Here is a 132,821-nt window from a genome sequence, read left to right as displayed (position 1 = left end):
TCCCCCTTCTCTCCAGGCTCCTCCTGTCCCCTGATGGTGTCCCCCAGAAAGATATGTGGAAGTCCTAGCCCCCAGTACCTCCAAATGTGACTTTATTTGGAAATGGGTTCACTACAGATGCAATTGAGATGAGGTCTCCCTGGAGCAGGGCGGGTTCTGATTGGATGTGACTGGTGCCCTCAAGGAGACACAGACGACACACAGGGAAGACCCCAGGCAGCAAAGAGGCGGGGGTCGCAGAGGTACAGCTGCAAGCACAGGAACAGCCAAGCAGGAGTGTGGACAGTTCCTCCCGGAGCCCAGGGACCAGAGCCCTGAACTCAAGTGAAAAACATCAGCATTGCTTTTTTTTTTTTTTTTTTGGTGAGACTGAGGCTTGACGGTTTTGGTTTTGGGGGACTTAAGTTAACCCACAGCAGCCACTAGGTGGTCCACTGGTTCTGAGGAAGACAGCCTGCTGTCCCTCCTGGGGCTCTCTGAGCGCAGCCTGCAAAGACCTCCTGAGGTCACAGGTCCCTCAAGGTGGCCTCCATGTTGGAGGTCATCGACACACACCAAGATTTGTAAATTCACGCATGTAGCAACTTTTGTTGATAAATAACATGCTCCTTGAGATGTAGGAGACAAAATGTGTGGTGTGTTTCAATGGATGAGGTGTAAACTCATTCCGAATGTCACTGGTGGGCACAGTGAGGCAGGCCTGTGACCCGACCCTTGGAAAGCTGGGGCAGGAGGACCTTGATATGCAGACCAACCTCAGCCACTCAGTGAGACCCTGTCTGAAAATAAAAAGGACAGTTCAGTGGTAGAGCACCCCTGGGTTCAATCCTCAGTACCAAGAAAAAAGTTAGTGGACAGTAATTACGGGGTTCCTTGGAATTCTCCCTTCCAATATGAACCAAATTACAGTCCCTGCCACTTGAGAGGCCACAATGATCTCTTGAGGTTAAATGTGGTGTTTTTTTTTTTTTTTTTTTTTTTTTTCAGTTGTAGATGAACGCCATGCCTTTATTTATTATTCATTTTATGCGGTGCTGAGGATCAAACCCAGGGCCTCATGGCATCCATGCGAGGCGAGCCTCTGCACTGACCGCAGCCCAGCCCTAAATGGGGTTCTTATCCTCACAGCACGGAAGCTCTCTGCTCTACTAGGCCACAGGCCTTGTCCAACAGCCTCGAAGGCCAGCAACCGGGGAGAGGACTCAGCACTCTGAGGCGGGACTGGGCCCAGAGGCCATCAGTAAGACCACCCTGCCTACAGCCCCGGGTACCAGCTCTGACTCAGCACCTCTTTGGGGCAAGGTGGGGGGATGTAAACACCAGATCCTGGCCAACTGGTGACACCGCTGTGACCTCACCAGGGAGTTCCCTGCCTAATTAGGTGCCAGGCAGGGAGAGGTGCCTATTGCCCAAGCACAATCACCTGGGACATTGCTGACAGTCAAGGCCTCCAGGGGATGTCTGCAGGAGGCTGTCTCTATTTTTTGGCTTAGCAGAAACTTCATCTGAACTCTGGAGAATTCAGAGCTGGCCCCTGGAGAGGGGAAGGCAGTGCTGCTGGCCACAGGGCTCCCGGGCGACCCTGCCAACCACAGACTTAACCAGGGCTGGGAGTGTGGCTCCAGGGCGCCCAGAGAGTGTGAAGCCCTGGTTAGGAAAAAAGATCACCCAGCACCATTTCTGCAACCTGGGAAACAGCAGCTGGAAAGAGAGTGCTCAGACAGGGAACAGAGGCCCGCTCTGGCCTGCTCTGCCCGGGGTGCCCACCTCGAGAAGGGAGAGCCCTCAGCCATGCCACAGTTCCCTGAGCCCCAGCGGGGCCTGGAGACAGAGCCTCACGTGGGCACACGTGGCTCTTCCGCAGTTCTGTGCTCCTGAGAGTTTAAGATGCTCAGGGACTGCAGTGTCTGGGAAGGGAAGGCCCAAGGCCCCTCCACTGTCCTGAAGGGGGTGAGTGGCAGGTGGCCCTCCATGGTGAGATGGTCCCCTGTCCTTCACCTCCTCTGACTCAGGTGTGGCAGTTCCCTGGGTGTGTCAGCAATGACCCGTCCCAGGAACAGGCAGGTCCTTGTCTAACCAGGGCTTGGGCCTGTATAAGCCCACAAGATGGGCTTTTGGATCTGGGAATCACCAGGGCAGCTGCTCCACACCTACCTGTGAAGGGTGGGACGGAACACCAAAGACCAGCCCACCCCCATGCCAGTCCTTACCTGCACCAGGTGCTGTGGGAGGCACCTAACTGCAGCTGCCCTGTGGCTACAGGTCCACAGCATGACCTTGTACACCTCAGATCTCTCCCTGCAGAGACTTGGAAGGTCAGGAGATTGGCCCAAGTGCCCCTGCAGAGATCACTGTCCAGTTGTGGCTGCACCCACCCTGTGCTTCCTGTAGGACCCCAGGTGGCCTCCCAGGACAAGGCTGGGCCAGTCCTGCTGTAGGGCCACATGCACCTGCACCAGCTCACACACCCACACACACAGACCTGTGCATACACTTACAAGGCACATGTGCTCTCATCTCTCCTGCTGTTCACTAAGGTCTGGGGGTGGTGCATCCCTCTTACACTTGTTTTCTTTTTTTGTGGTGCTGGGGATTGAACCCAGGGCCTTGTGTGTGTGAGGCAAGCGCTCTACCAGCTGAGCTGTATATGGAGGACTGAACCTGGGCGCTCAACCACTGAGCTGCATCTCATTCCCCTTTAAAATACTTATGTTGGGACAGAGTGTCCCTAAGCTGCCCAGAGGTCCTCCAGCCCCACAGACGTCTGTTTCCTCCACTCTCCCAGTTGGTCTTCAGGGCCTGTGTGCAGAATTACCTGTCCACCACCCACCCGCTGTGCAGGCCAGCTGCTGGTCTTCCTCCCAGAGACCTCCAGAGCCAGGAGGAATTCGCACACCTGGGCTGCAGACAGGGCCAATGGAGGTACACTGCACAGAACAGGCACAGCTAGAGGGTGGGCTGGATGGCACTTGCCACACTGTTCTGCCACTTCTCCTCCCAGCAGCCCTCCTACCCGGAGGCTGAGCAGGTGTACCTGCCAGAGTCCCTGCACCTTCATGCTCTACCCTCCTCCAGCTCCTCTCCCAGGTCCTCCAGGGGCACAGCCTGGGCCTCCCTCGGAGAACACGGGCTTTTCCAGGATGTCCCTGCCTATTGTCACAAGGCTGGATGGGCCGGCTGTTTTCTATCTGTGGCTGGCAGATAAGGCACAGGAGCCCTGGCAGGCAGCTCTGGCTTCAAAGGCGTGCTGTAGAGCACCCCCAGTGCCCCTGGCCCTGCCTCCCTCGCAGCAGGCAAACCTGTCTGCATCCCCCAAGACTCAGCCTGCCCTGGGACCGGGCCTGACCGCCTACCTTCCCACCAGCACATGCACACTGAGGCAGGGCAGAGACTGAACAAGCTCCCAGGTGCCCCTGAGAAGACCCTCCTGGTGCCCCACGGGCGTGGGCTTCCTGGTCGCCTTGGCCTGGCGGGCTCTCCTTCAGTCATTCCCCTGTTGTGAGAATGAGCTGACCTTGCCATCTCACTGAGACAGGCCTATTCAGGGAAGAGGAAGTCTGTGGAGCAGAGGAGCCCGGCCTTTCCAGGAGAGCAGGTCTGGGTGGGGCAAGGCTCAGAGAAGGGCTGGGATGCCCCAGGTGACCTGCTCTTGGGCAGGGCTGCAGCGGGGGCAGCAGATCCCACAGGAAGCCCCCACTTGGGCAGTTCTGCCTGGGAGCTGCTCTTTCCAGGCATTTGGAGCCAAGGAGCAGGGATGATTTTTTCTTCTTGTTTCCATCCCTGTGGGGCAGCAGCTTCCTGACGAGGGCCTGTCCTCTGCTCCTTGTGGGATTCCCTCCTGGGTGCCCCCGCCAGGACCAACACTCATGGGCAGTCTAGTGAAAGCCGAGCTCCTAGGGCATCGACGAAAGCCTCAGGACTCTAGGTCCTTCCGGCGGTCAGTGGGCTGTGTGTCCAGGGGTGCTGGGGAGAAGGTCTGGCCCCGGCTCCTGGCAGTCTTCATGAGGGATCCCGTCCTGAGGCGCATGGTGTCGCCCACAGCTGTGGGCCCCAGTGGCCGGGCCTGGGAGGGAGCCTGTCTTCAGACGGACAGATGGACTCGTTGGCTGGCCTTTCTGCACTGTCCTCTGCTCTTCCCGCAGGGCGGTGTGGTGGCAGCACCTCCCAGGATCTTGCTGAGTTAACCCAGGTGGGTCTGGAATTTGGGATCCTCCTGCCTCAGTCTCCTGAGTTGCTGAGATACCGGTGTGTGCCACTGTGCAGACCTAACTGTTCCTTATTTTATTTTTTGAGGTTTGGGGATTGAACTCAGGGGCACTTGACCTCTGTGACAGGGTCTCACTGAGTTGCTTGGTGCCTCCTCATTGCTGAAGCTGGCTTTGAACTCCCAATCCTGCCTCAAACTTCAAAATCGCGGGGATTACAGGTGTGTGCCACTGCACCTGGTTTACTGTTCCTTATTAAACAAAACTTTTTTTTGTTTTACTTGGCATTGTTGGGGATTGAACCCAGGGTCTCATGCATGCTAGATAAACACTGCACTGAACTACATTCCAGCTCTGCGTCTTCGTCTTCTTTATTTATTTATTTTGAAATTTCAATCAATTAATTAATTAGTTAATTATTTTGGGTACTACTGGGGATTGAACCATATCCCCAGCCTTTTTTTTTTTTTTTGAGAGAGAGAAAGAGAGAGAGAGAATTTTAATATATATTTTTTAGTTTTCGGCGGACACAACATCTTTGTTTGTATGTGGTGCTGAGGATTGAACCCGGGCCGCAGGCATGCCAGGCGAACGCGCTACCGCTTGAGCCACATCCCCAGCCCCCCCCTTTTATATATATATATTTTACTTAGAAACAAGGTCGTACTGAGTTGCTTAGGGCCTTGCTAAATTGCTGATGCTAGCTTTGAACTCCAATCCTTCTGCCTCAGCCTCCTAGCCGCTGGGATTACAAGTGTGTTTCACCATGCGCAGCCCTAATCTTTGCAAAACAGTAAAACCCAAAGGTTTTCTTAGGACCTATCACAGAAAAATGACTCACTCTTATTATTACTGTCAGTCAATACTATGAAAAATGATGTGTAATGCAGAAATACACACTGACTTGGGGAATTTCCATTAATTCCCAGACAGCAGGCAGTGCCCTGTTCTGAGCAACTCCCTGGTGTACAGAGGAACAGTTCTGGGGCTGAGCCTGCCTTCAGTGACTCCATGGTGTACAGAACAGCATCTCTCAGGCTGTACCTGCCCTAGTGACTCCATGGTGTGTAGGACAGCAGTCCTCAGGCTGTGCCTGCCCTGAGTGACTCCATGGTGTGTAGAACAGCAGTCCTCAGGCTGTGCCTGCCCTAGTGACTCCATGGTGTGTGGAACAGCAGCTCTCAGGCTGTACCTGCCCTAGTGACTCCATGGTGTGTAGGACAGCAGTCCTCAGGCTGTGCCTGCCCTGAGTGACTCCATGGTGTGTAGAACAGCAGTCCTCAGGCTGTGCCTGCCCTAGTGACTCCATGGTGTGTGGAACAGCAGTCCTCAGGCTGTGCCTGCCCTAGTGACTCCATGGTGTGTAGAACAGCAGCTCTCAGGCTGCGCCTGCCCTGAGTGACTCCATGGTGTGTAGAACAGCAGTCCTCAGGCTGCGCCTGCCCTAGTGACTCCATGGTGTACAGAACAGCAGTCCTCAGGCTGTACCTGCCCTAGTGACTCCATGGTGTGTAGGACAGCAGTCCTCAGGCTGTGCCTGCCCTGAGTGACTCCATGGTGTGTAGAACAGCAGCTCTCAGGCTGTGCCTGCCCTAGTGACTCCATGGTGTACAGAACAGCAGTCCTCAGGCTGTGCCTGCCCTAGTGACTCCATGGTGTACAGAACAACAGCTCTCAGGCTGTGCCTGCCCTGAGTGACTCCATGGTGTACAGAACAGCAGTCCTCAGGCTGCGCCTGCCCTAGTGACTCCATGGTGTGCAGAACAGCAGTCCTCAGGCTGTGCCTGCCCTAGTGACTCCATAGTGTGCAGAACAGCAGCTCTCAGGCTGTGCCTGCCCTGAGTGACTCCATGGTGTACAGAACAGCAGTCCTCAGGCTGTGCCTGCCCTAGTGACTCCATGGTGTGTAGAACAGCAGTCCTCAGGCTGCGCCTGCCCTAGTGACTCCATGGTGTGTAGAACAGCAGTCCTCAGGCTGCGTCTGCCCTGAGTGACTCCATGGTGTGTAGAACAGCAGTCCTCAGGCTGCGCCTGCCCTAGTGACTCCATGGTGTGTAGAACAGCAGCTCTCAGGCTGCACCTGCCCTAGTGACTCCATGGTGTGTGGAACAGCAGTTCTCAGGCTGTGCCTGCCCTAGTGACTCCATGGTGTGTGGAACAGCAATTCTCAGGCTGTGCCTACCCTAGTGACTCCATGGTGTACAGAACAGCAGTTCTCAGGCTGTGCCTGCCCTAGTGACTCCATGGTGTGTGGAACAGCAGTTCTCAGGCTGTGCCTGCCCTAGTGACTCCATGGTGTACAGAACAGCAGCTCTCAGGCTGTGCCTGCCCTAGTGACTCCATGGTGTACAGAACACCTCAGGCTGTGCCTGCCCTGAGTGACTCCATGGTGTGTAGAACAGCAATTCTCAGGCTGTGCCTGCCCTGGTGACTCCATGGTGTGTAGGACAGCAGTCCTCAGGCTGCACCTGCCCTAGTAACTCCATGGTGTGCAGAACAGCAGTCCTCAGGCTGCGCCTGCACTAGTGACTCCATGGTGTACAGAACAGCAGTCCTCAGGCTGCGCCTGCCCTAGTGACTCCATGGTGTGCAGAACAGCAGTCCTCAGGCTGTGCCTGCCCTAGTGACTCCATAGTGTGCAGAACAGCAGCTCTCAGGCTGTGCCTGCCCTGAGTGACTCCATGGTGTGTAGAACAGCAGTCCTCAGGCTGTGCCTGCCCTAGTGACTCCATGGTGTGTAGAACAGCAGCTCTCAGGCTGTACCTGCCCTAGTGACTCCATGGTGTACAGAACACCTCAGGCTGTGCCTGCCCTGAGTGACTCCATGGTGTGTAGAATAGCAATTCTCAGGCTGTGCCTGCCCTGGTGACTCCATGGTGTGTGGAACATCAGTCCTCAGGCTGCACCTGCCCTAGTAACTCCATGGTGTGCAGAACAGCAGTCCTCAGGCTGTGCCTGCACTAGGGACTCCATGGTGTACAGAACAGCAGTCCTCAGGCTGTGCCTGCCCTAGTGACTCAATGGTGTGTAGAACAGCAGTCCTCAGGCTGCCCCTGCCCTAGTGACTCCATGGTGTACAGAACAGCAGTCCTCAGGCTGTGCCTGCCCTAGTGACTCCATGGTGTACAGAACAACAGTCCTCAGGCTGCACCTGCCCTAGTGACTCCATGGTGTGTAGAACAGCAGTCCTCAGGCTGCCCCTGCCCTAGTGACTCCATGGTGTACAGAACAGCAGTCCTCAGGCTGTGCCTGCCCTAGTGACTCCATGGTGTGTAGGACAGCAGTCCTCAGGCTGTGCCTGCCCTAGTGACTCCATGGTGTGTAGGACAGCAGTCCTCAGGCTGTGCCTGCCCTAGTGACTCCATGGTGTGTAGAACAGCAGTTCTCAGGCTGTGTCTGCCCTAGTGACTCCATGGTGTGTGGAACAGCAGTCCTCAGGCTGTACCTGCCCTAGTGACTCCATGGTGTGTGGAATAGCAGTCCTCAGGCTGTGCCTGCCCTAGTGACTCCATGGTGTACAGAACAGCAGTCATCAGGCTGTGCCTGCCCTAGTGATTTCATGGTGTACAGAACAGCAGTTCTCGGGCCATGCCTGAACATTTTTTTATTCCATTAAGTACTGAGGCAATGACTCTACATTCTTAATTTGCCAGTAAACAACCACCATCGGCTTGGCCCCACCATAAGGTACAGTCATAAATGTACTAGTTGTGCTAATAAAAATGACCACATTTTCATATTGTTCAGAGGCACAATTGAATTAATCAGAAGCACCTGGATGCACGGGTGTATCAAAAACTATAGGGCCAGGTGTGATGCCATACTCCTATAATCCCAGTGGCTGGGGAGGCTGTTACAAGAGGATCATGAGTCAAGGCCAGCTTCAGCAATTTAGTGAGGCCCTAGGCCATTCAGTGAGAGACCCCAGGGCTTCTGACTGACTTCCTGATTTCTAACAAGAACCAGCCAGGGATGTGAATCCCAGGGTCGCGCCCCTCCCTTCAGCCCATGGCAGGTGCCGCTAACCCCTCTCCCTGGCGGCACTGGGTCCCTGTTCACTCGCACAGTGGTCACTGTGTGAGACTGGCCAGAGCCAGCCTTGGGTGCCAGGGGGAAGTCTCTCCAGGCATCCTTTAGCGCATTACCTCGAGTGTGGCTGCTCTGCCGCCCGCAACATGCACAGCCCACGGCCGAGGCCCTGCAGGTGGAGCGGCAATTAGGCCCAACGCCATGAGGTCAGCATGGAGTCGGAGGCCCTGCCTGGAGGCCACAGCCCTGATTCACAGGGCGTGGGTCAGGAGCAGCAAGGGTGACTAAGAGCCAGCCCTCGGCAGCCCCAGACAGCAGGTGTGGAGCGGGGCTCTTGGGTGGTGAGGTGCGGATCCACAGAGCGGCCCTGCAGGATGGGACTCACCTCCAGGGGAGGGCCAGGGCAGAAAGTGGCCCGGGCTCCTGGCTCCGCACTCTGCTGTCTGGCTGTCCCTCCCTGGACCTCATGCTGGGGGTGTGGGACACATGCTCCTGCAACCTTGGGGTAGAGGCTGAAGGCCAACCTCTGCCTCCAACTCACCAGCCAGCTCTGGGGTCCTGTGCACCCTGCGTCCCCTCCCCAGGGGGAAGCTCTGACAGGTGCATCCAGGTGTCTGGCCCACCCCAGTTGGAGTCTTCTGGGAACAGCTGGCCTTTCCCTTCCACCCTCCTGTCCCCTCCCATGTGCTCCAGGCAGGGTGAGTCCTGAGGGTTCTCTGAACGCAGGCCGCGTCCCTCTGCGCCTTGCCAGGCAGACCGGAGTCCTCACCACCCCCTGACGTTGGGTTCAGAAGGCCTGCTCCCTAGAAGTGGGCGCGCTGGTCCTGAACTCTGACCTCTGCAGCCCGCAGCTGCTTTGTCTGCACAGAGGCTGGAGCAGGAGGATCCTGGCCCGGGAGGCCCTTCTCCCTGGGCCCCGCGGCCTTGTGGGGCAGGAGTTTTCATTGTCATCGGCTCACAGGAGGGCAGTGCTGGCAGGCCCCCATGGCTGGGCTCCTACCTGGCCTCTGTGGAGTGTCCTCCACAGCCCTGCATCTGAGGGCCTCGGCTCCTGGCCCCCGGGAAGGTGTGGCCCACGAGGATGAGGACGGCCGGACGCTGCCCCAGAGAAGTGCCCCCAACCTAGCCCTTCCTTGGGTGTGTGTGGGGGGCTCCTCGGTCTTGCTGTCCCTCTCCACCCGGTAGCCAGGCGACTCTGCAGTCACCCTTGATACTCTTAATCTCTGTACCTTTGCATTTGTGGGGTTCTCCTGGGAGGCACGGGGAGTGAACCCAGGGTTTTCCCACTCAGTCACATCCACAGCCTCTTTTTTTCTTTTGAGACAGGGCCTCACTACGTTGCTCAGAGCCTTGTGAAGTTGCTGAGGCTGGCTTTGAACTTGTGATCCTCCTGCCTCAGCCTAAGGAGCTGCTGGGATGCAGGTGTGTGCCTGGAGCACCCAAGGGTGGGTGGGGACCTCCTGATGGGAAGTCCCCCATCCTGGCATCCAGGGCCTTGGCGCAGGGTGAGGGGCTGCCCGTGGAGGGGGACGGTGGGGAGGGAGTGCCGGGTCCTGGCTGCTGCTCTGCACACCCCTGTGTGACGGCTCGATGGGCCAGTCGTTTTGAGTGCCCTTGTGCCCTGATGTCTTTGGGTTGGCTGCAGGACCCCGCCCACACCCTCATGCATCAGGCTCTCCCATGGAGCACTGCAGCATTGCTGAGGACCCACACGCCTTGTCCCTAAAGACACCGGGCACATCAGACCTGCTGCTCTGAAAACCGTAGTTCCTGGGGAAGAGCAGCCAGAGGAGCGTCTGGGTGCCATGAGCAGGGTGGAGCCTTCCCCAGACACGTTCAGCTGGGGTTGAATCTGCAGATGTGCAGGCCACAGCTGGAGAGGCAGCTGTCACTGGAGCTGCGTGTTAAGTTACCTGCAGGATCCAGTGTCCTTTGTGACGCTGGCTGGGCCCTGCACTGCCTGCCCATGGACACCTGAGCACCAATAGCTGCAGAGGCAGCAGAGGAACCTGCTGAAGAAGCATGTTTCTGGGGAAACATTTAAGGGCATCCCCTTGGTCCCCCGCTGGGCGCAGGTGCCCTGTGCAGTTCTGGGCTGAGTAGGGCTTCTCTGAGCAGCGCTGTGACCTTGGACTGATGTCCATCATCCTGTGCTTGCTAGGAGGCTGCCAGCATCCTGGCCTGAGCCCAGCAGATGCCAGCAGCTGTGATGACCTCAACTGTCTGCACATATGGCCAAGTCCCTGGAGAGACAGGACAGCACAGTGGGTTGTGCCTCAGGGCGTAGGTGTACTGGAAGGAAGTCACCTGGGCCCAGGCAGCTAGTGTCAGCACTCAGGTCCCCCCTCCAGTAGAGACTCAGCGCAGCGGAGGTGGACATGCCTGGTTGGTCCCTGGGTCCCCAGAAGGCAGGAGGAACGGGGCCCAGCAGCCCAGCCCAGATGGGACCGTGAGCGGGTTCCGCCCAGCACCTCTGGGAGCTCTGATTCCCGGAGGAGGAGGAGCCAGTCAGTTACTTAGCCTGTGCCTTGGTTGCTCATGGTCCCGCTGAGCGGGTGGCCCTGGTTCCTGGGAAGGTGACCTGAGTCATTCCTGAGAAACCCAGAGCATCTGCCGGGCCTTCCACGCCCTTGGTGGCAGCTGGCCACGGTCAGGGTGTGCCTCCCGAGGAGCTGCTCTACAGGTCTCTCTGCCAATTTGCTGGCAATGCCAGCTGTCCCTGGGAGCTCTGTACCCTCCTTCTAGACCCCCTGCTGCTCCCTAGCACTGTCCAAGTGAAGCCCGAGGCCTGCAAGGCCTCCTTCCTACACCTTCCCACACCAGCTCCTGAAGGTCCTCCCAGCCCTGGCGGCTCGCACCTGGCTCCACCAGGCTCTCCCCTCTGCACCCAGCTCTCTCCCCCATCCCAAACACAAGGGGACTGGACTCCCTGACTGTGCTGATAGAGGAAGCCCAGGGCGCAGAACAAGGCTGGTGCAGGACTTAGGCTCTGTAAATATTTATTGAAAAACGCAGGAGTAGGAAATGAAATCAATTCATCACGGTCAGTTCAGGTCAGGCAGATGACCACTGTAAATAGAGCATGCTCCGTGGATCTGTAGACCCCATGGTCTGTGGCCCGGCAGGATCGGAGAGCCAAGGGTCCTCCATAGAGAACATGGGGTCCAGGGGGCCCCCACCCCTGGACGGGCTTTTCTTCCTGCCTGCTGGGGGCTGCCGCTGCCCATGGGGGAAATGAACAGCTTCAGGGTGAGGCTTCTGCCAAATGCAGGGAGCCCCTTGAAACCCGATTTCAGATAAGCCACAAAATTTTTTTTTTTAATATTTATTTATTTTTTCTTAGTTCTCAGCAGACACAACATCTTCATTTGTATGTGGTGCTGAGGATCGAACCCGGGCCGCATGCATGCCAGGCGAGCGCGCTACCGCTTGAGCCACATCCCCAGCCCCACAAACAAATTTTTTACAAAAAGTATTTTTCACTCATGGAGAGAGATGTGCTTGAGCTCCAATCCATCCGCAGACTCTGTGAAGCCCTGCCCTGACTCGGTCCTCGCTCCCTTCTGCCCTGTGCTGCCCCAGGAAGGAAGGGCGCCTGGCAGCAAGAGCCCTTCTTCAACAGGCCTCAAAGAGTCCTGGGCTCCCCGCACGCGCAGGTGCTGTATCTGTGAGCGCTGCGGATTGTTCCCAGGCCCTCCCCACCAAGCCACACCACCAGCCCTCTTTTTTTTCCCTGGTACCAGGAATTGAGCTCAGGGCACTTGACCACTGAGCCACCTCCATAGCCCTATTTTGTATTTTATTTAGAGACAGGGCCTCACTGAGCTGCTTGTGCCTGTTTTTTTTTTTTTTTTTTGCTGAGGCTGGCTTTGAACTCTTCATCCTCCTGCCTCAGCCTCCCAAGCCACTAGGATCACAGGCATGTGCCACCATGCCCGGCTACCACCAGCTCCCCCCTTTTTTTTAATTAAAAAAAATTTAAAAAAAAATATTTTATTTATTTATTTTTTTTTTTAGAGAGAGTGAGAGAGAGGGGGACAGAGAGAGAGAGAGAATTTTAATATTTATTTATTTTTTCTTAGTTCTCGGCGGACACAACATCTTTGTTGGTATGTGGTGCTGAGGATCGAACCCGGGCCGCACGCATGCCAGGCGAGCGCGCTACCGCTTGAGCCACATCCCCAGCCCAAAAAAAAATATTTTTTAGTTTTTTCGGCCGACACAACATCTTTATTTGTATGTGGTCCTGAGGATCTAACCCGGGCTGCATGCATGCCAAGCGAGCGCGCTATCACCAGCCCTTTTATTTTTCATTTTGAGACAGTGTTTTGCTAAGTTGCTGAGACTGGCCTTGAACATGGCAGCCCCCTGCCTCAGCTTCCCAAGCTGTTGGATGGCTGGCGTGAGCCAAATCTGACTCTTTTAAATTTTGAGACAATTTATTTTAAATTGCCCAGGCTGGCTTCAAACTTGTGATCCTTCTGCGTAACAGGATTACAGGCATGAGCTACCAGTGACATTGCACGTGTAGCTTTAACAAAGGGAGATTGTAAGAGAGATGTGGTGGCGCAGGCCTATAATCCAGGGGCTCCAGGGGCTGAGGCAGGAGGACCACGAGTTCAAAGCCAGCCTCAGCAACTCAGAAAGGCACTAAGCAACTCAGGGAGACCCTGTCTCTAAATAAAATGTAAAAAAGGGCTGGGGATGTGGCTCAGTGGTTAAGTGCCCCTGGGTTCAATCCCTAGTACCAAAAAAAAAAAAGGGAGATGCTAAAATGAATTTGTATGCTGAAGTGTGAGGATGAGCCAGGCCTCCTGCCCACAGCCTAGGAACTGTCCGACCTGGCACTGGACACCACACAAAGAGCCTTGACCCACGTGCCCAACTTTCATTTGTACCCAGGGAGGCCGAGGCCCAGAGAGGGTCAGTGGTATAAAGGAGAATGTTTAAAGATTAAGACCATCGACAAGACAGGGGTGAAGCAGCCTGACGGCGCCCTCCCGTCAGGAATGTGGGGTCCTAACCCTGGACCCATGCCCGCCATGCAAGGTCTAGAGCTCAAGAGGTGCCGAGGTTGTGAAGGTGTCATCTTGGTGGGCTCTCCATGCCATCGTGTGTGGCTTCAGAGGGACAGTCATGGACAGTGAGCTGCATGGGCACCTGGCAGAGGCTGGGAGACAGCCCCGAGCCCAGGGGACCCAGGGGCTGGATTTGGAGCCCTGAAGGAGCAACACCTTGGTTTTGGTCCAGTGTCACCAAGACAGGACTTCCGCCTCAGAGAAGGGCAGGAGGGGCTGGTGCTGCAGGAAGCCACCAGCCCACAGCAATGGCCAGGAAGGCCTGCCACGGGCACCGGAGGGACCCTTGCTGCAGTGGGGGGAGGGCTGAGGCCGTGACAGGGTACGAGGTGGCGACTGCCTGTGTGGAGATGGCAGGAGTGCTGACAAGCAGGCGTCTGTGACACAGGTGTGTATGGCAACTTCAGACACACGATGATGGCTTGTGTGGATGGCTGTGACCATGGCGTGACCACTGCTTCACGAGGACTGCACGTGTGACGTGAGGTGTGCTCACTGCATGTGACATGGTGCGGTCATAGCGGTCCGTGGGGTGACTGCAGGGGGGACAGGTCCAAGGGTGCCGGTCAGCAGGTCAGCCCTGCCCTGCAGCTGGCCATCTACCTCAGCCACTTCCCAGCTGGAACCCAGGCCTGGGTGTGGAGGCCTCCTGTGCTCGGGGTCAGGCGTGGGCGCTGTGAGCTGCTGCCCACTCCCACAGCCCACTCCCAGTGCAGGCTGGACACCGAGAGGGCAGCACCAAGGAGCCTGCGCACGATCCCCTCTGGTGGAGGGGGGTGGCGGACGCGGCGGGCACTTTCCAGTGGAGAGAATGCCCAGGAGGATCAGTGCAGTCTGGGTCCCCTACACGGGGACCGTGGGAGACCTGGTGGGCAGAGAGGCAGCATGGAGAGAGTCAGCCTCCACTACCCTGGAGGTGGAGGAGGGCTCTGAGGACAAGGGTGGCCTTAAGGCTGGGAAGGCAGGAAGTGAGTGTCCCTGCGGGCCCACCGTGGGATCCTTTCCATTTCTTTTTTTTTTGGGGGGGGAGGGGGCACTGGGGATTGAACCAAGGGATGCTTTACCAGGAGCTACATCCTAGCCCTTTTTGTTTTTTTATTTATTATTTTTTAGTGTGATTTTTAGATGTCGATGGACCTTTATTTTACTCACTTATTTATATGCTGAGAATTGAACCCAGTGCCCCACACATGCCAGGCAAGCACTTTTACCACTGAGCCACAGTCTCAGCCTCCTTTTTATTTTCTTTTAAGTAACTCGCTAAACTGCTGAGGCTGGTCTCTAACTTGTGATCCTCCTGTCTCAGCCTCCTGATATTGGGATTATGGGTGTACACCAATATGCTTAGTTCATTTTTAATATTTTTTTTGTAATTGAGATTGAACCCAGGGGCACTTCTCTCTCTCTCTCTCCCCTCAGGATCTCACTAAATTGCTTAGGGCCTTGCTAGTGGCCGAGGTTGGCCTGAAACTTGAGATCCTCGCACCTCAGCCTCCCCAGTCACTGGGATTACAGATGTGTGCCACAACGCTCACCTCATTTTCATCCTTTGATGATGCAAATCTCAAATCTCACAAGGCAATAGAACTGCTTAAGTCAATTTTATTGATATGATCCACAATCTGCAATCCACTTTTAAGGTCTATAATTCTGTTTTCAGTACATTCACCAGGATGGCAATGACCACCACCATCTGAGCATTTCCGTCGGCCCACAGAGACATGCAGCAGTCCTGAGCAGTCACTCCCTCCCATCCCCAGGCCCTGGTGGCCACACAGCACTCTCCTCTCTGTGGACTTGCCCTTCTGGTGATGTCCACAGATGCATCCGTACCGTGTGTCCTTTCGTTTCTGGCTTCAAGGCTCATCCGTGCTGTGGCGGATGTATTCTGTGAAAGGGGATCTTGCCATGGTGCCCAGGCTGGCCTCGACCCCCCAGCCTCCGGCAGTCCTCCTGCCTCAGCCTCGGCAGCTCTGCCACAGTGCTGCATTCTCACGTTTTCCCGGGGTGTGGATGGACCACTCTGTGCTGATGGGCCAGCAGGGGACAGGCACTTACATTTTCCTGGCCTGCGGACAATTGTGAATTGTGGCTTTCTGGACACAGATCTTGTCACCCAGGAGTGGAGCAGAGGGCCAAGGTGACAGACATGAGCATCAGCTGTATCTTTCCATCACTTTAATGGCCACCTCGAGGTGCGGGCCACAAGTGGCGGCAGCACTTCAGCTTCAGCCAGCAGCAGGCATGGGAGGCAGGGGACGTCCCAGGGTGGCCAGGGTGCAGACCCTGGCCTGGCCACTGGGTGGCGCCAACGCCCCGTCCTGGCAAGCAGGTGAGCCCATCTCCCAGTCAAAGGCAGGCTCCCCCGGGGGTGGGCGAAGACCTGGGCCCATCAACAAGAATCTGAACGCTATAGATGGGAACTTGAGGTTCTCTTGACCAGCTGCGTCCTGGGCCTTATTCTGGGTGCCTGGCACTCAGTGGGCACCCACAACACCACACAGTGATGTTTATTCTGGGAGGAAGGTGGAGAAAATGACGAGGGAGACACACCAGTCTGTCAGACTGCACTTGGTGCCACAGGAGAGGCGTGAACAAGGAAAGGGAGGTGTGGGGGCACGCAGAGGGTCTGAGAGGGCGCTGGGTGCCGGGCGTGCACTCTGGGATGTCAGAGACCTGGGCAGCCACGGCTGGAGTGTCAAGCTCAAGGCCACCCTCACAAACCCAGGGAGGCCCATTTCAAAATAACAATGAAAAAGGCTGGGGATGCAGCTCAGTGGTCAAGCCCCCCAGTCCAGTGCCCAGCGTGGGGGAGGGTGGGGCAAGGAGGTGCTGGGCGGAAGTGTCAGCTCCATCAGCCCAGCGGGGAGGGCGCCAAGCCCCAAGGCAGGAGCTGTTGCCTGTGGGCCCAGCACAAAGGTGGGGACAGGGAGGAGGGAGAGTGACTGTGAAGGTGTGACACAGCGTCTGGGGACTGAGTGACAAAGGCAGAGATGTCCAGTGGCACTGGCCCAGGGGTGCTGGTCAGCAGCACGGGGTGTGGCCTGGGCCAGGCCCTCCAGTGAGACTCTGCCGCCTGCCTCCCAGGAGCCTGGGCATCAGGAACCCTGCAGGAGACATGCCAAGCCCCTGCCATCCATCCTGGGCTCAGCACGGAAGACAAACGGAGAGTATGTACCTCCACACACCGCCGGGAAGGTTGACCTGGGACGCTGGACGCAGCCTCGGCAACCACAGGGCAGAGCCCCAGGGCCCTCAGTGTGCACTGGTGCCAAGAACTCTTCACTGACGGGCAAGGCCTCAGCTCCAAGGACAGCTGAATGCAGAGGTGAGAGACGGTGGCCACTAGGGGACCCCACGTCCCAAGTCCCAGAACCTAGGACGTGGCTTTATTTGTGGAGAAGGCTCCTGGCTGCTGTAACTGAGGATCAGTGGGCTTTGATTCCCGTGGACAGCTGTCCTCGTGAGACAGGCGGCCACATGGCTGGGGGCAGGACCAGAGCCAGGGGCCCTAGGCTAGGGGAGGCAGCAGGTGCTAGGAGCTGAGGAGGAGGCTCCTGCCCAGAGCTCCCAGAGGGAGTGCGGCCCCCAGAACTAGGAGCGCTGCTGAGAGCGCCATCTGTCCTGACTTGTGATGGCGGCCACAGGAAGCTACCGACAAAAGGCTTCTCTTCCCCCATGACACGCGCCTGTCCTGCTCCCCACTCTATACCCTAAGGATGCTTGCTTCTTTTTCTTTGGCACTGGGGATTGAACCCAGGAGCATTTGCCCTTTTTGTTTAATTTTGAGACAGGGTCTCCTTGAGTTGTCCAGGCTGGCCTTGAACCACTGCCCGAGCTGCTGGAACAACATCCAGCAAGGACGGTCATTTCTTTTCAATACCAGGGTCGAACTCTGGAGCACTCGACCACTGAGCCACATCCCAGCCCTATTTTATATTTTTTCTTTAGAGACAGGGTCTCACTGAGTTGCTTAGCGCCTCGATATTGCTGAGGCTGGCTTTGAATTCTTGATCCTCCTGCCTCCAGAGCTGCTGGGATTAATATTTCGGATGGGCATTGCCTCCTCTCAGTACCCAGGAGCGTGCGGGGAGGAGTCCAACATTAGCTGTCCATCTTGAGCCATGCACAGTAACAAGGAGGTTATCACCCTACATGCACACGTGACTCTGCACCACTGCAGCCAGAGGGAGGAGGAGCTGTGCTCCATTTCCGTACAATGTGTCAAAATGCATCCTCCCGTCAGATACAATGAAAAACCCAGACACCAGGATCCCGGGAACCCCCACCACACATTACTTCACAATCCCGGGCTATGGAAATGGATGGGGCAATGGAGCCCACATGGACCTCGCTGCCCATCTCCATCCAGCCTCCAGGTGACCAGGCAGGCTGTCCAGCAGCAACGAGGCTCAGGAAGAGACCTTTTCTGAGCAGCAGCCCAGCAGTCAGGGCCCCTAGGGTACAGCTGTGTGCCATCCGGGCTCTGTGGTCCATTCAGAACTCGGGCAGAGCAGGCAGGACAAGTCCCCGAGGCCAGGATTGTCACAGTGGTGGACCAGCACTGGCTTCAACCTGACGTCACCACTGTGCAGGCGCCTGACAGGAGAGACACCTGCCTGGCTTTGTGGCCTGGCACTGACTTCTCTCTGCTGTGAACACCAGGGGCACGCTGGGCACATGCCCTGCCACTGAGCCTCAGCTGGCCCAGGACCCTGCCCTGGACGAGGCTCCGGCTTGAGGATGGGCTGTGGCTGGCTTCCCTCCTGTCCAGGCCCGTGAGACTCGCTCCTTCACGGGGCAGCGCGTGCCATGTCCTTCCCCTGGACTTCTTCTGCACTCACAGCATGGCTATCGGCCTGGAGGCCTGGCTGCTGGCCGCCTTTACAGTGCCATCATTCTAGCTTCTGATTCAAAGTGAGAGGCGTGCAGCTCTTCCTTTCCCTGGGACACTCTGAGGCCACTGTTGGGCTGCTACTGGCCTAACTTCAACACAGTTGTGTCTCAGGGCACAGGGAGGCCAAGGTGGACAGCGACGGGGAGATGGTCAGTGGAGCAGTCAGAACACAGGACAGAGTTCACAGTCTTATCTGGATGCAGTTCATGGTGCCCCCAAACAATTCCACTTGTGGCAAAGACCGCTGCTCACAGGTCACCACCACAGACATAAGAACAGAGTTGGAGATGTCCTCAGACTGCTGAGATGCGGCCTCAGGGGATGCACACCTGTGATTCCAGCCACTCAGAAGGGTGAGACAGGAGGTTGGAAAGTTCAAGGCCAGCCTCAGCAATGTAGGGAGGCCTTAAGCAACTTATTAAAACCCTCTCTCAAAATAAAAAGGCCTGGGGAGGGGCTGGGGATGTGGCTCAGCAGTAGAGCCCTTGCCTGGCGTTTGAGAGGCACCTGGTTCCATCCTCAGCACCATATAGTACAATCAAGTCATTATGTCCACCTAGAACTAAAAATATTTTAAAAAGAAGTAACCTTCAACTGGGTGTAGCGGTGCAGGTCTGCAACCCTAGCTACTTGGAGGCGGAGGCAGGAGGATTACAAGTTTGAGGCCGACCCTATCTCAAAATACAATAAAAATGGCCAGGAGTGTGGCTCTGTGGTAGAGCTTGCCTGGCATGTCTAGACCCTAGGTTGGACCACAAAACAAACAACAAACAAAAAACCAACCTTCGGAGGCTTCTGGAATCGGAGATCGTGTGGTCAGTGCATCTTCCCACTGGACCTGTGTGTCCACTGCCTCGGCAGATGGCCATCCAGCACCAGAAGCCCTGAGGCTAGTGGGGCCACCAAGTGCACGACTGAACAGTCTATTGGCCGTCCTGGGAGGTACGCTTGGCGGCAGGAGAAGCTGAAAGAGCGTCCCTTCCTCTTTTTAAGGGACAAGACAGTTCACGTGGAGCACCCCCATGCTGTGCAGAGCTCACTGTGGCCCGCACGCTGGCACTGTGTGGCCAAGAAGCACAGCTGAGCAAGGGTAGACTGCAGGTCAGACTGGGCGGCCCTGCAGCTGGGCTGTGCCGCTCTGACAACGCTGCCTTCACAAGCCCGATGGCAGACAACAGCTCGTGGAAATGCCTGCCACAGCCAGCCACGAACTCAGCACTGAGCTGAAACCAGAACAGAACAGAACAGAACCGAACCGAGAAAGCAAATAAAAGGATGAATGAGTCCTCTCTGAAAAGTTCTCAACACCCTGAGGCAAACCAGAGACCTGGGAAGGGCTGGGGTGTGGCTCATGGAGAGCACTTTCTTAGCATGGGTGAGGCACCACATATAAATAAGTGAATAAAATAAAGGTCCATCCACAAATAAAAAAAAAAGATCTGGCAAGACAGCATCTGAGACTGGGCGGGCACTGGCCTCTCAACACCCTCCTGACCCTCACTGGCCAGCAGCCTGCCTGGGGAGCTGTCACCTCACTGCAACAGCCCTCCGGGGCAGGGCTCCAACGCGATCTTGGGGAGAAGATAGAGTGCCAACCCTCAGCCACTGGAACATGAGTAAGTAAGTATAGAGGGCCAAGGAAAGACACGGCCTGCGTCCCCGCCAGTCCTCTTCAGTCTCAGACATTCCAGGTCTAAAATACCAATAATCAAATACACAAAGATATGAGCACTCTGCATAAACAACCTAAAAAAAAAACCCCAAAGACAAATGCTATTTATTTGTTTATCAAGACTACAAATAGCATTTAAACACTTAATTTATTATTCAAATTAAGAAATTATACATTTTGTTTTGATAACGGTCATTGTCTTAAAAGTGTCGTTCTGTTTTCCCATTTAGAAGCGTATTGCTGATTCTGGTCTATTGACTTCAATGGCCGACAGGCCTCCAGCGGAGGGGACGCGGGAGCACAGGGAATGGGTCTGCAGCACTCCCCAGCACCAGCTCGGCTGCCAGAGCAGCGAGCACCCGGTGCTGCTGAGGAGACAGAGGTCCTGATAAAGTGCCTTTGTGAGACTCCCCCTCCCCACACGTGCCAGGAACGCCAGTCTCCATGTCAGAGCAGCAGCCGGAAGCACGGGAGTGAGGTACCCCAAGATGCCCTGGGTGATGGGCACTGCAGCCGGACTGAGGAGGGCGCGTGGTCACGGAGAGACGCAGCCCGCCACTTTGGTTCAAATGACTTTAATAGAAGCTGCAGGGCCTCCACGCCCCCAGCCACCACTCACTGCAGGCCACACGCGTGCGGTGGTGTGTGGACCCTCCTTGGCCTCCCCCGGAAGCTCTCCAGGCACCACGTGGAGACAGACAGACGAGAATGCATGACCACCTCACACCCCACAGCAATACCCAAGCCATCATGATGCAGGTCGACGCTACACTGAGAACAAGCATGCCGGTCCCACCTGGGAGAAATGGCGAGAGAAGCACAAGTACACTACCACCACCTACTGTCCAACCTAACCACGGGGAGGCAGCAGGAAGTGCCTTCAGTTTTAACAATTAGGCTGTAAACAATCAACCACAGGAGAAGCAGTGGCCCCAGAGGGCGGTGCCTTGGCCCCTCAGTCGGTCACAGACCGTGGGGTGCCCCACAGGAGGTGGCAGCCGCGGCTCAGAAGGAGTCTAACAAGGTCAGCAAAGCCAAAGCTTCATCTTTGGTTAATTTCACTGAGTTGCCACTAGTCTAAAAACTGTGCTCTTCTTGGCAAAGTTACTACATCAGCCACCTGGCACGAAACAACTGTTAAGCAATGTCCATCTAAATAAGTGACCATGTTGTAATAAAAATCATCTAAAAAATGAGGGAGGGAGGAATGCCAGGAGGAGGGAGGAGCCTGGAGAGCCGGGGTCCAGCCGGAGCACTCTCTGGGCCTGGGGAGGTGCTGGCTGCTCTGGGAGGGTCGGGTCCAGCTCAGCTCAGCTCAGCTCAAAGCCAGCAGCACACTCGATGGCATAGAGCAGCTTGCTTCGCAGAAGGGTCTCATCGTAAAACTCTGGGAGCTTCAGTAGGTTCATGCAGGTGCTGGCTGTGGGGAGCCGCTCGAGGTCAGAGCCTCCGTTGTGAATGCAAAAGGCTGGGTACAGCTCCTGGAAGACAGCAAGGCACAGGACACACCTTACCCACACAGTCCTGCAGAAGCACGCACATGAGCGCACACAGGGACACCCACTCCACAAGGAGGGGCCGAGGAGGACCTGCTCGGCATCAGCCCAGTGCTGTGCCCTGTGCTCCAGGGGCAGGCACACGCGGGCTTACTGGAGGCCACCTCTCCAGGGGGCAGGGTTCCCGCAGGCTCTGCTGTTGGACCTTTAGAGATGTGGAAGGTGCAAAGGTCAAGAGCTGACTTAGGGCAGGGTGGGGTGGCCATCAGCTGATGCAAAGATCAAGTGCTGTCTGTGTCACTGAAGGGCCATGCAGACAGCCATGGACAAGCCTGATCCAAGTGAGAGGAGGAAGGGAAGGAACCCACAGACACTGGGGAAATTTAATAGAGCCCTCTACCTAATCCCTGGTCCAAGCAGGGAATAAAGGTCATCACTGGGAAAAGAGACCAAATAGAAAACCAAAGGAACTCGGGCACAGGGTGCACACCTACAATCCCAGTGGCCTGGGAGGCTGAGGCAGCAGGATTACAAGTGCAAAGCCACCCTCAGCAACTTAGCAAGACCCTATCTCTAAATAAAATAATTATGACTCAGTGGTTAAGCATCCTTGAGCTCAATCTCTGGTAACCAAAACAAAACAAAACAAAACAAAACTTACAAGTCTACATCCATTTTTTTTTTTTTTGGTAGTGCAGAAATGAAACTCAGGGGCTCAAACATGCTGAGTAAAACACGGCAGCCCCACACCAACTCGCCAGCTTAAGTCGGAGCTGGATAGTCTGAATTTGAACAAGCTTTCTCTACTCCTGACATGATAGGCAAGTGCTCTACCACTGAGCCACAACCCCACCCCCTTCTAATTGTAGTTTATATGCTACTTTTAAATTGCTCATGAAAATGTTAGAACAGGAACCAAAGGACAACTAGAAATTACATTTAATTTACCACTCACCATTTTGAATATTCAGGGCAACTACTCTCTCAAGTGCTTGAAGAAACTAAAATGAAATCATCCTGTTTTTGAGGCAGAAAAGGATCTCTGGTGACAGGGGTGGTGAGTGCTGGCAAAGCCTCTGAGTAAGTGGGAATTCTCAGTGAATTCTGCAGTGAAACGCCACCCTGTAGGGTTTCCTTCCTAATGCTAACTGAATTTTCCACTTGCAGCCTAAAAGGTGAAAAAATGAAGTTCTTCATTGAAATCCAAGTCGAGGGCACCTTTCAGTGTACGATTAAACATAGTTTGACGGGAATCTGCATTAATCCAGAGTGAGAAAATCATCAATTTATTATGTGGTCTGATGGTAACTTAGTGCTTTGGTACAGCACTTTAATGATTTTTTTGGTCTGTAACAACCACATTTATTAAACACATTAAACTTTAATTAGCTTTAGCAGACGTTATTCTTCTGAGGGTTTTGTCACTTTTAGTGAGGCCTGCCTCTGCAGCCTGCAGGATGACAGCCCCTCCAGCCTGCAGGGTGCTGGCAGCCTCCTAGGGGCACGCCGAACCACGTCACAGGACAGCTGCACAAACACTTAGCGTGGAGAACTCTTAAGTTTTGTGTGTAGCATGTAAGACAAAGTCCAGAACAGGAAGACCATCTCCTAGCACAGCGCAGCGCACCTTCCTGGCCTAGCAACTCAGTCATGCCTGCGCAGGGCCCTGTCAGGGAGACAAGTTCTCACCACCCTTTGTTTGGGATTTTAAAAGCTAATGAACCAAAGCCTGGCACAGGAGCTGTATTCCCTGCGATTTGGAAGGCTGAGGCAGGACAACCAAAACTTAAAGGGCCAGCTTCAGCAACTTAGCAAGACCCAGCCTCAAAATAAAAAATAAGAGGGATGATGGAGATGTGATTCGGTGGTCAAGTGCCGCTGGTTTAAATCCCCAGAATTAAAAAAAAAAAAAAAAAAAAAAAAAAAAAGAAAGAAAAGAAAAAGAAAAGAAAAGCAGGGCATGGTAGTGCACGCCTATAATTCCAGTGGCTGGGGAGGAGGATTGGGAGGAGGATTGGGAGTTCAAAGCCAGCATAAGCAACTTAGTGAAAATTAAATACAAAAGAAAAAAGAAAAAAAAAAAGGGGATGTGGCTCAGTGGTGAAGCATCCTGGGTTCAGTATCCAGCACCAAAAAGGAGCTAAGGAACATGCCCTCCCCAATGTCTATGACCCCTGTGCAGGAGATGGTCTGGAGGTCTCTGCGTGCCAAGGCAGGCTAGCATTCTCTTGCACTCTCCCATGCGGGTTTCCCCATGCCCACTGGTTGGCACTGACTGCTCACCAGGGTCAGGAGAGCATCCCTGCCCCACTCTCTTTGCAGGGGAACAGGACCCTACCTAGACTCTTCCTGGAGAGTAGTGACCTCGAGGTTGGCACTGTTTTGAAAGGAAGATTCCAGAAGACCTGTCTCTCAGGGCAAGTGTTACTGGTAAAATCACCTGTGGCACTGAACTCTCAAGCTGCATTCGGGCACGGTGGCACACGCCTGTAACTGCCCAATTCTGGAGGCTTGAGCCTAAGTAACACCATCTACTTGGAGACTTTGCCATAACTCGCCATCCTTGCCATCAGAGATCCTTTCTGCCTCAGAAAGGTAATGCTTTCATTTTAGTTTCTTCAAGTACTTGAGAGAATACTGCCTCATGTCCTCAGAATAACGCTGAGTGTTGAATTATTAATGTTATTTCTAGTTCTCCTTTGGTCCCTGTCCTAACATAAGATCAAGGCCAGCCTGGGCAACGTGGTGAGACCCTGTCACAAAATAAAACAATGCTCAATACGGCTCAGGAGGTAATGCCCTGGGCTCAATCCTCAGTACCAAAAAAGAACAGCAGAAAAACACACTTAAGTGGCAAGACTATTCTCGGTGCTGCACATGGCACCTGCACTCTTTCACTCGCCGATGCCCTGGGGGCGGGCAGGCAGTGCTCCCTGCCATGAGGGCCACTCTCCACCCATGGGAGGAAGAGCCAGCCAGGAGCATCCCCCGGTACAGTGCCGCTTGCTCACTCAGGACCACACACTTTTTGTGGTACAGAGACTGAACCCAGGGCACTTTAACATTGAGCATCATCCCCAACCCTTCTTAATTTTTTCTGAGACAGGGTCTTGCTAAGTTACCCAGGCTGGCCTGAATCTTACACCCTTCTGCCTCAGCCTCCTGAATTTATTTATTTTTTGGTACCAGGGATTGAACCCAGGGGTGTTTAACCACTGAGACACATCCCCCCTTTTTAATACTTTATTTACAGAGTCTCACTAAGTCGATTAGGGCCTTACTGCATTGCTGAGGCTGGCCTTGAACTTGTGATCCTCCTGCCTCAGTCTCATCAATTCAGTGAGGCCCTCTGCCACCATATCCAGCTCCTGCAAGCAATTTCAATTGCTAAAAATAATAATCCAAGTTATATGAGGTCAACATTAATACCCAGAGGTAGAGCTAGGCAACACGAGGTACACAGCTGCGAGGGTCAGGACGTTTTCTTCCAGTCATGCTAAGAACTGCCCCAGACCCCGAAGACCCACAGGACTCCTGCTTGTCCACACAGCTACTCCAGCTGGATGCAGGGTCACCCCTGGGCCACTCCAGCACAACGTGCGCTGCCGTGGCAGCAGGCTGGTGCTGGGCGCATTCCAGGCCGGGAACAACGCATGCAGGTGGTGTACCTTGAACCCCAGGAGAGGGGGGCGGGAACAGCTCGTCACAAACTTGAGCAGCTTGCGCTTCTCTTCATCAGTGAAACCTTCTACGACTCTCCAGAAGATTTTAATGACAGGGTGATCGGCAGAATAGCCTCCTACAATAAAACGGACAGACATCTTATTGAAAGTAAAACACACAGGGCTGGGGCGGGGCTCAGTGGCAGAGCACTTGCCTACCCTGTGTGAGGCTCTGCTCACATGACTGAGTCGGAGGCACTGAGTCTGCTCAACCCTTCACACCACATGAAAACAAATACAGAACACATGCAAAAGCAGGGTGCGCTTTCTTGCGCTCTGTGGCCCTGGGCTGAACCCAGGGCCTCGTGCTTGTTGGGCACATGCTCTGCCACAGAGCCACATCCCAGCCATTTTTACTGTTTCAGTGTCTCACTGAAGCGCCCAGGCTGGCCTGGGACTTGGGATCCTCCTGCCTCATCCCCGGGAGGGGCTAGGAATAGAGGGTGTGCTGCTGTGTCTGGCCAGCAGGGTCCCTGGGATGCTCTGCAGGTCTGAGGTCAGCAATCAGAGGGAACTGCAGGTTCCACCAGGCCTGTCTTGAAAGCTAATCCTAAAAACCATCTGGCCCTCACCCCAGAGACGGTGGGCAAAGCATGAGGGACCAAGTGTCAGAAGGCTGAGGCAGACAAGAACAGAACAGGAACAGGCAGGTGGTTGGTCACAAGACAAACACTGGTGGCACGAGGCTCTGCTTTCTAGGAACTCTGCTGGTCAGAAACCAACACCTGCTGAGCAAACCAGAACGTGCAGGGCTTCACAAGTGGTCAGCGCACCCAAACATGGTGGACCCTGGGTACTGGCCATGCCTAACAACCAACCTCACATGTGAGCAGGAGACTATTGTAAATGTTGGGTCTGCTACTTACAACTTTTAATCTCCTTAAGTGCTTCCTAAAACTAAGATAATTGCTCTAGTTGTTCCCTTATTCTTAATACACTACAGAAATAACATCAATAAGACATCTTAAGTGCATCAATTGGCACCAAATGAATATGGTAATTCTTTAACCCTATTTACTGGAACAGCCAAGATCATTCAAGGTGGAAGGTTTCAGTGAGAGCGGGTCATTCAAACCACCCAAGACAAATTCTTGGCAAAGAAAGGTCAGATGGATTTCACTTTCTTAAGCTTATGACCTGAGAGTGAGGACAATGTGATCCTGGTGCGATTTGCCTTCTCATAAAATCTGAGCTCAAATTTAGAGCAAACAGGTTAACTACAGAATACACATACATACACACACACACACACACACACACACGATATTTAACATATTTAGAATTTGTATGGTAAACATACTTTTAGGTGTTTCATATACAAACAGCATTCAGCAGAACACAGGGAGCTGGGTAGAATTTGTTGTTATGGTGGTAAAATACATAAAATTCACCATTTAAACTACCCCACCCAACCCCACACTGGGGATTGAACCCAGAGCCCTTTACAACCCCTTTTGTTGATTTATGAGACAGGGTCTGTCTGAGGCTGAACTTGGGATCTTCCTCCCCAGCCTCCCCAATCACTGGGATTACAGGAATACATGACTCCGTCTGTATATCTTGATGGTTTCTTTTGAAACACAAAATATTTTAACTCAGAGGAAGAAGGAGGTACCGATTTCCTTTTCTGGATCACATGTTGGTATAACAACTACAATCCGACTGCTCTAAAGCCATGAAGCCCTGCCGCATGCTCTTCATAGATTCTCGAGCCCTAGCGCTTATCCTGAGTTCACCTTTGGGTGTATGTGACATAAGGTTCTAAGTGCAGTCATTCTCAGATGGGTACCGTCCCAGTACCTGCCGAATCGTCCTGGGTCCTTCTGAAAAGCCAGCTGACCAAACTGATTCCAAACTGGGTTCCGCTGAAGGCGCGCCTGTGCCTGGGTCGAGACCATGCTGCAGGACTGCAGTGGCTTGGTACTAAGTTCTGAATCAGGACTAGGTCTTTCAATCTTCTTCTACCAAATTACTTTGGCTAACCTTGATCCTTTTTAACTTTTAAAAATATATTTTTTTAATATATATTCAGGGGCAGTTTACCACTGAGCCACATCCACAGCCCTATTTGGTATTTTATTTAGAGACAGCGTCTCACTGAGTTGCTAAGTGCCTCGCCACTGCTAAGGCTGGTTTTTAAGTCAGGATCCTACTGTCTCAGCCTCCTGAGCTGCTGGGGTTACAGGCATACACCACTATGCCTGACTTGATCCTTTTTTAAAAACACAACACACATATTAGTTGTAGATGGACACAATATCTTTATTTTATTTACTTACTTATTTTTATGTGGCACTGAGGATCAAACCCAGTACCTCACACATGGTAGCAAGCACTCTACTCCTGAGCTACAACCCCAGGCCTAATTTTTTTTTTTTTTTGGAGGGGGATATAGGGATTGAACTCGGGGACAGTCGACCACTGAGCCACATCCCCAACCCACTTTGTATTTTACTTAGAGACAGGGTCTGAGTTGCTTAGCATCATTTTGTTGCTGAGGCTGGCTTTGAACCTGTGATCTTCCCGCCTCAGCCTCTCCACTCACTGCATCTGGCCCTAGGCCAAATCTTGATCCTTTATTTTCAAAATATATTTTAAAATCAGCTTTATTATTTCTACAAAAAACTCTGCTAGGATTTTGACAGAGACCAGACTAGATTTATAGATCAATTTGAAGGGAATTACCATTTTAACGATGGAATGAGTCTTCCAATCCATGTACTTAATCTCCTTTAATTTCTCTTAAAATGTTTGCAGTCTTCAGTGTACAAGTCTATATTTACTTTGCTAAGTTCATTTGGGTTTTATCCTTTCTAATGCTATGATGAGTGGAGTTATCTGATTTCATTCTTGGACTGTATACAGAAATACAACCGGTGTCTATGTATCAACCAGAACAATCCTGCTGAGTTTTTGGGGCTTTTTTTGTCACTTTATCCATGACAAGTTTTATTTCTTTCTCTGGCTTTCACACTGACGTCTTTCTTCCCACGTTCTCTTCGGTTTCCTACTGCCTGCCTGCCTTGTCGCACCAGCTAGAGACCCAGAGCCACACTGCAGGAATGGTGGCAGGCCACCCTGTCTGGTATGCCTGGCACTCAGGGTGCTGCCAGGGGCCATGCAGGGTCTGGGGCAGGCTCAGGGGCTCCCTCCCAGCCCGGCCGCCTGAGCATTTTGTCTTGAGTTCAGAAGCCTCCGGTGCTGGCTTTCCCTCTACCGAGAGGCTCCTGTGGGCTCTGTCCTTCCACTGCCCTGTGTCAGACTGCAGGAATGGACCTGCGGGTGTCTGGGTAAACACCCTGGCTTAGTCCCTTCAACTCGCCACAGCTTCAGTTCCCGTTCCCCAACCTTGCTGCAGCGCTGGGGGCTGAGCCCAGTGCTCCACCTGAGTCACACCCCCAGCCCTTCTTCACTTTCACTTTTAGACAGGATCTTGCTAAGCTGACCAGGCTGGCCTTGGACTCATGACCCTTCTGTTCCAGCTCCCAGAGTTGCTGGGACTGCAGGTGTGTGACAACGTGCTTGGCTCCTGGACTCAGTTTTCTGATGTTCTGCTCAAGATTCCTACTTATATGTTCATAAGGGATATTAATCTATACTTTTACTTGTGTGTATTTTTTGGTCTGCTCTGATATTAGACTAATGAAGACCACTGAGCAGGGGATCTTTTGATCTCCTTGGCCTGAGCTGAAAGTCCTGCCCAGGGTATGTGTTATGGCTTAAAAATTATTTGAAAAGGAATGTACACTAATTTCAAGATGTTTAAAAAAAAAAAAAAAGAAGAGCACATTGAAAATGTGGGATGACACAAACTGTTTCAGAATGTGCTGCGTCTTCCACTCCAAGTGTTTTCTATGAGCCACATAAAGTACTCAGCGTGTCAGGGCCCATGACAATAGGGATGGGTGGCTCACAGCGCCCACCCCTTTCACACTCCCATTGAGCCTGGTGTCCAGGTGAGGAAGGGCTGCAAGGGCAGAGGGTGTGCTCGGCCTGGTCAGGGACTGGCGCGAGCCAGATCCACTTGCAATTCACCTCCCGGGATGCTCACACCCTGTGGAGGGCAATCCTCCACCTCGCGCCCATCTTCTACTGAGGCAATTGACGACACACTGCGCTCACTGTGCTCTGAGGTCAAATACACCAGATCAACTGCACCAACAGGGACAGTGCAGAAACACGTTTTTACTACTGATGTTACACAAACACACAAAATCCCAGAATATCTACTCTCAACACAAGCTCACATAGTACTAGAGAAATGAAGTACAATGGAAGACCACACCGACACCACAGTGGTTGTGTAAAATCTTGCATTAAGGGCGACCCCTTTCTTTTTCTTTCAACTATTACTGAGTAGACACAGGGCTTAAACAAAAGAAAGCAAAGCAAAACCCAGGAACTTGTAATACTCAGGATGTCGGAGGACTCTCCACGGGCCTAGGGCCATGTGCCTTCTTGGGGAAGTAGAGGTTTAAGGCTTTTTGCCCATTTGTATAAGTGGGATTTTGCCTGCTCAATGAACTTACAGAATATTAATAATATACTCTGGGTCCAAATTCCTTGTCAGATATATGTATTCTGAACATTTTTGACTCATTTGTGCCTTTTCATTTTCTTAAAAAGGAGAAAGGTATACATTTAATTTAGTCAGAAAGTAAATAGTGTTGTGGGAGGATTGTGAAGTGAAATCAAATTCCATGCATGTACGATTTTGTCGGGACTAACTCAATTACTGTGTATGACTACAATGCTCTAACAAAACCTGCAGGGTGAGTACTTAAGTCCTGGCTCAGTGGTAGAGTGCTTGCCCGGCACGCACAAGGACCTGGGTTCAATCCCCAGCACCATAGGGGAAAAAAGCCTCTTTATTAAGGCTGATTGTGTGCATGGGGGTGAGCCTATTTGTTTCTTGGTGCTGCACCTCTCAGCCACAGCCCTGGCCTCTAGCTCTCACCTGGAGACAGGTGTTGCCCAGCTGGGATGTCCCAGGTGTGTCCCCCTGCACCAGACCCAGCACTGCTTTTAATAGCAAAAGACCAGAAGCACGCCTGGGGTGGGGCTCAGGGGGAGCTTGCCTCCCACACGGGGACCCTGGGTTCCCCCTTCCATCCCCAGCAACACCCCTCTTAAAAAAAAAAAAAAAAAAAAAAAAAAAAAGCAAATGCTCCCAAGTGGAAACTTATGGAGGGAGGATATGAAGAGAGGCAAAGAAGCCCAGAGACAAGGGGACAGGAAGAGGTTTCGCCAGGCACTGTGTCCAGCACTCTGTAGTCTTGTCTTTCTTTTTGGTGCTGGGGATTGAGCCCAGGGGTGCTTTAATAGTTAGCCATATCCCCAACCCTTTTTGAGACAGGCAGGGTCCTGCAAGTTGCACAGGTTGGTCTTGATCTTGAGATCCTCCTGCCTCAGTCTCCTGAGGAGCAGGGATTACAGGCGTGTACCTGACTAGCACTCCAGTGTTTGAGCAATGCAAATTAAACGTACCTGAATAGTTCGTAAAGGATTTTAGGTCCTCCAGACTTATGGGAACTTGTGCACCAGAAATTAATACCTGGGGGAAAAAAAAAGTCTGAATAGTAGCACATGAGGTAGATTTTAAGGAAGGCTTTTTATTCCTCGAGACGACTACATCCCTGAGCGTCAGCAGGCAGGGTACCTGAATCTCCTGCTGGTCGAACATCCGGAGCCACTCCAGGCTGACGACGTTAGCCAGGCCCTGTCGGAAAGCCAGGCAGTGGGGGCGGATCTGCTTGTTCAGCCTGTAGTCTGCCACCAGGTGGATGTACGCGATGCGGTTGGCACTGGTGACGGGGATATCCTTCCCACCAAGCTTGAGTTCAACCACCTGGGAGTAAAATACAGCACCATCAGGACCCTCCAAGCATGTGACAGGGCAAAACGAGGCTCCCTGCTGGTTTTTGAGAGCCACCATTCTGCCTTTTGTGAGCACTAAGGCAGCCCGCAGCAGCGTACCCCAGGGCTTCATTTTAAGTCAGTAGTCACAGTGGGCAAGGACACAAGTCCAGGGGTCACACAAGTAAAGGGTCCACGCGGGAGGAGACACCCTAAGGAACTAAGGCTGTGGGAAACAGCCACTCGAGTCCGTAGCACTGCTGGGCTTCCCCTGTGAGGAGCCGGGCTCAGGACCTGGCTCCAGGGCCTGCAGCAGCGCTGGTGAGCACAGCACTGTGGTGAGGACGCACAGCACTGTGGTGAGGACGCACAGCCAAGGGACACGGCTGCCCCTCGCTGTGCCCTTAAACCTCTCCCCAGGACGAAGCCGCACAGCCTGCTTTGTGCATCTGGAGTGTTGTGAGGGTGTAGCCGCCTGGCAGAACCCCACAGACCACCCAAACACAGCAGTGCCTTCTACACAAGAGCTCGCTTTTACTTTATTTTGCAATGCTTGGCTCAACCCAGGGTCTCACTCATGCTGGACAATGCTCTACAACTGAGCCACACCCCCAGCCTAAGAGTTGACTTTTAAAGTTCCTTGAAGGGGCTGGTTCAGTGATGGAATGACATATTGACAAGGGCGCTACTCTGGTGGACACCAAGAATGGCCCACAGTGGGCTCCCTAGCCTGTTTTGGTTTTTTGGGTACTAGGTATTGAACCCAGATACACTTAACCACTGAGTCACATCCCAGCCAAGCCCTTTTTATTTTGTATTTTGAGACAGGATCTTGCTAAGTCCTTAAGGCCTTGCTAAATTGCTGAGGTTGGTCTCCACCTTGCAATCCTCCTGCCTCCGGCTCCCGAGTCCCTGGGATTATAGGTCAGTGCTGCTGTGCAGGGCTTGCTAGCCTTCTCTCAGACGGCCCGTCATCAACACTCCCAATGACTTTCTTCTCACAGCCTTTAGACCTTGTACATGTTTCACATTCCCAGAGTGACAAGATGGGGCCGTCTCTAGGCGACGGCTCTTTACCTGATTTCTTACCGCATCACAGAAAAGCCATTTCAATCACCCTACATTTGCATAGTCTGCTTATTCTTATTTTTGTAAAGATTATGTACCTTTAAACCTCAGAGTTGAATTTGTTGAATTTCAACTCTTTGGCTCCATCTTTATTCTGATGAACTTGCAATTGTAGGAATAATGGGTTTGACAGTGAGCTTTCAAACCGTGGCCTCTGGGCGAGCAAAAACTGCTCCTTACCTTAAGTCCTTCACTTACACTCCAACAGTCCACCTGTTGGCCAAGTCTCACCAAACTAGCCATCACATTTACACGCATTAAACTTTAAACTGATAAAGGCAGGTAATGAATGATGATGTGCCTGTGTGATCTGGAAGACAAAGAACCACTGAAGTTCTCAGCTAAAGGAACATATGACCCTGCCTCATCACACAAAACTGGTATTTCTAACAACTTTAAAATGCTTGCATTACTTTTAAACCAAAATCCTCTCTTAGGCTAAATCTAAATAACTGGGGATTGAATTCAGGGGGCACCTGACCACTGAGCTACATCCCGAGCCCTATTTTGTATTTTATCTAGAGACAGGATCTCACTGAGTTGCTTAGCACCTCGCTGTTGCTCAGGCTGGCTTTGAACTCATGATCTCCTGTCTCAGCCTCCTGAGCTGATGGGATTATAGGCTTGTGCCACTCCGCCTGGCACAACTATGTGTATTTTAAAAGTCACATCAAGTGCCTACTGAAATTCAGAGTGGGAGGGCACACTTAAAGAGGCTCCCCCAGCAGGCACTGCACCTCTGGGCTGGTGACAGCTGGCTGGGGCCTGCAGCTGCACTGCTCACTGACCCTCTAGCACCATCTTTCTGAGTGAGGAGGTGGCCTGCCCAAGGCCACGGGGCTCAAGTGCGGCCTCCCACGTGGCAGATGACCCTCAGTGATCTGCTCCAGGAGGATGTGTACATACATCAGCAGTCTAAAGTTTCATGTACATTATTAAACAGCACAGACACAGCCATATTGATTATAGCAAAGAAAACAAATCTGGCAGCAGCAGCATTGCTGTGAGAGGGAAGAATGAACAATGAACAATGACCTGCCAGCAGGATGAAGGATCTGTGCATTAAAGACCTTTAAATCACAGTGTTATAAAGAGAGAACTACCTATGTTTATCTACCTCTACAGAAAAGCCAAAAGATTCTCTCCAAACTAGGTGGCTTTACCACTGACTTTCTCAGTTCTTCTAATGAGCATCTTTAGTGCAATTCTTCTCCTTTTTTTTGAGAGGGGTGCTGGGGTTGAAACCAGGAGCTCTCAACTACTGAGCCATACCTCCAGCCCTTTTTTGTATTTTATTTAAAGAGAGGGTCTCACCGAGTTCTTTAGGGCCTTGATGTGTTGCTGAGGTTGGCTTTGGGATTTTAAGTATGTGCCAGGGTGCCCAGTTGCAATTACTCTAACACATTGCCATCTACAACTCCTAAACTTAGTAGGCAATATGTGCTTATAGCAGACTCCAACACTGCCTGCAGGGACCTGATGGAGGCCCAGGTGGGGCCCAGCCCTGCAGGGCTCAGAGCTTTCACTCGCTCTCACAAGTTACCCAGGAGGCACAGAGCACATCACCCTGAACTCTGAAAACAAACCTCACCTGCCAACTAACCTTGGAATTTTGCACTATTGAGACTTTGGCTGTACACTACGAAGAAGACACCAAAACTAAAGCAGCTACATAAGTTGCAACAAAATTAAAACATGGTCCTGCATCTCTTGTCCCCCGCCCTCACACTTATTTTGGTACCAGGGATTGAACCTGGGGTGCTCAGCCACTGAGCCACATCCCCAGCCCTCCTTTTTATATTTTATTTAGAGACAGGGTCTCACTGAGTTGCTTAGTTAAGTTGCTAAGGCTGGCTTGGAACTTTCGATCCTCCCGCCTCAGCTCCCAAATGGCTGGGATTACAGGTGAGCACCACTGCATCCAGCTAAAACTCTTTATTTTTATGTGGTGCTGAGGATCGAACCCAGTGCCTCATGTGTGCCAGGCGAGCGCTCTACCACTGAGCCACAACTCCAGCCCCTAAAACTCTTTTCTGATTGTGACCCCCAGGTGCAGCTTTTCTGTGGGCTGGCTCAGAGCCGTCAGAGCTGGCTTCCAGGTCCTGCGCGCTCAGTCGAAACCTCTTCTTCTGCAGAGGTGCTCAAACGTGTCCTTGCTCCTGGTTTTCCCACCAGCTCTGACGCCACCCACTACAGGATGTCACATACTGCAGGCCCGACACGCCCAGCACCAGCTCTGGAATGACACAGGGGCTCTCCCTGGAGTCCAAGAGGAAGCTGACTTCCTAGCAGGTGAGACCCAACAGCAACCTGCATCTTGACCTTCCTCTTGCCCTGGGTTCTGTTTCCTCCTCCTCCATTTTTGCTGGAGCATCACAGTTAACGTTACAGTGGGCTTTGTCACACATGTGCACACGCACACCGTGACACCACACTCTGGCCACACCCAGCCCAGCACTTCTCTGCTCCCTCTCCTCCTCTCACTGGGTCCCTTTCCTCGACTGATCTTCCTTTGATTTTCATGAGATCTGCCCCCAGCTTTTCCTTTTTCCTCTCTAGATTCCACAGATGACCCTTGACCTTCTGAGTTTGGCTTATTTTACTTAACATACTGTTCCCAAGTCCCATCCACTTTCCTGAAAATGACATCATCTCATTTTTTCTTTATGGCTGAGTCGAACTTGGTTGTGCGTGTGCGCCACATTTCCTCCACCCACTCACCCACTGATGGAACCTAGGCCGGCGCCATGTGTGGCTGTTATGGACTGTGCTGCTATATACATGGGGATGCGCATGTCATATGACTTGAGTTCTTCAGGTCAACACCGAAGGGTACAACAACTGGGTCACGTCTAGCGGTTCGGTGTCTAGTCTTTTGAGCCTCAGCCTCCTGAGCCGCTGGGATCACAGGCGTGTGCCACCAGCGCACCCAGGTATTTTCTATTTTTGAGACAGGGCCTCACTAAGTTGTCCAGGCTGGCCTTGAACTTGTGATCCTCTTGCCTCAGACCCTCACGTCACTGGGATTACAGGTGCATGTGTCAACATGAGCAGCTCTAAGTTTATCTTTAAGTGATACATAAAAACAAAATTGTATGAATTTATGGGATACTATAGGTATTTGATACATTTATGCACTGTGTAATGTTTGAGCAGGTTAAACATACCCATCTCATCTACCATTTCTGTTATGGTGAAAACATTCAAACTCCTTTCTTGGGGCTGGGGCTATAGCTCAGTTGGTAGAGTGTCTGCCTTACATGCATAAGGCCCTGAGTTCAATCCCCAGCACCACAAAACAAGCAACAGACTTTCTTCTGGATTTTTACTGTGGTCTGTAGTCAGCCTACTGTGCACACCAGGTGTGATTTTGTGGTGTGGGGATGGAAGCCCAGGGCCCACACCCATCTTGCACCAGAACTTATCCCCATCTAGTGGAGGGATTTCTAAGCTGGGCAAAGCTCATGAATGACCCGAAGGCCTAGATTAGAACCGGGTGACAATATCCAAATGCAAAGTTTACAACAGTATATTTGTGGGTAAAATCTAGCTGTTAGATTCAGAAAAGCTCTGCTCTAGAGAAACACCAACACACCTGTCTTTCCTGTGATTTGACTTTTTACTCTGAAAAGGAAATGTGAATTGAGAAAGCACAGGAAGTCACTTACACACCTAACAAGTCTGGGCCACAAGATATTAACAAGTATGCCTTGCAACTCCTGCGGGAGCCTCTCGCGTCATCCCTGAGCAGTCTGACTGTGGCCGTTGTGTGGGGGATGACCAAGGCTGGAGCGGACAGGCCCTGCCAGCACCTCAGGTGCTGCTACCTCAGGCCATCCAGGCCCACTGAGCCCCACCCGCTGCCTGTGCTCTCCATGTCTAAAGCAGGGCTCAGGTGGCAGCCACTCATCTACACATCTCAGCATGCTGCACACATGTCCACTGCAGCCTTCGGCCAAAAGAAGGGCGAGGAACCAGAAAAAGGAGCCCAGTCCTGGTACCCACAACTGCAAAGAACGCATGAGAGTCCATGGTGTGAAATGTCCAGGAGGCAGGGGGAGAGCCTAAGTGGGCTGCAGTGCTGAGATGTGGCAGGGGCTACTGCTGACGAGCAGCTTCTTTTCTAGGACAAACACTATTTTGGTTGGGTGCAGTGGTGCCCACCCACCTGCAGTTCCTGTGAACTGGGAGGCTGAGGAGGGCGGACTGCAAGTTGAAAGCTAGCCTCAGCAGTTTAGTGAGGCCTGTGGCAACTTAGTGAGACCCGTCTGAAAATATAAATAAAAAGGGCTAGAGGGCAGGGGCTGTGGCTCAGTGGTAGAGCACTTACCTCACATCTGTGAGGCCCTGGGTTCAATTCTCAGCACTGCATATAAATAAATGAAAAAAATAAGGTCCACCAACAAGAACAAGTACAGGGCTGGAGCTGGGCACTGTGGTGCACACTTGTAATCTCAGCAGCATGGGAGGGAGGCTGAGGTGCTAAGCAACTCAAAATAAAATATAAAAACGGATGGGGATGTGGCTCAGTGGTTAAACATCACTGGGTTCAATCCCAATGCCAAAAAAAAAAGGCTGGAATGTGGCTCAGTGGAGAAGTGCCTCTGGAAGAGCTGAAAAGGAAACACTCTAAAGGTGGCTGACTCTACAAACACGCCAACACCACCGAGCTGCACATTCAGGGAGGCTCCAATTCATGCTGTGACTTCTCTCTCAGTAAAGTTGTCTCTGAGAAAGTTAAGAGGGTGCAGGTCAGTGGCAGAACACTGAAAAAAAAGGGGAAAAAACCCCCAAACTAAACCAACCCCCCCAACATAAAACTTAGTTTGAACCTCCAATATAGGCCTTCTTTTCCTTTTAAAAAAGAAAAAGTAAAGTAACAAGAACCACCACTCATTCAGCGAGGCCAGGAAGCCTTCCACATGGGCTGCACCTGGAGCGGCATACTCCCAAAGGTCCCGTGCTGGTGGTGCTGCCCCACGCTGTGGCACAGGAGCAGAGGACATGGGTCTTGAGAAGGCAAGCGGGCAGGCCGGGCCGACCTGTCACTGCAAGCCCCCCCCCCCCCTCAGCTGCTGGGATTCCCGACTCCCAGCCACAGTGACTCTCTTAACTAAACCGTGCAATCTCAGGTGAGTCAAAAGGGCGGTGGAGGAAATGCTGCCCCAGGGCTGGAAACAGACGCAGGGGGCCCTGCTCACCTGGGCCTCTCCCAGGTCGTTGTTCACCACGGTGAAGTTCAGCCCCAGCTCCTCCACGTCCTCCTCGTAGCTCTTGAGGAACAGCAGGTTCCTGTAGACCTCCGGGTCCAAGGAGGCCAGATGGTGGATGTCCACGTCGGCACTGGTGCCCAGCAGCTTGGAGAGGAAGAAGCCGGCAAAGGGCAGCTCCACCAGCATGTTTTCATAGAGAGCCTTCAGACAGGACAGAGCAGGGCAGAGGGTAAGCATTCACGGATGCTTCTGTCATGCTTCCTCAACCAAACAGGGTCCTAGGACAGCGAGTCTTTCTCTGAGGCCACGGCAGGGTGAGCCCATGGGCCAGGCCTCGACCGAGGCACTCCCTGGGAGCGTCCAGTCTGCCACAGCTCACTGCAGACTCGGGGCTGACACACAGTGCTGAGACAGAAGGGACGTGGGCCACTGCTCTGCACTCCCAGAGGGTCAGAGGGGATGGTAGACGTACAGCCCTCACTGATGTCCCAAGAATCACTAAGAACAAAGCAGCAGCAGGGATCCGTTCATAGCCCACAGGACAGAGCCTGGGCCAGGCTGCAGGCAGGGAGACTCCTTCAGAGTCCCCAGCTCCTGGCTCTTCTCAAGGTCATCCTCCTCCCTGCGTGTCTGCTTTGGAGGTACTGGAGACTAAACTCTTTCTCTAAAGACTGGCCGCTGACTTTGAGACCCACTCTAACCCAGCACTGACCCTGTTTCCAATGAAGTACCATTCACAGGCAGGGGATGTTAGGTGGTGAGCAGAGCTCCCCAGGGTCGCCGGCCAGACCACCTCTGCCCCACTGTCCCTGCAGCATAGCACACGTGTGGCTGTGTTCCACAATGGACGTCATGTGATTTCACAAGTTGAGAAATACCATCGATGCCCACCTTCATATCTAAGGATGTGGACATATTTATAGCATAGTTTGTAAGCAGTGAAACATACACAGCTAACCGGTAAAGCTTGAGGACGTCTTCACCTGGTCATGCCTGAGCAGGGACCCTGCAGACCAGGATGTGGAGCCCTAACCCCACACACGGCACTCTCGCCCTTCCCTCACACCCTCTGCGTCAACCCCTTGTTGCTGCTACGTGGTGGGCAGGGTTCCCTGGTGTCAGGACCTCCTGGAGGAGGCACGCAGCACGCAACCCTTTGTCTGAGATGCCCGATGCTGCCTGTTCTTTTGTTTTTTTTTTGTTTTTTTTTTAAGAGAGAATGAGAGAGGAGAGGGAGAGAGGGAGAGAGGGGGAGAGGGAGAGAGAGAGAGAGAGAGAGAGAGAGAGAGAGAGAGAGAATTTTTAATATTTATTTATTTATTTTTTTAGTTCCCGGCGGACACAACATCATTGTTGGTATGTGGTGCTGAGGATCGAACCCGGGCCGCATGCATGCCAGGCGAGCGCGCTACCGCTTTAGCCACATCCCCAGCCCCCTGCCTGTTCTTTTGTTTCTTGCTGTGTGATGTCTTTTCCTCTTCACCTGGAAGTGGACACACAAGCTGATGAGTAAATACTGAAGGACAGGCTTGGAGAGCACTCAAGGCTGGGCATGGGGTGTGCTTGCCCACATTAGGTACTGCCCAAGCAGTCTCCAAGGTGCCCAGGGCTGGTGTCAGCACCAGTAATGTGGGTGTCCGTGGACACATCCTCCTGGGCATGGCACTGTTGGCCTTCTCATCTCAGCCATGCTGGGTGTAGCAGGGGGCACCTCGCTGTCTCTCCTGGTAATTAAAGGAGTCAATCAAGCCCTGGTGCTAGCATATCACGCTCCAGAGACCCTCTAGTGAATGCAAGGTTCCCTGCATCACGTCAGGGGTTCCCGTGGCCCAAGGCTGTAAAATCCAACAAGAACCAGAATTTCACTGTGATGTTTTCAGAAGTCTTAGTATTTTGTTTGGACAGATGGGCCTGGAAGCCACAATAAGCCTTTCTAATGTAGCGGCTGGCTGCCACCTCCCAGTTCTCACTATGTGCAGGCGCCATGTTGAGCACAGTGCAGGACATCTGTGACCTCACATACATGTGGCTCTGGGACAAGGTCGGAGGACGGCTCCCACAGAGGCCAAGAGAAGACTGGGTTTCCTCCGTGAGCGCCTCGTCTGTGGAGGTCTGCGTTCACAGTGACCCCATGAAATGCTCCCTGTCTTAATTTCACAGGACAAGAAGCGCAGTGCGATTACCCTACTTGGTAAGTGGAGAACTTGGGCCTAGTTTTAAAGTAAAAAGTGCTCTCTAGCAGAGAGGTCGAGAACCCGTCTTGTGTTTGGAGTACATGTGGTCCTGGGACCCTGCCTGGGCCTGAGGGACACCAGCAAGGACAGACAGAGGCCAAGAGCTGCACTGGCCCTATAAAGAGGGTTGTGCTGAGGAAGATGTGCTGGGCATAGCCAGGAGCCCTTTGTCCCAGGATTTAGAGAGGCGCATGTCGCTGGGTGCCTCATGAAAGGCCCCGACAGACAGCTGCTTCATCTGTGGGGTAGCTTCCCACAGATGGCCCAATCAGGAGTCACTCTTCTGCCAGATCATGTCCCACACACTCAGGCAAAAGCAAATGGTCCACAGCAAACAGCTCCTGGGAGGTGGGGTGCGCGAGGTGCCTCTGGGGAGCTTCTAGAAAGCAGCCCCGGTACTCTGTCATGGTTCCCAGCACAGCACAGCATTCAGTCATCTCTTTCAAGCTTTCTATAAAGTCACGAGCTCCTAAACACACGCTGAAGCCTATATACTCCAATAGAGCGTGCTCACATGCCCCCCCGCCTTTGGTACCGGGACTGAATCCAGGTGTTTACATCCTTAGCACCTTTTATTTTGCATTGAGACAGGGACGCACTACGTTGCTTAGAGTTTTGCTAAGGTGCTGAAGCTGGCCTCCCACCTCAGCCTCCTGAGCCTCTGGGATTACAGAGGTGTGCCACTGGACCTGGCTCAGATGCCCTTGAGGTATGTCATCTAAGAACTCACCTGTTGCCATCACCAAAAGACCCAGAAACAGCTGTGAAGGTTTTCTCAAAAAGTAACGAACATTTCAATGTCATAAATCATGCTGGTCATTTTTTTTTGCCTGGTGGTGCTGGGGACTGAACCCAGAGCCTTGGGCATGCGAGGCGAGCACTCTACCAACTGAGCTATATCCCGGCCCCTTGCTAGTCAATTTTGACAGGCACTCTGGAGAGTGCTTTCTGCCCGGGCTGTCTCTGTAAGAAGCTCAGGATCCATCAGGTCACAGCAGCCCCTCCAGGAGACCCTGGCATCCCGCTGGGTCAACCACAGCACCCTGGCCTGGTGCTCTATTTCTCATCTGAAGACTAATGATTGCCCAATTAATTCTGAAAAGATGGCAAAAAAAGACCCCTTAAGGACAGAAGGAGTGATAAAACGGCAACTCACACTCAGTCATCTATCTACTGACAATGCCAATGAAAAGCTGTTCCCCAAGCCACGGCAGGTTCAGAGCAGCCAGAGCTGTTAACCCGGAGCATGGATGCGTACCGTCACCTCCAAGTCAGCACTCTGCACAGCACTGGACGGTGGGGCCCAGGTGTCGAAGAAAAGCCCTCATTTGTATAGCAGACTCCAAAAGTAAACTGCTAGCGTAAATCACCTGACGCTCAATATTGAAGGTCATTGTTTGCCATCTCTGCATTAGTAACAATAAACCAGCAAGATTCCTTAAATATATCAGAGCTACCTGAATTTTAAACAGAAATCCCACTGTGACTCATAAAATGCAAATGCATAGGTATAATTTTTTACATAAGGCAGGTTTAAACCTTTAGAGCATTTAATATACAAGCACTAATAAATGATAGCACTAAAAACTATGACTGCATCAGCTAAATGGATTATAAATTAAATTTCCATAATGTATGCAACTGAGATACAAATGTACGCATAAATCAAGGTATTTTCTAAACACAGGTTAATTATACAACTTAAAAACTGCCTATTTTTTATGCAAAATAATCCACTTAGCATTTTTCAGCCAGTTGCACAACACTTATTCCTAGAAGCATATCAATAACTACCTGTCATGAAAAAATAGCAATAGGTATATGGAAAAAACCTGTAACGTATTTTTCAACTGTCTGCCCTTTATGAGTGTTTATAGCTAGAAATTGTGCCAAAATGATTTGAAATAAAAAGGATTAATTATAGTAGAAGCCTTTTAATATAAGTGAGTGCAGTCGCTGTGCAATTAATGCAAATTGTGGCTCTATCAGGAGAAGAGATGTGAGCCACATCGCAGGTCATTCCTGTTTGCTGCCAAATAACTCCAGTAATTTACTACATTAAGAATCAATAAAAAAATAATGCTTTCCAAATGCATCTCTATTAATCTTCAGGTAGTTCTAAAGTGAACATTTATAACTTAATCTAAAAACTATATGAGATGATGTCTTGCTTTAAGGCCATCCTAACTGAGTAAGCAGATAATAATTTTAATGATTTCAAGTCATGATAACCACAGAGTTTAAAAAACAAAAAAGAAACATAAGGTAAGGATACACCATTTAACAGTGTGTGCTTTGGAACCAGCAACTGGGAACAGGAAACATGGCCTCTGGACTGGCTCCTCCCTGGCAGGGACACGCTGTGCCTTCAACCAAGGGCCCAGCATGAACATGGCACCCACGTACTGACAGACGTGTATGGAGTGCCGACTGCACACCAGGGCCCATCTTGCACTGGGACTGTGCACCCGTGAACTGGCCTGCGAGTCCTCCTTTCCTCACTCGACCTTTCTGGTTATGCAGGAATGTGTACACTGCAAGACCCACTTCAAGCCCTGGCCGACCACGATCCTCTTCCAGGCACCAGTCTACACTGTCAGCTCCTATAACACTTGTCCACACAGCTACCCCCACGCTCACACCCACACCTGTGCTCCTTGTGGTGTTCAGGCATCTCACGGGCAGGACCGTCACCTGGAGGCCGCCATGCTGCCTGAGGCTGGATGGGCTCCTACCCATTGAACCCTGCCACACCCAATGCTGAGCACAGTTCAGGTTTGCAGAGATGGACGGCTGCTCACTCACAGCCCAGCAAATGGCCAGAGCTGGCTTCTGCTGCATGAGGCAGGAGCAACTCGGTTACCTTGGAAATGTGGAAACCCCGCCTTTCCCAGGATGGCCCCCTCCCCTGTGGGCGGCTCCCAAGGCCCCAGGAGGCAGACGCCTGCATCTTCTTCTTTGAGACTCTGGTTTTTCCAGAAAGGCACTGAACCTGGCAGGCCCTGCTGTCTAGATTGTCGGGGCTGCCTACTCCCGTAGTCTCACCCCGGCTGCCAGGACCAGGAGCCAACCATGGTTCTGATAATAGCCATGCCGGCGGTATCTCTCCTCTTCCTTCAGAAAACCCACAAGGAATGCTGGGAGGGTGGGAGGTGCAAGGCTGGCCTCTCACGGCTTCCTGTCCCTGATGGAAGCACAGGAGTCGTCCCACACCATGAAACCTCGGCTGGCTTGGAGCGGTCCTCCAGGGGCGGGCAGTACCACTCTGCTCAGCCACGCCCCAGCAGGGGCCTCTGCCGGGACACTGCTGCCTGCTGGGCTTCCTCTGGTTTCTGCCGTCTTCAGCAGCGCCCACCAGTGGTTCTGGCAGAGGCCTGACGGTGGTGTGAAGGGGTATGCCAACCCTCTGGCTCTTCCGCCCCTTTCCGACTCGCTGTCTTTCTGGGCTGGAGCCTCGGTATGTTCCAGAGGCCAGTTCCTCCGCTCACTCTGACTTACGGACATTCTCCTCTCAGCGCGTCGTCAGTTGCCTGCCGGCACCCCCCAGAGGTGTGGTCATTTTTATTCTGATAATGCCGACTTGTTTTCTCCCACACAGTCTTGTGATGCCATCCTCGATGCGATGCTCGGTTCTTGCCACCCCTGTTCCATCCTGGTCACCTGCTATGACCACCCCAGAGCCTCCTCCAAAGTCAAGGTCTTGACGAGCCTCACTGGTGTCCGCCCCCCACCCCCCATTCCCACAGGGACAGCCAACCACGGCTCAGAAAAAGAAAAGCATCCTTGGTGAACAGTGCTTAAAAAACAAAGGGCAGGGCACACCATGAGTGACCAAGACCCATCTCGTGCAAGGGCAGGAGGACTGTGGGAAATCATGAATGGCTAAGACTACAATGAGAGTACTCTGCAGGGGATTGGAACCGTGGATTCCGGTACACACCTGTCTTTTTTACTATATAATCCGAGGCATTTTTATTTCAAGGTTAAATGCAAAAGGAGGAAATGAATGTTCATAGGAAACTATGATCTTGACTTTAGAACTGTGAGTAGTACTCTGTTTACAACAGAAGCAATGAAAACTGGGACTATTAGTCTGCTACAAAGCTGGGGAGTGGCTCAGCTGGGGACTGCTTGCCTAGCATGTGAGAGGTCCAGGGTTCCCTCCCCACCACAGCAGAATGGTTAAAAATGTAAATAAAAGCAGGTGTGACACTCAGGAGGAACAGGCTTAAATGAAGCGATCATTCTGTGAAGTATCATTCTCTTTGATTTTTATGCTTCCAGAAACAGAAACATAACTCAAGAGCAAACACACTGTGGGCAGCTGGGGCTCAGGAGGCTGCCTGCAAAGGGTGCTGACAACAAAGCAGGACTTCTTCACTCTAACTGGCAGCTGCTAAGCCCACAGGACCTGCCAGCCGCCAGAGAAGCCCAGGTGGTGACAGCTGGGAAGAGCAGCTCAGGGCTCAAGGACACCTGGGGTACCAGAAGCCACCTGGACCTGCAGAGTGAAGCCTCAGGAAGCACAGTGGCATTTTATTAAGGGGCTCTAATCACACATGGGATAAATCTTCCCAGCTCTCAGTAAGGGTAACGTCAACTGTTAATCGCCAATACAACAATCTACGATTCATCAAAAGCGTGCTGAATTCCACTGAAATACACAATTATAAACCATGCTGAGGTTATACGATCTAATTAAAATTTTCAAATATATGACCAAGATATTATTGATTTACAGCCATTCTGTTCCAATTAAATCAATATTCTTCAGCAAGAAAAAAAGAGCTATTTTCAAATAGAATTCAAATATGATAAAGAATTGGCTTCAATAAATATTCTGAACTTAATTGGCTTAAATGGACCCAGGTGCTTCTATCTGTAGGAAAGTTCATGCAACATTACCACATCCTTGAGCTGTTTATTTATTCCCCACCGGGAGGCTGATTTACAGGCGATGGAGTGCAGTTGTGACCCACCCCAGAAGCAAGAACCATCTGCTAATGGAACTTTTAACTGAAAAGTGACCAGTGACACAAGGCAATTCTTCCCACAAGATCACTCTTGGAGACCTCTTTGCACTTTATCACAGTAAACAATCACTAACATATGCATTAAAGAAAATTTAAATACATTATGACCCAATAAATACCAATATCAATCAATATGCAGTTTTCCTCTCTTGAAGATTTAGTGTCCAGGTACCACACTATTAGTGCTACTGTCTACTTAGACCTGGACAACCTTAGCATGTTGATACAAAGTTAACCGTTTGCAATCAGATGACAATTGTGTGAGAAAATAGTACCTCTTTAGGAATTTCCATTCAGAAAGCTATGTAAGAAATATCTTAAATATGTGGAACTATAATTAATTGCCATCCTCAAATAAGTATTGTTTATAAGAATTACTTTCACTTTTTATCAATCACACACATCAGCGGGGTTCAGTGAGACATTTTAATACCCATGTGCAATGTGCACGCTGAACCACCCAGCTGCCCTTCATCACCCTCCACCCTTCCCAGCCTCTTGTCCTCACTGCTGGACACCCAGGCTGGCTTCTTCCAGCATCCACCTGGGAGAGGACAGGCTCCCACACCTGTCTGTCTGGCTTGTTTACTTCATAGGCTGTCCTTCAGTCCTTTTTTTTTTTTTTTAATAATTTATAGGTGAACACAATATCTTTATTTTTATGTGGTGCTGAGGATCGAACCCAGTGCCTCATGCACTCTAGGTGAGCACTCTCTCTCTTAGCCACAACCCCAACTATTTTTTTGTTTTGGTATTGAGGATTGAACCCACTGAGCCACATCCCCAGCCCTTTTTTATATTTTATTTAGAGACAGGGTTTGCTGAATTGCTAAGGGCTGAGGCTGGCTTTGAACTCGCAGTCCTCCTGCCTCAGCCTCCCAAGCTGCTGGGATTACAGGTGTGCGCCACTGTGCCCAGCCAGCCCTACTTCTTAGAGCTGAATGATACACCCGTGTGTACCTGTGCTCCATTTCCTTTGTCCACTCCTCTGCCGGTGGGCACCCAGGTCCAGTCTAGGCCTTGGCTGCGGTGGGCCAGTTCTGTTTTCGGTTTCTTGAGGAGCCTCCATCCGTATGTTCTCCCTAAAGGTCCAGTTTTCGCTCCCACCAATAGGGTGCAGGAGCTCCCTTTTCTCATTTGTGACTCATTCGTTCCCTTACTTTCTGAGGTGCTAGGGATTGAACCAGGTCTTGTGCACATGAGGCTGGTGCTCACCAGCTGGGCCGTGTCCCCAGCCCGAGTGCCCGTGTCTTTACATTTTCACCAGGTTACTTTTTTCTTTTTGATAACAGATAGCTTCATTGAGGTGAATCATTTCCTTGTGGTTTTAATCTGTATTTCCCTGATGGCTAATGATATTGAGCATTTTTTTCAGATAATTGTTGGCTTTTTGTATGTCTTTTCTTGAGAAGTGTCTCTTCAGACCATTTGCCCTAGAATTAAGAATTGTCGTTTTCTTGATTAAGAACCTATAGAGTGAAATTGTATAAACTGAGTGAATAAAGCATTGAGAAGGGCAAAAAACAAAACAAAATTGATTTTGTGCCAGGAGTAGTAGGAGTAGTGGGGCATGCCTGTAATCCCAGCAGCTCGGGAGGCTGAGGCAGGAGGATCCCAAGTTCAAAGCCAGCCCTAGCAAAAACCAGGCGCTAAGCAACTCAGTGAGACCTGTCTGTAAATAAAACACAAAACACAGCTGAGGATGTGGCTCAGTGGTGGAGTGCCCCTGAGTTCAATCCCCCGTAGCCACCCCCGCAAATTGATTTTGTAATGGTAGTTGTTTCCTGAGTGGCTTACATGTTCTGGATATTAACCCATCGGGTGAATAGCCGGCAGGTGGTTTTCCCATTCTGTGGTTGTCTCTTCACTCTGTGGATTGTCTCCTTTGCTGTGCACAAGTTTTTTTGTTGAACAGAATCCTAATTATGTATTTTTACTGTGTTACCTGAGCTTCTGGGATTCTATAAAAATATCACTGCCTATGCCAATATCCTGAGTGTTCTCTCTCATCTCCTTCTGAAAATTTTATAGCTTCAGGTCTTAAATTTGGGTCATTGATCCACTTTTTTTGAGGGGGCATGGGGTACCAGGGATTGAACCCAAGGGTGCTTAATCACTGAGTTACAATCCCCACCAGCCCTTTTTGGTTTTTGAGTCGGCATCTTGCTAAGTAGCTGAGACGGGCCTTGAACTCGAGACCTGCCCCAGCCTCTTCTCTAGGATTACAGGCGTGCACCACCACCTCCAGCCCCTGATCCACTCTGCGCTGATTTTCATACAGGGTGAGAGAGCGTGGACGCGTTGTTCTTCGGCATGTGGGTGTCCCCTTTTCCCAGCACATCTGTTGAAGACGCTGTCCTTCCTCCAGTGTGTTTCTGACACCTGTGCTGGGAATCACTTGGCTGTAGGTGGCGGGTTATTCTGGGGTCTCCAGTCTGTCTCACTGTGCCGTGTGCCTACTTTTCTGCCAGTGCCATGCTGTTTTGGTCAGTGTGGCACTCGACCACGTCTTGAAATCAGGTCTTGTGGAGCCTCAGCTTTGTTCCTTTTGTTCAAGATAGCTTTGGCCACTGGGTCTTCTGTGTGTCCTTGGTGTTTTGATGGGGATTTCATTGAGTCTGTAAATTGCTTTGCGTACTAAGGACATTTTAACAATATCAATTCCCCGAATTCATGAATACATGAGGTCTTCCCATATTTTTGTGCCTTCTTCCAATATCTTTGATCAGAGAAATAACTATAGGCTTGTTATTGGTTTTGCCTAAACTCCATTATTTTAAACAATTTTATTGAAATGTAACTTATGTGATCTTCATTTCTGGGAGTGAGGTTTAGCTCACAAACTCTCCTCCCTGGAACCTGCTTTAAGCATGTTATACACATTCCACAAGAGGGTGTTATGAGCAATCTGTCACCTGTCCCCAATCTACAATACTGCTGTCCCATGAGCGCTGCCTTTGCAACAGCTCAAATTATGAGCAGCATATCAATAAACAGAGAGGGAAAAACCAGGTCCCTCTCCTCATCAGACTTACATAACAATCAGTCTCTACACTAATCAAAATGGGATGACTTATATATTTAGGAAGAACAACTCTGTGACCCTAACCCTATCTTCTGTCCCTGCGGCAGGGGAGAACCACTAGGCACGGGGGTGGGGTGGTGGCGGGGGGTGCACATCAGGTCAGTCTGCAAAACTGAGGCTCACTCCACTCTCACTCCCTCTTCCTCTCTTCGCTGCTGATGATTTAGAGGCTTCTGGGCTCATCTTCACTGAAAGCACTACAGACAGCATTTACAGATCTCTGTGGCGATGGGAGAGGGCGGCTCCCAGCGGTACCCAGCAGATACCCCAAGGCCAGTGCACGGCTCCAGCTACAGAGGGAGCCTGAGTGGCTTGAGTGTGGTGTGTCCCCCATCAGTCTGTGCTGGGATGGGCATTTGGTGACACTGGGGACATTCGCAGGAGGGCGTAACACTGCCCCTGTGGCCACCTGCCCCCTGATCATTCTGGTTGCCTGTCGTGCTAAGTGAGCTCTTGCTCCCACCCGTGCTCCCAGCCACTGTGATGCCATCTGCCGTGAGGTTCTACCAGAGTCAAGCCAATGCCAGCATCATACCATCGAGCCTCTTGAAGTGTGAGCTTTATTTAGCTCACACCTCTTTTCTTTAACAGCCGAAATTTGTTACTGCCATAAGGGTAAGCCTAGAGAGAGATTTTGTTTCTGGGAGTGTCATAGTGAGGTCAGCTGGAGCCCAGTTACTAAACCTGAATAATGCCTAAAATCTGTGTTATTATAAAAGTAGTGACATCTGGAATCTGAACAAATGGGTAGCAACCTATAGTATAATCCATCTGAAAGAGATATAAATAAAGAAGAATTACTGCGTATTCAAGTCGACTGATGACCTTCCACTGCCCCCTTGCTCTTGAGGCCTGGGGTTTTACTACCATTTGCCACTAATTCACACATATGCACACCTCACTACAAAGCCACCACAATCAAGACATTCTTGCACTGGCATAAGTTAGATGAAGTGCTCAGCAGAGGGGAATTCAGAGTCCTGTTTATGGTCAACTTATTTTCAACAAGGGTGTGAAGAACTTCAGGGCCCCAACAGCAACAGTCTATAAAACTAACTCCAAAGCCAAAGGCAAGAGCCAAAAGGACAAAGCTGTCAGGAGCACACACAGGAGATGCACCCGTGTAAGAGGCTTCTCAGACAGACAAAAGCACCAAACAAAAGACAAGACCGTCAAGGGCACCACATGTAACTGAAAGCAAGGGTATGCAGCTCAGTGTCTGGAGCACACCCAGGGGCCCAGCCACAGGAACACGCCGCAGGCCTGAGTGGCAGGGGACAACACGCAGTGCGCTACAAGGTGCTCAGCATGAACAGTCCCCAGGGAGAGGTGAGACAGAATACTGTGGAACCTGTGCACCAATGTTCAGAGCATCAACCATAAAAGACAAAAACCAGACAATCCAAATGTCCCCCCATGGGTGAATGGACAGAAGGCACTGTGCCCACCCCTCAGTCTGTAACCCTCCATCAACCACGGCGGGAATGGAAACGTCTCACCATGTGTACAAGGCCTTGTGAAGTAGCTGAGCTTAGTCCACATCAGGCCGACAAAGGTTCCCTGAAACAGAAGGTGTGGCTCTGAAGGGAAGGTCAGAGGAAGGGTGGACAGAACAAACTTGGTCAACATGCAGGCAATCAGCCCAGCATGTTCTAAGGGAGACCTGGCCGGAAGCTGAGCCTGCTGGTAAAGTCTGTGGCACAGTCAGTGTGTTTCTAAAAACTGCTGCAGGGGAAGTACTAAGTATCAGGCACCTGTTGTTCATACCCATGTCTGTCTGTCTGTATTGGTACCAGGGAGCGAGCCCAGGGGCTCTTAACCACTGGGCCAACATCCCCAACCCTTTTTATTTTGAGACAAGGTTACACTAAGTTCTTAGGGCCTTGCTAAGTTGCTGAGGATGGTTTTGAAACTGTGATCCTCCTGCCTCAGCCTCCTGAGCTGCTGGGTTTACAGTATGCCACTGTGTCTGTCCACCTTCTTCTGCTTTTAAAGCAATGGAAATAAAAAGTACTTTCAGGCCACATAAACTTTGCACTAAAAACTTCCTCAAATGGGGCTGGGGATGTGGCTTAAGCTGTAGCGCGCTCGCCTGGCATGCGTGCGGCCTGGGTTCAATCCTCAGCACCACATACAAAGATGTTGTGTCCGCCGAAAACTAAAAAATAAATATTAAAAAAAAATTCTCTCTCTCTCTCTCTCTTAAAAGTTAAAAAAAAAAAACCTTCCTCAAATGTAAAAAAATTTTACCTACCTGTTAACAATACACCACAGATCCATGGGTAACATAAAATATTAATTTTACTTAATAAGAATTTTATTAGCAGAAATGCTGTACGCAGAATGCAGTGACACTTTACAGTTGCCAGACATGAGCTGTGTCCTTCTGTGATACCTCAAGCAATGCACTCAAAATAAAAAATAAGTTAGGAATCAATATGTGGAAGGCCCAGGCTGGCTGGCAGAAGCTGGTGCTAGGGGGCACAGACAAGAGGACAGAAGAGGGCCAGCAGTCAGCCCTCAGGAGGGTGCTGTGGCTACCCGGCACCCTCTTGGGATGCTCTTATTCTGGCGTCTGACTCAGAGAAGATGGGGTAGGACTTATCAAAGTTGTTCTGTGAGTGCTGGGCCAGGAGTGCCTGAACACCAGGGAGTTCCTGCACACGCGAGAGGCCCTTTCCCTCTGTCATCCAACTGCCATGAGTCCCATGGGATCAGCTCATAACTCGCCCCTCATTTAGGAAAGTTTAAGCCAAAGTTCCAGCTCCCAATTTTACCAGAATACTTGCTTAGCCACGTTCTTATAGAATTAGCAACTACCAACATTAAGTTTACTTAAAATGCAAAAAGTAAAAAACAACAAAAAGCCCAAATATAAATGAACAACCCAGAAATATAAACTTGCAGGCCAAAGCTCCCTATTTTAGCCGGGTATGGGGACACATGTCTGTAATCCCAGCAGCTTGGGAGGCTGAGGCAGGAGGATCCCAAGTTCAAAGCCAGCCTCAGCAATTCAATGAGACCCTGTCTCTAATGAAATTTAAAAATGGGGTAGGGATTTGGCTGGGTGGTTAAGCACCCCTGGGTTCAATTCCTAGTACCAAACCAAACCAAACCAAACAAAAAATCTCCCCATTTAAAAATGTTAGTAACTAATAAATGAAAACAATGCTTTTTAGACTAAGGTTCATATGGGGGGGGGGGGGCAGTAGCAATGCTGGTCTCCAAAGCACACCCCCAGTTAGTGTGGGGATCAGAAGGGAAAGCTTAGCAGCTCCGGAGCTGGCAGGCCAACCCCCAGGCTAGCAGCTCTGGAGGCTGCCACACAGCAGCTCTGCTTCCGACGCTTCACCCTGAGGCCTGCAGCAGCCGTGGGCACTGTGACAGATAACCACAGGAGCAGAAGCAGGAGACAAAGCGGGAGGGACAGCCGGGCCCCCTTTAGGCGTGGTGCAGTGAAAGTCCCTCAGTTGCTGCAAACTTGTACCCATGTAAGGAATGCAGAATGCCTCTCCAATAGAACTGCAGACTCCCTGGCTTTGATGGACCCCAAACTTCCTTGTGTATTAAAGTAAAAGCCCACTGTGCCTGGGACTCGGGCTCTGGGAGCCACACCTCCAGTCATGGCGCTGCTAAGAGAGCTCCTTCCAGACCTCAGTGTCCCTGTCTTGTTACCCCTGAAGCTCCTGCTCTGTTACACGATCAATCGCCCTCACAGTGCAGGCTAATAAGCCCAGTTTGTACACATGGCTGGCAGATGTTAACATTTTGGCTTCGAAAGCATCACCAGAAAGAATATCATTCTCAGGCATAAAATTTTTTGTAGATTTTGCATAGAATATACACAACATATTTAAACTACACTGAATAACTGTGGGCTTGCTTCCATCTCATAGCACTTTAAAAATATTCACTTTCAATATTATCCATAAAGCAACTGAGAGAAGACTTGAAATGCTTACAGCACGTGCACCTGCGTAGCAGATAACCATTGTAAACCATCTCCAAACCAGATGCTATCTCGCTCCCTGTACTTGAAGGATGTAATCACTGCGCATGTAAACGTACTAAGATGAGTGTAGTTGTTACATAAATACATACTATTTAGGATTCACCAAGACAACCTTTAAAAATTCTCAACAAAGATCATGGATGAAGCAGAGACCATGACACACAGAAACAGAATGGCCACTTTACCTTTCCAAGCATCCTGCCTAGGAAGTAGTAATGTCTGGCAAAAGAATCTCCCACGAGCATCTGAGCAGCTGGGTTGGGGTAGAGAAGCCCTTCATTAGTAGTCTTAAAGAAGCCCTGGTTGGGGTTGAATCCTGACTTTAGTAGTTCATTTAGAAACTCCCTGAAAATGCCACCACCGTCGATGCCGGCTTCGTCCAGGCCGTGGGCGTTGAGCAAGTGCACGCGGATCCGCTTCTTCAAGTCAGGCTCTGTTCAGAGGGGGAGGGCAGGAGGGAGGGTTAGGGAAGGCAGTATAACACGTAGCACTGCAGAGTCCCAGCAAGGGTGCCCAACACTTCATAATGGGCTTCTAGAGTGTGGCATGCAAATTTGCCAAGTGGAAATGCCCCACCTCGGTCCATCCAGGAACCATTTTTTCTTTTCTTTTTTTTTTTTTTTTGTACTAGGGATTGAACCCAGAGGTGCTTAACACTGAGCCACATCCCCAGCCCTTTTTTTGTATTTTATTTAGAGACAGGGTCTCGCTGAGTTGCTGAGGCTGGCTTTGAACGCAAGATCCTCCTGAGCAGCTGAGATTACAGGTTTTAGTAGAATACAACCTATGGAAAATAGTAAACTGATTTTATGCTAATGCCAAGAAAACCATGTAATTACCTGTAATCTCAGCTGGCCTGTGAACCCCTTTCAAACAGCAGCACTGACAGTGGTGCGGCGCTCTGTTCCCCAGAGCTTCAAGGGCCCGTTGTGAGGAGGCAGCCCTCAAGCATGGCTGAGTGGAGCTTCCTCAGTTTCCTGAAGCTCACACCTGCACACGGCAACAGGCACTATATTTCCAGCTTCGGATCTAGCCCTCTAGGTGTCTATCTTGACACTACTTTTTCTTTTCCTTTTTGGCACTGGGATTGAACCCAGGGGTGCTTAACCACTGAGCCACATCCCCAACCGGATTATGTATTTTATTAGAGACAGGGTCTCACTGAGTTGCTTAGAGCCTCGATGTTGCTGAGGCTGGCTTTGAACTCACGATCCTCCTGTCTCAGCCTCCTGAGTTGCTAGACTACAGGCATGAGCCAATGCGCCCAGCGACATTATTTTTTCTCAGGACAAATTAGAAATACCTAATTACACAGTGAGGTTTTAGTGGAATACAACCTACGAAAAATATTAAACTGATTTTACCCTAATGCCGGCTATTCTTCAGGAAAACCATGTAATTATAATAGCCCATTAAGTGAAACAAAATCTGCCCACTGACACACACAAAGGGGGGAGGTTCTCAGAAACCAAGACAGGAAACCTGAGGAGCCCAGGGGAGCTTCCCACCCAAAGGAGCTGCAGCAGAGCCACCCAGCAGTCTTCGGGGCAAACAGCTCTCTCTGCACATGCTCATACGGAAAAATAACGTCCAAAAGGCCCACGCTGCTGCACAAGATCAGTCACCATTCCTGGGGGCACTGGTCCACTCACATGCAGACAAGACTATTCCCCAGAGAATCCTGCTCTAATGACCTGATGATACATGAAATAATCACATTACCTGAGTCTATGAAAATGACTAGCCAACAAAGCAATTCAAACCATTTCTCATAAATTAAATGTTTCAAGATGCAAAATGCCCAACACAAGCCTTAAATATTCAAATTCATAAGCCTAAATTAGAGAATATTTGTAAGAATTACAGCCTGGCTTGGTGGTGCATGCCTATCTTTCCAACAACTCTGGAGGGAGAGGCAGGAGGATCCCAACATCAAGGCCAGACTCAGCAATTTAGTGAGACTCTGTCTCAAAATAAAAATAAAAAGGGGGCTGAGGATACAGCTTGGTTGGTACAGTGCTCGGTTCATGTGCACAGGGCCCTGGGTTCAATCCCCAGCACCAAGGGAGGAAAAAAAGAACAAAAACAAACACCCCCCCAAACAAACAAAGGAAAGAAAAAACCCAAACCAAGTCCAACCAGCCCCCACAACCAGCAGGACACAAACACTGCCCTACGGCCTCCTCTCCTCTGCAGGTCCGCGCAAGTCCTGTCCCTCTGAAGGGCCTCCACCATTAAACTCCACACTCTTCTCTAGATGGGATGCCAATCACTCACACACTTACTGTTTTGTCACCTCTCATGGGGTCTGAAGGCAAATCTGACAAGTAACTATTGAGTACCTGCTGTGTGCACCGAGCAAAGGGGAGAATGAGTCTCCCTCAGGCAGGTCTAAGCACCTGAGTCAGGGACAGAAGCACCGACTCTGCCAATGAAACGACATGATGCAGAACCATGCCACCGACCTGTAAGGGCACTGGGGGGTCCCCGCGAGGGGACGGCAGCTTTTTCAAATGTGTGCTCCCCTCCAGTCCACCCAGACTCAGTTAGACCAGCAGGCAGGGCGCCTCGTTCCACCTCACATGTAGGATTTGAAAGACAACATCCACGGCAAGAAAGACCTGACGTGGGCAGAGTTCACGGCTCAGACTGCGTGAACTCACCGGGCCTCAGGTCACACTAGCGGGTTACGAGCAAATGATGTGAAAAACACTGGGAACGCAGTAGGGGACGGTGGGTCAGCTTCCTTCCAGTGGCACCACAGTGAAACAAGAGTAGCTCTTCAGTCCAGCTCAGAGAATCACCACAGGGCTGGGGTGCAGCCAGGGGCAGAGCACCACGTGGGCCTGGGTGTGATCCCGGGGCCACAAAAACAGACACTCAGGAGGGTAAACCCTCCATTTCTTTGCCTCAAAGGCAAGGCAGCTGCTGCTTCCCATCGGACAACCTACATCGACCACAGGTCTGTGCAAGCTCTGTTTTTGATTTCTCCACAGTGATTCATCACCCTGCCACGCAGCGTCACGGACAAGAGGTTCCAAAGTTACAGCTGTAGCACTGAACAGTGAGGGTCACACAGTAACTAAAGACCAAGCACGGCCTCACTCTCCAAATACAACCCCGACTCCTGTGTACTGCAACCCTTCTACTAACAGAAGTACCACTGAAGCACAGGTTCTATAAAGAAATAGGGAGAATGACAGCATTTATTTCAGCGCACTTAAAGTGACTTATAATTGATACTCACATAAACATGCATTTATATAAAAACACAGAAGGTAAATTGCAGCCACCAATGTTTTTAGAATTAAAGGTAGCAAAGTAGAGAGACAACAGTACTGTGTGGGAGAGTATTGTGCCTTTAAAAGATCAGTATTTTCTTGTATTTTGGGCCCCGTGCATGCAGGGGAGTGCTCTACCACCGGGCTCTGTCCCAGCCCTGAAGACCAGTATTTAAAAGGCTTCTGTTGGAGTTCCTATTATGGAGAGCACTTGCCTAGCACGTGCACGGCCTTGGTTTGACTCCCAGTGCTGTGGGCACCACCATGTCAGCACAGGAAAAGAGGTGGGCACAAATCCTTAACAACACTGTTTCCTAACACAGTTCCCAGCCCTGCCCCCCAGCAAACACTCACACAGAATCATATATACCATTTTCTGGGGAAAGTTTGTCATAAGCATCCTCGTAAATATAGTTTCTTCTTATTGTGACATTAATTCCATCCAGAAATGGGCCATCTCCTTGAACTTCTTGCTTATCTGCATAAATCAACCTCTGAAAGATCTAACAACAAAACAGGGAAAGTTTCGAGATATTACACAACAAGCAATAAAAGAGAAAAATTCTGAAGTGAAATTTAACAGCCAAGATACTAGATTTTTATCAACAAACGACTATTTATATTTCTAGTATTGCTGCTTTTCCCCATTTTACAATAAACTTTGAACATCCCATGCTGTATTTTCATTCATAAATCTTTCATGAAGGCTCAGGTGGTGGGGGAAGGAGGCACGGCTCTGCGAGAGCCAGTGTGTCTGTGCAGCGAGGCTGTTCACACAGTGTTCTGATGCTGGACCGTGGCGCGGGGCCAAGGGAGGAAGCACCAGCCGCATCTGAGCACCTTCCTGTCGCCCCGGGCAGCATGCAGCCTCCACAAAGAGCCTCTTCAAGCCTGGGGGCTTCTACCAAGTTTCACAACACAGGGAAGGGCTGGAGCTGGGCTCAGTGGCAGAGCACTCGCCTAGCATGTGTGAGGCACTGGGTTCCATCCTCAGCACCACATAAAACAAATACAATAAAGGTATGCTGTCTGTCAACAACTACAACTACACACACACCACACACACCCCCACACTCACACACACCCCCACTCCCCCCCCCCACAGGCAGAATACAAAATTTAAATTAAATCTGGAAAGACAAACACGAAGTTCTGCACATTAGAGAATCATCTGGAAAGGATGTAAGTTCACTTGTCCATTTCTGTAAAGTAGTGCTGGTGACAGGGTTGGCTTTCATGTGAATGTACAGAAGCATCTCCTCACAAGATTTTGCATTTTTAAAAATAATGCAAAATATAGGAAATAGTGAAGACAGAAGAGTAAATGCACTTAGACTCCATGAGAATTCTCTAGTTAACAATCCTTTGATCAGTTATAACTCAGGGGAAAATTGTTTTATTCTGTATAAAGAGGTATCTCTTAGGTCTTAAAAATTATTGCAGGCTCTTATAACCTAATAAGAACAACATAAATCCAAAACGCTGGCAAGGAGGGAGCCTAACGAGCCTGAGACAGGAGGACTGCAAGTTCAAGGCCAGTCTCTGCAACTTGGTGAGATCATCTCTCAAAATAAAAAATGTAAACAAAGAAATCAAAGATGTTTTTGCTGGTGTGTTAATTCTTAATGCTAACAGGACAAAACACAGAGAAGAGCCTGTCAGTGAAGAAAGCAAGGTGGGCTACAGCTCCCTGCAGACCACTGCCCAGCAAGCACAGGCCCCAGCACTGCAACTAACGCCCAAGGATCCAGGGGCTTACCTTCACTCGCTCCTCAAAGGGGACCACAAAGGGCAGCTCCGTCAGGACAGCCAGCTGCCGCTCCTCAGACACAGTCAGCGGTGGGGACTCCAGGCCCACTGCCAGGCACATCAAAGAATTAGTGGTCTGTGTATCTCATCCTTCCCATGTCCACTGCCCATTACCAAAGTCGGCATTCATAAAGCCACTCTTCAGAGGACTAAAATAACCTATTAATTCGCCTGTCTAGCTCCAGCTCCACAAACACACCCCAGGCCCAATCTAAAACCTGTGGGATGGGTCCAGCCATATGCACAGAGCCCATGCAGAGTGGGGTCAAAACTGAGCCTTCCCCGGCTCCACCAGCGGGAGCCCAATCTGACATGAGGACTCTGGATCAAGCAGCAATTGATGCCTTTACCAGCTACTGAATCTCACTGGCTGGTGTGGCTGCCAAGTGCAGATCTGAGGACGCTGCGCCTTGTGCATAAGCCCGCTCTTCTCCTGGGGGCAGGGGGATGTGGTGAAGGCCAGACGACCTGCTGGGCTAAGCGCTCTGTGGGCCTCAGCTGTACTTTCTACCAGGGAGAGCTGTGCACAGCACAAGGAGCCCTGGCTTGGCTCCTCTGAGCTCACTGCGGAGAAGAGGAGGACCCTGAACGCTCTCATCAGATATCAGAAGCTCTAAGTAAGAGTCTCTTTGACACTCCATATATAGGTATATAAAGGAATTATAACCAATATATTAAAACTCCCCAAACTGAGTAATTAAAAAAAGCAAGTACATGAAAGATAACATCATTTATCAGCTGGGAAATACAAATTAAAACCATAAGATAGCATGGCACATCTTTATAAGCGGCTAAAAATGATTTTTTAAAAATGACGATTCCCGGGGCTGGGGCTCAGCGGTACAGCGCTCGCCTAGCATGTGTGAGGCTTTGGGTTTGATCCTCAGCACCACATAACAATAAATAAGATAAAGGTTTAAGAAAAAAAAAAAAAAAGATAATTCCAAGTGTGGGCCGGCGTATGGAACAGCTGGAACTCTCAGACACTGCTGGGCCGAGTGCAAAGTGGTACAGCCACTTTGAAGCGAGTTCCATAGTTTCTTATAAAGTCAAACATACACTTGGCATAGAACTCAGGATTCTCACTTTCAGATATTTATTCAAGTGGGAAAAAAAAGATTGTTCACATAAAAATCTGCCCACAGATGGCTTAGTGCAGCTGAGTCCATCATCACCAGACTGAAGGAGAAACAACCGACTTCCTCATGCTGAGAAGTGGACCAGAACCTGAGGCACACCCACGGCAGAACAGGCTGAGCTCAGGGGCCAGGCTGTGCCTGACGCAGGCAGCCACTCGGCCCCAGCAGGGGGACTCTGCTTAGGGGCTTCCAGAAGAGGTGAGCACAGGACGGGAACCACCCTGCCAGCCTGGAGCTGCCCTGGGGAAGGTGCCCGGCACCCGGAGCTGAGGTGATTTTGAGGGTGGCTGGCTGGGGAGCGATGGTGCATCCCAGCCTCAGAACTGCACCCTGAAGGCACGAGCGCTGTGGCAGGAAACGGGACGCGACGGCCCGGCCACGGCAGGCAGTGCCAGTGGGAGCACTCACCCTCCAGGGTGGACTGCAGCGGGCCGATCCTCCCCATCCGACGGAACCTCCACACATGTCTGGATGCGGGCACGTAGAGCTGGGTGACCTGTTGGAGGTGACCAGGTCAGCAACACAGGATCCAGCAGCTCCCACTCATTTTAGTGAGCTGGGCCTCTGTCCTAAGCAGGCTGCCTTATCCCGCCCTCTCGCCCGATGGACCACACCCATGCCCCACAGGGCAGCTCCTTCTTTTTCCAGCATGCTAATGTGAGTGTGCTGCAGTGTGTTCAATGACACCCAGAGTCCCTGGGGTGGCAGGAGCCCAAAAGGGACCTTTGACCCCTCTTCACACCCCAAGATCCCCTTGGAGGGTCCTCCCTGCTGTGCCAAGGATGGTTTCTTTTTGGTGGGAAATTCTTTGTAGGGGCCCCAGCCTTGTTCAGGGGACGGCAAGAAGCCCCGAGGTGGACCTGAAGGTGGGCGTCCAGGAGAACACCACACTTGAACTGCTCTCCCACGCCCACACCTTCAGCAGGCCTGTCGCCTGCTCATTCTACGCTCTGCACTTCATCTCCAGCCCCAGGAGTCTGCAGTGAGCGCAGCCAGGAATTTCCCTGGACACACCTGATACCCTCTGCTAAGGCTGTGCTCTAGTATCTTACACGACCTGCTTTACACCTGGATCTTAGCAATACTTATGTCTGTCTCTGCTCCTTTAGAAAACTGATATGGTCTATCTCTCGTAAGTTGTAAAGAGATTATTAATAACACCTTATCTGCTTTAATATCTTCTTGTTCTGACAGCCAGTGATTTGGAGGACAAAAGTTTCTCCTGGTGTCTCTGGACTTCAGCATTTTCACTAGGTTGGTGATGACCTAAAGAGAAGAACAGGGGCTGGGTCAGACAAGCAGCCCAGCAGCTATCACCCACCACCAGGGCAGGGGAGAAGGCCACTGAGGCCACCAGCCAGGGAGCCAGGAAAGCTGCAGAAACAAAGCAGTCACCTGCCAACACACACAGGACCCCCCACAGCATGCACACACGATGGTCCTTAAAAGCCACACGGAGACAGTGATCACACTTTACAACACAAACCTGGACACACCAGTTTATCTGAATTAAAGTGAAGGCCAGCTCAATTTTCTCCACTGTGTAAAATTTTTCTTATCTTTCTGAGAAACACTGTATGGGGTGCTTTGGGGGCAGGCAGCCCCAGGATCTCCAGGGAAAACAACTCGGGCATCCTTCACAGAGCCTCTGGAGGTGGCCTGCCTCCCTGGGGTCTGGCGGGCAGACTCTGGCACATCCTACAGCTTAGTTCAAGAGCAGCATGCTCCTCACTGAGCCAAAGCTCCTCTCTGGCTGCACAGGGAGCTTCTATGAACAGAACCCAGATGACTACAGGGCACCCAGCAGGTGCCTGAGCACTGATCTGGGATCTGAAGTTATTTGTCAGTTTTTCAGCAGATGACTAAAGAGCTCTAACAGCACTACCTAAAAGAGACCCAAGTTCTATACTACACTTTTATTACAAGTAAAGTACCATGTAATAAAGGCAAACACCCAAACTGAAAAGCCAAAGTTTTAAATCTCTATAACCAGGATTCAATCATACAACTACTATGGAGTCAAAGAGAGATTATAATGGAATTTTCTGTTAAGGCCAGGCTTGTGTACACACTGCTTCCAATTAAATAAAATATAATTTGGAATAATCACAGAAGTAAGAAAACTAGAGTGATGTGAGAATTTCTGAACACATTCGCTGGATAAGCAAGACCAATTTTCAATGCAGCTTCCCCTTTAAAACAGCACCACAATTCCATACGTTAACATGTACCTGTGATAAGAGACTCAAGTGCTATCTTTATTAAGCACAAATCCCGGTATACAGGCATGCCAGAAATTCTATGTGCCCAAAGAAAATGGGTCAGACAGGTTGCATTTCACTCACTCTAAGACACTGCTTGGATAACCCACCAATGGGCAGAGAAAAAGGAACATTTGAGCACTTTGGATATGCAGGTGGAACTACAATGGGGAAAGCCTCTCAAGATCTAGAATTTGGCTTTTAACTGGTGGATATTCTACCAATTGAGATGGGGCTTCTACATGGTGGCATTTTAAGTCCTACCCTGATACCACAGCAGCACTTCCTTTCTGAGTACAGAGCCAGCTTCAGGCCGGCATCAGGGCCGACCTGGAGTTGGCCATTCCTGGACCCTGCGGTGCTCTTTGATGACACCTTCTCCTGCAGCTCTGGAGGCCCAGCGCTGGTTCTTTCTGACCCACAGCATGGTCAGTACTAACTGCTGTCTCTTCCCAGCAGGCATAAGGCCCTAGGTTCAGTTCCCAGCACCGCAATACGAAGACAAAATCCCCAAACCTTAGATTACATAAATGCTCAGAAAGTAACAAATTACTCAACACTTAGAAATGCATACACTGTTATGCAGTTCCTCTTATGACACTTCTGAATGAAACAACTGGTGTTTACACTATTGCAACCAAAAGGTAAGTACACAGTCCAAGTTTTTTTTAATTTAATTTTTATTTTTTAGTTGTAGATAGACACAATATCTGTCTTATTTATTTTTGTATGCGTGCGGAGGATCGACCCAGTGCCACACACATGTGAGGTGAGCGCTCAGCCACTGAGCCATAACCCCAGCCCCCACAGTCCAAGTTTTGAAAGGCAATCGGGAGAGGAAATTACATCGTCTCCATATGATGTGTAAGATCTGCTAAGCAAAACCCAAACCGTGTAATAAAGACAAACCCAGTCAGCATGGCTGATTCTTCAAGAGACTCAAAACTAAGCATACTCAGCAGCACTTCATTCACAGGAACTCAAGAAAATGCACACTGAGGCAAAAAGAGCAAGTGAGACTCTTTCCCATAGCTGACTCCACCACAGAAAGCCCATCAAAGCGGACCCCAGGAACACCAGTGGCACGACTAAGAACATGCACGTTCAGCGTTTCGCCCACAGCTCCAGCCCTCAGTACGGCCGTCATCAGAGTAACGGTGAATGCCTATTTTCCTCATTACAGTGACACTGTGGGGACAGGGACCCTCTGTGACCACTTGCATGGGCTGAGTCGGCGCATAGATGGTCAGATGACCCAGGGACTACTGACGTCGCAAGGCCTTTATTTATTGTCTGTTTAAAATTACTATGTGGCGGGGCTGGGGTTGTGGCTCAGGGGTAGACTGCTCGCCTAGTATGTGCGAGGCCCTGGGTTCGATGCTCAGCACCACATAAAAATACATGAATTACAGGTATTGTGTCCAACTTCAACTAATAAATAAACAAACAAACAGATGTTACTATATGTGGGGGCTGGGGTTGTGGCTCAGTGGTAGAGGGCTCTTCCTGCACATGTGAGTCACTGGGTTCGATTCTCAGAACCACATAAAAATAAATGAATAAAATAACTATCAACAACTAAAAATAATATTTTAAAAAATTATTATACATGGAATTTTGTTGTTTGTTGCTTTTGTAATACTGGGGCTCAAACCCAGAGCCTTGCACATGAAAAGTGATAGATCTTAAAAGATAACATATTCTCCAGTATGTGTTTAAAACACTACAAAATTACTTCTTAAAGTATACAGCTTAATTAGTGGTCAAGAAATAAAAATCATTGGGCATGGTGGTACACACCTATAATCCCAGCGGCTCAGGAGGCTGAGGCAGGAGGATAGAGAATTTGAAGTCAGCCTCAGCAACTGCGAGGCACTAAGCAACTGAGTGAGACCCTGCCTCTAAATAAAATAGAAAATAGGGCTGGGGATGTGCCTTAGTGGTCGAGTGCCCCTGAGTTCAATCTCCAGTAACCCACCCACCCCCAAAATAAAAATCAACAAACCAGCCTTCCAAGACAGGGGAGGATATGGTCCAGCTCTTCAAGAGCAAAGTATGGTAGAAGGCTCTGCCTTCTTTTTAACAGTGAGTGTTAATAGCAGCAGGCAGGGAATGTAGTTAGCATACTGTTGTTGCTTTAATTTTTTCCTGTATTAAAAAAGTTTTAAAAAAGCTGTGAGTGATGATGCACACCTATAATCCCAGGGGCCTTTTAGGAGGCTGAGGCAGGAGGATCACGAGTTCAAAGCCAGCCTCAGCAAAAGTGAGGTGCTAAGCAACTCAGTGAGGCCCTGTCTCTAAATAAAATACAAAATAGGGCTAGGGATGTGGTTCAGTGGTGAAGTGCCCCTGAGTTCAATCCCTGGTAACCACCCCCGTAACACAAAAAAAGTTAAAAACAAAACCAAAAACAAAACCCCAGAAAAATGCAAACGGATCACACCAAGGAAGTGAGAGTCACGGACACCACAGCGCTCTACCAGCGGACCAGCATGGAGAGGGAGGGCGAGGACTCATCTGTGGGCCACAGTGCTGGGTGGCTCCTCCTGCATGCAGGGGCACCCACGAAGGCGGCCAGCACAGCTCCGTCTACTCCAGTGCTAAGGTGATTACAGCTATAAATGACACTTCAAGAGGAGTTTATAAATTTGATAAATGCATAAACTGTTTTAGCAGTGTCAATTCAGGGCTTAGAAACTGACCTCAATTCTTCTAGTGACAAAGAAAGATGACTCTATCCACTTAAAATTCTATGTTCTGTGACCAGTCACCAGAGCCTCTCACACAAATTAGTTCAGGAGGACCATCACCAGCTGAAAAATGAAAATGGTTGGTGTAGAAGGGTCAGGCCTCATCTGCATGCAGTTCTGTCAAAGTCAGGGGTAGGCTGCAAGTCGCTGGCCAAGCGTGCTCACCTTGCTACTTGGTTCTACCTTGGATACTCCAATTTGGATTGGGCCCTATAATACCTAAAAAGTGCTGGTAAAATTACATTTTGGTTTTCAGAGGGCAAATGTGGAAGAGCAGCTGACTCTACCTACTGCCAGCTGTGCACCGCTATCCAGGGGGATGAGTGTTTTTCTACACAGAATCACTGTGGGAAGCGCATGGGCAGAGGCAAAGCTTGGAACACTGCCTAGAATGAGGACCCACTCTGGGGCAAGTGCTGCTGAGTATTTCATAATAAAGGTCATTTTTTTGTTGTTGTTTTATTAGAAAACCTAATAGCTTGATTATGGATTATGCCTTGATTTTTATCATTTTTAAGGACTGGCTTAACAGCAGGAAGTATAAAATGATTTGGGGTGGGATTTTCCATCAAAAAAACCCAGGAATCCTTTAAATGAGTCTATTCTTAGCCCAAGAGGTCTTGGTGATAATGATTTCAATTCTAAAGCAACTGGATGCCAAAAACAGTGAACTTTCAGGACTGGGGGTATAGCTAGTGGTAGAGTGCTAGCCCACCATGCACAGGACCTGCATTTGGTCCCAGCACCAAACAAAACCAAAAAACCAGTGATCTCTTCACTAATTCCTAAAATCTTCAATGATTAACGAAGTGGCAGTAAGTCACTGCAACAAAATTTTAATTTAATGCTTGAACAAAACAAAATAGGGCCAGGGTAGAAAATAACTACTATAGCATTATTAAATACAGAGATTTCTATGTCCTGAAAGATAAGCCTGTCATAGGAAACTATGACACTCTCCAGAGGTGCTGTAAAACAACGGAATCATCTGGCACAAGCACGGAGCCTGGTCTCCCACGTGAGGGAAAGCGTTTCCAGCAAAGATCCCAGAGTTCAATTAAAACCTAAAAGGAAAACACATACGCCACCCTATCGCTCTTATTCAGATGAAGCTCCCACAACAATTATAAGTCCTGAATAGGTGAGAGCTTATTTTTAACTTGGAAAAATCACATAACCGTCAATCTTTTAAGAAAGGATATATTAAGGGCTCAACATGTGAACTTCAACATCTACTTAGAGACAGAGATAAGTAATTAAAAAAAAGTGTGCAAACATGCATCACACCCATCTGTTCAAATTATGAATTCAATGATGCATTAGCCCTGTATTCACGCAATCAAAACATTATCAGTTACTTTCACTGCTGCTAATGCTCATGCTCCTAAGTGAAATGTGTTGTAAAATCAGGCAGAATGGGCTGCAGAGAGACTCTTGGACTTGTAGGATGAATAAGCATTCCTTAATTAGCCCATCAGGTTAAGTGCAAGCATTAATGGGCCTTTCCTAAAGTCTAGCTTGACATCTTCCTCCAAACATGGCCAAGAAGAAAGTTCCATTAGCAGTATTAATACAAGCTTAGTTGATCATTTTCATTCAATTAACTTCTTTCAATTAAATAGATAGCTTGACAAAAGCAGTGATAAAAGACCTGGAGGGACAGTCGATGGCTCTGCCTGAGCGCTGCCGGGCGCGGGGTCGCTGGTGGGAGAGGAGCTGTAAATCCAGCACTCAATTTGGGAAGTGCACCACGTCTGCCCGCCCTCCGTTAATGAGCAGTTTCAGCTGACGAGGGGCGTTTGCTGCTGACGAGGCAGCACCCTCCCTCTCCCCGCCACAGCAGTGACACTCCCAGTGGTGCTGGTTCCCAGCCAGCACCCAGCAAAGGAACATGCCCCCACTTTCTGCGTGTGAGAACGACTCATCTTAGCATGATTCATATGCGCCTAGCATTAAAAATGAGTGACCAATCCTACCTTTGTTACTCTGCCTTTAAAAAGATGAAAAACTGTAAAGCTGTTTGAGATCTATTAGTGAAAAATAAAAAGGAAAACATTTATCCAGGCACAGTGGCACACACCTATCATCCCAGAGATTTGGGAGGCATGAGGCAGAGAATCATAAGTTGAGGCCAGCCTCAGCAACTTAGCAAGGCCCTAAGCAACTCAGCAAGACCCTGCCTCTACAAAAAACAGCTGGGGGACATGGCTCAGTGGTTAGGTGTCCCTGGGTTTGATCCTTGGTACAAAAAAAGAGAAAACTTTAAAAAATTTTCATTTATACCTTATCTAATCAAAGAAAGTTCTTTGACAATTTACAAGATGCATGTGACAATATCAAAAACAAGGAATTAAAATGAGGCAAATATAAAAATAAAGGTAACTTTTCTTAAAAAGTTTTGTAAATTAAGAAACATGCCTGAAACAAATCTGTATTTCTACTCTTCTGAAATCAATCAGGCCAAAAACAAATCTAGGCTTACTTAGCCCCAGGAATACCTTAAACAACTGAATCCAACGCTTCTGCTCCATCTGTATACACTGCTGCATCTCAGCGCTGGTGGTGACACCGATGCTCTGAAAGGCGGTGACGTACTCCTCCCGCACCTCGGGCTTTGTTTCCGGGTAGGCCAGCTTGATGATGCCCAGGCAGGCGTCGCGCAGGCAGCGGGACAGGGCCACCAGCTCCTCCAGCGTGAAGGGCATCATGGACGACCGCCTCTGCCCTACAACTGCAAACACCCCCGTTTCCAACCAGCCCCCTTTCCCCTCTCTCAACATAACATGCACACTGCGAAGGCTTGGAAGCTGCCCACTCTCTGAGAAGACTGACAGCCTCCGGGCAGCAGCCAAGGAGCTCCTCAGAACGCTCACCTTCTATGGGGTCGCCGAAGAACTCATTATCGTGGATGGAAATCAGTGAGTGGCTGAAGAGGGAGCTGAAGAGGTAAAAGAGCGGGATGATGCGGCCCGAGTCCTCGAAGGACATGGGAGAGCCCCTGGATATCACCTGGAGCAGCGGCACCATCGACCTTGGGGTGGAGACAGGGAGAAAAAGGGCTATCCAGTTATTTTAAAATCACAGGTTTAGTTTGGGGTCTAATTAGGAAATGATATTAGACAAATGAAAACTACATTAATAGTAAAATGACTTGAAGGCAAGGCAAAGTCACTGGGGCAACACGGCCAGTCAGGGGTACAGACCTGGCTCTCCCTCAGGACTGCTCCTCCTGCCAGGGGGCACTCAGCCCAAGGCCGAGGCCCTGGAGAGGGCGCTGGGAGGGTGACGTGGACTTCCCTCCTACCAGGAGCACCACGGCCTCCTCTCCACTTGGCAGTCAGCAGAGGTCCAGAGACTCACGGAGCTCCCACCATCGGGAACTTTCCAAACAGCTCCACGCTGCAGTTTCTGCTTTCGGCTGGCTCATTTCAGTGCCCCTGTGCACTGCCAGCCCCACTCCTCTCCTGCTGGCCCCCTCTGAGCCAAGCAAGCACCGAGGTGGCACAGTGGTGGGGCAGCCTTTAGGGAAGGCAGGTCTCTACCACTCTGAAGAGCTCTGACCTGTTCAGTGAGTCCATATCTTTCAGTGGGAGTCTCTCCCTGCCCCTCTGCAAGTCCAGTTCTTCAACTGGTGGGCATTTAGTAACAGTTCCATGTCTCCTCGCAGGCCCATTCGCCTGGCTTAGCAAACCTACATGGTACCACCCTCACGCCTCCCTGACATGGCGAGATCCGCCAGGACCAGGTCCACAGGGCCAGCTGCCATTCTGCACGCCCGAACATGGCAGACATACCAGGCCAGGCACTGACGCTGGGCAGGACAATCAGTCAATCCGCGAGTTAAGGGAGGAAAGCCATCCATCCAAAATAAAACGCAGTGGGGACACACAAAAACGGACAGAGAATGGCAATCGTACCTTACCGTCAAAGGGAAGGCAGAGGCTAACTTAACTGTACAACCCTGGCTTTGTCCCCAGCCCGGCCCTCACACCTCCAGAAGGACTCCCCACCAGGCCTTGTGCAGCACTACCCACATAGTGGCGTTCAGCAAAAAATTTGCTGACAAGCAGAAGAAAAAAGAATTTAATGTCCTACGTTTAGGTGATATTCGTAAAAATAATGGTCAGTACCTTTTAGTTTCCTGGCCACTTAATGAAAAACCACAAAAATAACTGATACTACTTAGGAGGACACACTATTTAGGGGAGTACAGCAGCCAGGCGGGCAGTTTCCTGAGTCTAAGCAGTGCTGGGCCCACTTCACTCAGTCCCGCTCAGAGTCCTGTGTGCACGGCTCCAGAACCATGCTCCAGGGACACCATGTGGGTCATGTGAACCCCTGGGGATCAACCAGCACTCACTTGTTCTCTTTAGCCCCATGAGGACAGCAAGAGGAAGGGGTCCTTCTGACTGGGTAAAGACGGCCCGTGTGTGGTGGGGACCTGCAGCTGGGGCACGATGAAACAACCATGCTTCCTGCTGTAAACACAGACTCAGATCTCTCTGACCCAGGGTCCATCTCAGAAAACTTATGAGCAGATTAAAAGTCCATGATTTATAGAAATGGAAAAGACACTGATTTATAACTTGGGAAAGCTGGTTGAATTACTGTCAGGGACGAATCCCTGCCCCCTGTTTCTACCCTCAGAATGAAGGTTTGCACACTATCTGTGGGGACCCAGCAGCACCTTAAATAGTTTCCTGCCTTCTACATAAGCTGCCTACCAAGTGGACGAGCGCCTAAAATCCTGAGCACTACTCGAGATAGCTGGCCTATCTGCACATGCTGAGCACATGGGACAGAGCACCTAGGCGTTAGGCTCTGGTAGAGGGATGCCCACCAGAAAAGGGCAGCCAGCTGGCTGTGAGTTCCTGAAACCTGACAAGGAGGACACCCGGGGTCCAACTCCAACAGCAAGTATTTAAGGTGAAGTATGTGAATAAAAATATCACTCGCAAAAATGTCTGATGCGCTGAAACGGTTGCTCACTGGGACAAGTAGCTAGACACGCTGGCTGTGCCTAGCTAGCCCAGCTGCAGGGCAGAAGGGTCTCAGGCCCAAGTCTCAGAGCTCTCAACACATTCCCTCAGGACTCTGCTGTGCAAGTCTGGTTGCAAAACTATTTTCAAATTAAATTCAGTGCCTCTCTCAAAAACATTGTGTACTTCAGCCAGGTGCGGTGGCGCATGCCTGTAATCCCAAGGACCCAGGAGGCAGAGGCAGGAGGATCACAAGTGTGGGGCCAGCCTGGCAACTTAGAGACCTGTCTCAAAATAAAAAATAAGAAGGGCTGGGGATGTGCCTCAGTGACATAATGACTCTGGGTTCAATCCCCAGTGCCACACATTCAAAAAATTTATGTATTTCATTTAAAATTTTATTCTTGACAGCAAATATGAAACATATATAATAGGAAGATATCAATATACAGGACAGTTCTTGAGAGGACTTTATGTGAATAAATTGAATAAAAGAAGTTCTCAACTGCCTTTTTAGAAATATTGTTTTCAAAAACCCATATAACTTTATCACCTTATAAAATATTATTAATTTAATATAATTAACAATATCTCATTTTTCTTTCATACACAAGGACTCCATTTCCTCACCAAGAGACAAATGCCATAAACAAATCAGGCAGTCCTTGGTGGTGTCTCTGTTGCTAAGTGGGGATACTCACTGGGAAATGATAATTTCCTGTCCTAACAATCCTCAGTGTCCTTCGGCCCTAAGTAAACCTGTCACTCATGAAAACCCAGGCTCTCAGGGCTGACACAGGCAGGAGTGGCTGAAATTGCCTGGCACCACAGCACAATGGCACATATTCAAAGCCTCCTATTTCAGACAGAAATATTCTAGACATCAGGGTATCCTCCGTGGCTCTCATTTGTCTGTAGGTGCTCAAGTATGGCTCAAGATAAACCACTCCACCTTCTTGAGTTTCAGCAGATGTGGGGTCACCACTAAAAACTCCCTACTGCCAGGCACTGTGGTGCACATCTGTGATCTCAGCAACTGGGAGGACTGAGGCAGGAGGATCACACACCCTGTCTCAAAATAAAAAGTAAAAAGGGTGGGGATGTAGTTCAGGGGTAAAGCACCCCTGGGTTCAATCCCAGAGACCAAAAACTAAAGCCAACCAATGAAGAAGAAAAAAACAAGAACAAAACAAACCCTCTCTTTTCCTCACAGATGCTTAAGATTAAATAAAAGCAAAGCAGGACAGTGATGCTGTCCACAGTGACGATCCCCTTTGTTAGGAAGCACAGTTCGTGCAGATGACCAAATCCCAGTTCCAATCTTTCAGGGGCTGACAGGGACTGACTGAAAGGCACACATCTCAGCACAGGGTCTTGCTGCACACCACCCACATGCTACAGACCAAACTGGACTGCAGAGGAATGGAGTGCAGAAATCCCAGACCCTCACCCCAACCCACCAACCTCTCGTGTATATGAAAAACCAACTCTTCCTTCCATTCTTGCCCTGCACAGAAGGAGCCAGATGCCAGCTGGTGGTTGGTCAGTGACTGCTGTCCTCATCGGCCAGTTAGCAGGACATGCAGTTGCATTTTAGTGTTCAATAACTGAGTCACGTGTGTCCCTTCCTGAATCACAGTGCAGCCAGAGCAGTCGAGACTCTGACTGGGGAGAAACTCTGCAGCACAGTGTGGGCTGCAGTAGGCTCCCAGGGGTTGCTTTTTTTTTTTTTTTTTTTTGTACCGGGGATTGAACCCAGAGGCACTTGACCACTGAGCCACATCCCCAGCCCTGTTTTGTATTTTAGTTAGAGGCAGGGTCTCACCGAGTTGCTAAGCACCTCGCCTTTACTAAAGCTGGCTTTGAACACGTGATCCTCCAGCCTTAGCCTCCGGAGTCATTGGGATTACAGGCATGCGCCACGGTGCCTGGCTTGCTTTAATTTTGAGAAAGTGCCTTTCTAAGTTGCCGAGGCTAGCCTTGGATTTCTGTTCTTCCTGCCTCAGCCTCCAAGTAGCTGGGATTACAGGTGTGGCCACCATGCCCAACTCCCGAGAACAGGAAGTTAGGTGGTCCATTTTCATGATACAGCATTTAGTCTTAACTGGACCCAAATGTAGCACTGTAACTGCAGACCTTCCCTTTACCCACCCCAACTTTAAAATCTGCTGACTAGACTGGAACCCCAGCTCTTCCTATCAGGGCAAGGGGAAGCACTGCATCAGGGACAAAGGCAGGTGGGCTGCCCACCCAGGTGCTTGCCACCAGCTTAGGAGGCTCTGCCTCTGGCACAAGTAATGCTGTCCTTGCCCACCGGCTTCTAAGCACATGCTTGATATCTTGAAGCACCCTGGTATTCCTAACACTAGGAAATACCTTTAAACATGAAACTTTCCCTTGTTATACATACATTTCAAAATATGTAGATAAAGATTCTGGCTTTCAAGTTATATAATCATTCACATGTAAAAATCAAATTATTTCAAGAAGTTTTACAAATCAACTTCTGTACTGCATAATGTTAAATTTGCTTCAAATCTACACAGGCATTGTCAAAAGCATACTAAAGGACTGGGGATGTGGCTCAAGCGGTAACGTGCTCGCCTGGCGTGGGTGGGGCGCTGGGTTCGATCCTCAGCACCACATAAAAATAAAGATGTTGTGTCCGCCGAGAACTAAAAAATAAATATTAAAAATTCTCTCTCTCTCTCTCTCCTCTCTCACTCTCTTTAAAAAAAAAAAAAAAGCATACTAAATTCACATGGAACAAAGAAGTTTAAAATGACTAGGATAAAGACATATTCTGTTTTTGGTGGTGCTGGGGATTGAACCCAGGGCTTTGTGCATGTGAGACAAGCACTCTATTAACTGAGCTACTCTTAATAATGCATAAAAATAACTGTAAAACAAGGCACTAATTTTGGTGTGTGTGAAATTAAGACCATTCAGAATTTTTCCTCTAAAACAACAAAGCCGAGCACTTCCAAACGCCCTCCTGCCACACTGTGTCAGGCATGGGGGCCACAGCAGGAGGCCCACAGGTGAGCAGGTGCAGTACATACCCTGTGATCATCCGTGTTGTCATGGAAGAGATGAGGACCCAAAGGTGCCGCAGAAACCTGGCATTGAAGGCCAAACTGTAGAGAAGCCTGAAAAGAAACGGGAGTGGGGGACAAAGAGAGGCAGTCAATGCACTTCCTGTAAAGGAAAGCTGTACTTGAAGACAAGGCCCAATTAAGAACACAGCCACAGTGACCTCGAAGCGAGCTCCCGTCTGACATGACCCTGGCGCAGAGCCACCGGCGGGGCAGCCTGAGGCACCCACACAGGCTGAGGCTGCTCCCCCAACATGCTGTGACATGGTCTCCTGCTCACAGGGACACTAATGGTATGCACTTAGAATCTCTACCTAATGACCGACTGAAGTCACTGTCCTGAAACAAACACAAAAAATAAGTTTAACATCTCAAAAATTATTTCTATATAAAAAGACATTTTAAAACTAAGAAGTTTTTAACAGCATTTCCTCTATCACACCAATTAGAGACTGGAGAACTCTGAAGAATGGGCAGAGCTGGACTCTGAACTGGCTCTGGGCTGAGTGCTGCACTGTGACAGGAGACATGTTCCAGTTATAGCGGCATCATCAGAAAATATCTCCTATGAACATTTTTTTTTTTTTAATGCAAGGGTCAAAAAAAAATCTCAACATGTGTAACATGAATTCACAGTAAGACATAGGTAGGAAAATATGATTTTTAGGAAGGAATGTTGGCTAGATGTGGCTTGCCTATAATCTCAGCAACTCAGGAGGCTGAGACAGGAGGATCACAAGTGTGATATCAGCCTCAACAATTTAGTGAGAACCTAAGCAACTTAGCAAGACCCTGTCTCAAAATAACAACTAAAAAGGGCTGTGGAGGTGGCAGTACAAATAAAATAAAATACTCGTTAGTTTTATTTGACCTTCACGAAAGAATGCAAATTTTAACATGATCAATAGTTGATTAAATCCATTCATTATACTGAAAATATTAACAAAAGCAACCATGAAATCAACGGCAAAGAAATAAATTTATTTCTTTCTCCAGTACATCTTTAAAATCATTATAAATGTTTTTTATAAATCACATTATCAATATATAATATTTAATTCTGCATATACAATGAAAGAAATCTATTTTTGTCCATTCAAGTTATTAATAATCATTTTATCCTACATTATTAAAAGCATGAAACATGAACTTGTACAACTATGTAAAACAAATTAAAAAAACCCCAAACCAAAAAACCATGAACTTGTAAACCAAGAGTAAAAGACCATTTGCTGTTGCTAGACATCCACTGTGCTGGGCACACATAGCCCCTGTGCAGGGCACACAGCTCCAAAGTGTGATTAGCAGCACCAGGTGCTCCTACGCTGGCTCATTCTACTAGTTTTTGTTGGGGGGGGGGAATCAAACATATAGAATTGATCTGGGATGTCTTGATTTGATGTATTTATATAAGAACTATAGGCAAATTATGGTGCCAACTGTCCTGGCCCCTCAAACAATACCTTTAATACTCTGTTTCAAAGCTTTTAGACCTGTTGCTAGAGCAAACAGTCAGGCCTAGAAGAACATGCCAGGCCATCTCTTCCGGGACAGACCAGGACGAGGGGCAGAGGTATGGTGCAGACACCCGTGGGTGTAAAAGGAGAGGGTAGGAGAAGTGGGACGGGTGATCGAAAACCAAGAGATCAAGCAAGGCTGGGAAAAGCAGCCTGAGCCACAGGTCAAGTCAGAGGTGACTCCAAATATCTGGTATGAAAGGCTCTGCTAAAAATGCACAGTCCAAGGAATAGGAAGTGTTTCTGAAAGCAAAGGGAGTCACCGTGAGGTTTAAGCAAGGTGGCTTTACTTCCAACAATCTAGTGTGGCAGACAGAAGGCAGGCAGGACACTGCTGGAAGAAAGTCTAAGTCCACTCCCCAGGACAGCGTGGCCCAGGGACTTCCTGAGAGGCTGGGCCTGCTCCAGGCATGCTGCAGGGTCCCTGCATGTGCTTAACTCATGTGCAAGGCACTGTGGCTCCAGGACTGGGCACAGACGGCACCATGAATGACGGGGACATTCGCCAGCACAGGACGGATGGAGGGCCTCAGGGAGGTGTGTGGATGTATGGGAACAGGTCCCTCCCTCTACCTCTCCATGAAGCTGGAGCACCAAGGTGTCAGCAGGCTAAAGAGAACCCGGAGAGTCGACCTAACCCAGGTGAAGCTGTTATGTGAAAGACATCACCTTGAAAATCAACTGAAAGAAAAAGGCTGAAAAAGTAAAGGAAAAAGAAGGAAAGCTTTCAAAACACTGAGACAGAGAGAGAACCCACGAAGGAGACCCCAAAGAAACCCAGGAGTGAAAGAGAAGGCAGGAGAGGAGCATCTGCGGAGGAAGTGGGTGGAAGGGCCGAGAGAGGAAGGATGAAGAATGTCGAATGTGGGGCTGGGGCTGAGTGGTGGGGCACTTCCTGGCATATATGAGGCATTAGGTTTGATTCTCAGTACCACATAAAAATAAATAAAAATAAAGGTCTGCCAACAACTAAAATATATATATATAAAAAAAAAAAAAAAAAGAATGTAGAACGCCACACCCAGCCCGCCCATGAGGCCACTGAGGCCCTGCTCAGCTCAGAGTGGCGCACCTCCCACTGGCCCACAGAACGACACAGGAGGCACTCGGGCTACAGCCCCCCAGTGGGCACTTTCAGACAGGCTGCCTCAGGTCCCTGCCTGAAAACCCTGCTGCCACTAGACCTGGGGGACTTGGACAGTGTCCTCCTGGACCCATCCCACAAAGGAACCATCTAGGATCTAGTCACATTTTTAAGCAGTAATATATTTTTTGCAGCGTGGGGATTGAACCCAGGGCCTCCTGCATGCTTGCCAAGCACTGCCCTCCCAGTACAAGGAAAAAATAACTTTAAATCCAGATTTTCCTCAGACTCACAAGTCCAATAACAAGACATGCAATGTCCTCTCAAATAAAGAAGCTAGGACTGGGGATGTGGCTCAACACAGGCTCCAGGTTCCATTCCCAGCACCTCAAAAAACAAATGAAAACAGCAGCTAGCAACTTACTTTACTTCACCCACATTCAAGCAGCACAGAGACAGTAGGGCTGTGAAGACCTCCACACACATGCTCATTAGTGCCCACTCTGTGCGTTTCTCTAAACAAATACCATCAGATACTCTTATCCTTTCCCTCTTTTTTACACAAAAAGGAGGTAATTATGAGTACTGATCTCTTAATCTTCCTTTTTCATGCACACATCTGTCTTGGAAATCTTTGCATACCAGTCTAAATGGGACTCTACAATCTTTTACACTAACAATCAATGTAAAACAGAAATTAAAACTGCAAACCCCAGCTTTAGAAAGATGATGAACTGATATTAGCCAGACAGGAGTTGAGGATGAGTTACCAGCTTGGGATATGTCAATCATCTTTTAAATACTTAAAAAAAAAAAAATCAAATCTGAAAGGAGTTAAAATCTACAAAAGTTAAAGCAAGGCTATGTGTTATTTCATGAGCTCTGGAAACACTCTCAATACTGGTTTCCTGGAAGAGATAGGTGCTGTGCCCATGAGGTCCAGTCGGTACACAAGGGGCTCCACCCACTCAGCACCCTAAGCAGTTCACTGGGGCACTCAGTCCAGGGCAGTGCAGAGTCAACTACTGGCCACCACCCAAAGCAGCAGGCTCTGTGGCACATGAGAGCAAGGAGGCCCTGGCTTAGGGTCACCCCCAGCTCTGCAGCAACTGCCTGTACAGAGCCTAAGGATGACCTGGTCACAGTTCACAGTGCCCTGCCTCTCCCACTGCAGTGGGCAGCAGAGAGCCAGGGAACGTTCACCAGGCCACTCTGACAGCTGGTGCACTTTTCTCTTGGCCCTTGCCAGAGAATGCTTTCCTGGCCGACAGGACCCGCTCTGTGTGTGTGACAGGGTGATATTTTGCAGAGAATTCCATGGGAGACAGGAATCTGCACAGGTCCCACTGACAGGTGGTACTTTCTGCAGCCTGCCTGTGCGACATCAGCACAACGGCTGCTTCTGCTCTGCACTACACCCAGCTGTTTCTCAGATACCCAACCAGCCACTGTCACTCCAAGTGGAAGACACAGCCCAACCAGCCACTGTCACTCCAAATGGGAAGAAACAGCTTAGGACCACCGCTGAGACCATCTAAGCTCAAATGAACCACCTTTACAAAAAAGTTGGGCATCTGTTTTAGTCCCAACCAAAAGTTTATCTCAGAGCTTTGTAAAACAAACATTTACCTATAGAGTAAACTACCAAGGGCAACCTGATAAACCAGCTGTTATGAAAACAGCCCAAGAAGAAATGTTCACATACTGGCTCTGTCACAAAGGTCTGCGTCCAACTTTCAAGACAGGTAGCCTGGTCTACACTCTCGTTTGCAGGTGTTACAGAATCAGATGTGACCTGACTTGCTGAGGCAGCATGTATGGGGCCAGGAAAGATGCCAACAGTATTAGTTGGTTTAAAAAAAAAAAAAAAAATTCCATCTTCTACATAGCTGAACTGATGGGGACCTGCGCCCTGGCCAGGGCATGCTTGGCTCTGCACACGGACCCCAGAGAGACCTGCCTGACTTTGGGCACCATCATGCGGTGCTGCACCATCAGCGTGTGGCAGATGGAGGCCATCCGGGTGAAGACCTCCTCGCTGGCCGAGTCCCTCCACACCAGGTTCAGCAGGGCACTGGTCTGCTGCTTCGTGTCCAGCTTCTTCAGACATTCCTCGGTGATGTATGGGGCAGAGACTCTGCCGTCCTCCTGAAACACACAAGTCCTGCTGAGTGGCGGGCACTGCTAGAACTCGCCTGCCCCCAACATCACGCTTTCCAGGAGAAAATGGGGAACACCCGAGACCACGGACATTACAGGCAGCCTCTCTAGGTCACTGCTCGCGCCAGTTTTATACACTGGATGACACAGAACTGTCACATTCAGTTTTTGCCTGCCAATACGACCTTCTTCAGTATTGACTTTTTGGGCAGTGTGGGCACAGGGTATTAAGCCAGGGTACTTGACCACTGGCCTCAAAATGGCAATGCTCCTGCCTTAGCCTCTGAGTCACTGGGACGACAGGCGTGTACCACCATACCTGGCTTAGTATTTACATTTTATGAAAACTTCATTTCATACATGGTAGAGTGAGTTGTACCGAGACAGCAAACATGGTAAATCCATACTACTTTCAGAGGGCATTTCCATTTTAAATTATCAGAGATTATTTTAAGCAAAGTAAGTAAAAGTATCAAACAACTTTTTTTTTTTTTTTAAATCAAAGGGCGTTCGTGGTAAATTTAGCCTTCACCATTTTAGTGGTTTGCTGAGAGAAGCCCTGGGCTGTGCATGCAGCTCCTGTGGGTAAGGCACTCCAAAGGTTCCTCCTCCTGCCCACAGCTGGAAACATCAGGCCTAGCTTGTCTTATCACTTACAATACTCGGCCAAACTTAACAGCGTCAACTGAACACTGCTTCACAGTAAAAGCCGAAACTCCACCTGTCAACCTGAGTCTTTAAGGAGCAACATGAATGTCAGACCATACACATGGGCACCGCTGTTCCGGAGTGTACAATTTTAAACTCAATTATACATGTAAGTAAACAGATTACACAGAATCCTAAGGACAAGGAAGTTTATTCAGGGCAAACTGACCCCTAAGAACCTCAGACAACCAAATCAGGCCATAGGCGAAAAGGATGTAGCAGACCTGGCTAAAAACAAAAGGAGGACTCTTAGCTCCCACGTGGCCACTAGTCCTCCATCCCAAGGCGGGCAGGAGAGAAGGGACAAGACCCAGGCAGGGGAAAAATGAAGAGGATCAGAGAGAGCACAAAGCCATGTGATCAATAGGCCCTGAAAGCTTACGTATTAAAAAAGAGGAAAAGTAAAGCATAGTAGCTTTTCCACAGACTTAACAAGAAAAAAAACCCTCACCAACAGCCTCACTGTCAGTGTCAGCTGCACACTCTCAGCCAGCGGGCCTGTGGTTCCCTCTGCTTAGGGGTCTCCACAGAGTTTCCCTGCGGCAACGTCCAGCAGAGGAGGAAGTGCCTGCCGCCTCCCTTGCTAACACAGCCTATGCCCTCTTTGTCATACGGGCAGTAGTTTACATAAATCTCCGTTTTCATAGATTCTGTGGAAGGCAACCTAAAAATTTTACTTTCTTCTAAAACCAAAAATTTTACCTATATTCTATCTACAGACCTCATTCTTTAGTTGACTCTACAACGGAATCCATATTTTGGTGCACAATTCTGAGTCTTGACAGATGAGACATTATCAGCACCCACCAAAAAACTCAGTTTCACTTCTTCGTAGGAGCCCTCAACCAGCCGTGACCCTGGCAGTGACCCTGTGCTGCTCTTCCCCTCCGGCTGAAAAAGCTGTCTGGTGAAGGACAGTACTGACCTACCCTCACGTCAACAGACACTGAAGTCTTCTTCCACCCAGACCACCCAGACCACTCTCAAGTGAGCAGTGTCAGTACGAGACTCCAGAGGGAGAACAAAACCCAGCAGCCTGTTATAGCCTCACCTCGTGCCATCTCAATTAGGAGGAAAAAATGGTCAGCCTAAGGTTTCTATCTAAGCAAACACAATGTCATGGGTGTCCATGATTATAATGCCTGTATGACTTGCAGTAAAACAGAACAAAGGGGGCTGGGATACTAAGTTCAGCTGCAGAGCCCTGGGCTCACTCCCTAACATCAGGGAAAAGGAGGAAGGGGAGCTTAAAGATGTGACCACGCATTCCAAAGTAATCCTGACATGCCTTCCACGCCCAGCAGGGCTCACAGGACAGGAAGGAGAGTTCACCTTGGGCTCAACAATCTCACGTGCAGGAAATGCTTCCTGAGCAGTAATTAATACACAAATGACCTGACTTAGCTAAGACCAAGCTACACACCGACACGTCCCCCCTCACACACACAGAGAAACCCACGCAGGGTGGTGGGTGTGAGGAAGGGCCCTGGGGTCAGGGAGCCAGAGAGGCTCCCGGTGTGTCTCAGGGCCTGGTGTGGACTTACAGGGCTGGCGGGCTTGTCGGCCTCCTCGCTCTCGTCCTCAGAGTCGCTGGTGGAGTCGTGGGAGCTGGCGCCGGCAGGGGAGGCAGGCAACTGGGAGAGGAAAGTCTGGAGCACGTGCAGATACACCAGCAGGCCCTCCTCAGAGAGCACCCCTGGAGAAACAAGCACCACAGCTCTAGTTAGTGCCACCCACGGAAGGGAACAGGTGTGACCTCCTCCTACCCTAGGAGGCGTTTCAGCCTGAACTGAGTGTTTAAAATTCCAACTGTGCTTTGCTATGAAGCAGATTTGGACCTTGTCCCAGAACAACCAAAACTCTTAGGTGTCCTGAAAGCAAAGAGGTTCCCTGGGGAATCCCGAGGATGCAGCCTGAACTCACGCTGATGAGGTGATGGGGGCGAGGGGGCCTCGACAGCCTGCCCTCCCACCCACAGGTACCAGGGAGCGTTCGAGGCGGTGTGCCCTCCTCACTCCCTGGCCCGATGAGTCTCTGCTTCTGGCTGTCCATCTGTGTCCTTTGTAACAGACTGGTAGCCATCAGAAATGCTGCCCTGAGTTCTGTGAGCTGCTTACAAATCATCAAACCTAAGGAGGGACTGAGGGAATCCAATTTCTGTGGGTTGGTCAGAAGATGGGTGACAACTACCATGTGCACAAAGTGTGTGAAGGCGGGCAGGCTGGCGAGTCTGAGTCCTCAAGCTGTGGGGTCTGTCCCTACCTCCAGGGAGACAGGCCAGAACTGAACGATCACAGGCCACCCAGAGGCAGCTAGGGTGAGCGAGAAACCAGTCTCGTCTTCCCTAGGTCCCTCGGCTCTAACCGTGCACGCATACAGGAGTTACCGCTCCCAGAAGCAAGCCTTCTGATTCCAGAATGGGCACACTAGAAAAACCCACGAGCATGTCGCTCTCGATAGATGGCCTCAGAGAACGCAGGCCGAAAGAGCAGCCTTCCCTTTGTGCCTGGAGACCAGCCCAGGGACAAGGCAAAGCGCCCTGCTCAGGCCCCACCCAGGAAGCCATCTTTACCACGTGACACTTGCCACAGCGCAGCCTTCTCCCGGCTCATCTGCTCATGCTACCTACGTAGGAGTTCAGGTAAAATGTATCTTGCATTTCATACCCAAGTAATTTTCGCCAACAGTTAAAACAAAATAGAAAAGCCACGGTGCTCCACGGCTCCTTTTTGAACATCTACTCTCTAGTAACAACAGTGCATTCAGAAAGGGCTCGTAAGGGAAAGCGGTCTGTACATCTGCTAAGGCCGGGATGACGAAGCGGAAAATCTGATCTGTAAAAGGTGCTGCCAGAAACTCCTCTGTGAAGGCTGAAAAAACTTGCTGCCTGGAAAGGAAAAGGAGAGCTTTGTGACACCAGAGCACGTGGCTCACCAAGGGACAGCCAATTAGCTGAACATTCCTCTGACTGACAGCTACTTCCTCGACCCATCCAGGTGACCAACCTGAAGTCAGCCTAATCCACAGCCTCTCTAGTCAGGTGACTGCCACATCCTGACAGTTACTGGGAAGCTGACAATAACCAGGCCACCAGAATCCCAGAACCCTGTGAGGCTACAGGACAACCGAGCACACTAGTGCTGTTCCTGTGAACTCAGCCACACTGATGGAGTAGAGATTGACCTTCAAGTCTATATGCACAGCAGCATCCCATAGAGACGCCCCTCCACCACCCCCTCTCACCCACCTTGCACCTTCTGGGCAGGAGCTGTAGGTAAAGTGCAACGGTTTTAGGACATTCTCCAGCAAAATTTTTGCTATAGGAACTCGAGATAAATCAGAATATTCAATACTTGATGGAAGCTTGCTGTTGATCAACAAATAGAGAGACCTATAATACCCTAAAAGAAAAGAAAAAAAACATTTAAAATTGAGTGCTTTTTTTTTATATTGAGGAAAACTTTTATTAATCTATTTTTTGGACAGTACTAGGGGTGGAACCCAAGCCCTTGCACATGCTAGCCAAGTGCTCTACCACTGAGCCACATTATTTTGAGACAGTGTGTCACTAAGTTGCTGAGGCTGGCCTTAAACTCACAATTCTCCTACCTTAGCCTCCTGAGTGGTAGAGATTACAGGCATGCAACACTGCCCCACAACATTTCTCAACTTTTAAGTTCCTTTTATAAATCTCCACAAGTCCAAATTTAAGTAAATTCTTTTTTTTTTTTAAGAGAATTTTACTTTTAATATTTATTTTTTAGTTCTCGGCGGAGGACACAACATCTTTGTTGGTATGTGGTGCTGGGGATCGAACCCGGGTCGCACGCACTCCAGGCAAGCGCGCTACCAGTTGAGCCACAACCCCAGCCCAAGTAAATTCTTCTCTAACATTTCACTAAGGAAAACTTGAAACAAATATGGAAGTCATCCAAATGGCACGTAAGCCTCGGCACCCACCACTCGGCACCAACAGCGTCAATGCCAGCCATCTATACCCTTATGTCTCATTGCATCTGTACCCACTCATGCAGAGGCAAATCTAAGACAGGGTTATTTCAGTATATCCTCAAAAGCTAAGGACACTGTGGGAATGTGTGCAGTGTGGCATTATAAAGGGACTGAACTCAGGGGTGCTCTGCCACTGAGCTAAACTCCCAGGCCTTTTAAAATTTTTTATTTTGAGATAGGGTCTGGCTATATGGCCCAGACTGGCCTTCAACTTGTGATCCTTCTGCCTCAGCCTCCCGAGCAGTTGGGATTACAAGTGTGTACCACTATGCCTGACAGTCGAGTAAATTAACAGTAATTCCTTGATACTGCAATCACCTAGCTAGTCTCCCACTGTCTCATGTTATGCATTTTGCTTAACTAGTTTCTTGAATCTAGGTCCTAATAAGGCCGATGCTCTCAACTGTCTCCTAAGCACCCTGGTGCCTAGTTAGTTAGGGTCCTTAGCGTCATGCTGAGCTCCTGGGTTTAGATATATTGCTATACCTCAACCTACTATAGTTGTTACCCTCAGGGACCCTCCAACTATCCTGTGGCCATCAGAAGCACTCTGCTCTATAACGGACAGGATGCCCCCATCCCATTTCCCTCACCCCATGGGAGACCAGCAATCTGCCTCATCTCCAGGGTCTAGTAAGATCTTTTTAGAGGAAATGATACTTATGGAGACCACAAACCAGGTACCAAGGAAGTGAGCCGATTTACAGGCCACTTACACTTAAGCACAAGTAACTGTTGGGATTACTCCCAAATTTGCCTTCCTACACACCTGACGTATTTCTGGTTGTGCACGAAAACCAGGGTTCTAGCCACATCACCTTTAAGAAAGAGCTGCCCTGTTCTTGTACAACACCAAGGGCAACGTGCTGGCATGGCTGTGAGCATCTCCTGGCTGCCCAGGCCTGTCTGACAGCACAGAGGAAAGGCACGCCACGCGCCTGCCTGGCCACTTTTCTGCAGGAGTCTTACATAGCCTCGCACTGAGCTCCGACTACTGTACTCGGTGCTGAACTCAGACCTGCGGCATGACCATCCTGACTCTAACCTGGCGGACGCTGACTACTAGTGACATCAAAGGAAAGCCTAAAAGCTCATTTGCTGTAAAACTTAAAAGACACAAATACATAAGAATTTCTTTTAAAGAAAACACAGCAGGACTTTTAACACTGCCAGGTGTGTTCTCATCAGATGACCTACGGCACGACCAGAGTGCAAAGCTCTCAGTGTACAGAAGCACACGGCATACATCAGAACACCGGCTGTGGTTACTAAGTGGGAGGCTCAAGCTGCACAGAGAGGTCAGCCAGGAAGCACCTTGTTAAAAGTAACACAGCAGCCACCCAACACGACGCCAGAGGTGGCAGTCGCAGTAAAAGATGTTTAAGCATTTCCTATTTTTAGACACATTTCAAATAATATATATTTCTAGGTTATCTCCCCTATACTTTCAGAAAACAGGAAAACTAAAATGCTCACTGAATGCTTATCCTTTAGTTGATATATATAACAATACATCAATTCATACAAGCACCACTTCTAACAATTTTTAAAAAATCAAAATTCACAAATTCCAATTTATCTTTAATTAACTCAGTAGCTTCTTTACGTTTTTAATGTGTGTGTGTGGGGGGGACACCCAAGCCAAACGGTGAGGCTGGACATCAAAATACAATTCAGCCTTCCCCGTGTTCACCAGAGGATCGCAGCACTTCAGGAGAAGAGTCGCAGAGCTGTCAGCCTCCATCATGGCGTGGCTCACCAGCACCTCCTGAGCTCCTCGGCTGACTAATGCAGTCTACTTTGGTGCCGACTCAGGCTTCAAAGCCCAGGAGTCCTAATGTGCTGGGCTTTCTACCTGTGAGGATACTGGGTTGGGGTTTTCTTAATTCACAAGTATTTAGAATATTATTTATTATCATAGTTTTCTCCAAAACCGTGTTGTTAATAATGTCCTTGGAGGAATTTCATAGATAGTCATTCTACTTTATGTAATGCACTTGAAGAACAGTTATCAGTGTTAACACCGAGTCAGAGAAAATTCAGATGAACTGCCCCACTCCCTTCTACCAGCCGTGTGAGAGCGCAGCATCCCCTGACAAGGACAGCCTGGGCAGGCCATCTCCTCAGCGCCGCAGGCCCTCAGCCACCTGCCCTGGGCTCCCACCGCTCAGGATGAGGGGAGCAACAGGGCGCCTGCTCAGGTCTGAGGAATAGCGGCTCCCAGTGAGGACACAGACCCTGGATTCAGGGGCCTGGGGCAATTTCTGAAAGCAGATGCTGCCCTTCCTCATTTCTAAGCCAAAAAATGTCAGCACAGAGAGTCAGCATGGCCCCATATTTTCAGAGTGGGGCTGAGCACGGGTGCTGGCGGCGGCTGCAGCCCTCCTGCAAAAGCAGGTGCCCCGAGAAGCAGGCAGGTCTTGTACACCACCCACAGGCCTGACCCCGCTGCTTACCATTGTGGATCATGTAGTGCAAGATCTGTTCAATTACGGACACCACATAGCTAGCATCTTGTAAAACAGGCAAGTAAGTATTCTCAGAGGAAAAGACCTCAAGCATTCTCATTGGAAGTGCAACATTCAAACTGTCATCATTACAGCTCTGCAGCAACCTGTAAAAATGAAAAAGCATTCACATACTTACGGGGTGGCTAATGTCACCAGAGTTCTCCCCTATTCCTCCTACTGGCTGTGAGTGAGCAGCTGGGACACTCTGTTGAGTGCCAGAGATCTCTGAAGACAGCAAGACTCAGACAAAAAGTAAGCAAACATTCAGACTTTGTTTTTGGTGCTGGGGATTGAAACTGGAGCACGTTACTACTGAGCCACACCCCAACATATTGAGGTTTTTGAGAAAGGGTCTGGCTAAGTTGCCCAGGCTGACCTCCAACTTGCCATACTCTTGTTCAGATGAGAGCAAGTGGACAGAATGCAACACAGGAGGAGAAGCATCACGATCCACTGACTGGGCCAACAGGAGCTGTCTCCTGAGACTGGGGGAGGGCCTCTTTCTGAGAGCACGGCTTCTCCTGCAAAGATGCCTGTGGGACCGCTGTGGCCCAGAGAGCACTTTCTGGCCCTGTGCCACCTACCCCTACCTTCCCTCTTATGAGGAGAAGAGTTATAGGCAGAAGGACAAGTTCTGCTGTCACAAAAATGAGTCTTATTTGAAAAAAGATTTAATGCCTTAAAAAAAAAAACACAACTTTATGGAGACATGATTTATCCACACTACTCTGCATCCATCTAAGGGGCCGAACCTTGCACTGGACAGACTGCACACACAGTCTCCAAAAGGTGCTTTCAGTGCCTCCAGAACACCCTCCCTCCAGCTTTTCTCTGTGGCTACAAATGAGGCTGCACTTCCTGCTATTCCCCATGGAAAGAGCCGCACCTCCCATTGAGCTGGTCTTTGCACCCGCCACGCACTGGCCTACTGATGGGAAGAGCATGGTGGAGGACACTCACAGGATGGACACCTGTCTCCTGAGGGAAGCTGCTGTTAACACTCGGGCACACCCGAGGGACTGGGCCTCACTCTCTTGGTAATCCAGGGCTCAGAGAGGCTATACACTTAACTTTGAAAGAAACCACTGAACCTCTACAGATGCAAGACAGGTCCCCACTGCTCTGCATCTGAACCCCTGGTACTGCAGGCCGTCCTCGTGTGCAGCTGTACGTCACTGAGACCTACCACCCTGACCACCGATCAAGACATTTTCATGTGCATATTAGCCAAGTGTCTGTTTGCATCTTGCTGTTTTTAAAATTGGGTTAGTCTGCCTCTTGACAATAAGGTAAACTGTCTTTTTCCCCTTTCCAAAGCCACACTCTGCGACTGTGGAGCCATGCCCTGTCCTCTCCCGCTCAGAGGCACTGTCCCAGCATCTTTCCCTCTGTACCGTCAAGGTTCCCTCCTCAACAAACACGCTGCCGATGCTATTGCTCTCTATGAACTGCACACTGGACCCTGCACAGCCTTACTAACTCCACCGCCTCCCCGCACCAGCCCCACCCCAGCCCTTCACTGCTCTCCAGGCCAGCGGCACTACGAGGGGAGGCGAAGACTGCAGGCCAAAAGCAAGCCACAGGGCGTCCTGCCCAGCTCATCCCAGGGTGCTCCTCAACCCCAAGACAGAAGCGGACTCAACAGGAAACAGAGTTGAGCCCATGCCTCAGAGCTATACACAGCAAAGGCCTCGGTCAGATAGAGATAGAAATGCCCCTGAGATGAATGCTCGTTCCATCAGCTGCAATGTCACTGGTCCCCTCACCGAGGAAGGACACATTCATTGGAGAATCTGATTTCTTCTTGGGGAAACTGGTATCACCTGACAGTCTAGGCTCAGCCATCAACTCTGACCAGCAGCCTCCTACCTGGCTGGGTCCCCCTCCTCTCAAGCATCCTATGGTGGGGCGTGCTCAGAGGCCTCTTTTTCTCTTCTAAACGGTCCACTCAGTCCTGCGCAGTTTTATAACTCCCCACCTTCAAAACCATCACAGCCTTCTAGTTGCTGAAACGGAGGCCTTGCATCCACCGAGGCTCTACTTAACTGAGCCCTAGTCTGTTCTGGCAGCACCGGGCTGGGTCACCCTTGGCAGTCGCCTCCTGGTGGTCTGCCTGTGCCCTCCCTCTGCTGCACTCACTCCAACAACAGCGGAGTTTCTGGCGAAGCACACTGGAGGCTGGGGAGGGGGCGTTCAGGAGACAACGCAGGTACTGTGTGGTCACCTAGATTATTTTTAAAAGAGAGGGAAAGCACATTGTGATGGTGACCCAACAGGCTGGGTGCCCATCCTGGGTGGAGGCGTGGGACTGCCAGAACTGCCAGACCAGACTCCTGGCCTCTAGCATCACTTCCACCTGTCAATCACGACACTGTGGTCTGCAGGAGTGTCGGCAAGGCAGCACTGGGAGTGCTTGGTATGCCATTCTTTACCCTAATAAAAACCTTCAAGGATGCAGAATGAGTTACCTCATCTTGCTCAAGCTCCCGGCTCCTCTGTGCTCCAGCATACAGCCCACGTCCTCCAGAACACCCGAGACCCGCAGGCTCTGTGCTGGCTCCCGCCCCAGAGCAGGGACATGCACGGCCCCAGCCACCGTGGCCTCCAAGGCACCTTTCTACCAGACCGTCCAGAAAGGCCACCCCAAAGTTCACAGCTCCTCTCCTCCTCCTTAGCCTCCCACAAACTCATTTATCTTTTTATATAAAACACCTCTATTTTACTTATTTATAGATTAGATAAAACCAAGAAGAGCAAGAACCCCCAGTTTGCCACAGCTGGACCTTCAGTGCTAAAAACCCTGCTTGCCACTTTGCAGAAACTCCATCAGTCCTTTTTTTGGGCACCAGGGAATAAACCAGGGCACTTAACCACTGAGCCACATCCCCAGTCCCCCATTTTCTTATTTGAGGCAGGATCTCACTAAGTGGCTAAGGGTCTAAATTGCTGAGGCTGGCCTTGAACTTGCAATCCTCCTTCTTCAGCCTCCCAAACTGCAGTGCTAACATGCATGTGCCACCATGCCCTACTAAATTATTTTTAATACAGGACTGACAGCCAATCCTAATGTTGTTCCCAGTAGAGACTGATGTAAAAAGAAATGTAAATAAGGTAAATATTCATTAGCTTTGAAAAATTAATTTTTATTTTGAAAATAAATTTACTAATTTAAGTGGATGAGTAGCTACTTACAAGCTGAATGTAGTATCACATGAAATTGACACAGAAAACCTGAATTTTTAGAATTTGTACAAGATGCCAATCTAGAGATACTAACAGCCCATGGTGACATCTGGAACATGAGTGTGTGAAGTATCTTCTGAGGCTGGAGGAGACCAAGAACGGGCCACCAAGACAGCACTCCCATCATCTGGCCATGCAGTGGAGACGGAAATCCCAGGAGGCAGGCCCCACCCCCCACCTCGTCAGTTTACAACTAACAGTGGATCCAGTGACTCCAATGCCAAGCAAGACAGTCATAGGGCAGTACCAAGTCGAGGTCCTCTGACCTTCAGCACTGTACTGACCCTGGGGTCCAGCCCAGGGCCTGTGCCCACTGAGCACATGCTACCACTGAGCCATACACTCAACCCATAAGTCACTCACTTTTATAGGCAAGGAGACGAGTGATCTCATAAATCAGTAGTTCTACTTCTTTCTCATTTTTCAGCTCTTCAAAGATAAAAGGCAAGTCCACACCTTTGTCTGGTAATCCCCAAACCTACTGAGTTCATTCATAAATGACAGAGAGCCTGATGAAGCCCATTTCTCAAGAGGTGGCTTCCAAACTGAATGTGGTAGAAACCCTTACAGAAAGGAATCACCTCCCACCAGGAATCCTCTGAGTTGGCCAGTCCATTCACTGGCAACTCAAAGGCTTAGCACTTCACAAGATAATCCCAGGGAATCTTTGCAAGAAATACTATCTGGAAGATAGTTGTATCTGTGTTTTAACTTCTAAGTCTTACAGGCCAGAATTACCTAGAGCAATACATAGACTATTCCAAAGTCCTTCCATCCAAAATAAAACAAAAACATGGAAAAGCCACTGTCTTAGAAAATGAAAATCAAATTTACGGTGCCCAGCGCTGGTCAGGTTGCTGAAAGGGACAGTTTACCTGCAACAGAGGCTCATGAGCCTCTTTATCTGAAATAAGCATGTCGGTCTCTCAGATCCGTCCAGTTGCTTGACAAACAGGGAGCTGTGTTTAATTAAGTTCTGATACAGCCATATCTAGAATAATAAAATACACAAAACATAATTCTCAATCCATAAAATTTAAATGTTTGCCAATTTACATAGTAGCAATACACACTTAGACCTAATCAAAACCTGATAAGTAAGGTTCCTGAGTCTGGCTTTGCTTTTGGTACTTGCACTTTCCACCTTTAAATAATACATCATGGTAAGGCTAAATTAATAAAAATGTTACTTTAAAAAAGTGCACTTAAAGCTCATGTCCATGTCAAATCAGTTCATTTGCAAAAATCAGCAAGCATCATAGAAATACAAGAGAAATACAGCAGACCCTGAAGTTACAAGAGACAGTTGTTTCTTTTCTTTTCAAATATTTTTTTAGTTGTTGATAGACCTTTATTTTATTTATTTTTATGTGGTGCTGAGAATTGAACCGAGTGCTAAGCAAGTTCACTACTGCTGAGCCATGACCCCAGCCACACATCTGTCTTTTTTACCTCTTTCCTTTGGCACACACCTGCATGTGTGCATGTGCAGTTGCCTAGGCACCCTGGTTCTTCTGAATGCTTCTATTCCTTAGCAGAAGACAAGCATACGGCTCCATGCTTCCCAACAAAAGAACAGGTATATGATAGGAACGGAATGTGACTGGTGGATTAGTTCAGCAGGGGAACTGGATTCTGTCCCTTGCACCCAGTTTGCACAAAGCTGCTATAAGTGATCTGAAAGCGCAACACTTAGGAAGGAATCCCCTCTACTTCCTCTATGATACTCTTGTGAAGTGAGCTATTCTATTTTTTCTATTCCTAAGATCCATTTACAACCAGCTAGAATTAAAAGATGGCTTCCTAAATATGGCTAGTTATGAATGTGTCACAAATAGTTTCTACTTTCACGTTAATGTTTCTTTGAAATAAAATGCAATTAGACACTATAAATAACAGAAGAACACTATGTAAAACAAATTAGAGCCTGTCCTAAGTTGGAGGGAAATAACTGACCTGCTCTGCATCTGTGTGAGTTGACTACACATGTATAACCCTGAAGCACCAACAAGATCCAAATACCTCCCACATATCCCCACATAGTTCATCTTAAATTTTGCAATACCTATTAACAAGTTAAAATAAGATATACAGCAAGAGGCTGGGGTAGTAGCTGAGTGGAGTGCTCACATGCATGAGGCCCTGGGTTCGATCATCAGCACCACATAAAAATAAATAAAGATACTGTCCATCTACAACTAAAAAAATATTTTAAAAAAGATATACAGAAAGTATAACATCATAAAAATGACAGATGGACAATCATAGAAACTGTAGGAATCAGGTACCTCATCGGTTAATCAGCTAGTCATGTCTGACATTGAGGGGGTAAAACAACAACAACAACAACAACAACAACAACAAAAACCCAAAGTGGGGCTGGGGTCATGGCTCAGTGGTAGAGCATTTGCCTAGCCATGTGTGAGGCACTGGGTTCAATTCTCATGCACCACATATAAAAATGAAAAAATGTCCATTGACAACTAAAAAAGAAAGAAAAAAACCCCAAAGCAATAGTGATACTATACTACACTACAATTGACCACTTTCTAGAAAAGTTTTGTTTGAATTTCACCATCTTGACAGACATACTGTTATTATCCAGAAAGTCACACCATGGCAAACTGAGTTGTTTGACATTTTGTTGTTTTCATGTAGTAAAGGCAAATGGGCAAAGTTTTAAAAACCGTCTCCTCCGCATGCTATCTCAAGGGTCAACTGAGGCTCTCTTTATGTGCGCACACACTGGGGGTTAAACTCAGGGCCTTGCATTCGGGGCAACACTACCAATGGGCTATGTCCCCAGCTACTCAACTAAGGCTCTCCATTGTAAGGCTCTAAAGAAGTGAACAAAGGAGGCCCGAAGATGTGGAGGAGCCAGGAAAAGATGGTATAAAACGGAGGCAAAGCAAAGGCTTTCCCAGGATGATGTCAGGCCTGGAAAAGCACCGGGGCAGGCAGAGCACACGACAGGCCCAGTGCTGGTGTCCTGGAGACGCACACCAGGAACACAGCACGCAACTTCTGGAGGTGGAGAAAGGCTGGACCAAGGGAATCAGAACCAAGCAACTGAGAAGCAGGTGAACTGTACACCAAAAAATGCATAATTACAGCACACTAACTCAACAGAACTATTTTAAGTCATGATTCTAAAAAAATAAATTAAGAGAGGAGGTGAGAATGGGGAGCCTGTTTACTTTTTTGCATCAAGTAGCTTTGAAAAACTATCATAGAAGGCCCCACACTTGATCTTAGGAGTGGGAATTAGGGAACTAAAAGGGACAGGGGATGTTTTCCTGATGGAAGCTCTTGTGTGTTTGTTAGCAAATTAAATAGAAAACACTCAAGTTTACTTTTACTGTATGAACCAGGTTTGGTGACACTGCACTCAGCATTACAGGATCTGCATATGAGCTACAGGTTTGTGCATACGTGCCTGAAGCCTGGTGCTAAGGTGCACATTTACTTCCAAGTTTTCTCTGGCTGCACGTCTATGCAGGCTCACATTTAGAAACCACATGGGGACTGCAGACTAGATCTTACACACACAAAGAAATAGTGCTCTGGAGAGACACTCAAGTCACACATAGCAAACTGCAGACAGGAAGGAAGCCTTTAAAAAGCTTGCTATTAGCAACATCTAAGGCGAATGAACTGCGGCTGGGCTGCTGCAGATGGGCTCTTGTCACAGAGAGCTCTTTCCATGCCCAGTCTCACCTGCTCAGCTCAGGCAGCTCAGGTGGGCTTCAGGCCAAGCTCTATCCAAGACCTCTGTAGTCGTCTATGTTTATTTCACATGAGGATCTTTCTAGCATGCACGGTTTGTAGTGCAGAAAATGTTTTTTCTGTACACTGCGGACCCACCTTTTAATATAACTTGGAATTTCTATTATAGACAGATAATAATTTGTTTGTTGGTTGGTACCAGGGATTGAACCTAGGGGTGCTCAGCCACTGAGCAAGGTCTCACTAAACTGGCGAGGCTAGCTTTGAACTTGCGATCCTCCTGTTCAGCCTCCTAAGTTGCCAAGGTGCACACATTACAGTTGCGCACCACCCTGCATGGCACAGACAAATAATAATCTCTAAGCGTAAACATACACTTGACTTCATAATCATATACAAATGTCTATATGTGCTAGAAAATGAATGATTAAAATCCGCTCCCCCCTTTTTAAAAGATTATTCATCAATGGATTTATATGTATTTTCCACAATTAATGCACACTGGTTCTCCTAACCATAGCAAAAGCCCATAAAATTTTTTAGAGAAATACATTTGTGTTTCAGATGTTTTAAAAAAAGAGAGTCCAGGGCTGAGGGTGTAGCTCAGTGGCACAGGGCTTGCCTGGATGGGGGAGGCCCTGGGTAAATAAATTAGAGACCATATATTCTGGAGGTTGCTACTGTAAATACAGATGAACATGATGTGATAGAGAGATGGTCATAGTGAGCTGAGGCAGAGGTGTGGAGGGCTGTATCTGAAGAGCTTGCTGCTGACTGTGCAGTAGGTGGGGCACATTGGAGGGAGTCCACATGATATACTTTTTAAAAAAAATTTTTTAAAATTGTAGTTGGACACAATACCTTTATTTTATTTATTTATATATGGTGCTGAGGATTGAACTGAGGGCCTTGCACATGCTAGGCGAGCACTGTACCGCTGAGCCACAACCCCAGCCCCTATACTTTTTTTAATATTTGAAATTTTCTATAACAACAAAAAAAAATGAGAAGCCTATTAAGATGTATACTAGATTTTAAGAAGTAAAATACATCACCACAGGTGACCTACTAGAATTGGCTGAGGAAAGTCCATGAGGGCTCAGGTACCCTGGAGGGGATCTGGCTAGTTCTACCTTTTTTTTTTTTGTAGTACAGGGATTGAACTCAGGGGCACTTTACCACTGAGCCACATTTTCAGGCCTTTTAATTTATTTATTTACTTAAGTACAGGGTCCTGCTAAGTTGCTGAGCTGGCTTTGAACTTGAGGTCCTCCTGCTCCAGCCTCCTAAGTTGCTAGGATTCCAGGCCTGAGTCACCAGATCCTGACAAGACCTGATTCTTGATCAGATACTCACCATGTACATGTTAAGGAAAAAAAAAAAAAAAAAAAAAACAATACAAAAAACACAAAGCCCCAAAATACATACACCAAGACAAGTGAAAATATAGCAAACACTCACCAATCGTTTTGCATCTTCGCTTTGTTTGTAAAAAAACAGAAGCTGCCTTACCAGGAGGGTAAGATTGGGGGCACTAATGATGGAGAAAGTGCCACCAGACTGTGCCGAGTGTGCGCAGCGATCGAACGCACTTCTCTGGAGGGAATACTGAAAGGAAGGAGCAACACATAAGCATGAATTCAGAAGCAGAACTCTCCACACCGAGGCAGATGTGCTCACGGGTTGGTGGAAACCCACAGACGACCGAGTCGCTGTCAGAAGGCTGCGTAAAAGGTGCGACAAAGCACCCTGGATGCCCACTACAAGTACCTTTATTCTATTGTGATTATTAGTTGTGGTTTGTATTTTACTACTTAAAAATCACCTAAAAATTCACTTGTCTATAAATCTTTGTATAAATATAACTAATACAACTATTTATTAAGAAAAAATACTACTACCATTAACGTTAACTTTCAGGTAGAAAAAAATACATAAAAATGATACTTATAATAAGGCCATATTTAAAATAAGCTCTTGCAGATCCTTTTAATATTTGTGTTTTAGAAATAAACTTACTTGCTGTTTTCTGTCTCTGTAGCCTCGAATAAATGACTGAATAATTATTGCATTTTTTAATCTTCGCCTTTCTTCCTGAATAATGGAGGAAGAAAAGAACAATTGGTCAGAATCAGTGAATCACATTAACTAGAAAACAGTTTTAAAAAATAAAAGCCATGTAATTCACACTGTAACATTCATCCTTTTTTTTTTTCCCAAATATTTTTAGTTGTCAATGGACCTTCACTTTATTCTATGCAGTGCTGAGAATCGAACTTGGTGCCTCACACGTGCTAGGCAAGCACTCTACCACTGAGTCCCAGCCCCAGCCCCCCACAACACCCATTCTTTACAGTCACCAACACTGCACACACTTCTAGATTATTCAGAACCATGCGGCCATCCCACTAACCTTAGAACAACTCACCTCCCAAGAAACCCTGTGCAGCAACAACCCTGCCTCATTCCTGGCTGCCACCCACGGACACAACACATTTCCTGCCTCGCCGGAGTCTCCTGTCCCATGCACTTTGCATCATGGAGCCATACAACACTTGCTGCTTGGGTCTGCCTTTTTGTACAGTTCATAAACACTGAACCATGTGTCAGTACTTCATTCCTTTTTATGGACAAGTAATATTCCATTGCATGGACATCACACTTTTTGTGTACCCCTTTATGTGTGGAGGGGCATTCAGGCTATTTCCACTTAAGGCAATTAAGAAGACTGCTGCTATGAACATTCATTCCAGGTTTCTTGTGGACACAAGGTTTCATCTCTCTTGGATACACATTCAGGGTGCCCACTATGCACCAGCACCACGAAAGGACCTTCACATCCCTTCTCAGGATAACCTACAGGTGAGCACTGCTCCTGCTATACAGCTGCAGAATCTGACACTGCCATGAGGATGAGCAGCACAGACCCTGAGGAGCCAGAGCTCAAACCCAGGCGCGACCCTATGGCCTTCACACCTGCAGACCCCAGCGCTCAGCCACTCCTGGGACTCCAACACCAGAGTCCTGCTGGGGCCAAAGGCCTGCATCTCAGGTGCCTGACAGGCAGCTCCCAGTCCCAGTCTGCATTAGTTAAAGGTGACTGTGTCCCTCTCCTTACTCTCAGCCAAAAGCAAAAATAATGTTCTCTATACCCACAGATGTTCAATTATGATAATTTAAACATTAAAAACCTAGGCTGGGAGGCTGGGGCTATAGCTCAGGGATTAAATGCTTGCCTAGCATGTGTGAGGCAGTGGGTTTGATTCTCAACACCACATAAAAATAAATAAACAAAATAAAGGTCCTGTGTCCATTTACAATTAAGATGATGATGATAAAAACCTAGGCTGGGATGTGTTGCTCAGTGGTAGAGTGCTTGCCTACCATGTACAAGGCCATGGGTTTGACCCTAGCATTGCCCCCTGCTCTAAATCAACTGGTTAAAAATCTAAACTATGTTCAAGAACAACAAATGATAAGAGTTGGAGAATATATAAAAGAATTTAAAAAATCTAGAACTGAAAAGTGAAATTAAGAATTTAATGATAAATTTAACAATTAGACACTGTGAAAGAGATAATTTGTGAATCAGAAGTTAGGTCAGAAGAAAATATCCAAAATGAAGAACAGATGTGTGCAAGAATAAACATACAGAAGAGCATATAGGAAACATACACAAAGATGGATCCTGTTTCCAGCCTGCGCCCAAGAAGGAGAAGAGTAAGAATGGGATCAAGTATTGACAGAAGAAATAATGGTGGGGCATCTCCCCAGGCAGATGGAGAATGCCACCAACAAACAGATGACTTTTTGGGTCGAGCAGGGATTCTGAACTACTAGAGACACCTGATATTTTTGGAGACATTTTTTTTGGTTGTTCCAATTTTGGGGAGGAAGTGCTGCTGGCATCTGGTGGGTCAAGGCCAGATATCCTTCAATGCACAGGAAAGTCCCCACCACAATCGACATCTGATCAAAACCAACAGCGATATGAGTCAAAACCTCTGCACTGCTGTTGCTTTAAGTGGGAATGTTCAATGTTCTCCCTCTAGCTTCCCAAAGGCAGCTGCTGCTTCATCCTCAGGTTCTACCCTCTCCACACTCCTCAGAGAGCCCTTCCCCTAAGCTCCTGTCTCCCACAGGTCCCCAATTACTAGCTGTGATATACCACCTTGCAGCTAAGTACTACCTGCTGTCTTGGCCAGTGCCTGCTAATATCCCCTGGAGCAGGAGCCTGTCTCACCTACCACCTGTACACCCCAATAAGAAGAGTAGTACCTGACACAACTTGCTCTTGATAAATGTCTGTGAGATGCTCAAACAAGTTGCTAAAATAACAAGAAACTACTTAGAGAAGTAGGTCCTAAGATACCACAGCTGCTGATTAACCAGCAGTATTTTAGGAAATTATCTTCAGAAAGATGCAAGATATACCATCAGCTGCTTTCTGTTTTTACCCTCTTCATAAGTAGCTAAGATACAAGCTTAAGGATGAGTTTTTCTCCCTTAACTTGAAGAAACTCAGCACTGTACACTAACTTTTTCCTAGATCTTCTGGAAACCTTCCCATAAGCAACAAAGCCAATTAAAATCCCACATTCCATTTCCAGCGGACTTGGCCTTGTTATAGATAGACACAATGCCTTTATTTTACTTATTTATTTTTATGTGGTGCTGAGGATCGAATCCAGTGCCTCACACATATTAGGCAAGCACTCCACCACTGAGCTACAACCCCAGCCCCTGGACTTGGAGGCCTTTTTGGCCCATCTTTTCCTACAGTGGTTCCAGAATAAACGTTGTACTTCAAAGTCCAACACACCCAAAAGTGTTATACTAAGTCCCCCAATCTACAACAGATGCAACATACACAGGCTACTTCAAATGCTGCAGGAAAACACCCATCTGTGAAGAACATGACCAAGCTACCATTACCTCTCTTTTCCTTCTTTCTTCCTGAGTGCGATGTAAAAGAGAAGCCTTTTCTTCCTGAATCCAAAAAGAGAGAAAAGGAGGTTATAATTTAAAAGGAGAAAACACTCTCATACAATGATCATAGAATATTTTCACCCAAAAAAGATTCTAGGGTAGGGCTGGGATTGTGGCTCAGTGGCAGAGCACTTGCCTTGCATGTCTGAGGTACTGGGTTCAATCCTCAGCACCACATAAAAATAAATAAAAGTATTGTGTCCATCTACAACTGAAAAAAAAAGTGATTCTAAACATCATATCAAATTATCTGACTGAATCAGATGACAAGTGAGAGGCACAGATGTTAAATGGTACTTTGGAGACCAGAGACTAAACTAAAGCCAGCATTTCAGCAGCTTCCTAAGTGTAAAACCTGATGTATGAAAAATCAAATGCACAAGTGAGTACAACTAGGGAAATCCGAGAGAGGTCTGTGTGCTGCAACAATGCCAATGTTCTGGTTGTGACATCACACTGCAGCTCTGCAAGCTGACCCACCCGGGGCCTGGACATGAGAACAGGGCATCTCCACACTGCTCCTAACAGTTACAGGTGGGTCTACAAGGATCTCCATGAAAATGTCAATGAAAAATCAACTTCTTTACTGTCAGTAAATGAAAAAAAAAATTTTCACCCTAAGTAAAACTAAATTGTGGGGCAGGGACTGTAGTTCAAGGGCAGAACACTCACCTAGCATGTGTGAGGCACTGAGTTCAAGCCTTAGCACCACATAAAAATGAAACAAATAAAGCATGCTGTCCAGGTACAGCTACCAAATTTTTTTTTTAAATATAAAGTTTAATCTCTTATAAGGTATACCTATCAGAACAATGTCAGAGTAATTAAGCCAAGTTAAAAATAATATATTGATATGTGAACACAGGATACACAGAATCCAGTTTCCTTGCTATCAAGATACAAAGTCAAAGATCCTCCCAGATATTCTCCAATATAGAAAACTAAAAAAAAAAAAAAAAAAAAAAAAAAAAAAAAAAAAAAAAAAAAAAACAAAACCAAACCCTTATTACAGGTCCAGATGCAAAATAAATAGAAAATGGTTTTAAGTTTATTTTAAAATATTTACCAGTGTACTAAACATTAAGTCTTTAAATTGACTTTTAAAACTTTTTAGACAGAAAAGTTATAAAAATTAGTATCAGCTCCCTTATCCCTTACATGTTCTATCTACTTTCCCATATGACCAAATGTAATCATCTACAGGAAATTAAAGCTGGTGCCATGTGCCAGTACGGTGGGCGGCTCATGGTGGAGTACTCCTGGAATCCCAGCCACTTGGGAGACCAAGACAGAAGGATCCCAAATTCAAAGCCAGTTGGGGCAACCTAGCAATCCCTTGTGTCAAAATTAAAAAATAAATTTAAAAAAGGGCTGGGGCTGTAGCTCAGTGGCAGAGTTCTTGTGTACCATGTGGATTTGATCCTTAGCAACATATACAAAACAATAGTTCCTAGTAGTATCCCCACCCCCACAAAAAAACACAAAAAACAAAACAAAGCAAAACCTGGCACAGTATTACTAACTGCACACGTACTTGATAAGAAATACATTTCATTTTCCACTAGTTCTAGAACCCTGTTAAAAGCCTCATGAAGGCAGGACACCACCTTCCGCCCAGATGCCTTGGTTAGTTCTTCTTAATCTTCAGTTTTTTCTTATCTTTAATTTTAACAGTTCCTCTTTGTCTTTCATGTCCTGAAGCTGCACTCAGTCTGAGTTTTTTCAACATTCTTTCATGATCACAGTGACTTTATACAATACTAGTATTACATTTTAATCCACAGGAGAGAGAGAGAGAGAGAGTGAGAGAGTGAGAGAGAGAGAGAGAGAGAGAGAGAGAGAGAGAGTGTGTGTGTGTGTGTGTGTGTGTGTGTGTCTCCGTGACTCCATACTTACCTCCTCTTTATGGGATGATAAGTGTGTAAGAAGAAAAGAGTCATGGAACACATAATAAATGCTGCAGACGAGATCCACCGATGCATGCTCAAACCACGGGCACAAGTTTCAGGAGAAACAGGATGTGCTGGTCTTAAAGTTTCTCCCTCAAGATATCCGTCAATTACCACGGGAGCTATGGTCAATTTCCACTGGAAAAGCCCTAAGTGACTGGGATACACCCCCAGTTATAAAACATGACCAACACTTGATACAATAGGAAGGACAGTAACTGTTTTGGTAATCTTGCCAAGAGAGCTTTTTAACTTAAATGTATTTATTTCAGGGGGAAACCCTGTATATCTCTATACTATATGGAAACAGTATCACTTATCATTATTAGAAAACCCTCTTGGAAATAAACACAATGAAAACAAAACTGCATTGCATATAGTTAGATTTTAATAATTAAATCTGAATTACATAATAATCTAATAAATTCATTTATGAAAAGCCCCATGAAATGAGGCTCCACAGAGCAACAAAAACTCCTCATAATCATGATAAAGAGAAAGAGGTACTAGGTTGCTTAGTCTAAGAGGAGGACAACTACTTTTAACATTCTGATTATCAACCAACACAGAACCTAACTCACAGGTCCATAATTGGGTCAGGCAAATGGCATTTGTCACCTTCTTTGACAGAACTGGATTCTGAATCCCCCCATACACACCACTCTCTAGGGCGGGTCCAACTGTGCCCTTCTGCATAGTGCACTGCACAGTATAGGAGCAGGGGAGGCTGTCTTGCCTTGCGCCACTGCCCACTGGTTCAAGAAACACAGAAACTTAACTCTGTACTATTCTCGGGGTTTTTCACAACTCCTTCCCTGTGCCGAGGTCTGCTTCCCCTGGGAAGGGTCACTTCCCATCTTCTTTTTGGGCTGACACTCCACAGAACCCATCTCCCAGGCTCCAGGCGAGGCTTCCCTGCAGCCTTCAGCTGGGCAGGAGGGGGGCCCTGACTTCCTAAGGCTGGCGGGGTCAAGAGCCATACCCCAACACTGATGAGAGAATCATCTGAACACTTTTGCAAGGCAAGATGAACAGGATCGCCTTTCACATGGAAGAGAGAAGATTTTGGTTTCCGTCAAGTTTCTGAGGCTGGAACACACTGGAACAAATCCTCCTATTAAATCCACACTCCATCTCTGCTTTTCCTATCACACCACAGATCAGGTCATGACATCATCAGGAGATTTTAAAGGCTTTCTTCTAGTTTGAGTTACAGAGAGAGAAAAAAAATCTCTTCGTGGTTTTGTTTTTTCAGCCCCTTGTTAACCAACAGCAGAGGATGAGCTGATTCAGAACATCAGTGGGCTCGTCATTTGCAGCGAGCAGACCAATTCTTTCTCTTGCGAGAGTAATGGCTAACCCACACGCTTTGCCCTGCTTATCAATGGACAATGAACTAAATCATTACACCAAAGAATCCTATCAATTACTTATTTGCTTTGACACTGTCACGTTGAATCATAAATTTGGCATCAGGTTTCCGTTGGTCAGTTAGCAGCCCTAGCCTTTGCAACTCAATATGAAGGCACAGATAGAGTGTTCTGGCACCTGCTGGAACTCCCCATCACTGTGCATCTTCTAAAAAAGGTTGTTTTCAAGTCCTTCCTGTTTGTTTGCTTCCAAAGTTCAAAAGAGTTCTTAAGGCTGCAAAATGAAGATTTCAGCCCATAATGGGGCAGGTTCATTCTCTCAGCTAGTCCAAGAGAAACCACATTTGAGAACTCTTCCTCAAGTTTGATTTGCTTTCTTTGCAGAGAGGAAGTTTAGAAGACTAAAAGATGACTCCAGAGAGTCACTACTAGATGAAGACACCTGACAATGATTTTAATCATAATTACTAATACTTTCATTTATGGGACAATCTTCACCTTTGGACTGAAAATGACTTCCCCCACCTTTTTTTTTTCCACTTTTTAATTTTATTTTTTTTTATTGGTTGTTCACAACATTACAAAACTATTGACATATCATATTTCATACATTTGATTGAAGTGGGTTATGAACTCCCAATTTTACCCCAACTTCCCCCACCTTTTAACCTCTTATTTATGTCAGGCCCAGCAGTGTGTGTGTGTGTGTGTGGCGGGGGCGGGGGGGGGGGGGAGAAAAGCATAGGCATTATTCTAATTTGCAATTAAGTGACTACATGTGGCTTTTACTAGTAAATAATGGGCAGCTTCTGAGAGTGAAATTTTACCATGCCACTAAGAACAAATGAACAAACTAACCTATGATACAAAATAGGCAATTCATCCTATGGACTCCATATTAGCAATACAAACTATCCTTCTCTAAGAAGGATACAAAGGGGACTGACTGCAGTTATAGCTCAGTGGTAGAGCACTTGCCTAGCATGTGTGAGGAATATGAAAATAAATAAATGAAATAAAGGTATGGGTCCATCTAGAACAACAAAACAACAAAAATAAATAAAAAAATAAAAAAGGAAGAAAAAGAAGGATGCAAAGACCTTAGTTTATTTTAGTGATAAATTTGACTACATAGATATTCAAATTTTCTACCCAAAAAATATAACCAAGGTTAAAGACAGTGACAAAGTCTATAATATCACAAAAATAACTATTTGTAAAAGCATTCAATATGAAAAGACCAACAATAAAACAAAAATTAACCAAAGATACAAACAGTGTGATGAGAAATGAAAATCTTTAAAATACGAAAACCTCAACTTTAACGGCACACATACAAGGGTCTTCACTGCAATGCTACTTGAACTAGAGAAGAACAAACAATACAAAAAAAAAAAAAAAACCCAAAAAACTGAAAACCACCTAAATAGGATTAAAATACATGAGAGCCAAACCGCAGGAGCAGGCTTGCAGGGCAGCAGGTCTCCTGTGCTGGCCGGAACCACCTCCTGACACACCACCAAGGGGACAGGAGGGCATGGAGCCAGGACCCCAGCCTCTGTTCCCCAGGGAGAGGCATCTGTAGACATGCTCAGGGGGCAGCTCCGGCCGTGTGAAGCCCAAAGCCCGAGTCTGAGGGAAGAGCCAACCCTGGGGAGACAGGGGCAGGAGGGAAGGAATGAAGACTTTCAGCAGCTTGCTTGAATGTTTATTCTGAATTATCACCCTTGGACATGTACCTCTTATTTTCCCATGTTTTCAGAATGCAAAACTAAGGAAACAATAAGAAATTAAAGTTTTAAGAACAGCTTGATGGGCTGGGGATGTGGCTCAAGCGGTAGCGAGCTCGCCTGGCATGCGTGCGGCCTGGGTTCGATCCTCAGCACCACATACAAACAAAGATGTGTGTCCGCCGAGAACTAAAAAATAAATATTAAAAAAAAAATTCTCTCTCTCTCTCTCTCTCTCTCTCTCTCCTCTCTCACTCTCTCTTTAAAAAAAAAAAAAAGAACAGCTTGATATAACCAAGAAGTTCCTAAGTACGTGTCTGGGAGGAGAAGACCAACAACCCACTGAGACTGGGAGAAAGGACCAGGCTCCCCTGCTCCTCAGCTCGGCCCAGTTCAGCTTGCTCCCTCACACTCAGGGCTGGAGGGCCAGTGCCTCGCAGCAGTGATGCACAGCTTCACCGACACTTTAACCCAGGCACCCTGTTGGCCGACTGTTCTCAGAGCACGCCTCTTTCAAAGCTATCTCACACCACAGCTGCAACCCTCGCCCAACCTAGAACATATAAACCACAAACTTCACTATTTGCTCTGTGAGCATGAGGCACATTATCTTTCTTCTCAGAAAATTAAAGATGGTCAAATTTCACAGATACCACTTAGAAGTTTTTAAATGGGGAAAACTGCTTTCTTTATATAATAGCATGACATTAATAGTTTAGATTTAATTAAAACATCAGAACATAAAAAATTTTATGGTCAAAACCTGAAGTATAAGGGCTGCAGTTGTGGCTCAGTGGTAGAGCGCTTGCCCAGCATGTGTGAGGCACTGGGTTCAATCCTCAGCACCACATAAAAATAGATAAATAAGTAAAATAAAGGTATTGTGTCCATCTACCACTAAATTTTTTTAAAATCACATGATAATTTTCATAAAGCCAAATGCTCAAATTTACTGCTAGCCATTTATAATTTTTTTTTTTGTTGTTACTAACATCTTGATTAAAAAAATGTGAGGCAGCCGGTTTCATGTTTTGGGGTTATCTTTCATTAGCAGCTGTTACGGTCTGGGTGAGACAGTAGTGAGAAGATCTGAGGGGGAGTGATTGGGTTTTAATCCTAATGGGATTAACTGAGTGGTAACTGAAGGCAGGGGGGGTGTGGCTGGAGAAAGTGGGGCACTGGGGGCATAACTTTGGGGTATGTATCTGTATCTGGAGAGTGGAGACTCTGATCATCGTGTGAGCTGCTTCCCTCTGCCACACTCTTCTGCCACGTTGTTCTGGCTTATCTGGAAACCTAAGGAATAAAGCAGCTGTCAATGGATTGCCACCTCTGGAACCGTGAGCCCTCAAATAGACTTCTCCTCCTCTATTGTTGTTCTGGTCAAATCTGTCAGTCACAGAGGCAAAAAAGCTGAGTAAAACAGCAAAACACCTACTCCCCTTAGGTATGCAAACAAAACATCTAGCTTCATGCCAGCCCCGATCCATGCCTCCTGGCTCTTGCACACTAACACACCACTAACATTTTACTTGATTCACAGACTGGTCAGCTCAAATACTTCCCGAGGAGTAAAAGAAAATATTAAAAGTGAACAGAAGTATCTGTGAATAATGCACAGCCAACATTATGTGTGGTTTTCTCTTTCTGGGTAGACCTGCATAAGAGTTTATATGAAAACCTAAGAGCAATCAATTTCACATATGCAAGTAAAACAGTATCAGCCACCAATAAGCTTTTAAAACAGAATGCACAATGATTCCCAATTCAAAAACAGTTTTCAAAAAGACCAGAAAATAACTCAACCATATATTAGCATTGTTTCATTTCTAAGTGATAGGTGGGGTTCTAAATAGGTAAATCTGTATCTGTATTTCAGTATAACCCAAATGTTCTATCACATTATAGTCAGGAGAGCACATTTAAAACTAAGCAAAATGGGACTGGGGTTGTGGCTCAGCAGTAGAGCACTTGCCTGGCATGTGCAAGGCCCTGGGTTCAATCCTCAGCACCATGTAAAAAGTAAACAAATAAAATAAAGGTATTTTTAAAAAACAAAAAACAAATAAGCAAAATGCAGTTTAAATCACATTTTCATAAATTCCAAAAGATGTTATTTTCTTACATCAGAATTTAATGGTAAACAGCAGTATTCCAGGGTGGGGGGGCAATGGGAATTGAACCAGAGGCACTTTATCTCTGAGCCACATCTCCAGCTCTTTTTCACTTTGTCTCTCTCTCTCTCTCTCTCTCTTAAGTTGTCAATGGGACTTTTATTTTCTTAAATATTTTTAGTTGTAGATGGACACAATACCTTTATTTTGTTTATTTAGTTTTTTATGTAGTCCTGGGGATTGAACCCAGGGTCTCACACATACTAGGCAAGCACTCTACCACTGAGCTACAACCCCAGCACCCCAGCTCATTTTTAAATTTATTTTTTTAAGACAGGGTCTCACTAAATTGCTTAGGGCCTTGCTAAGTTGCTGAGGCTGGACTCAAATTTGCTACCCTCCTGTCTCAATCTCCAGAGCCACTGGGATTACAGGCATGTGTCCTTGCACCCAACAATGGCACTATTTTAATACCAAATCCACAGTCTTTTTATATCCATCAATAGGGAAGTTGTTATCTTAAGGGTGCCATAATCCAAGCAATGGAACATTATGCATCCATTAAAAGTAACAGACATGGGGCTGGGACTGTGGCTCAGTGGCAGAGAGCTTGCCTCACGCTTATGAGGCATTGGGTTCGATCCTCAGCACCACATAAAAATAAATAAAATAAAGGTATTGTATACATCTACAACTAAATGTGTGTGTGTGTGTGTGTGTATAAATACAAAAGGCATAAAAAAGTTCCTGCGGGATCACTAAGATATAGTGGGAGGTGAAGAATAATTCATTCTCTTACTGATTCTGAAAATAAGGGAGATGTTTAATCATGTTTAGACCAATTCTGAAAGGACACCAAGGAAACAGCCACAGTGGGAAGTGAAGGGTCTCTTAGTAAGAGAAGATGTCACCCTGTGCTCTTTAGAAGGTCTTCTTTAAATTTCCCCTCAATTAAAAAATTTTAAAAATTTTAAAGGCCACTAACTAGAGATTGGAAACATTTTTAAAGCAAGGAAGATTAGTGATAATCTACCCAACTTTCTCTTATCAAGAATTACAACTTTCAAATTGCAAGATGTGACCAAGAGAGCCCAGAAACGATGAACAGCTACACAGCTACGTCACAGTTGGTAGTTCAACATTTCTTCAGGTTCCTCTCATACCTGACAGTTCTGACTTTTGCTGTAAGCTTGTCCCACAGGAGAGAGATGTCCCAGAAACCATGCTACCTGCCAGCACACTAGTTTACTAACTCTTTTAACACAATCAGGTAACCTAAAGCTACATCATAAAGAAACTGAATTAAAAACATAGAACGTTTTTAAAATGTTTTCTAACAATAAAGTTTTATTTTAAAAGCTGTTGTGCATGTTTTCATAGGACATGAAAGCCCCTGTCTCTGCTCTTGCAGATATAGGAGTGCACACTTCAAACAGGAGGCAGACACCGGGGTGCAGGCTGAACAGAGCCTCCGATTCACTCCAGGATGAGCAGACCAGAGCTCACATGTCCAGCCCAGTGGGTTCCACTCAACTCTATGGACTCAGTTTCTTCTCTCATGGTATAGCCACCTCTGCTTCACAGAACATGGAAGGTTAACTGAGAGGTCCCATGGAAGGCGTCCTGCAACAGGGGTTAAGTACTGAGTACTGAGCACAGCAGGGTATCTAGCTGCAACAAATAAGGACTGAAAGAAATCATGCTGGGGCTCATTGTATCTTCACTCTGCAGTGAAAGAAAGATGCAGGGACAGCTCTTAACAGCATAGACCAGGGAACAGAAATCCACATAATTTCTCCAGAGAACAAAGTGTTTCAAGAGCCTTAATAACACGCAAGCAGTTCAACTTCTTTCTGCCATTTATCCTAAAAAACAATTAAAAATTGCTGGCTATCATGTTGATCACAATAAAACAGAAACAACCTAAAAATCCCCAAATAAAAGATAAGCATGTATAGCTTATACAAAGCTCACACAATAAGCATGCACAACAGCTTTTAAAATAAAATTTTATTGTTAGAAAACATTTCTTAAAACGTTCTATACTTGGCAGAGAGAACCGGGGGCATACAGCCCACGACCAACACAGAGACCAGGAACCACAGCAGGGCATCAAGAACTCAGGTGTTTCCTGAGGAAGGTGCAGCTACTCTGAGACCACCTCAAAATACAATAAAATGAATTGGAATGTGACTCTAGATTACCCCTGGGTTCAATCCCCAGTGCCATTAAAAACAAAAAAAGAAAGAAAAGGAAAAAAAGGAAGACTTGAACAAATGGAGAGCCCCCATGTTCCCAGACTCAATATTGTCAAGATGTCAATTCTTCTCAATTTGATCTACAGATTCAAAATTATCCAAGTCAGAATCACAAAGCAATTCTGTGAATACTGACAAAGTGGCGTGTGGAGGGACAAAGACTAAAGTCAGCAAAGGGACTGACACTGTAGAACTACAGTGATCAGGATGGTGGGGTCTTGATGAAGAGGAGACAGAACAATAGAACAGAAAAGAAAAGCCAGAAACAGACTAGAAACACACACACTCACAGAACACACAAAGCTGGTACAAGCCTCTACAGTGAAAATCACAAAACATTGACACAAGGAACTGCAGACACACATAGAAGAGGAAGAACTCTCAGGTTCACGGACTGAAGAACTACTGTTGGCCTGTCCTTAGGACCCCAAAGCAATTTACAGAAATCCCCATCAACATCAAGGACACCCCTCATAGATGGAGAAAAACAACCCTAAGACTCACGTGGATGCACAGAAGACCCAGTGGCCAAAGCTATCTTGAACAAAAGGAACAAAGCTGAGGCTCCACAAGACCTGATTTCAAGACGTGGTCGAGTGCCACACTGACCAAAACAGCATGGCACTGGCAGAAAAGCAGGCACACGGCACAGTGAGACAGACTGGAGACCCCAGAATAACCCGCCACCTACAGCCAAGTGATTCCCAGCACAGGTGTCAGAAACACACTGGAGGAAGGACAGCGTCTTCAACAGATGTGCTGGGAAAAGGGGACACCCACATGCCGAAGAACAACGCGTCCACGCTCTCTCACCCTGTATGAAAATCAGCGCAGAGTGGATCAGGGGCTGGAGGTGGTGGTGCACGCCTGTAATCCTAGAGAAGAGGCTGGGGCAGGTCTCGAGTTCAAGGCCCGTCTCAGCTACTTAGCAAGATGCCGACTCAAAATAAAAAAATAAAAAGGGCTGGTGGGGATGTAGCTCAGTGATTAAGCACCCTTGGGTTCAATCCCTGGTACCCCATGCCCCCTCAAAAAAAGTGGATCAATGACCCAAATTTAAGACCTGAAGCTATAAAATTTTCAAAAGGAGATGAGAGAGAACACTCAGGATATTGGCATAGGCAGTGATATTTTTATAGAATCCCAGAAGCTCAGGTAACACAGTAAAAATACATAATTAGGATTCTGTTCAACAAAAAAACTTGTGCACAGCAAAGGAGACAATCCACAGAGTGAAGAGACAACCACAGAATGGGAAAACCACCTGCCGGCTATTCACCTGATGGGTTAATATCCAGAACATGTAAGCCACTCAGGAAAAAAATAAAATAAAATAGGCAATAATCTGAATAGACCCTTCTCAAGAAGAGAGATACAAAAAGCCAACAAATATATGAAAAAAAATGCTCAAGGGCTGGGGTGGTGGCTCAGTGGTAGAGCGCTCACCTAGCATGCACAAGGCACTGGGTTCCATCCTCAGCACCACACAAATGTAAAACAAAGATATTGTGTCTACCTAAAAAAACTTAAAAATAAATATTTTTTTTAAAAAATGCTCAATATCATTAGCCATCAGGGAAATGAAAATCAAACCCAGAAAGAAATATGATTTCACCCCAGTCAGGTTAGTTATTATGAAAGAGGAAAAACAACAAATATTGGTGAGAATGTAAATCAGTTATAGGCATTATGGAGAACAGTACAGATGGTCCTCAAAAAACTAAAAACAGATTCATCTTCTGATCCAGCTACCAGGTACTCCCCTAAGTGTATATCCCAAAGAAATGAAATCAGCAGGGACTGGGGATGTGGCTCAAGCAGTAACGCGCTGGGTTCGATCCTCAGCACCACATAAAAAAATAAAATAAAGATGTTGTGTCCACCGAAAACTGAAAAATAAATATTAAAAAAATGAAATTAGCATATCTAAGAGACGCCTGCATGCTCACACTTAATGCAACACCCTCCACCGCAGCCAAGGCCTAGACTGGACCTGGGTGCCCACTGACAGAGGAGGGACAAAGGAAATGGAGCACAGGTACACTCGGGCGGATCACTCAGCTCTAAGAAGTAGGGCTGGAGGACAGCGAGTCGAGGGAAGTAAGCCAGACAGACAGGCGTGGGAGCCTGTCCTCCCCCAGGTGGATGCTGGAAGAAGCCAGCCTGGGTGTCCAGCAGTGAGGACGAGAGGCTGGGAAGGGAGGAGAGGGAATGCAGGGCGGCAGATCACAGGTACCAGGAGTGAGTTCTGGGGCTCCCAGCACAGTAGGGGTGCCTACAGTTCACCAGAACCTACTGTGCACTTCATGAGGAAGAGAGGAGAGGAGCCTGAAGGCTCCGCAGCAAGAGGTGACGGGGACTGGGGACAGAAAGGCTCATGGCCCTGATGTGACCAGTCCACGCTGGAGCCCCGTGTTGAAAAGGAGCACGCTTTTCAACACACACATGCCAATAAAAAATCTAATTTAAAAAATGATTGTAAAATATAAAAGTACTTGAAAATAACAGGAGAAAATCTAAGTGATGCTGGGTTTGGCAAAAACTTTTACAACACTAGAAGCATGATCCATGAAAAAAATATTGGTAAACTGAACTTCATTAAAATTAAAAACTTCTAGCCAGGAGCAGTAGCTCACATCTGTAATCCCAACTACTCTGGAGACTGAAGCTGGAGGATCTCAGGTTCAAGGCCAGACTGGGCCACTTAGCAAGATCCAGTCTCAAAAATACAAAAGAAAAAGGCTGGAGATGTGTAACTCAGAGGCAGAATGCTCCTGGGTTCAATCTCCAGAACTAAATAAATAAAAGTAAAAAACAAACAAACAACAACAACAAAAACCTTCTGTGAAAGACCCTCTTAAAAGAGAATGAATAAACAAGCCACAGGCTGGGAAAGAATACCTGCAAAGGACAGAGCTGAAAAAGGACTTGTATATAAAATACATACAAAATGTAAATGAAAATGTCAAAACACAGTAATAAGAGATGGGTGCAGTGGTGCACACCTGTAATCACATCAACTTGGGAGGTCAAGCAAGTCAGAGGCCAGCCTCAGCAACTCAGCAAGACCCTGTTCTCAAAATAAAAAGGGCTGGGGTATAGTTCAGTTAACCTGGTTAGGTGCTCAGGTTCAATCCCACATACAAACAACAACAAACAAATCCAAAAATGAAAACCACGACAATAAAAAAGCAAACAACCCAACTTAAACTTGGCAAAAGATCTACAGATACCTCTTCAAAAAAGATACGTAGATTGGCAAGTGGGCGTATGAAAAGACCCTCAATACCGATGGCTAAAACCAGAATACTGACAACACCAAAGGCTGACAAGGACATGGGGCAACAGGAATGCCCAGTCATTGATGGTGGGTGTGCAAAAGGCTGTAGTCACTGCTGAAGGCAGTTTGATAGCTTTCCACAAAGTGAAACATCTAGTTTTAACACAGAATCCCAAAGTGGTACTTCTTGATATTTACCCAAATGACTTGGAACTGATGTCCATACAAAGATCTACACACAAATGTTTACAGAGGCTTTATTCATAACTGCCAATACTTGGAAGCAATCATGGTGTTCTTCAATACAATATGTCCCTTACACAGGTGAGTGAATAAACTCTAATGCATCCACACAATGAAATACCATTTGGGGTTGGGGATTCAAAAAGACACAAGCAGATAAGCATACTGCAAAGTGAGAGAATTTGAACTGCAAAGGCCAAACCCACCAAATGCACAACACCAATAACAAAGTAAAGACTGTCAAGGCCATGCAGCCTATACCTTAGCTATTCAGGAGGCTGAGGCAGGAGGTTGCAAGTTCAAGGTCAGCCTGGGCAAATTAGCAAGGCCCTATCTTAAAATGAATTTAAGAAGGGCAGGGGCTGGTAGAGAAATTGCCTGGCATGCACAAACTCTGCGTACAAAGCCACAGAGACAGGAAAAAAAAATCTGTGGTTGCCAGAGGTTGAGGGGAGAGAGGGATAAACAAGCAGAACAGAGAAAGAAGATCTTTCTGTGTGTGCTATAAGGATCGACAGATGTTAGTGCACATCTGTCAATCCCAAAGAACGTCCAACACAAGCAGTGAATCTTATTTATACTATGGACTTGAGTTAACAATAATGCACTGACATAGGTTAATCAGCTGTCATAAGATCCACACTAAGGCAACATAATAACTGAGGAAGGGTAAGGCGCAAGACAAGGGACACATGGAAGTCAGCCATCTGCTCTGCTGTCTGCAAACCTAAACTGCTCTGGAAAACAATCTACTAGGGTTTTTTTTTTTTTTAGCCAGGGACAGTTGGACAGGGTGGCCATACCTATAATTCCAGGACTTGGGAGGATGAGGCAAGAGGGTAGCAAGTTCAAGGCCAATCTCAGCAACTTAGTGTGACTCCGTTTAATAATAAAAAATAAAAAAAGGCTGGGGATATAGCTCAGTGGTAAAATGCCACTGGGTTCAATTCTCAGAACAAACAAACCAAAAAAGACAAAAGAAGAAAAACAAGGAAGAAAGAGAGCACACCATGGTCCTGAACACTGAAGTGATCTCAGTCTACTGCCACTATTAATCAACTACCTTCGGCAACTCAACAGAACTGAACCCTTTGTGACCACACCCACCCAGTGACTTCTTTCCTTCTGCTTACACCTGACTCTGCCGGGGCTCTTGCCTCCTCCAGGTCTCTGAAAGCCACAACCCTTTCCTTCCTTTCTCCTCTGTACTTGAGTAATCCTTCTTCATTCCCCAAAATACTCCTTAGACCCTGAACCCCCTCTCCCTGGCTTCCATCTTCTGGGCCCTTTCTAATAGGTCTACTCCCTTGACTTCCAGATGGTCTGCAGGGTCCTTCCTACACTCTGACCTCTAACTCCTGCTACTCATAACCAAGGTCTCCCTAGTTCCAAATCCCAGGGGTGGTTAGTGCATGCCTCAGCCACCCCTGCAGCAGTCAGCACTGCTGGCCACTCTTCCCTCCTGTCCTTCCTAATCCCTTCCTGTCCTAAAATGCATGTTATCCTAGGACACAACATTCTAAGCCAAGGTCTGCTGACAGCCACCCAGATTTCTGCCCAAGTGCCTCCCTCCCCCATGTGTAATGCACTGCTGTACCCCACAAGAACCCACCACTCCTCGGGCGTCCCCTCCTAGCCCTGACACACACCTAGGCGCTCTGTGCCAGGAGACTCTAGCCCTGCTCCGACTCAGCTCCCAAATGGAACCAAACCCAAGCCGAGCAAGCTTCCTCTCCAGACTCTGGAACTGAGATCAATGCGTGTGATCAGGTAACCACACAGCCAAGATCCCCTGAGGGAGAAACAGCGCTGCCTGCAGAGGCAAGAATAAGCTCAAGAAAGATGCTAACTACCATGGTACCGACAACCCAGATTCTGTGAGCATCATCATCCCCCTTATTGACTTTTTTCCCTTAATTTTTGATTTACTAAGTGGGTTCAGTGGAGTTAAAATCAAATGACCCCAAAATGGTATTCTATGTACTAAGGAAAACAATGTGCCAATTAAAATATGTCATGTCATCAACATGTACCTGATTTCAGAAGTATTAGGAAGTAAAAGCTGTCTACACCTAGTGCTCCGAGGGCAGGACCGGGCCAAGCAGCTCGCACTCCCAGGTCAGCCCACGGGAGATCCACCAGTCTACTGCTATTTAATTTGTCACGTTTTATTTTTTTTTTTAAATATTTTTTAGTTGTAGATGGACACATACCTTTATTTTATTTATTTGTCTTTATGTGGTGCTGAGGACGTAACCCAAGGCATCACACGCGCCACAACCCCAGCCTCACTTGTCAAGTTTTAAATTTTACCTTCCCAGCAAGATTATAAGCTTGTCAAGACTTCCTCTACAGAGCCTTTATAGATTAATAAACACTACAAATATTCATTTAATTTGAGAAGATATATTTATTCAAAAGGTGATATCTGGTTTCCCACTAAGCTGAAGAAAGGGAAGACTCCAAATAATCACTGAAGACATGAAGAAAAGCTCACTATGATTTTTGTTTATTCAATAGGGAAAGGACTTTTGTAGACCCAAAGAGACTGAAGAACACGCACATGTAGGTCCCAGGGAGTGAGTCCCAACCCTTAGTTCAGTGAGGATTTATAGGTTTTGAGAAACGGATGTGACTCCCATTTTTGAGAAACCATCTTCTACCTCAAGGCCTGTCCAGAGGGAGGGGGCGTGACCTTTGTCCTCGGAGAAACCCACAGAGCGCTCCCAGGCACATACCCACCCTGCTGAGTTGTTTAACAGGAGAGATCTGCTGGTCACGTGTCCCTGACTCAGGCTAGGTGAGGACCCATAGCAACCCCCTAGCAATCACCAATCAGCGAGAGATAGGGAAAATATCTGAAATGCCAGGTGACCCTCCCAGTAGTTTCGTTAACTGATAACATGATTAGGCCTCCCAGCAGTTTAGCGCACACACTCTTGCAACTCCTCGTGGCCTAAACCAATCAGTTCAAATGTAGGCACCACTTGAACTAACCAATCACCCTTACCCGACTTGTTCCCGCCAGTGAATGTGCTAATCAATGTTAAGAGTTGTTTGATTTTCCCCGTAGTGTGAAATGATTGCTGTGTGATGTTGTGACGCATAGAATATCCCCCAAAACCTATAAATCCCCCAAAACCTGAACTAAGGGTTGGGACTCACTCCCTGGGACCGCTGCTTTGGAAATGGTTGTGAGTCAGGCTCGAGACTCTTGTGTGGGGGAAAAAAAAAAGACTCTTGTGTGATTGCATTGGATTTGGCTCCTGGAGGTCTACTGGGGTCCCACAAATCTGGCATTACAGTGCTCAATCACTGGCCACCAGGGAACAAAAGTAAGGCCACAAGGAATCCACAGCCCTCCCAGACTTGCCAAAATGAAAAGGACTCACAAAACCAAGTGTTGGCAAAGACTTGGAGCCTCTGACCCTCTCTGATGCCACTGGCCGCAGCACTGGCAGGCACGCTGCTGAGGGTGGCTCACGGATGACACACGACCTACAGGATAAGTGATGTCCACCAAGACACACACAACAAATGCCTTTGAAAAGCAGAGGACAGACTGTGGCATGATCACACAGTGGACCTGGGTGGCACATCTGGAAGTATCTCAGAGATGATGCTAAGTCAAAGAAGCCCGGCACAAAGAAAGGACAGGATGTATGCAACCTCACCTAGGAACAACAGGAAAGCTCATTTATGGAAAATAAGGTCAGAGGAGGAGTCACCCTAGGAGGAAGAACACTGAAAGAGACTCCTAAGAATGTTCTTCATCTGATGTGAGCACTGAGCCATCTACATATGGGTGTAAAAAACTTTTAAGCTAAATTTAGCCCTAGTTCCACCCAGATTCCTGTACTGGCCTGGGGCACCCACTTCCCTTTTGCCCTCTCTGGAGAATGACCTTGGGGACGCATGCCTGAAGAGAGGGCAACTCTGGGACTCTCTCAGTGGGAATGGGCCAAAGCTAGACCCATGGCCAGGAAGACTCTGCTACCTGCCCCTCACCCGTTCCAATTTCACAGGCAGGAGGACCACTGTAAGATGATTAAGGTATGTGGATCTGACAGGGTCAAGTTTTTAAAAGGAGGGAACTGTTTGCACAGTTAAAAAGCAAAATGTGCAGGTGCGGTGGTGCATGCCTGACTGTGGAGGCTGAGGCAGGAGGATCCCAACCAAGTTCAAAGTCAGCCTCAGCAAAAGCGAGGTGCTAAGCAACTCAGTGAGGCCCTGTCTCTAAATAAAATAAAAACAGGGCTGAGAATGTGGCTCAGTGTCCCCAAGTTCAATTCCTGGTAGGAGGGCGGGGAGCAAAATGTACGCACAACCTTGCCTGGAGATTCTGATCAACAGATAAGTAAAGATGTGTTATTGGGTGAAAAAACTCCAAGCCTGTGTCAGGACAAGCCAGGCACTCATGACCACAGAAGCCACAAGGTTCATGCATACAGGGGCAACATGGGAGGTGCTACTAGCTCCAAAAACAAGTATGCCATCTTTCCACCGCCAACTCTGTCAACTCCTAGAGTTCTCTCAAGTCCCCCCTGTAGAACTCTGTTCTGGTATAAAACTGTCAATAGTTCACAAGCCCCTTCCAACTCAATTATGCCTGACAAGTATCTATTTCCAGCACCTAGCTCTGCAGCTACTTCCACCAATCACCACCAGACACCTCAAATGTTAAAGGTGCTAGCACACTTCTCGCCCACCTGGGCCCAGGTCCACTTCCACTGCCCTCAGAAACCACCCTGGCTTACATCTTTTGGGGCAGTTCTTACTAGGACTTGAAAACCGGCCCGGGGTTAAAAGCCAACCCCGCTGGAAGGGCAACAAGCTATCCCCGAGGGGGGAAAGACCACTCTGTACACTGCGGCTCATTAAACTCGGCCAACTTTACCAGCACGGCAAGCACAGGGCCCACACGGCTGGGTCCGACGCAGGGGCGGAGCAGCGAGGCAGGGCCACTCCCAGGATCGCTGGCCATCATGCACGCGGACATTACGGGCTGGGTGGACACCGCCGGCCGGAGGACGCGGCGGGTCAGAGTAGTCACCTGCGCCGCAGGGTGGTGGGGAGTGCCGGGGGCTGGTAGGCGGGCCAGGGTGAACGCGGGGGGACACAGAGGGTCGACAGGGAGTCAGGGTGGACGCTGGGGCTCAGGTGGACCATCAGGACTCAGGGTGGACGCGGCGGTGCGGGGAGACGGCGGGGGGGTGGTCAGGGTGGACCACCGGGGCTCAGGTGAACGACGGGGGCTCAGGGTGGACTCGGCGGTGCGGAGGAACAGTGGAATCAGAGGGGACAACGGGGTCTCAGGGTGGACCACGGGGTCTCAGGTGGACCACGGAGACTCGGGGGGACGACGGGGGCTCAGGGTGGACCATGGGGGCTCAGGGGGACGACGGGGGCTCAGGGTGGACGACGGGGGCTCAGGGGGACCACGGAGACCCAGGGTGGACCATGGGGGCTCAGGGGGACGACGGGGGCTCAGGGTGGACCACCGGGGCTCAGGTGAACGACGGGTGCTCAGGGTGGACCATGGGGGCTCAGGGTGGACGACCAGGGCTCAGGGGGATGCGGCGGGGCGGGGGACGCGGGCACCGCAGCGGCGCCGCCCTCGCGCCCAGGCAGGCCCGGCCCAGCCCGGCGCTGCCCTCACCTTCCTGCTCGCGCCGCCGAGCGACACCTTGGGCCTCGTTTTGAAGTCCCCTTCGAAGCTGAACATCTTCGCCGCCTATCCCATCTGCGCGGCCCGGGGGGCGCGGGCGGCCTCGGGCGGGTCCGGCGCTCCGGGCGGGGTCTGCGCTCCGCACCCAGCCGGCGGGCGCGCGGGCGGCGAAGGGGCGGGCGGCCCCCGGGCTCCTGCCTGGTCCACGCCCGCCGCCGGGCCGAGCGAGGGGCGCCGCCGCGCCGCTGACCCCGCGCCTGCACCGCCGCTGCCGCCGGGACGGAAGATGGCGGCCGCCGCGCTGCCGTGCGCGGCCCCGCTAACGCGCGCGGCCCCGCCATCGACGGCGCGGCGCTCCTCCCGGCGGCCTCCGCGAGCGCGCCTCGGCCATCGACGGCGCGGCGCTCCTCCCGGCTGCCCCCGCTTGCGTGCGCGGCCCCGCGAGGCGCGTCGGTCCTGAGCGCGCGCGGGCGGCCCGGGACGGTGGGGAGCGGCCACGGGGGAAGATCCCGGGGCCCAGCGGCGTTGCGCCACCGCCGTGGCTGGGCTGCGGCGTCCGGGTGCTACCGATGTGACGCTGGGGTCAGTTCCAAAGCTGCCGCCTCGCCGTCAGGTCCCCGAGGGTGGTGGCCGGGCACACAGCGGGCAGACGCGGGGGCGAGTGGGCGGCCAAGCACCCGTCCGGCCCCGAGCGGCGGCGGCCCGTTGCAGCGAGCACCAGAGTCACCTTCTGCGGCGGTGACTTCGGTTACCCTAGCGACCACAGCCAAAGGTGAAAAATTCCAGAAGTCGATGATTAAACCCTGCCCCGTCCGAGTAGCCGACGGGAGCTCGCTGAGCTCTGCGGGGCCGGGAGGCCTGCCCTGTCCAGTGTCCCCCGCGGTGTGTGCTGTCTCCCTAGTCCCCCGGGGCCCCCTCACGCTGTCTTCAGGTCCTCCTCGCCTTACTCACAGTAGCCCCAGAGGGCCAGGGCGAGGGGGAGAGCTCCTTCAGCGGGAAGCTGTGTGGGAAGGAGCTCACGTGGGGCCAGCACTACCCACTGTGTCGTGTTCTTTTTTTTAAAATTTGTTTTTAGTTGTAGATGGACACAGTATCTTTATTTATTTTTATGTGGTGCGTCACACGTGCTGGGCAAGTGCTCTGCCACAGCTCTCAGTTGTCCTTTGAGTGTCTTGGGACATGTCCCCCTCAGATGGGAGGGGGGACCACTAGATGTCTACCTTTACAGTTCCTTGTATATCAATTATAACTCAATAAAACTGCTTTGAAAAAGGACCAAGCCAGAAGAAGTGGCACACGCCTGTAATCCTAGCAGCTTGGGAGGCTGAGACAGGAGGGTCACAAGTTCAAAGCCAGCCTCAGCAAATGTGAGGCACTGAGCAATTCAGTGAGACCCTGTCTCTATGTAAAATACAAAATAGGCCTGGGGATGTGGCTCAGTGGTCAAGTGCCCCTGAGTTCAATCCCCAGTTACCTGCCCCTACCAAAAAAAGACCCAGAACTATAAGTGCACACCATGCCAATGTTAATGCCCTGGTTTGAATGTTGGACCCTGTTTACTCGAGGTATACCATGGGAGGAAACTGGAAGAATGGCACAAAAGACGTCTCTGTAGTGTTTTGTGACTTACTGGGAATCTGTATCTCAAACTAAGAAATTTTAAATACAACCTAATACAATAATAATAAAAGTCCAATGAACCGCAAATGTATGTTTGTGCGCACGTGCGAGTGTCAGGATATTAAACTATTTGTCAATTTGAGAGGCTGCGAGATGCCCAAAAATATGATTCTGGGTGTGTCTATGACAGTGCTTCTGGAAGAGATTGAATCTGACTGATTGAAGAAGACCCACCCTCACTATGTGAGTGGTTCCATCTGACCCATCGTGGGCCTGAACCGAACAAAGAAATGCAAGGAAGGCAGCTCTCTGCTCCACGGCTGGGATACCCTGTCCTTGCACACTGGGGCTCCTGGTTCTTGTTCCAGACTTCAGGGCTTCAACAGCAGCCTCTGGCTTCACTCTGGTTCTGCTGGGTCTCTCGATGGCAGGCAGTGAAACCTCACAGTCCCCAGAATGGCACGAACCGATCGATTCCTAGTGATGAACCATGTGCACCCGCGCTGTTGGCTCTATCCTCTGGAAAACTAATTCAAATATATCTACCTATGCATATATGGAGGAGATTGCATGCGCTTGCGCACACACTTTCTATACTTCTTGCAGCTCAGGTTTCCCGATGCTTAACACTTCTTGTTGCTCCAGTGGGAAGTATTTACTCCTCTTATTTCTGCTTCCTTTCTTCTCTTGCTGTGCTCCAAGTGAATCTAATTTAAAATGAGCAGTGTATTTTAAGCTATTGCCTATGGAAGTTTGTGAGACCTTCCCAATTTATCTGAGGATCCTTTCTGAAAACCAGAGACTATTATAGATGTTCTTCACCAAATTGCAGGAGAGAAAAGGAAAGAGCTGCGTGTGCCAGGAGGCTCTTGTCCATTCCCTTCCATCCTTAGTTCTCCCACCATTCTGACTGTTGGTAAAAACTGGTTATATTTTTATTTTAAGGATATACTTATGTTTTGATTTATACACACACACACACACCAGGGATTGGACCCAGGCCCTTAGCCACAGACACAACCTTTTTATTTTTCATTTTGAGACAGGGTCTCACTAGGTTGCTTAAAGCCTCACTAAGTTGCTGAGGCTGGCTTTGAATGCACCATCCTCCTACCTCAGCCTCTGGAGCTGCTGGGATTACAGGTGTGTGCCACCGTGCCAGGTATGTTTTATTTTTTATTTTTTTCTGTAGTGGTACTGAACCCAGGGGCACAATGTCACTGTGCTGCATTCCGAGCCCTTTTTATTTTGAGACAGGGTCTTGCTGGGTCTTGAACCTACAATCCTCCTGCCTGAGCCTCCAGAATAACTGGGAGTAATAACTTAGGGGAGTAATAAATGTTAATTATAAAAACACCAACATAAGCAAGGAGTGATGTGTCCTGTCTGCCTTGCCTCCTCATCCTACTTGAGATGATGGATGTTTCTATCAGGCACTTGTTATCTCTACCTCTGTCACCTACCTGTCCTCTGCTATGACAACTCACCAGGCCTTGTGTGCTTGAACAACACACCTTTGTTATCTCACAGTCTGGAGGTCAGGAGTCTCCCTGAGCTCAAGCCAGGGTGTCTCAGGGCCACCTCCCTCAGGAGGCTGTAGGGGAGAGCCTGTCCTCTGTGGTTTCCGGCTCCCACAGGGCCTGCAACCTGTGGCTCACTGTCTCTCCCACCTCTGCTCTGTCTCCTCAGCCCTGGCTGCCTCCCTCCCTCCTGTAGCACCCTGTCCCTCTGGGCCAACCTGGCAATCCAGGATAATCTCCCTGTCAAAACCCTCAATTAAAGCCAGGCATGTGATGCACACCAGTAATCCCAGTGACTCAGAAGGCTGAGGCAGAAGGATCGGAAATTCAAAGCCAGCCTCAGCAAGTTAGCAAGGCCCTAAGCAATTCAGTGAGACCCTGTCTCAAAATAAAAAGGGCTGCAGATGTGGCTCAGAGGTTTGCTTAACAAAAAACCCTTAATTTGGATGTGGAATTCTTTATGGGGCCGTTATTTTGCTTAGAGTTTCCTACTTTTAAATGAGAACACATTCCCTCCCTTTCCCCAAACACTTTCATCTTATGTACCAACGTATAACCATAAGTGTCCTTTTAGGAGAAATAGGCTGCATGGGTCAGTGGCAGCTCAGAGCCCTATCAGAGTATGTGATACATGCTAGTGCCTTGATTTCTCCCAACATCCCCCTGTTGTTTGACATGTATATCAAGGGGCTTTTCTCCTGATATGATTTCTGCTGCAAGAACACTCTTGCAGGTAGGTGTGAGTTATTTCTGCAGGGTGAGCCCTCTAAAGTGGCACGGCCTGTCCAGCATGTGCAAGGTGCTCACCATCCCAGATCAACAGGGAAAGGCAATCAAAGCCACATGAGGTGACCTCACACCTGCAAGGAGGGCTGTCATCAGAAGGACAAGAGGCGAGCACTGGTGGGGTGTGGAGGAAGGGGCCTTGCACTGCCACTGGAGAAAACAGATGCAGGCCCCTCAAAAAATCAAAAACAGCTCCCATGTGATCCAGCAACCCACCCCAGGGTATATGCCTAAAGGAACAATCAGCACCTCAGAGGTGTCGGCCCTCCCGTGTTCTGTGCAGCATCAGGCACGACATGGAAAGGAACTGTCCATCAGCAGGTGGACGGGAGAGGAAGCTGCCATGTGCATGCACAGGAGGATGCAGGCAGCCTCAGGAAGGGGGAGCACTGGAGGAGCAGGAAGACACCTGGCTGGTGGAGTGTGCCAGGTGACCCAGGGACAGGTTGCTGGGTCTTACCTGCTTATGAATCTGAGCTGTTGTGCTCACATCAGCACAGGACGGGTTCCCAGGGGTGGGGACGGAGCACTGCTGGTCCCTGGGACCAGAGCCTCCGTGATGCACGCATGACACCCAGCAGGACATCTCCTGTTCACACAGCGTGTTGTTTCTTTCAGAATTGCAGATTGAGTGGGTCATAAGTGTTGCCACCACAAAAGTGAAGAGATAAACATGCATAAGCCTAACTGCCAGCTCATGCACCTTTAAATATAGATCATTGCAATTTTTTAAAAATTATACAGTTCCCACTCAATTAGTGGCGTGGCAGAGCCGGAGGGTGTGCAGGCTTCACCTGTGGCAGTGAGGGTTACTGCTCCCCACAGACTGCATACCTGCTTCTCCTTTGGGCACCATCCTGGACCCACCAGTGAGCAGCATGGGTTTGGAAATGGGTCCCCAGGGAACATTCACCAAGTTAAGGCCACGGACGATGTGCACCCACGGCTGTGAACTCACTCCTTCCAGGAAGTCCCTGGCCATCCCAGGTCCTGTCTTGCCGCAGTCTGGCTGGGCACAATTCAGGAGCCACTTGTCAAAAGAAACGAACTTTATTTTTAGAACCACACATGCCAAACAAAACAGCTCCTCAGGAAAACCTTCAGAGCCCAACTGCCACCACCGGCTTCCCACAAGCCTCTCAACCTCCCCCACTCCTCCTGCTCTTGAGGCCGATTGGCTGGGTTGCATGGGCGGAGCCAAAAAAAGTCCCCCAATGAGCAGCTCCATGGTCTGAAAGGGCGGCAAAACAGCCCAATGAGCGTCACCGCAGAGGAGCCAATCAGTTAGCAGCTAGAAGTTGCTGGGGCTGCTGTGAGCCAATCATCAGCTGGCAGCTGGAAGTTTGCTGGGGCCCCTTCGGCTGTGGCTCTCAACATCTCCTCGTCTCTGTTTAAACAACAAGCATGTGGCTTAGGGACTGTGCCTGCCTTAGGTTGTCCAATAGCACATATGGTTCTTACCCATTATCTGATGAGCTGACCTCAAGGCGTCAGCCTCCTGTCTTAGGTTGGTACCATTGCAATTGGATCTTACCCGTCACTGTCCAGTATACAGCCACACCTGTGGATAGGTCTTTGTATCAGCGGGGGGGGGGTGAGGTTCTTTGCCTCACCTCTGTTGGTCCCCATGACAAGCAGAAGGGAGGAAGATACACCAAGCCAATTGACGGTTCCTTTTGGAAAAATTGCACCACTGATGACATCATCAGCAAAAATACCCCAAAACTACCACAAGTTGCTGCACCAACAGATAGTTCACAATGCATACAAGTGATACATAGTCCAGGCAAGTTCTGCAGGCAGTTCAGTGATGGCTATTGCAGAAGCTGTAGATTGGTTTTATTTTTGTCTTCACCGGCACTGGGATGAAGATAGGAATTCTGGCAATAATGGCTAAAGAAAAAATTATATAACATTCCAGAAGGCACTACAAGAAAACAATTTTCTTTTCTTTTTTTAGAAAACAATTTTCTTAACAATGTACCTTATCTTCAACAGAATTATTAAATATTATGAAAAAGAAAGGTGAAAGTAAACAAACAGATCTGTTAACCTCCTTTTTTGTTCATATATTAAAACAATCCTCATCAGCTGTTTACCCAATTTAAATTAAATCATTTAAATCACGTGAAAAAAAATTTGGATCCATTTTTTCATGAGCGCTCATCATATATGATATATGGACATACGTACATTCAAACATATAACACAAAACACAAGTGTGCACACATAATATAATACATACAACACATAACGGAATAGTAAAGGCCTTATAACATTTTACAGGTGAAATCTCCATTGCAATGTTTAAAAACTCTATGGTCGGGGCTGGGGATGTGGCTCAAGCGGTAGCGTGCTCACTTGGCATGCGTGCGGCCCGGGTTCGATCCTCAGCACCACATACAAATAAAGATGTTGTGTCAGCCGAAAACTAAACATTAAAAAAAAAAAAAAACTCTATGGTCAAAAAAATAGAACTGATCAGCAAAACAATAACCTAGGTCTGTATGAGCTCAAAAAACAAAATAGAACTTCATGATATGGGAAAGGGCAATAATAAAATATATATTGAAAAAAGTATCCTGGTTCTGTCGCAGATGTAAGAATAGCCAAACTGGAGTTTTGGATATCAGTTGTTATGGATTTGAGCCAAATCCTCTTCTTTTTGGTCTGTAGAAATCGCTTTACTTAATCTTTCTGGAATCCAAATCGGCTGCTGTTCTCCCTGTGGAAACACATAAACAGACCCCTGACTCCAGACAATCACTGGGTCAGAACCTTAGTTAATCTCTCTGGAATCCAAATCGGCTGCTGTTCTCCCTGTGGAAACACATAAACAGACCCCTGACTCCAGACAATCACTGGGTCAGAACCTTAGTTAATCTCTCTGGAATCCAAATCGGCTGCTGTTCTCCCTGTGGAAACACACAAACAGACCCCCGACTCCAGACAATTACTGGGTCAGAACCTTTCCATTGTCCTGTTACAATATCCTTCCAAAGTGCCGTAGGCTTATGTACATTTTTTGGACACATATGACTTTCTGCAGCACTAAGCCCTGATGAATCCAAATTTAAAAAGTTTAGAGTAAAAAGGGTTATTTTAAGTTTATCTTTGGGGAATATATACCCCTTCCCAATTCCTTCTTTTTGCTTTAATAAGTACATTTTAATAGTTTGATGAGCTCTTTCAACTATGCCTTGTCCCTGTGGATTGTATGGGATTCCTGTTATATGAGTAATGCCAAATGTTGAGCAAAATTGTTTAAAAGAGGTAGAAGTATAACCAGGGGCATTATCTGTTTTTAACTGTTTTGGAACGCCCACAGTGGCAAAATTTTGTAAGCAATGAGCTATAACATCTTTAGTTTTTTCTCCGGCATGAAGGGAGCCCATCAAAAATCCAGAAGAAGTATCAGCTGTAACATGCAAATATTTTAATTTTCCAAATTCTCGCAAGTGTGTGACGTCCATCTGCCAAAGATGGTTAGGTATCAATCCTCTAGGATTGACTCCAAGATTAACTTGTGGTAAAAAGGTCACACAATTTTGACATTGTTTTATTATTTGTCTAGCTTGTTCCTTAGTTATTTTAAAACACTTTTGTAAAGTATTAGCATTAACAAGGAACTTTTTATGAAAATTTGTAGCTTCTTCTGGTGTAGAGAAAATATGTATGTCATGTGTAGTTTTATCTGCTAAATCATTGCCCAAACTAAGGGCTCCAGGCAATCCTGTATGTGCCCTGATATGTCCTATAAAGAATGGATCTTTTCTGTCCCAGATTAGACTTTGTATAGTGGAAAGCAAAAAGAAAACAGTAGAGGAAGGGGAAATCCTACCAGCATCTTCAAGGGATACTATAGCATTAACTATATACTGACTATCGGAAAATAAATTAAATACAGAATCTTTAACATAACAAAAGCTTGTAATACTGCATTAAGCTCTACCTTTTGAGCTGATTGTTTGAGTACTAAAAATGTAAAAGTTTGATCAGGTGTAACTATTGCTGCTGTACCATTATTCGACCCATCAGTGAATATATTTGGAGCATTTATGATAGGTGTTTTTCTTGTCATTTTTGGAAAAATTACAGGATGCAATGACCAAAAAGACAATAAAGGATTAGATGGTAAGTGGTTATCAAATGAAACATTAGATTTGCACATGATTATTGCCCAAGTATTTAACTCATTAGCTAACTCATCAATTTGATTCATAGTATATGGAGTAATAATTTTATTGGGAGAAATTCCAAACACTCCCTTTGCTGCTTTTATTCCTTTGAGTATTAATTGTCCTACAGCCTCAGGATACCTAGTAAGAATAGTGTTAGGAGAATAAGATAAATGTATCCATAATAATGGACCTTCTTGCCAAAATACTCCTGTAGGAATATTTTTTGTTGGTAGTACAATAAATAATAAAGGCAAACTTATATCAATTCTATCCAAATGCATGTTTTCCATATATGTTTCAATGATTTTTAATGCCTTTCTTGCTTCAGGCGTTAACATTCGGGGCGAATTTGGATCTAATGGACCTTTTAGGATATCAAATAAAGGTCCCAACTCTCCTGTTGGTATGCCTAGATAAGGCCTTATCCAATTTATGTCTCCTAATAACGTTTGAAAGTCATTAAGTGATTTGAGTTGATCTACTCATATTTGAATTTTTGGTGGACGGACCATGGTTGAGGATAATAGAACTCCTAAATAATTAATTGGAAAATTTAATTGTACTTTATCTATTGCTATCTCTAGATTATAATTTTTTAATAAGTTTGTAAGTGTGGCATAACATTGTAGCAATGTGTTTTTATCTTTGTGTGCTAATAATACATCATCCATATAGTGAAATATTTGTAGTTCAGGATTTTGATTTCTAAGTGGCTGGATTACTTTGTTAACATAAATTTGACACATAGTTGGGCTACTAGCCATCCCTTGAGGGAGTACTTTCCATTCATATCTCTGATCAGGACCTTCATGATTCGGTGCAGGGATAGTAAATGCAAAACACGGACTATCCTCAGGATGAATTGGAATTGAAAAAAACAATCTTTAATATCTATAACTAAAACATACCAGGTTTTTGGCAAAGCAGACAATTGAGGAATCCCCAATTGAGCAGGTCCTATAATAATCATTTCATTATTAATGGCTCTTAAATCTTGCAATAATCTCCATTTACCAGATTTCTTTTTGATGACAAAAATGGGAGTATTATGGGGAGATACAGAAGGTTGTATATGTCCTTCCGCTAATTGTTGTTTGACCAGGTCATGGGCTGCTTGTATCTTTTCTTTAGTCAGGGGCCACTGAGGAACCCATACTGGTCTTTCTGATTTCCAAGTAATTTTTATTGTCTCAGTGGCCCTTTTTGAAAATCCAACCCATGTCTGTCTGTTCCTTGATCTATTTGTATTGGTGCTGCTATACCTTGTTCTTGTTCTCCTAATCTTTTTTCTTTCCTACAACTTGTCTAGCCATAATAGTGGGTGCATTTTGATTGATGTTATTTGTTAATGTCAAACCTAATTGATCTAGGATATCTAGTCCCATAAATTTATAGGAAGATGGTCCAATACATATGGCTGTATAGTTCCTTCACATCCTTCAGGATCCTTCCAATCTAATACTATTGCACTTCTATGGGGATTAGTTGCCAATCCTAGACCTCGAAGCGTTTGAGTGGCTTGTTGTAATGGACAATGTTTTGGCCATTCTTGATGAGAGATGATGCTAAGGTCTGCACCTGTATCCAGTAGCCCATTAAATTCATGTCCTTGAATATTTAGTTTTAGCATGGGGCAAGAGTCTAATATTAAAGAAAGCATAGCCCAATCTACACCTGTGGAGCCTAATCCCTTGGAACCTCTTTCTACAGTACGACTGGAAAATTTATCATGTAGGCTGGGTATTATTAGTAACTGTGCTATTCTATCTCCTGATGAAATTACTGATATACCCTTTGGAGAACTGGCTATAATTTTTATTTCACCTTCATAATCAGGATCAATTACCCCAGGACTTATCATAAGTCCTTTTAGAGTAGAAGAACTGCGTCCCAATAATAAGCCTACTGTACCTTTGGGAAGAGGTCCTTTTACCCCTGTGGGAATGATTTGAACTCCCATCTCTGGAGTTAGTGCTGCTCTGGCGGAGGTGCAGATGTCCAACCCTGTGCTCCCTCTGGTTTGTCTGATGAGGGATCTGATGGACAATGTGTCCTGGGCACTACCCTGATGGGGTTGCTGGGTTCCTCCAGTGCTCCGTATATTTGTGATTTTGGGCCCCGGAGCATTGGGCCCCCCTGTCCATTTTTTGGCAACGGAGCCCAATGCCTTTCTCCATGATATCGTGGATAAATACCTGGTCCTTGTTCGTTTTTTGATAATGGAGTACCCTCTATGGTGGTTTGAGAACGGCATTCATTAGCCCAATGTCTCCCTCTACGGCATCGTGGGCAAATACCCGGTATTCTACTCCTTTGATACCTAGTTTTGATAAACCCTCATCCTATGGTGAAATTCCTTTTAAAATGTCCTGTTTGTTCACAATTGTAGCATGTTCTTGGCCTGGCATCTGAAACCTGTTTTACTGCAGGTGCCACGACTTGCCCTTGTTCATTAATGTCTCTACATAATTTATGTGTTTAAATCTTCGTGTTTCCATGGTCTAATGACTTCTGTGCACCAACGATTCGCTTGCTCATAAGCCAGTTGTTTTATTAATGGCATTGCTTGTTCTGTATTCCCAAAAACTCTGGTAGCTGTTTGAATCAGCCTATCCACAAATTCAGCGTAAGGCTCATTAGCTCCTTGTATTACCTTAGATAAATGACCTTGTAAACCTCGATGTCCTTGTAAAGTCTTCCATGCCTTAACTGCATCTACAGCAATTTGTGCGTATACACCAGGATCATATGCAATTTGTTGCTGCTGATCCTCATAAGGTCCCTTTTCTAACAACATATCTAGATTTCTCTGAGGATAACCAGATGCTGCATTTCGCCTAGCCGTCTCCTTGCAAAATTCCTCATTGGCAACCTTCCATAACAGGTATTGTCCTCCATTTAGCATAATTAGCCCAATTATTACCATATTAGCCCAATCTGCTGTCGTCATGTTCAAGTTGGTAATGGATTCGACCAAGCTTACAGTGAAGGGTGCTTGAGGACCATAGGTTGTTACAGCCTCTTTTAACTGCTTCACTGTTTTGAAATTTAAAGCATGGTGAATTTGCTGCCCTCCTGCCTCAAATACAGGGCATGTTAATATTTGAGATCCTGTCTCAGGATCCCAACTATCAACTGCAGGGTTTGGGGGCCTCCCAGCATATGGAGGTGGCGCTATTGGTTGGACACTTACGCCCTCTGGTGATAGAAAGGTGTTAGTAGCAGTCTCCTGTTGTAACTTTCCCCCTGATGGCTTTTTCTGCTCTAAACTTTCTTCCTCTATCTGACTAGCTTGAAAGACCTTCTCTTTTACTTGAATATTTTCCTCATTCTGATTAACTTGAGAGACCTTCTCTTTTACTTGAATCAATATGTCTTCTCCTTCCTCTACCTTTGTCTGATCTGAAGGCTTTGGACTAAGCAAACCAGATACGAACATCCACAATGGCAATGTGCAAACTGGCAGAGTTCCTGGGCTTTTCTTTTCTATTCTTTTTAAATCTTCACCATGATGGTTCTATTGTGATATATCTAACAACTCCTCCTCAAAAAGCCATGGGCTACATTTTTGTATTGTATCAACGTATGCCCTGACTGCTCTTGATTTTACTGAGATGCCTCCTTCCTCTAACAATTTACTTAACACTCTTTCAGTTTTTTTTTTACTAATTTCTGATCCCATATTTCTACTATAATACAACCCAACAAGAAAACGCCTAACAAAACTGAAACAGAGTGAAACAAAATTGGAACAACACGAAATCATTATATCAGCCTTTCTATCCTCCTGAAATGTCCATCCGTCCTTTCTCCCTATCTGTTCCTCAGATGTGAGCAGTTTTTCTTCCATCTTACACATCTCCAGGGACAGGCAACTTAAAATAAAAGTGAAGCAAAACAAAAGAGGAAACTTAGAATGGCTACCCATCCTCTCGCCCTGCCCTCAGGGGCCAGCAGTTTACCTTATCACTTACCCTCAGTCACTCCCCGTGTGGCCCACCAAATGCGGCAGTCTGGCTGGGCACAATTCAGGAGCCACTTGTCAAAAGAAACGAACTTTATTTTTAGAACCACACACGCCACACCACACAGCTCCTCAGGAAAAACCCTCAGAGCCCAACTGCCACCACCGGCTTCCACAAGCCTCTCACCCCCACAGCAGCCTCTCCACCTCCCACAATCCTCCTGCTCTTGAGGCCAATTGGCTGGGTCGCATGGGCGGAGCCAAAAAAGTCCCCCAATGAGCAGCTCCGTGGTCTGAAAGTGCGGGGAAACAGCCCAACGAGCATCACCGCAGAGGAGCCAATCAGTTGGCAGCTAGAAGTTGCTGGGGCTGCTGTGAGCCAATCATTAGCTGGCAGCTGGAAGTTTGCTGGCAGCTGGAAGTTTGCTGGCAACTGGAAGTTTGCTGGGGCCCCTTCGGCTGTGGCTCTCAACACTGTCTGGCTACCATGTCCACTAGAGCTTGTCAGAAGGGACACAATGAGATTAGCCATCACACTACAATTCTTCAGTGATAAGTTCCAAAAAGACATAACTGAATACAACTATAAGGAAATAATCAGAAAACTGTCGTTGCAACAGTGGGGATTGAGTTGCCACAGGGCACAGGAGCCTCCAGGCAGCAGGCAGTCACAGACACATCCTCTAAGGGGCTGGCCTTCCCAGGACAGTCCCTCTGTTGTCACTTCCTAAAATGCAGACCTAGTTTAGTATAAGTTGTGTATGACAATTGTAATGATAATAAAATTATTTTAGAAAAAGGGGTTTCTTTAGTAAAAGGCCAACAGTAAGATGCTCTGAATTTGAATAGCATCTACGTCCATTACCAGGGAAAGTTAAAACCCACACACAAAAATATGAGGTCATTTGAACAAGATTAAAGCCCAAGAGAATTAGAAGGTGAAAGGCAAACAGAAAAGGAGAGCAATGGACAGTCCAGCAGCAGTCGTTGGAGACATAAATGCCCACTTGGAGAATGGAGAGATGTGGGGCGTGGTGGTGCACACCTGTGATCTCAGCAACTCAGGAGGCTGAGGCAGGAGGCCAACAGGTGTGAGGCCAACACCAACAGAACTGCACCCAACACCAGCAGGGCACCTTCTTCTTAAGTGCACGTGGAAATTCCCCAGGACAGACCCCATGCTGGGTCACAAGGCAAGACTGGGTGTGGGGGAGACATACACCCACAATGGGAGGAAACTAGAAATCTGGGAAACTCATACCTGTGCGGACAACATCACCCCCTCAGCCACTGTGGGTCCTGGAAGTCAGGAGGGGGCCAGAAACACCCTGAGATGAGTGAGAATTGGGGCAGCCACCAGCAACCTCTGTAGGGACTCAATGGTGTCAGAGGAGAGAGACTTCGGTTGCCAAAATGCAAGCCACCTGCACAGGCCGGCCAGAGCCTTGCTGCTCTAGCTCCTCCCCACCAGGGGTGGGGTGCACACGCCCTCCACCCGGGTGGAGGCTGGTGGGGGAGAGGGGCCCAGGCCTGCTCTGCTCTCTCCCAGGAAGTAGCAGTGGAGTCCTTCCTGGAGGTGCTGTCCCAGGTCCGCAGCTCGTCTGCCTTTCCTGCTCAGCCTCTGGCACCTGGGCCACTGGGAGAACTGCCTGTGACATCAGCTTCGCAGTGGCCTGGACAGCTTCCAGTCTATGCTGGGTCAGCCTGGCTTGGCCTTTGTCTGTGGAAGCCCATTCGCCCATGGACAGATGGGGATGTTCCCCTCACTGCAGGTTCGTGTCCCCGGACTCCTGCATGGGAGTGGGGTGGGGGCTGCTGCAGGGCCCTGGGCCCTGGGCCTGCGCTCCTCCAGGCACTGCCTTCCCCACCTGCATGTCTGACCTGAGTTGAACATCTCCACGAGAGGTCAAGGCCACACTGCAGTGGGGGTCCCCAAACCTCCCCCTCTGCCGGGAGCTCCTCTCAGGTGTTGTAAGTGCGGCTCATCTGCTCACAGGTCACAACCCACATCTGCATGAGGCTCTCAGCTGCTGGAAGCCAGGGCACTGCCCAGGCGGATGGCACTTGTGTGGGGACCACTCCCCCAGGAGCTGCAGTCACCCACTGAGGTCAAGATTGTACAGCCCAAGATGACCATCTTCCTGTGCTGCCCAGGGTGGGAAGCATCTGCTTGTGCTGTGAGCCACTGCCACCCCTTGAGATGACCTGAGATGCCCCTGGTGGGGCCTGACCCCTGGGAACTCCACAGCCTAACATCAGCCTCCTGACATCAGCTCAGGCCAGCCTGTGTTACCTTCTCTCTCTCTCTCTCTCTCTCTCTCTCTCTCTCTCTCTCTCTCTCTCTCTCTCCCTTGCTTTCTCTCTAGGGATGGAACCTCCCACTCCTCCTTTTCATACTTTGAGGCAGGACCTCACTAAGTTGCCGAGGCTGATCTTGAACTTGTAATCCTGCCTCAGCCTCTCAGTGCTGGGCTGTGAGTATACACCACTGCTCGGGCCTGCACCACCTTCTCTAGGCATGTTCCCTGTGGATCTCTGTTGGGCTCCCATTTCCAGGATGAATTTAAAACTTAGGTGTGGAGAGCAGGAAGTGGGATTGGACACACAGAGAGGAGTTCCAGCTAACAGCGGCCTGAGGGGCCAGGGATGCAGTAGGAAAAGGCGTTGGAGGCCCAGCTGTTAGGAGGAAGCTGCTACCTGAGACAGGCTGCAGTGGTCAGCAGGCCGGCCAGGGAGGACAGCGAGCAGAGGCCGGGCTCTCACTGTCCCATCTGTGTTCTCTTTTTTCCCAAACAACTCTTCAGAGGACCGTGAGGCCGGGAGTGGTGGCGCATGCTTGTAATCCCAGCGACTCGGGAGGCCGAGGCAGAGGACTCTAAGCTCAAGACCAACCTCAGGAACTTAGCCAGACCCTGTTTCAAAACAAATCACTTTTAAAAGCTGGGGATGCGGCTCAGTGGTTAAATCCTCCTGGGTTCAATTCCCGGTGCCAAAAAAATAAAAAGGTGAGGAGAGTGAGGACCTTGGAGTTTTGGCTAAACGCTGAGTTGTGTCTGATACACAATGACCTGTCTGCCACAATTTCACGATTTTGTTGTAGAGATGGCCTGGTTATTCTTCAGTAAAACCTTATTTGTTCTGTCAATTGCACATTAAGCAATATTTACAAATGTTCAACTTTCAAAGGAAAATAAGGCTTGAGGTGTTTTCTGGTAGTAAAACATTGTTCAGAGGCAGGGGACTTGGGTCCCAGCCCCTCTCTGCCTCTCCTGACTGTGTGACCTTGTGTAAGTCACCTGACTTCAGCGACTTCTCCACCAAGTAGACTAAATTGCACACCTGCTGAGGGCGTAGGCCTGGCCCAGACACGCTCTGAAGGTCTGCAGTTTGGGGTACAGACCCTGGACAGGCTGGTGGGTGTAGCCATCTCATGGCAGGGAGCGTGCACTCAGAGGGAGCATTGCCAAGGGAGGATCAACAGAATGACCAAGTTCTGACACTCTGCTGTTAACGCACACCCATGCTGTTTCTGTGCCCCACCGTCATCTAATTTTTAATCATTTTAAAAGGTTAGGCAATTAAGAGTGTGTTTGGCAACCGTACCAAGTAGCCGGGCTGCGGGTGCTCCACACTGCCTTGGCCGGTTCTGAGCCACAGGATGGTCAAGGAGCAGCCCTCCCCAGGAAGCTTGGCCCATGCACCAGGCTTCAGGGCTGCTGTGTTTTGGAAAGATACGTGGGCACCTCTGTTCAAGGCCCCTGAGAGTGCTTGAGGGCTGGTGCACAGGGAAGGGGCACCCAGGCTGCCCTGTCAGGGCCATATGGCCTGCTGTGCGGACTCCCTTCCCCCTGCAGCGGCACAGCAGCTACACAGGACCATCCACCTCTTACAATGTGGGGACTGAGGCTCAGAGACAGAAACAGGCCAGGGGGTTCCCAGCTGTGTAGCAGAAGAGCCAGGACTCAAATTCAGTCTCCAAAGTCTGGTATTTCCCCAAGACACATTGCCGCCCGACCTACAGGCAGCCAGGGTTTAACTTCTAGCACCTCGATGAGGCTTTGCCTCAAAGACACCCATAAAACTTTTTTCTTGTTTACTCTGGGGGGGAAATGCTGTAAAACACGCTGATGTCGTAAAGACAGCATTGCAGAGAGCACTCCACTTAAGTGCTTTCTGAGAGTTAAACATCGGGGCCACAGATGCTGCCAAAGAATGAGGACATTTTATTTAAAATTACACTGGCGCAAGACCATCAAAGCATCCTTAACAATTTCATTAAATTGAGATACAGAATAGTTAGGGTAGTAAATCTCTCCCATACACGGAGTTCATCTGAGAGCCAGGGCAGAGGCAGTGAGCCTGATATAACCACAGGCTGCAGAAGTTCAGGCCCGGCTGAGGTCCTGCTGAGGGCTCATGTGTGACCAGGCCATGGCAGGATCGGACACTCTGCTGTTAACTGAAGTCCACGGTCGAGGCCCCCGTGCCCTTGCGGGTGGAAACAGGCATGATGCCTACGTGTGGATGGAGAGAACCTGGCGGTTCTTCCCATACAGGATTCTGTGACTCAGATGTGGTGAGTCCAATGGGCAGGCTGCAGCTGCTACTGGAAAGAGCTCGCTACTCGTGGCTTCTGGGGCAGGGTGGGCACACAGAAAGCACCAGGTGGTCTGGGGGCAGAGGGAGGGGGCCCAGAAGCTTCTTCACTGAGGCTTCTGGGAAGGAAGGGGCCAAGCAGGGTGAACAGACCTGCATTGCCCAGTCTTGGGGCTGCCCTAGTGGCCTCCCTGCCCTGGAGGAACGAGACTGGGTGGCCAGTGTTCACTGGTAGGAACTAGCCAGCCTGGGAGAGACGCCCTCCAGGATCAGCACGGCCCAGTTATCAGAGCCTCAGACACAGCAAATAAAAGACACAGTTAACACAGCATCAGGGGCTTGGAGTCAAACCTCTGGCCCCAGCTGCAGGGAACCAGGTGCCCCCTGAGACCTGTCCCTCATTCATAGCCCAGAGCCGGTGAAACCTGTGTTAGACAGTTCATCAAAAAGTCCAGTGTAGTGTTGGGCATAGTGTAGGGGCTCGAGTATCAGCTGTGGGAATCTGGAGTCGTTTAGAACGTCCAGACACTCTGGCTCTCCCCTCTAGACGGGGCCTGCTGCTCTCTCCTGGAGCTGCTGCGGGCTGGGTGTTCCCATCAGCACATCGTGAAGCCTCTGCTGCTTCCCGCCTGCTCCTTCTCTTGGTCTCCTCGCAGGGGACAAGGACATTGAGGGCCTTTGTCTACAAGTTGCACACAGTAGTGCTGCCATGGCCCATTGGCTGAAGCTTGTCCCACCGTTTCCAGAATCACCTGAGTGCCAGGAGGTCAAGAGGTGGGAGGCGAGGTGGAGGCTGGGAGACCCTCTGCAGAGAGCCACGGCCTGCCCACCCTCCCTGCACCCCTGCTGAGCTGGGAGTCAGCAGGGTGAGGTGCTTTCCTGCAAAGACTCCCTCCGCTGGCCTGCCTGCCCTGCCCGGCCCTCAGTGTGGATGGCGGATTAACGGGTGAAGCTAAATTCTGCCTAATGGAGCAAATACCCTAGAAACTTCTCAGCTTATGGTGAGGGATGCTACCAGGGTTCCTGCTGTTGAGTGCCAGTATCAACCCATCGGAAAGTGAGGGAAGGGATTGATTTTTCAAAGTCTGTGATGAAATATTTCAGACGCACAAAATGACTAAAAGGATAAAATATCAAGTTCCAACGCACCCATTCCCCAACTTCAAGATCAGACACTCTCTTCTCTGAATGCACCTGACCCCTTCCCTGCAGAGGTGGCCCAGACCCGCTCTGCTCAGCATCCCCAGATGGGAACAGTAAGGCTTCCACCTGGACTTACATGATCCCTTTACCAACTTGGCTTTGATTTCAGGACAAATGAGAACAGTCATTTACACTCATAGAGAACTTCAGGGCTCACAGAATACTTCCACTTGTATTTTCTCATTTAACCCCAAGAACAACCTGTGAATAGTCAAGGTAAGTGACAGAGCAGTGCTGAAGGAGCCCCACCCTGACCTTCTCCAGGGGTCTCCTTGGGTTCTGACTGGCTCTCTCATCTCCCAGCCAGGCTTTCCTTAGGGGAAAACCTCATCAACCTCATTGACCTCACCTGTGGACCACAGGCGCCTTTTATCATCACACAGCGCTTTTCCTTTTCCCTAGTAAGAACGATTTGTAGCCATGTACAAGACTCATCATTGCCACCTAAACATGACCCCAGGAACTGTCCAGCCCCTCAGCTTCCAGAACCTTGCCGGCACTGAGAAGTGGAGCCTGCTCCCCACCTCAGCCTGCCTCTGTGGCCAGGACTGCGTGAGTCACTTCCAAGGACTCCACACCTGCCCTCGAGCCTGCTCCTTCTCCCCTGGGGCACCCGGAAGTGAGGGAGCCCAGCTACCACAGAGATGGTGACAGCATGCAGGTGACCAGCGTTCTGAAAAGTCCAGCTCCTGGCCTAGTGGGCTTCAGCCAGCCCCGCTGCCACCAAACTGCAGCCTCCTGGGCAGGAGGAATGCGGCTCTGTGCCGGCACGTCCCGGGTTACTCTTAGCGCAGAAGGATGAGCTAAGAGGACTGTACCTCTCTGTGGCCAGCAGGTGCAGGAGGCAGAGGCCTTGGGACAGTGTGACTTAGCAGCCCACAGGGGCCAGTAGGGTTCTCTGGGCTCTTGCCTGATCCCCAACTCTGGTTCTCACAGGCTTGCAAACGGCAGAGCAGCTGGAGGTGCAGCACACACCGGAGAGGGAGAAGGCGATGGCTCTCGGCACCCTTCCAGGAGGGTCTTGGCAGAACCACCCCCACTGAACCAGCTGGTCAGCTAGGGAATACCAGTGCTGACCAGCTGGGACCGAACCAAGTGAGAAACTGGGGGACCCTCAAAAGGGGGATGGGCTGGAGCCCTCCCAAACCCCCAGCTGCATGGTGGGAGGACACAGAGTTGGGACACACAACTGCCACACTAGGCCCCACTTAGAGGAAAACCCTCACATACCCTTGGCATTGACTTCAGACATTTTATTTTTTTATTTAAAAACATTTTTTTTTGGTACCAGGGATCGAACTCAGAGGCACTTGACCACTGAGCCACATCCCCAGCCCTATTTTGTATTTTATTAGACACAAGGTCACACTGAGTTGCTTAGGGCCTCACTTTTACTGAGGCTGACTTTAAACTTGAG

At 48.5% G+C, this 132,821-nt stretch overlaps 1 protein-coding gene across 1 annotated transcript; it reads right to left on the bottom strand.

Annotated features, from left to right (window-relative positions):
* Positions 1-20,010: 20,010 nt before the first annotated feature.
* Positions 20,011-113,689, bottom strand: Ube3c (ubiquitin protein ligase E3C). The gene is made up of 23 exons (XM_077795907.1): positions 113,526-113,689; positions 94,869-94,922; positions 91,953-92,027; positions 91,395-91,541; positions 87,083-87,198; positions 82,911-83,068; positions 79,691-79,844; positions 79,110-79,330; positions 77,988-78,139; positions 75,536-75,723; positions 70,942-71,028; positions 65,774-65,931; positions 65,399-65,631; positions 59,051-59,155; positions 58,298-58,385; positions 56,701-56,798; positions 55,312-55,444; positions 51,846-52,093; positions 37,285-37,497; positions 30,759-30,947; positions 30,587-30,653; positions 25,046-25,176; positions 20,011-21,362 (listed from the first exon to the last, which is right to left on the bottom strand). The coding sequence occupies exons 1-23, from the start codon at positions 113,589-113,591 to the stop codon at positions 21,192-21,194; spliced, it is 3,252 nt and encodes a 1,083-aa protein (XP_077652033.1). The 5' UTR covers positions 113,592-113,689; the 3' UTR covers positions 20,011-21,191.
* Between the last annotated feature and the right edge of the window lie 19,132 nt (positions 113,690-132,821).

Source organism: Urocitellus parryii, chromosome 3 (assembly GCF_045843805.1).
Source record: "Urocitellus parryii isolate mUroPar1 chromosome 3, mUroPar1.hap1, whole genome shotgun sequence".
NCBI lineage: Eukaryota > Metazoa > Chordata > Mammalia > Rodentia > Sciuridae > Urocitellus > Urocitellus parryii.
The sequence above is the reverse complement of the archived record's forward strand: the minus strand, read 5'-3'. Positions and strand labels throughout refer to the sequence as shown.

Excerpts from the sequence above, each read along its gene's own strand:
- Ube3c (XM_077795907.1), bottom strand. The coding sequence starts at position 113,591 with ATGTTCAGCTTCGAAGGGGACTTCAAAACGAGGCCCAAGGTGTCGCTC. Across the intron at positions 65,632-65,773 it reads CTTCGGCGACCCCATAGAAG|TTGTAGGGCAGAGGCGGTCG; the intron begins GTGAGCGTTCTG and ends GGGTGTTTGCAG. Across the intron at positions 25,177-30,586 it reads ATCCTTTACGAACTATTCAG|GAGGCTATTCTGCCGATCAC; the intron begins GTACGTTTAATT and ends GTTTTATTGTAG.